The sequence below is a fragment of the Lytechinus pictus genome, chromosome 7 (genome assembly GCF_037042905.1).
Source record: "Lytechinus pictus isolate F3 Inbred chromosome 7, Lp3.0, whole genome shotgun sequence".
NCBI lineage: Eukaryota > Metazoa > Echinodermata > Echinoidea > Temnopleuroida > Toxopneustidae > Lytechinus > Lytechinus pictus.
Window position 1 is genome coordinate 28397059 of NC_087251.1, and position 121896 is coordinate 28518954.

The 121896-nt window shown below is 36.0% G+C and overlaps 1 protein-coding gene across 1 annotated transcript; it reads left to right on the forward strand.

Annotated features, from left to right (window-relative positions):
- Positions 1–2815: 2815 nt before the first annotated feature.
- On the forward strand, positions 2816–114441 carry LOC129265311 (nesprin-1-like). Its single transcript, XM_064102408.1, has 102 exons — positions 2816–3432; positions 13137–13198; positions 14817–14912; positions 16963–17046; positions 17480–17572; positions 18966–19183; positions 22458–22666; positions 23567–23658; positions 25406–25537; positions 26200–26514; positions 26983–27134; positions 28321–28453; positions 28897–28993; positions 29495–29700; positions 30209–30370; positions 31094–31249; positions 32055–32203; positions 32464–32632; positions 33494–33637; positions 34398–34565; positions 35059–35193; positions 35711–35872; positions 36479–36702; positions 37158–37263; positions 37778–38098; positions 38578–38754; positions 39214–39360; positions 39796–39971; positions 40427–40568; positions 41099–41431; positions 41989–42279; positions 42704–43024; positions 43538–43764; positions 43941–44379; positions 44804–44914; positions 45356–45565; positions 46191–46541; positions 47496–47639; positions 48057–48230; positions 48610–48774; positions 49997–50152; positions 50667–50984; positions 51624–51770; positions 52477–52641; positions 53224–53550; positions 53981–54142; positions 54604–54768; positions 55233–55559; positions 55951–56091; positions 56599–56892; positions 57130–57327; positions 57946–58101; positions 58994–59158; positions 59761–60090; positions 60545–60700; positions 61338–61502; positions 61956–62138; positions 63469–63612; positions 64263–64418; positions 65291–65455; positions 66540–66866; positions 67388–67543; positions 68104–68256; positions 68541–68723; positions 69273–69413; positions 70057–70209; positions 70824–71142; positions 71506–71678; positions 72588–72743; positions 73135–73299; positions 73711–74037; positions 74691–74846; positions 75750–75923; positions 78364–78717; positions 80079–80216; positions 80630–80806; positions 81601–81897; positions 87320–87432; positions 87937–88144; positions 88533–88733; positions 89232–89354; positions 89947–90067; positions 90607–90812; positions 91265–91407; positions 91691–91877; positions 92972–93277; positions 93737–94063; positions 94611–94934; positions 95387–95707; positions 96083–96409; positions 96573–96721; positions 97352–97538; positions 97920–98228; positions 98608–98934; positions 99289–99597; positions 100196–100438; positions 100924–101046; positions 101422–110736; positions 111359–111529; positions 112136–112303; positions 112706–112885; positions 113382–114441. The coding sequence occupies exons 1-102, from the start codon at positions 3348–3350 to the stop codon at positions 113838–113840; spliced, it is 29694 nt and encodes a 9897-aa protein (XP_063958478.1). The 5' UTR covers positions 2816–3347; the 3' UTR covers positions 113841–114441.
- The last annotated feature ends 7455 nt before the right edge of the window (positions 114442–121896 follow it).

Consider the following 121896-nt stretch of genomic DNA (forward strand, 5'->3'; position numbering starts at 1 on the left):
TAGTGATGAGAGGTTTTAAATTTCTAAGATATGAAAATATTTTCAACACAAGAACACTATCCAATACATTATCAAAATATCCACTCTCCATTGGAAATGTGTACTTTCACAAAGCAATACGATGACTTAGCACATTTAATGTGCAAATCAGTTTTGTAATGTGCCATCGGTGACAAGACGCTTCGGATGACCGCAGGTAAAACCCTTGGTAAATTTGGGTAAATTTTGGTATGGAGTGTCTGATGAATCTGTTCCAATTCATTAGTACACTATACAAATACCTATGTCCTAACACTTGTGGTACTGATGATTTTTCAATTCAATTTCAATTAATTGTATTTTCAATTTCAGATAATGAACATAACAACAAACAATACATAATATACAAAGCAGAATAAATGCTATAATAGATACTTCAGTTACAAATAATATTGTAGGAAAGTGGTTGGTAAATGAATAAGTCATTGTTTTAATACTCATTTTGATAGTGAACTAATTACAGGTTATAAGTAACATATGAAAATGAAAATAAGGGACCAATTTGTCCAATTGCCAACTCGTCTACTATCATTTGGTCCACCACCCGTTCGTCCACTCACCACATGGTCTACTTTCATTTAGTGTAATGCCACTTCATCTAATAACCAGTTGGTCCAATAGCCATTTAGTCCATATACCATTTGGTCTATATAATTAAACTAAAGTGTTAATTGTGCAAAATGAACGAAAAGAAAATGGGCATTAGACCAACTGGTAATTAGACAAAATGGTAAAAGACGAACTGGTGATTAGATAAAGTGATGATTGGACCAAATGGTTGTTAGACGAAATGTTGATGGACGGAATGGCATTAGACTCAATGAACTTAGACTATGTGGTGAGTGGACGAGTTGGCATTTACTGGCGAAACAGAGGGGATTGAAAAAGCCCACCCCCCATTTAACTTTGATTAAAGGTTCCTCAATAAAAATATAAGATGTTCACCAATCACCCAGTCATTGGCAAATACATAAAAAAAACTCAGAATGCTCAGAGAGGTACATGTAAAACTAGTGCATTTTCGTTTGCTTTTCTCAATATTGTCAGTATGCCAATTCATAAAACCTTCGACTCGGCATAAGATGCATATATAAATATTGTTATTACCTTTATCCTTGTTTGAAGGAATTTATTAGTGTCAATAGTCCACTTGTTCATAACACATTCACAATCTCTCTGCTCATGCGGCAGGTTTATTTTACTGATATAATGCTATGAATGGACTGGCTAAGTTGCTAATATTTGTATTTGAATAGTATTGTTTGCCCTTTCAAAGTTCAACATTTTTGTGTTTTCTGTATAAATCCAGGTATTTAAAATGTAGTTTTGACCATATATCCTCCAATATCCTCCAATATCATTGACTTTAATAAGCATACATGTATGATTCTAAGTCTATTAGATATACTCAGGGGCCATAGTTCAAAAAGATTTTCTTCTTTTTAGGGAGGAGGTGGGGACAATTTTAAAACTATGTTTAGGGGAAGAATTAATACCCCTTCAAAACTGTAGTTTCTTGTTCTGTAGGTATTTTAAAACTTTGTGAAATCTATTTGAGAAATTTTAGAAGTGTAATAGTATCTGATATTTCTTTAGAAATTTGACAGAATATGTGTATGTGGAGGGGGGAGGGTAGAGCTCCCCTCTCTTATGCCTCAGAAATCATTTTTTTACAGGAGTGGCACCAAAGTAGTTTGATCAAGGGGGGACGGAAATTGGACCTTAATATGACATTCTCCACCCCCCAAAAAATACTTTGACATAGCCATTCCTTTTTTTCGCCACTTTTCCCCCTTTGTTTACTTTTAATCATGGGGAAAATGGTTGGGGAGCCTTCTCCGCACCCCCCCCCCCATATCCAAATGCTAAAAGAGGTACAGTGTAGGAGTTAGTGATTAGCTTTGACCTAATAATGTGACCATTATCTTCAATTAGCATCTATACTAGAATTCCTTTGCTTAGGTGTCATAGATCAAACAATTTGGTAACGACTAATATCAAATGTCTTTATGAAGTAATCGTTCATGAGCAATATGCAGTGAAAATGTGAAGTCATAATGTGTTTATTGAGTCACTACTACCTCTAGAATAAGGTGTACAAGTCAGATGCAACCATCTTTAACCTTAGTACTGTTTTGTAATGGAAATCAAATTTAGATGATCAATCCTTTCTTGGAATGCTCTATAAAAATATTGATTGAAGATTTATACGCATATACAAATGGTAGCCTTTGTTAACAGGGGGTTCACAATCTTAAAATTGATTCAGGAATTAAATAATGGTCAAAGATCAATATTTTGATACCTTTTTATGAAAGTTGATTGAACTTAAGGTAGTCACTCTAAAAATAGAAACTTAAATCCCATCTTTTATTCAGTGGCTATCATTAACACTCATATGAACTTTGCAAACTCTTCAGCTCCTGTTTCTGTTTTTTTTAAAGCATTTGAACTACCTTTTGTCAAATGGAAAGTAGAGTCTATTTTGCTTTGCGAAGATGATTATTTATCACGACAATACACTATTGTAATGACAAATGAAAGGTTTGAATATAAAAATGATATTTGGCTATGCTGTGGGTCCACCATTTATATCATCTTTATATCATTGATAGAGGTTTATTCGGCCTTGAAATCCTGAAGCTTGTAGTTGTGACCATTCACCTTAAAGCTATATTTAATTACAGTAAGACCAGACATGCATGACACTTTATTATGTTTGGTGTATGGTGATCAATACATGCTTAACAATACCCTCGATGGGGTTACATTTGGTATCTCAGTGGAGAAATGTCAATGGTGTCAGAAGTTACTGAAGCTATTCTCTTACCCAAAGCAAACATGATCTAGCATTCAGAGATGTTTGAGGTCCCAACGCCTCCTCACTTGGCTCTGGTAACGCCAGGATTAAGTCTTTCTTCTCTTTTATTTACATCCCTCGTTATGCGACAATAATGAGTGAGGAGGCAGTTCCTCTGCACCCGTAATTGGAACGCAATCTCAGCAATGCATGTTGGCTCGTACAGAGGAACATGTGCAGGAAAGAGAAGCCGATAAGCTCTTGAACCTAGTGGCTTTTCCGCAATCATTGGAAACTAATTCTATGACTTTGATGACTTTTTTTGCATGTGGGCTGCAAAATGTAGCAGTTTGAAATCTCACGGAGAGGATGGCTTTCGAGGGGCCGGAAAAGGGAGGGGAGAACATGGAAAATGAGAGAATGCAAGTAGTTGTCAGTGTTCAGTCAATATTTGTTTGAGGAACTTTAATAGGAATCATGGTGTTGTGATAGTGTTCGATTGGGGAGTATGGCCCAGAGAAGGTATAATCATGTTAGGAAGAGCCCCAAGAAAGAGAAAAAACAACCAGTGTATGTGGAGCTTTACATCTTGGGTGAGTATATAATACCCCTCTACCCCCCCCCCCAAAAAAAAAAAAGCTGAGAGAAAGACCAGGATGTGCACGGCTCAGTGGTCGAGTGCCTGTTCCATGAACGGAATGGATGTGGGATCAGTCTCATACCGAAGACTTGTAAAGAATGGGACCTTCTAGCTGGGCATGAAGACTGCAGAAGGTCATGGTAACATGTTGTGCAGAGTCTGTTTCTGGAGTACTATCTGATGAGGCTATGGAAAATTGATGAAAAACACCTTTTTTGTATGGAACTTAATTGAATGTGAATTTTATTGCATATCATGCTCATATTAAATAATTTAATGAATGCTTTGCTGTGAAGTCGTATGAAAGCATAAAGCCTTCCCAGGCTTTGTAGGTAAAAGACTCCCTTTGATATATTCATTGGAAATACAAACATTTTTTGATATGCTAATCATATAGTAGAAATATTAATCGCAGGTGACTCTGCCAAAGTCATATCTCTTGGGACTGTAGAAACTGTTCTGTAACAAGGAGAAGTTTTATGCATGCAAAAGAGGTGAATAACAAATGTTTTGCAGAATCTGATCTGAATATTTAATTTGATTATAAATACAGACTCAATTGTACACGGATCTAGCTGCAGTATTTCAGATTAATTAGTAACATACAAATTAGTCCGGTGAACCTTATGTTCATCATTGCTTTATTCAATAAAAATTAAGCTGTTAAATTATTATTGAAAATACAATTTTCCTTTTTGTGAGTTGAACTTAGTTCTTATAGCACAATGAACCATTTGTCATTTTTTATGTTTGAAAAGAGAGTGGAGGGAGTTGAGTACGAAAAGTGCTTACAAATTGAACATGCTCAAGGGATTTGTATTTTGTCCAATAGTTCGATCACATTTGTGAATTTTGGTCTATTGTGTTGTCATTGCAATCCCAGCTTTGGGTTTTCCCCATGTTGTGGGGGTAATATCATAGAGCTATTTTGGTAATATTAAACCCTCTATTTTTTTCGTAGGCTCTTTTGCCACTTAATCCCAACCCCCTTAAAAAGAACTGATGCCCTCGCTAGATTATGTAATTAATTCAAATAAAAGGTCTAATAAATTGAAGAAAACTTTCTTCTCTCAAGAAGCGTATGATACCTCATAAAATGCACTTAAGTGACATCACAGTCAAGAGGTGTGAGGGTTTAACATCCTTTCAACTATATGTAAATGATATATTATTTCTTTTTGGAATGATGCATGAATTCATGAAGTTTTTTTTCAATTGTGATATTTCAATGTTAATTTTCTTTATGAAATAACTCTTATTGATTGAAAATAATTAAAGCAAAGTTTGAGCAAGACTGTTTAGAACAACCTTGGTACTGTAATTATTGGGTTTTCAACCCAAACATCAAATACACACTCTCCATTTAAGATATTATAGAGGCAGAATAATATTTCAATTTTTTGTCACACAATCCATTTTGGAGGAGTCCTGCTGATCTTGAATGTTTGAAATCCCACTCAGCATCTTTTACAGACTTGGCTTCCCTGCATTCACCCATCATTTTGCCCATGCTGAAATATTCATGCAGAAAGACACTGCTCAGGCTTGTTTGTTTAGACACCTTAAAGGAATTGTCACACCTGAATTTTTAAGCCAGGGTATGTAAACACGCATGTACATAGGCTATGGCAATCTCTTATTGCCTTTTTTTTCAAATTTGTATTTGCCTTAATCTCTTATTTCCCTTTTTTTAATAACACAAATAATTATTCACAGTAAAAAAAATTGGAATATTTTGTGTTGTTAACAAAATGCTATTTTTTATATCAAGAGTGGAAGACTTGATAAGAAGATATATGGGATATATAGACAAAATGGCTTGCTATACGTGTAAGTACGTTGGCATTCACTGGCTAATTACGTCCATGGTGTGGTTATGATTGAACATCTACAAGAAAATATGATGGCAGTAATAAATTGAATAATCTCATCAATTAAATCCTGATTTCCATTGATTTTATTTCTTTCGTTATTTTGATATCCTTTTTATGACCCACCTAACCTTGTACATCTGACGTCATTGTACATGGCTTTGAAAGTCATGTGGTTGGCCGATCTCTAGATATTTGAGCCTACGTGTATGATGTGAGGAGAGACAGGTGTAACAATGATGGAGAAGTCATTAGTAGATTATCACCATTGACATATCATTTTAACATGATCATTATACAGTAGGCCTATCTTGCTAAGGCATTTAGAAAGCTCTGCATTGCAAGATATTACAAAATGTGGATTTGAAAACAATTTTCTCCCGTAATTTCTTACTGAATGAGAAGTGTCTTTCCTTTCTAATCATTTTACTTTTCATATTTTCATGAATCTATAGTTGTACATGTATCAATTTCGAGTTTTCAAGTTTTTGCTTGCTTTATATTATCAATAATCTTGTTTTTTATATCCTTTTTGATAAACACAAGGAAAGGTAATTTCCCTCTTTAAACATATTTTTATCCTTCAGTTCATGCACGATGAGCATGCATTTTAGGAAAATTGTCACTTTTTAAAAATATTTTGTTGTGCCAAAATAACAGTGAATAACTTTAATTGGTTCTTTATAATGTGTTCTCACTAAATCATGTCATGGTTATAACCTCTTGATATGTTCTTACAACAATATATTCTGTTGAGAGATGTATATTTTTATAAAACTGGGTTGACTTTACCACTTCAAGATTGCACTGAATCATAAAATATGTGATAAGTGCCAGGTACAATGGTGATGATGAAATCTTATGGTTAATAAGTGTAGGAACATCCCTGACAAATCATCTAGCTCACCACTGATCCATTAAAAGTTGTATTTAAAAGAGAGGAGGTTATTTTTTTTGTCGTTTTTAATATTCACAAATTTAAAGAGATGAAATTAAGTAATTTGATTTAAATCAAGAAAGATTAAAACAAAAGAAGTACAGTTATATTTTTAATTTGACCGGCTTCATTTAATGAGGGAAGTGTTGCCTTTGGTGGGATATTGGTGATTCCATTCATGGTTTCTGTAGGATCCATGGTTCCACCATACATGTGCTATACTGCCTTGCATTCTGTAAATAGAAGGGTTTCTTGTTTCAATGTCAATAATGCCATAGGCTGTACAAATTTGGGATTGTGGCTCGAGTGACAATATCTGACCAACTCCAGAGCAACTTCTGACCATTGTGACTCTTTTCCATTTGATGTAGTGTTGCATTTTAGTAAGATTGATCATAGTCTAATGATTGTGCAAAATTATAGTTACTTATTTGATCCAAATAACACAATTTAACACAATGCAGTTACAGTACAAAAATGGCTTAGCTAAAACAGAAGAAAATAAATAAATTTAATGAAAATTGTATCATGGTTTGTGGTGTCATAATCAATTATCATTTAGTCATGGTCCATATGAAAATAGGGAAAAAGCAAGTCGTAGGCCTATTTCAGGCATGACAATTCTCCGCGTTTCCGCGGATTTCCGCGTTTTTTGTTTGCTGAATTTCCCCCCCCCCCCCAAAAAAAAAAAAAAAAAAAAAAAAAAAAAAAAAAAAAAAAAAAAAAAAATCATTTTTTTTTTACTCCTAAAATCCGCGTTTTAATTTCCGATTTTTAGCGCTAAAATGTTTTAGCATATCTTACGTGTTATATGACGTTCGGCCTTTACAACGATTGCGCAGGAATCTCTTATCTAGCACATCTCAACTCTACACGTGTATTTCGCGGTGTGCATGCAGTGCAGCGGTGGTGTGCTTGCAATCGCTGGGGGCAATCCGGCGCGCCGGGCATGCAGCGACCGGATTGCCCACCGTCTTGTCAACGACATTTCCAAAACCCTTTCAGCTTTTTTTTTCATACCCAATTTTCATGCCTGCTATTTGCTAATATAGCCCATGTGATATGGTTGTTCATGACTTATTCTGTCATTGAAATTGAAATTAAATGATATAAAATTGAAATCAGAATTGTATTTTTTTAGACTACCATACAAACAATTGTAATTTTATCATACCCTAGTTATTATTTCATTTTTTTTTCAAAATGTATTTAAATCAAATAAAGAATACAATGTATGCATCTCTAATCAGAGCCTATTAGGTATCAATTTAAATTTAAAGAGCTGTATCCTGTATGTATCAATATGATTTTAAATCAGTATTAAGACAAATTAAAAGTCTTAGTTAATAATGAATAGAGCATGCACAAACCCTCATAGTTTTGATTTAATTTGTGCAAAATCTTAATATTTACCTCATTTAACTTTAAAATCATATATGTCTTCAACAGCTTACCGATTTTCAAAAATGATAATAAAAGTTAACATGGAAGAAGTCAAGAATCTGTCTAATTTGGGGGTTTCATATTATAAATAGTAAGGCAGGTATTGATGTTTCATAGAGGTATACATATCTTCATGAGTAAAACAAATGAATTCATCTGTAGTACTAGGCAATGAAGAAAGTCATGTCATGATTAAAGCGAGTCTGCACATATAGACTATCATGAAAGGTCAGATGAGGGGACATTGCTGCCATTCTGTTTACACTCCTGATCATGGTTGTGTGTTGCCATGGGAACACCCCCAGCATAGAACAAGCTGGAATGTGTGTATTTGATAAATGGGTTAAACCCTGACTTTTGAGCTGGCTTTGATCATTAACTGGTTCTCTGAGATCAATCATGTTCTGTTGATTTTCATAGTCTATCCCATGGTACCTTATCACTTTACTTGACCTTACCTTGTCTTTATGTTTTTATTTACTTATTCATTTATTTAAAATAATATTATTTCTTTATTAAAAAAATAGTTAATGATGTTATTTTACTCTATTTTCATGTTGAATGATGTTAGTTAAATTACAGGGTGTCTCTGTAATGCAGTTTTATAACACTGAACAGACCAAATAAAAGTAGAGAATACAAGTACAAATGTAATAAGGTTCAATAAATTCAACAGTTTACTAAGTAGATAACACAGTAAGATATTGGAAATTGGCATATGTATACCATGGGAGTAAAAAGGGACAGGGAATATCATAAATTGAGAAAACAATTTGAACATTAGCCTTTATATTTCATAATAAAATCAGAAAACTTCATAAAGTCCTACCATTTTTGTTCAGTTACATTGTAATGCTGTTTTAGCAACAACAAAAGATCAACAGGCCAGTCAATAGAGTGATTAAATTAATCCTATAATGGTCAGATGCAGACCTACTGGTATTCACTATTCACTATTCATGTTCACTGAGCCAATTTGTAATCAGTCACTGCACACAAATATTGCTGTGCATCAGAACAGAGCATTATGATTTCTTCAGAAAATTGTAATTTTGTACAAAAAAATCATTAAGAGGTAGAGAAAAACACTGAAAAATATAGCTAGCTAAGCTATGAATTCACAAATAATTATTGAGCCACTGCTATTACATCATCAAAGTCTGAAGATATTAACAGAAACCTTTCCTGGTCTCGCTCACTTCGGCTATGTTTTGTTCATTCAGGAGTGGAGTTCTTTTTGTTGATGTACGCTTAACAGTTAACAGTTCTGTGAATTTTCTTGGACAATAACCTGAATGCTTTCATTAATCCAGGGCAGGGCTTTTTAATCCTGGCTCTAACCCACAATAGGTCAAAAGATTCTATTTAGTAGAGAAAAATCAGTTTTCAAGCCCATTGAAGAGGGAGATGAAGAAGTATTGTCAACAATAATCTTCAATAGTTGCTCACTCAACCCTAGCTGGAACATGCTTAGACCCCAGAGGAAGGAAATACGGAACAGACAAATCTTAACCTCAAACATTGTTGGAAATGTACACTGTGATTGTAGATAACAAACTTCTGTATCTTCTAAAACATGTGTAGTGTCTTCAACTACAGCATGTTCTGTGCTATTATTAGAGATTAACTCCAATTAGAGAAGAAATTGTAATGATACAGTGCAGGTAGATCCCGTGGTGGTTTTATTTGGAGAACATTTTGAGTGATCGTCTTAAGATAGCGGAGTTATCTTACATTGGAGTGTTTAGAGAACATTTTGGTGACCTGACCTCCTGAGTGAGTGTTCCCCCGCAGAGTCCTAAACAAGTGTATTGGTTTCCTCCAGAGAGCCGTACTACCAGACCTCCTGTATGTGCCTGCATCTTGGTGTTCATAGAGATGATGCTAGCGTCTGTATAGATGATGTTTGCGTTGGCTGTGGCCGCGAACATATAGCTTTCCCTGACAAGAGTACATGACGTGTTGACAGGAATATTTGGAATATAAATGGAATACTTTACACTTTACAGACACAAGATATGTCACTGGATTGTACTTCTAGGTAGATGTTTTGCATGAGTGAACCAATATGTCTTACGTGAAGAAATTAGGACAGAAACTTCAACGTAAGTGAATTTGTGTTGTAGATTCTATGGATAGATATGTGAAGAAGATAAGCTTGTGGTGTTTGAGTATGTGTGCTGCATATAAAGCATGGTCTAGTTGCACTAGAAATGCTGAGAATTTTGGGGAATGTAGGCAAACATCACATACATGTCAAATACATGGTTACTCTACTTTTTTCACTTGGCTATTTATGAAAAAATGTTAATAAAAACATGTTTCATTTGTTGTTTTCTCTCATCCCACCAGATATACTTTCTCACTGGTGATCTGTTACCCAATCTGATTTTTTCCCTTTTTTCTTTAGTTTTTTGTAATAAGGTTGTTAGCTTCAATACATTGGTAGTGCATCAGACGAAACAAACCCCAAATGAAATGTAAATAATGAACAATAGTTGGTCAGTGCTCAAATCAGTATCATTTGTATTAATGGCTGACCTTAAACACTGTTTTTGTATGGTCATTGTGGTTTTGACCCAAATACAGATGAGGGGTTCAGAACAATTGGACCATACTTGAACAGTGAAATACAATTTTTTTTCCAGCAATCAGAACTGCCGCCTCTTTCAAGAACTTGTATGGTCTCAAAGTAGCTGCCCAAAACATTCCCAAGCCTACATGTGAGGATTGAAAAGTTTAGAAGAACCGATACTTGTCAATAGGTTTTGGATGAAAATCATTTCATATAATACAAAATCACTGTATTTTGTCTGTTAGCCTTGAATTACTACAATATATACCATACACCTGCACCCATTATTTACACAAGGAATGAATCAATAGAATGCTATGCAATAGATAGATCTATGTTAGGGTACAGGGTCCATTGCTAAGCAATGTTCTCTATTTCATGAAATCAACTATCGTTCTGTCAGAAAGGAAATCAATCTACATGTAGGCCTATTTTATATTCAAAATTGTTTTTTTCATCTGTGATTTGCAGTCCATTTTAGTCACTAAATTCACACACATTTGAGGACACTCTCTAAATGCAAAAGAAAATCTAGTCCCTACTCCTCTTGGAGTGATACTAGAGACCAATCCTTTTGGAGTGAACTGTACATCCTTTTTGAGTGCATTATGACTCCTTTTGGAGTGAACTGCAAGAAGATGCACATGCACTTCACTCCAAAAGTGATTATAGCCCCTAGTTTCAATCCAAGAGGAGAGTGATTAGGGACTAGATTAGCTCTTTTGCATTTAGAGAGCAATTTTCATTATTAACCCGGTTAGAAATCCATTTTCAGTACTGCAGAATTTCTCCTATTTTGAAGAAAAGATGACCATGTTTGAGTTTGTGATTAAATTAAGTGTATATATATCAAATTAGGGTAACATGCAAAGTACTTGTTTAGATTTTTAAAGTTACCTATTACAGCACAGAATTATAATAGAAAGCATAACAAAGAAGTGTCTTGCATCATGTCATGAGGAATCCAACAAAAAGGAAACCTTCGGATTCTTTCTTTTTGATTGTATAGTTTGAATTATGTTAAAGTCATATTGTCCCCCCCCCCAAAAAAAAAAAAGTATAGATCTCATTTTGAGAGTGGGCATGGAGCTAACACCTGAGCACTTACCCATGATGGGGCATTGTAGCCAAACATATTAGTAATTTGCCCACTGAGCTCACAGCATGACAACATTGCCAAGGAGTTTCATATCCCATGTTGGTTTGGAAGCCCACTGTTCAAAACAACATTCATGACTTCAGACTGGTAGCTTTGTCTTTATGGTAACCATCATGGAAACCTTGATCATGATTGGTTGCTGAGACCCGTTACCATGGTAGTTGTCATAATGGAAAAGTTACCATGGTTATAAACCTTTATGAAATTGGCCCTAGCCTAGGTTTCCTCAACATTCAAAGTCAATTTAATGAGAGTTGATGTGTAGGAGAAGATGGTTTGCTTGAAATTGGTACAACACCAACTCTTTAACCCTCGTTGAGGGATACTGCACCCTCCCCCTTGCGTACTAACTGCTGTCCTATCCAAGATACCATTTCAGCTCTACACAGTGTAAATCATTGCTTCAATTTACAGGTTGGAAGTCAGCTGAATTTTTGATTAATTATTTCTTGGTAAACAAACACTTTATAGGAAAGTAATGATTTTAAAAGCTTTGGCTGAATACACAGAGTAGCCGACATTAGAATTGCTTGCGCTGGAGACAATAGAAGACCAATTTCTAGTTGTAATGGGGAAACGGGGAATATTAAAAAAGATTAATGACAGAGATTATAGACATTATTTTTCCATTAAAAGCTCTGTGAATGCTCATAACCTGTGTGCATCAGCATGATGGGACATATAGCATTGAAACCATGTGGTAGGATGTAGATTTGTCGCTATGGAAACATGAACATGACAACATCTGTTGTGTCATTATTAACTCGACCTTCCTGGAAGTTTGAATTGTAGCAATGATGTAGTATGCTACTTTCATATGCAGAAAAAATATTTTGGGGTGATATTCATTTATATCATATCCATTTCTTTTCATCATGTTTGAGGGTCCACATGTGTCATATTCCTTGAAAAATAAGGAAATGAAGCAAGTGGACCATACAAAATGGAAATTATAAACATGTAGAAATATGCATATATACATGTGTCAAATACATTAACTTTAACATTAACACAATACATGTATAATATGATACTACTAAAATACCAATAAAATTTCATTTCAAAATATGTAAATACCTAGATGTATTTGTAGTTATGTAAAATTTACATTGCTTCACATTGTTGATATTTTTTAATAAGGTAACAATTGATATCCAAACTTGATTGATTAAATATGATTTTTCTCCTGCAATATATATTCATGTATAAATTTCTGGAAAATCTTTGTTTTAATCCTGCTTTCTTTGTTTTGTTAAGTCACTAGAATTTGATGGATAAGATGCTTCGTTGTAATGCTAGTATTGAAAAATCTAGTACCAGCAATAGTTTTTTCCTGAAATCAAAATTTGATTCTACTTTTAGTTGGAGTGTCCTGATCGTGATTAATGGGAATTTCAGAAATTTGACCTCCAAAGAAATCTTACTGGTTACTTTTCATTGACGAGTGTAGATTACAAATCTTTTCTTGCAGTGATTCTTTACATTTTTCATTCATGAACACTTTGTGACACTGAATATCCACAATGCCATCTCGGATAAGCTTAAGAAGAATTTTTATGAGGAGTCAGTATAACATTAATTTAATGCCTTGACATAACAATCATCTTTGTACTTGTGAAATATATTAGAAATAAATTAATTTCATTTTAATTGTTTTTTGTATTTTATTCAGATGAGCAAGAGAGGGTACAGAAGAAAACCTTCACAAACTGGATGAACTCTCACCTTGCCAAAGTAAGTTATTGTATTTTCTCACATCACAAATTATGTTCCTTTGCTTGTATCATAAACTCTCCATTATTGGACAAGATGATCTGCTAATAATAATAATAATGGTGGCTACCTAATTTAGTGCACAGGTCCAGTTTTCAGTGCTAATGGCACTTCAGGAAAAATAAACATACACACAAACAATAATAGGAAAATAATAGAATTTTTAATTCTCCTGAATAAAACACAATAAACTGTTAATGGGAGAGTAACAAATAAGTTTTCAGTTGGGACTTGAATGTTTCTGTTGATGAAATTTGGCGTAATTGGATAGGCAGTTGATTCCATAGCTTTGGTCCTATAACAGAGAATGCATGGTCCCCCCATTTGTGTTTTGTTCTGGGTGTCTGGAGCAATAGAGCATCGGACGATGAGCGGAAACTACCTGAAGGCTGATTTTTTAGATAGAGCTGCTCAGATTTGTGGGGGAGAGAGAATAAACTAAATGATGTATAAGTAGAAGAATTTTGAAGGTGATTATTTTTTGTGATTAATGTGTTTGAATGATTAAGATCACCATAATTGCAGGTCATCTTAAAAACTTCACTACACCATTTGATTATTTTAGTAAAAAAGAATCTACAACAGGTTACAGATTCAATTAAGTTATGTTTTAAAGATATTCTACAGAAAGTCGGGGAATTCTAGTTCGTTTCTTGGCAGCCAACTAATAATTTTTAGCAATAGTTGAAGTTCAGTTACATTCTTATGACATAATTTGTGATAAAGCTTATCAACAGGAACATGCATAAGATTTCATTTTGCATTTAAATGGGGTTTTAGAAATACGCTCTATAACTAAATCATTATCATAAAAGGAAAAAAAAAAAAACTCAGCATTAAATTGGTGTACATCAATCCTGTACATCAATAAAATATAAATGCCATACAGTTATCAGTTAATAGCAATGAGATTGTGTAAAGTGATGATTAGAAAATTATGTGTATTGCAATGTCTGTTCCACTAGAGCTTTTAATATTGTCACTGAGGCCGTTCTCATTACGCTTTCTAAAACTAGTTTACTGGAAACCGATTCAGGAAACCACTTAGGAAGATCGCTTTGCTAGCGTTCCCACTTGATCACACGAAAGTGGTTTTCAAAATCACTTCACGTAAAGCGCTCTTGTTGCTATGGAAACGCTCTCAGTTGGGTGACACGTTTCGCGCGAAATCCGAAACCGCAGCATAGGCATTCTACACCTGTCGTGTGGAGTAGCGCGCTCAAAATGTGCGAAGATCGCTTCCCGAAGAACGGTTGTGTCCTCACTTACGCTAAATCCAGTTTAACGAGGCAAAACGATCTTGAAAACTACATCGTGAGGTGGTTTTCCAAACTGGTTTGGAAGATCACTTCCAAGACCGCTTCGACTGTTCTCACTACGCGTTAAACTAGTTTCCACTAAACTAGTTTCCAGTAAACTAGTTTTAGGAACGTAGTGAGAACAGCCTCACTGTACACATATTTTAATAAACAAGGTAATCATGCAAGACTCTAAGAAAAAAATAATAATGAAATTAGACGAAATATTTTTTTATAAATAAATATCCTGTTACTTTTTTAATATTTTCTTTTGATCTTAGCATGACCCACCACATAAGATTGATGATCTCTTCCGTGACATCCAGACAGGAACAGTACTATTGGCACTCCTCGAGATACTCTCAGGAGAAGCTCTGGTAAGTTATATTCAAATTTCATGACAAGAAATGATGGCAAATTTGGTAATGATATTATAATAATAGTGATGATAAGGATGATAATAATTATGTTGATGGTAATTAATGATGATGATGATTATGATGTGGTTGTGATGAAGATGGAAAGGCAAAGTTTTCATTGAAATCTGTAGTTGATCAGAGTTTTTAGGGAAGATTGTTACATAATTTTGGTGCCAATTTTCATTTTCATTTTTAACTTCATACAAGCTCTCTCAATAAGTGTCTTTGACTTCACAGCATCACATCAAAATTGTGTCGCAGAATCACACAAATCAAATCTCTCCCTCAAATAAGTGCACTGTTCGCACAATTCATTTTGCATGTCAATTTTGTCCAAAGTTAATTACAAAGCCCACATGTCAGTATTTGAGTCATTTATGCAAATTGCATCCATTTGTGTTTGATGTGAAAATGGTATCAATCTATTTTACATAACTATTTCCCACTATGAATGATTTAAAACATTTAAAATCATTGTTTTAAATAGATCTCACAACATCACCTTGGGCTGAAAAGTTATTCTATGAGAAAATTATTTACCATGTTTTTTTTTAATGAATACAAACAAATCTTTGTCAACTGGAGTTTGTTAATCTTCGGAATCATGCAAGATTATTTTCACAATTTAAAATAGAATTAACATTCAATTGTAACAATTCATTTTTTGTACACATTTTATAAAATTTTGAGAGCTGGAAATTGGCTAGTGTACATGGATTAAATTAAAAGAATGATATCAGTCACAATATTGTATTTTATGAGGAAGTTTAGGTAAAAAATGTATCAGAAAGAGCCTATATGATAAAACTGCTTTATAATGATTAAAAACAGATCTTTATTATGAAATGTTTTATTTTCTTACATGAGTGATACATGTAAATGCGAATATGTTGTTTAAAGCAATATGTTATGGCATTCACTTGTATTTACATGTACCTGTATATATATACATTTCTTTTGAAAATTATCAAATTTTCTTTTGGAAATTTGGACAATCTGGGATATTGAAATTCATTTGGTTTTAGAAATAAATCAACAGCAATTTGTGACAAGTCTTATTACTCATGATAGCATCAGCTGACTGATGCCCTTAGGGCCTGCAATTATGATATTAACCCGGATTTAGAAAAGTGATTGAGAACAGAAGTGCTGTCTGATTTGCAATGAAGTGAGAATTTGTAATACCCTACTACTTTAATGCCTGGCGTGCTGATGGGGGTCATAAACATTGATTTATGACTATTCATAACATACATTCATCTTTTTTATGTATTGGGAGCTGACATTTAAGGGGTGTACTTGTGCAATATTACTTTGCATTTGTAATATTATTTTACCAGGGAAAATTCTGATTCTGATAAATGATGTAAAACAAATTATTAATTTTTTGTTATATAAAAGTGATAAAACCCAATTTCAAGAATGACAATTCATGAATAATTCTTCAATAGTTAAATACATTTTTAATGAAAACGTGAAATGCATAATCTACCAGTGCAGAAATTCATTGTCTGGTTTTAAAAACGATAATTAAGAATATAGTTCTAATCATATGCTGTCTTAAAGAGAAATTCTGTCAATTTGGATGAAGTATGATTGTGCCCCTAATACATGTTCATGTTTGGTAAATTTCCACAAAGAGTGTATTGAGGACTTCACTGCTATGATACTGTACATGTATTTGAGATTTAGCTATATATTTTTAGGAAGCTGAATCTCTAAAGACTAGTTCTGTGGTCACACGACATTTGCTCCTGCGACAATTGCTCCAGGCTTTATTTCGTCTAAGATATAGGGTTAGGGTAAGGGTTGCAATAGGGTTTTATTTTAGGTTTAGGATAGGGTACAATGTTAAATCCAGGGTTGAAGTTGGTGAAACCATTAGTTTTCGCCGGAGCAATTGTCATGGAACCAGTTCTACCTGCACCCCCAGTCCCCACTCCTACTCGTTACTTGGCTCTATGCTTCACACACCTCTAATCCCATACATTGTTGTGCTCCTATACAGCCTTATGAAAGAGGACGTCACATGAGAAGAGTGCATTGGATGTCAAATGTGAACACAGCTCTCAAGTTTCTTCAGGATAAAAAGGTAAACACTGTAGGCCTACTTACTTTAGTATGATTGTGATTTGAGTATAACCAATCACTACCAAACCTGATTGATTGCTTGTTATGGTCATGATGAGAAGGCAACACTTGAACAGGGAAAGGTGTACAAGTTAAACAGTTTCACTGCGCTGGAATTTCATTTTTTAATAAATTTTTCTTTCTTTCCTGATGGCATTTTTTGCCACCCACAATTTAAAACACCTGATTCATAATAAAAGGATAGATTTGTTACTAGTGTTTCATGCTGGTAATAACAAGAAATAACAAATGAATTTAATGAAATTCAATGGCAATAAGACATTAGAGTATTTATAAATGGTAGATGATATAATATATAATAAAAAATAAGTTTATCATTATCAAAATGTTTCCTTCGTCTCCACATCATATTTTTCTCTTCTACATTATTTCAGATCAAGCTTGTGAACATCAATGCTGGTGATATTGTAGATGGACGTCCACCGATTTGTCTTGGTCTTATCTGGACCATTATTCTCTACTTTCAGGTAGATTCTCAACCTATCATCTATTACCATTTCCTATGAAAACTAAAAATAAAGATTAGATATTCATCCTCCTCATTTAGCCAGTTTTGAAAATAAACTGAAAATGATTTGCATCATGTAGTAGTAACCCTTTTACATTTTGGTGGCAGCGGTGGGATTAAAAAATATTAATTTCATTTATCCCGTCAGTGATCATTCTTGTTTTACAAAAGAAATTCACTGAGTAGTATTACAGCTTTAAAGGTCAAGTCTATCCCAGCAAAATGTTGATTTGAATAAATAGAGAAAAATCAAATTAGCATTACACTGAAAATTTCATCAAAATCGGATGTAAAATAAGAAAGTTATGGCATTTTTAAAGTTTCGCTTATTTTTCACAAAAAAGTGATATGCACAACTCAGTGACATGCAAATTAGTCAGTTGATGATGTCCATCACTCACTATTTCTTTTGCTTTTTATTGTTTGAATTACACAATATTTCATTTTTTACAGATTTGATTATAGGGACCGACTTGACTGAATCATATAGTATTAAACAATGCTAATTCCACATGTCCAGGGAGGAATTAATCACTGTTTCACTTGACAATGAGGAGAAAATTAGAATATTTCATATTTCATATAATAAAATACAAAAGAAATAGTGAGTGGATGACGTCATCACTCTCCTCATTTGCATACCAACCAGGATGTGCATATAAATATTTTGAGAAAGTAAGCGAAACTTTAAAATGTCATAACTTTCTTATTTTACATCCGATTTTGATGAAATTTTCAGTGTTATGCTTGTTGGATTTTTATCTTTTTATTCAAATCAATTTTATGTTGTGGTAGACTTGTCCTTTAATAACCATATGTACACAATATACCAGTACATATACATATCATATAAACTTATGCATGCCATCAAAATAATTGGTGTCTTATTATGGGCCTACATGGAGAAACATATGCTTCTGTACCCTGAGGTAAATTGTGAGAATTCTCGGTCCGATTATACTGTTGATGTTATAGAGTCTTATCAGTCTGGCTGTACCCAGGGTAGCTGTCTTCTGAAGATTGCATAAAACCTTGATATTATTATCATTGTTATCATGATGAACGGGTTAACTCTTGCAATATATGGAGTATTGTGGCCAAGTGAATTAGTCTCCAGACTTTGGTTCAAATCCCAACCATGGAATAATTTCCGTCAGCAAGATATTGATCCACATTATGCTGCACTCAACCCAGTTGAGGCAAATGGGTACCTGGTAGGAAATTATTCCTTGAAATGTGTGTGCCCTGTAAATAATTACGGCTGCCAAGTCCTTTGGAAGTGAAATATGATATGCACTATACAAGAAATATTCATTATTGTTATTATTATTATGTATCATCTTGCTTCGTAGATTGAAGCCAATTCAAGTATGATGGATGCCCTTGCTGAGTATGATTCAAGCAGTGTTGGTAGCTCAGCAGCCTCCAGTCCAGCAACGTCCAGACGAGGGTCTGATTCGACCGAACCTCCTCCTATGAAGAAGGCTTTCAGGGCGGCATCCAAACTGAAACAGAAGGTTACTGCCAAGAAAGCACTCCTCAATTGGGCTAAGAAGGCTTCTAAAGCTCTGTAAGTTTTATAGTGATGTCCAAATAATGATGGCAAAGTTACGTAGCAAGGATCCTTAACCAAGTCTGTATAACATATTTAATCCTTTGAACCCTGAAAGAATTGGGATGATTGTGACCCTTAGCCTAGATTATTTGCAGATATGAAGATTATCGGCAAAATTAAGGAATACATGACGCTTGAAATAAATGATCTCCTCTTCTCATGATTCGAGCCCAGCCATGTCAGCGGCACCTTTTTCCGCTGGTACCCGGCCTGACTTGACTGATGTTGTTTAGCTTCCCGTACTAATGATAATCTAAAATTTTCTCTCAAAATCACTGCTTTGACGGAAGTAAAATTCAACAATACCTTACGCATAGTCCGTATACGACTCACCGTGTGTTATCGCACGAGCCTCCTTGGTAGGGTAGTAGCCTATATTTTGGTCATTTTTTATGCTAAAACCGAAGTTTATCGACTGAATATCTCTAAAATGATGTCATTTTTACACTGCACTTGATATCTTAAACCTTTGCGTTTGAATCACATGACTTGAAGCCGGTATTCTGGCTTTTCAGCGTCAAAGGGTTAAGTGGCTTTTGGGGTGTTGCAAGAAAATAATGGCAATCAGATCCCAATTCTGTTAGAAATTTACAATTGATAGATCAATTATACCAATTTTAACTGCAGCAAATTAATTTGAACCTTTTTGAAAATAAGATACAGACCAGCAATTGAGTGCAAATTTTAATTACCTATAAAACTTAAATAAGACAAATTGAAAATTGCTTTTCTTTTCATGTTATAATGATCACAAGTATGTATAACCTTTATACAGATTTTTGTTGTACCACATCAAATATATTACAAATAAATTGATTCAAAAAAATATTATGTGGTTTCAATTGGTGACTTCTGCATATTAGAGATTAAAATAAAAGACTATAAGCAGTAGAGCAATTGTTACAGGGAGTATACAGTATTCCATATAAACATTTCTGACATCTTCATTTTTTCAAGTCATGCATAATTCACTGTCTAGTAACAGCTGCAGTGGAAGTGTCAAATAGGAAGTACTTCTATCCATCTCATTGAGTGATTTCCTGAATTGTTTCCTGAAAGTCTATTGATATCAAAGATGCAGTTCTCGCTTCTTGGAAATTATGACTTATTTTAGTTGTCAATATATTTACCAAGCCTTTTCAAGGTTTCTGATGAATTCAGAGGATAGAGATTTTGTAATGTAGATAGAAAAATCTATTTTTTTTCTTTTGTTTTTTAAGTTTTCATTTTAATATGATGAGAATTAAGTATATTTCTTATTAAATCACCATGGAATAATGCTTATAAATTAAAATATGTGTAGCAAGATAATTTACTGGGGATAATCACTGTAATATTTGATCTCGGAATATGTCAAAGCATATATGGTTGTAAATAGCAATGAAATAGATCCCACTTGAATATGATTATGTTTCCATACTATGTGAACATACATGACCGGGAATGCACAGTACATGATTTAAGGGGATTAGTTCACAAAGAAGACCAAAATAGAAATCATTTCATGCAATTCTGCTCACAGCATGCGCATCATTGCATGGATAACTGGGCCCTTTGACACGAAGACGTGCAATGTGTTAGACATTTGAAACAACAAGTGTGATTGGTTGATTTTCAGTCATTTGAACAAAATACTCATGCAACAGTGATCTTGATTGGTCATTCGAGGTTGGGCTATTGTTCATTTCTTTCATGTTACAGAGTCCTGATTATAATGCTGTTCATGTTCCATTCCAACATGCCCATGTGCAAGCAAAGGGAAGAATGCACTTGGCTATGTGCCAGGCAGATCGAGTATGCGGCCATATGTGTTTGCTTATAAACGGAGGATAATGTTGCCGTATATTCTGCACACTTTACTTTCAGACAAAGGGAAACGTGTTTGAATGTCTTTTTCATGGAGCGGTATAAATAAATACTCCACCTCTCATTGTAAATATTCGGTTTGATCTTTGTTGACCTGGCATCATCCTTATTCATTGAGGAAAGAAGAGCCAACACGCTACTTCTATATGTCTCTTTTCCACCTACCTCCTCAAAATATTATCTCTCTTGTGTTTTTCACCCCAAGCTTCTCTTACTCATGCTGCCTCCATGAATAATTTGGCAGTTTCAATCATGTATGATATCCATTCTCCTATTTCAACTATTTGCTTTACTTCAATCTCTCACCTCTTAGTATTATTTCTTTTCTTTATCTCTCTCTCATCTTTCTTAGTGTCATATACTGATCTCAGTCTTTCTTTTCTCCATTCCACTTATCACTTCTATCCTAAGGACTCTTGGCTCCCCGTTCCTACCCACTCTTTTCTCCATTGATTTTTCACTTCTCTTCATCTGGATCCCTCTCATACTTCTGCCCATCCCTACCCATGCTTTCCTCATCATCCATTCCCATACATGTACTTCTTCTTTGTCTTTGTTTCTCTCTTCTCCCTCTCTCTGAGTATGTTTTCCTGTTTTCTTCATGTGATATTTACTTGAGGGACATAAAGCTCTAGAGATTACAAGCAGTAGACCCCCTGCATGTGTCTGTTGTTCTAGATCAACTATTATATGTGTGTCCTAGAATGAGTCCCTATAACCTTTATACACTGTCACATTCAGCATCATAGTTTATGATTTGTAGTCTCAACGTTTCAGACCTTTATGCAGAAAATTAAACTATTACCTTTTTCAAACGAAAATTCAATGCAAAAGAGATGTTGAACTGTTATATTAAAAAATATATAAAAGGAATAGGATTAGGTGAAGTTACACTTCTTACAAATGCTTCGTGTCATTTAGAGGTAAAGTGAGATGCTTGAAATATTTTTCCTCGTTCCCTACATCCCTTTCATTAAAATTCAAAATGGAATCATGTAGGTAAGAACCTGTTATTGAACATGAATTTAATTTCCATTTTGAGATCACCCTCAAGAAAACTGTTCTTATTTATCTCTCCTCACAGAGGCCTCTACAAAATAATGGTATATAGATTATTTTTCTCTAAAGGAATAAAAGATGGATGTAATGATAATCAGGTCTTGATTTGGAAATAAAACAGCCCCCTCCAACAAGCTTCATTCCAATCTCTTCAAATAATAATTGTTACAAACGCCATGGCTGGGATTCGAACCCATGACCCTCTGTTTCAAAGTCCAGAGACTAATCCTCTGGACCACAACCCTCCTAGAATCAATAAGAAAAGTAACCCAATACTTTATCCCCAATTTCTCAACCCATCTAGATCAGTACCTGGTGGCCCAACTGTGGAGATCAAAGATTTTGGACCTAGTTGGAGAGATGGTAATGCCTTCAACATGCTGATTCAGAACATCCAGCACGGTCTGATCGACCTGCAGTCTCTTGGTGGTCAGACCAACTTGGAAAGGTTGGAACAAGCCTTTAATCTAGCAGAAGAGAGGCTGGGAATTGCTAAACTCCTGGATCCAAATGGTGGGTAGAGACAGAGATCATGAATTACATTGGGGTGCACACGTGATTGTAGTAAATGGGTAGCCTGTCTGGTAGGAAATTTTTTTCCTTGAAATCCTTTGGTGCTGGGATAGCAGCAAGGGAAAAATTAATCTGCACTTTGAGCACACTGAAAAGTAGTGACAAGCACTTACACGCTGCATTATTATTTCTATTAATAATAATAATAATAATACCAATATGCTTATACATGTATAGCGCATATCACTGCCAAATGTGTCCCTATGCGCTCAATTGGATAATATTACCCTGGCTTTAGCCCCGCAGCCTTTTACAGCACGGTGGAATTTCAAGGAATAAATTCCTGCCAGGTACCCATTTACCTTACCTGTGTTGAGTGCAGCACAATGTGGATAAATTTCTTGCCGAAGGAAATTACGCCATGGCTGAGATTTGAACCCACGACCCTCTGTTTCAAAGTCCAGAGACTAATCCACTGGGCCACAACGCTCCACAATTAATAGTACAATTGTCTGCCATTTTAGACTGTCAACTATTTGCTATTGAATTCTTGGCAATTACAATGATTTTTTTCTTCAATATTATTATTAATCTTCTTATTTGTATTCTTAAGTTCACTATACTCAGTGAGTCAACTGCAACTGCAAAGTACAAGTGTTATGCAGCAGGCTTCATTTTTCATCTCTGTGTCGGTTCACTTTGTGATATATACCTTTCACATATTTAGAAAAGAGAAAAATAATTTGAATGAATATATTAGCAACCACAGATGTCTGATGTTTTTTTTTTTTTAGATTGATGCTCCAGAAAGAGATGATAATTAGTGTGTATTTGCTAGGAACTCATTGATAAATTGAGAATGACACTTAATTTATTCATCATTACTTTTTACTTCTCCAGATGTTGATGTTGACAAGCCGGATGAGAAGTCAATCATGACTTACGTCTCTCAATTCTTCACTGCTTATCCTGATACAGGGTCCTCTGCAAAGGTAAATACCTTAAATGAAGAAAGAAATGCCTCTTTTACTCGGGGCTCAAAGCGCTTTACAGCATATTATTACCCCGGTCATTGGATTCATTTCAATCCTGCACAAAAAGTGCACAATTTCCACTCCCTTGGGAGCATTCCTTGCATTCATCGCAGCCTCATTATGGCACTGGCAAATTCAAACATACAATATCTTTAGCATCCTGCCGGGTACCTATTTAGCACCTGGGTCGAGAGTGGCAAAGTGTGGATTAACGCCTTGCCAAAGGACGCTAGACCGTGGTGGGATTCGAACACACGACCCACTGTTTACAAGGCGAGAGTCAGAACCACTACACCACGGCTCTTTTATAAAAAAAAATTCATATATATATATATATATATAAGCTTTAATGATTTGGAATAGTTTTTTGTCTCGCCTGCATAGCAGAGCGAGACTATAGGCGCCGCTTTTCCGACGGCGGCGACGTCAACATCAAATCTTAACCTAAGATTAAGTTTTTTAAATGACATCATAACTTAGAAAGTATATGGACCTAGTTCATGAAACTTGGATATAAAGTTAATCAAGTATTACTGAATATCCTGCCTGAGTTTCAGGTCACATGACCAAGGTCAAAGGTCATTTAGGGTCAATGAACTTAGACTATGTTGGGATAATTATTTTCAAAATCTTAACCGAAGGTTAAGTTTTTGAAATGGCATCATAACTTAAAAAGTATATGGACCTAGTTCATGAAACTTGGCCATATGGTTAATCAAGTATTACTAAATATTCTGCTTGAGTTTCAGGTCACATGACCAAGGTCAAAGGTCATTTAGGGTCAATGAACTTTGGCCAAGTTGGGGTATTTTTTGAATTACCATCATAACTTTGAAAATTTATGGATCTAGTTCATGAAACTTGGACATTAGATTAATCAAGTACCACTGAATATCCTGTGCGAGTTTCAGGTCACATGACCATGGTCAATGGTCATTTAAGGTCAATGAACTTTGGCCTTGTTGGGAGTATTTGTTAAATTACCATCCTAACTCTGAAAGTTTATGGATCTAGCTCATAAAACTTGAACATAAGAGTAATCAAGTATCACTGAACATCCTGTACGAGTTTCAGGTCATATGACCATGGTCAAAGGTCAGTTAAGGTCAATGAACTTTGGCCGAATTGGGGGTATTTGTTGAATTACCATCCTAACTCTGAAAGTTTATGGATCTAGTTCATAAAATTTGGGATATAAGAGTAATCAAGTATCACTGAACATCCCCTGTGAGTTTCAGGTCACAAAACGAAGGTCAAAGGTCAGTTAAGGTCAATAAACTTTGGCCATATTGGGGTATTTGTTGAATTTCCATCATAACTTTGAAAGTTTATAGATAGAGTGAATGAAATGTGGACATGGGTGTAGTTGACAAGTCTTTATATAAGTCACCGTTCAAATGTCATTCATGGTCAATGAACTTGGTATTATGTCATATGAATGGTGTTTTTGTGAATGATTATTTTGTAGTAGTTTTCAAAGTTAGCACTGCTGCTATATTAAATCGCGTAATGCAGGCGAGACTGCCAGAGGCGTTCCACTTGTCTATTTTAATAAATGACAATTTTATTGCCAAAAAATAGTATTTTAACTTGATTGATTCAGTGTACTATTGTTAAGTGAATTAAACCAATTAGGTATACACTAGTATATTTCTTTTTGTGTAAACTTGTATTCTTATTTTGTTTTCATTACAATATTTTGCAGAAAAAAGAAACAGAGGAAGATGGTGATGAAGAGAAGGCTGTTTGTAAACAACTCAACGACTGTCTGAGTGTAGAGGAAGCTGTATTAGCAACAAAACAACCTGCTACATCAACATCATTGTCAGAATATCAGGTAAATTTTATGTATTTACCAACAACAAATGTATGCATAATTGCTTCAGACTTACAGTCTTTAGCTTTTAATAGGAAGATCCAGCCTGAAATCGAAATGAATTGAATACCTGGAATATTATTAAGACAAGAATGACATTGAAGATTTTACTAAAATCAATGAAAATAACAATTGCTTCATTCTGAATTTTTAATGTTATTTTGTCGAAACAGTTGGATGCATGTCGTCATGAATATGCAATTATTTTTAGCTGATGTTATTTTCCTTAAATTCCAGATGGCCAGCAGGATGCGTTCTAGAATCTACATTTCCCCCTCCTGGGGCCCGTAACACAAAGCTTAGCAATGATCGTAGAACATTTTTCTACGATTGATTCCATTAACTACAATGTACAATCAATCATGAAAATCAAGCGTAAGATTAACTGCTAACCTTTGTGTTACGGGACCCTGATTGGGCAACAAGTTTTATATTGTACTCTCCTGTTATTAGAATGTCTTGAGAGTGTTTACTTTTTTCCTTGCTTCTCAAAAAATTCTACAAAAATCCTTGGTCCCTGCATGTTTCAAACTTACGATCGATGCAGTTCCCCAATCATACACAAATAGAACTTTAATACATTGGTCAACATATCCCCCATCCACTTTGTTTGATTTGTACAGAGATTTGTTGAGTTTGAGAAGGAACATAAGAAGAGCAATCAGATGATGATGAAGCTAATCGACAAGAAGAGGAAGAAAGTCTTTGTTATGATGACCACCGAGGAGTGCGACGTCTTGATCGAGAGATGGACGAAGGTGGCGGGAGACTACGAAGAATGGAGGAAGAGGCTGGAGAACGACATGCCTGGAGAACTGGGTCGGCTTGGAGCCTGGTTGAATAGAGCAGAGGAGTTGTTAAAGAAGAGAGAGGTGGAGCCGCTGGAGTCACAGGATGCTACCTGGAGCCAGATGAAGAGGAGACTTGAGGAGCACAAGGTAAAAGATGGAGATATTTTCCAGACACGTGGAGAGGTTTGCCATTGACTGTGAAATGGCCACTGCCATTTCGCAGTCAATGGCAAATCAATCAATGATCCAATGAATAATGGTTTGAAAGATAACAAGTAACCAATCAGAATTATTGTTCAAAATTTACTTTTATCCCAAACCCTTGTGTTATTGTTATGATGATAGTAATACTAAGTATAATAAGAAGAATAATGATTGTCACAGCATAATTAATGATAATGGTTGTAATGATAATCATAATGGTGATAATGTTATTGATGATGATTATAATGATAAATAATGATAAAAATAGTAATAATAATCAAAATAATAAATATAATAAATTGCAATGATAATAATAATAATGATGATAATGATAATGTAATAATAATAATGATAGTGATAATGATAGTTGGCTCATTTTAAAGATTATCATTATCTTCTTAACTATTTTAGGATCACTTCAAAGATGCCAACTCCGTTCAGCAGTCCTTTACTAGAATCCACCTCCAAGGAATCAAGGTGGATGGCCAAGACATCCCACAATCTATGCTTGATTGTATGGCCGAGAGGTTTATTGTTGTCATGGAAACAAAGGATTCCCACAGGTACACACAATATAGAGTCACAGTGGCAGGTCCAACTAGGTTGGATAAAATACAATTTCAGGGTCAGCATTGTGCACAATAGTTGGCCCCTTTAAACTGTTGTGTCTAATTTTGCTGGATCTTTGCCTGAGTCAGACACTAGTACTGTGCACATTGGGAAGTAAGAAGGTACACAAACAAAATGTGACAAATTGGAGACAATCTAATTAATAATCGCTAGGGGGTATTCATTTGTCTCGCAATCTACTATGGTCAACAAGGAAATTCGTGATCACTCTTGCAAAATCTAATTAATGTATTAAAAAATGTTTTATTTCTCATGAAATTGCACAGATACTTTAACAGGAGATATATATATATTTAATTGTTATGTATCATAGATTGTCAAACAAAATCTTTATTTCAAGAGTTTTGATTTGATTATACAAAAGTGTATAATGAAATATCATTTTCCCCCTCACTATATAGAATGATATGCCAAGCAAAACTTTTTGTTCAAACAACCCATGGAAAAAATATTTATATTATATTGGATGGCTCAGAATGGAATACAAGAAATATTCTAAGAGTTCAGGAAAATATTCCACGAATCGCAGATGAGTGGAATATTGGCCCTAACGAGTGGAATATTTCTGGTATTTCATGAAATAACGCTATCCAATATAATTATCATTTATCCCACCCCCCCCCCCAAAAAAAAGAGGGAGAAATTTGATTTAACAAGTAATATCAGTTATCACATTATGCCATTATCACTTCATGGGATCATATTTGGTCGTTGACATGCGACTTGCATGTAGTTCATTACGACGTCATGGAGCGTAGTTGTGCTCTATGCTGCGCATCGCATTGCTTTCATTGTTGTACGCATTGTATATTTCACGCATTCGCGCCTGTGCCCTAAACTGTTGAATAAGCTCTCATATTCAATAGCTAACTTTGTACAGGAGCCTATGGGATATTCGTCAGATTTCGGTCCTTTTTAGGGATACATTCTGATGCTGCACGGGCAATTGATGCAGACCAAAAATATGCGTTTTTAAAGCATCGCTAGAACACTCTATATAGATGATAATGTGAGATATCTCTTAAAACATGAAAAATGTCATTCATTCATAGTTATTACTGGGTGTTTTGTATTTATAATTATTATAGGATATTAAATGTAATCCCCTCTTACTTGCAGATGGCACCTTGAATACGAGGAAATTAAATATCGTCTGCTGGCATTTGTTGTGATGGCAGAGAAGAAACTTCAGACATGGACTGTGAAATATGGGGATGCGCAAGAAGTGAAAAGATTACTGCAGAGTTATGTGGTAAGCTAGCAAATTTATATGTTCAATTAAACTCTTATTATACAATGTTATTCTATGTATGGTTTGCTTTAGCATGTGTTCTATATTGCAAAAATAACATTACTGCTATTGCATTTAGTGTAAAAAAGCCCCAAAAGAATGCAAAGGTATATATATGAAAAGTTACAGAGAGAGAAAAAATAATAATTACAAGAATTATGTTACAAGAGAAAATAACACTTTGATCAAAATAATAATTACAGGAAGGTACATGTATGTTACAAGAGAACACTTTGATCATAGTTGCTGCCTTGGTATAGGGATAAATTCACCTGTGTTATGTGATACTTTGGGTGTTACAGGAAAGAGTTATTGATAATTATCTATTATCCCCAAAAATCACAAAAGTCTATTTCATATTGTTTTGTCACTTATACTGTATATATCACCTTTTTATAATGCAGGATTTTGTGGATTCTGAGAACTTCTTTGAGCAGTATGATCAGACATTTAAATTACTGGAGGAAGCCACTGGAATATATGTTGCCAATTTGAAACATGGTAAGAATTCTCTCAAGATATGCTCAGAAATAAGTGGGTTTCTTAGGAATCAAGTTTAAAATCATGATTCAAGATTTTATATTATTATTCCCACACTGAAATTTACCCACATTATACTGCACTCATCCCAGGTGAGGTGAATGGGTGCCTTGCAGGATTAATTACTTGAATGCACCAAGCGCCTTTAGCAGCTGGAGCTACATCTGGGGTAATATATAGTGCGCCATTAAATTGGCAACTAGATAATCGTTGCCTCATAAATATAAATATAATTATTGATATCATACATACTACTTAAATTGTAGATATGTTCTATATTAAAAAAATCTTAAAATATCAAATTCAGTTCAACTTAATATTTGATTGAAATGTGGGGTTCTGTTTAAAAAAAATAGATGATTACTCTTTAAAAGTATAGATTAGTAAAATGAAAGACAAAAGGACAGTTTGGCATATTGGTCACTGATTCCAGAATATTTCTTTTTCAAATGTATTCTACAGCTGAGGAAAAAGAGGTTTGCAAGCGATTTGTTGTTGATATGGAATTGAAAAAGAAGAACTTGACAGTTGAAGTAGCATCAGTCAAAGCCATGTTGGAGAAGGTCACTGAGAATTGGAGGTCATACAGGTCAGAGGTCATTGACCTCCAACCTTGGTTAAAGGAAGCAGAGAGGATTATCAGCCATGGAACTCAAGATAATAAAGTGGTAAGAAGCTTTTCGTGTATGGAATTTTAACTTGTTGCAAACTGGAACAAATTTAACCTGTGGGAATAACAAAAATTAAAAAAAACTATTGGATGCCAATAGTGACTACTTTAACTGATTTAATTGATATTTTTCTTTATGATTTTCCTATTTTTCCTGTTTGGAAATTTATGTGTACATGAGTTGCTCTTCATATTATAATTTTGTAAACAAAACACTGATTTTCCATACCATGTATTATTTATCCTATTAAAAAAGTATTTCTATATCTTATGCATTACTACAATATGTACTGGTTAGTTGCAATGTTTTTTTGGAAAAGGAAAAGTTTACAGATATTGGAAAACTGTTTTGTACTTGTAAATAAACTTTTGCTATATTGTACGTGAGCAATGTAAAGTTTAGGGACAGTAGTTGCTACCTCTCTTTCAATTGAAATAATGTTTTTCTGCTTGAATTCTTATTTTGGGGGATTTTATTTTTCATTTTATTCCAAAAAATTCTCTAGGCATTTTTTGCCAACCTAAATGAGATGACTCCAAAATACACTGCATTGAATCACCATGGAAACTTCCTTGTGGAGACCTGCAAGCCAGACGTGTCACAAGAAGTTCAGCAACAACTCAATCTACTCAACACTAAATGGAACCAAGTATACAGTCAAGGAAAGGTACGTACATTGGTTCGATTGATATGAAATCTTGTGGTACTTGGAAAGCCAAGAAGCTTTGCAATTCATTACAATTCACTCTCATGGATATTGTTTGTGAAACTTTTCATGATCAATATGGCCTGATTGTAGATAATGGTGTCACAATTAACCTGCTTGAGAGAGAGGCCTTTGTTTATTTACCTTTGTTAACTCTTTTTCATCTTCTATATTTATTAGTAATTTGTATACTTTGGGAAAGGTATTTGTGCACTGACTTATTGATAGACTTAGGGCCTTTTGACATGTGAATCTTGAATCATCATTGTAATGATGATTGCAATCGTCTTTAGAATCATCAGACCTTTCACACAGAAAATTTGTACCGTAATTTGAGTGAAACTTATCTGGAATTCACCTCCGGAGTAGAATTTGAATTTGTGATTGTTTGGTTTTACACGTGCTAAAAATTTGTCATTAGCCTTATTTTTCACTTGAATCATCATTCAAATTATGATTTTTTAACCGTGTGAAAGGGCGGCTAATTCAGTGCATGTTTACACATTTAATAGCTTGATCTTATTTTTTTGTCCGAAAATATGACTTCTGCTTCTACTTGTGCTATTTACAATATAGTAATGTTTATTATAATGATGATGATGATGATGATTGTGGTGGTGATGATGAAGTAAAAAAAAAATTATAGTTATAATATAGATTTGTTTAATAATATTATTTTTTTAGATGTATATGCAGACTGCAGAAGGGGACAAGATAAGGAAAGAGTTTGACAGTGAACTATCATCAGTGAGTTCATGGCTTGAACTCTCTTCCCAGGCTTCTAAGAAGGTTGTACCTTGTACGCAGGAGGCATTGCTCACCAATCTGAGGCAATTGGATGTAAGTTCAAGATGAATTTGCCTATCAACTTTATTTTTGAAAGGTTATACAGTACTCATTAGTTTAATGTTGGCATGAATGCCAATAAATGATAACAATTTAATCCATCATGAATGAGGGAAATTGGTAAGAATGTCAAATAATGCTGTTTTTATATTCATGGAAAGCTTTATGAAACAGACACCAGATATCTGAGAAATTTGACTTAATGGATATTTCTTTTTCAAGGAAAAGTTAAAGTTAAAATTAAAGTTATGGAATGTAAAAGTCTTGTGTGGAAAGTTTGAATAACATAATGACATTTCTAGCTTGCACCCAGTAACTTAGTTGACATGCATGTTCTGATAATAATCATTGGAACCCAGCGGTATTACAATCTGTAATCTACTTCTTTCGAGGCAGTGATTCTAACACCAAGCCATTAATGGACCATAGTATATGGTAGTCCCCATTAAATAGGAACAAATACTTTAGCTCCTTTGGTTTTACTCTGACTCGCATTCAAAGTCTACCATGGAATGTAGAATGGACTGATGAAGGCTTTCTTGGAAAGTTCAAATCAAATAAAGACTTGTCTTGCTTGCTCCCTGTGCAATTCAGAAGTTTCTTTCAATCATGACATGTTATTCTTAAAAATACTGCAATGCACAAATTCATGACACTGCTAATTTAGAAGACAAATTCCACAACCTATAGGTAAACTTTTATGCTTTTTTATCAAATATTTATTTGCAGAAAATGCATAAATTGCATAAGATGTTTGTATGTAAGAAAATTAGAATTTAAGAATTTTTTGACCCAACAGGAAGCAATCGGGGAGGTCTCAGGTCAAGAGCGTTCCTTCAAACACCTCTCTGAGCTAGCCCAAGAGATGGTTAAATCATGCTCTCAGCAACAAGCAACTCAAATACTGGCTGCACTCAGGCACGTCAAGGAAAATCTCAAAGATGTCAAGTAAGTTATATTTCACATATTTCTTTCCAAATCATGAATTAGTCATCACCATTTTCACGATGTGTATACATGTATGATTTTTTTAGTATGAAATAAGTGCCAAATTGCTAAAAAACCTAATAAAACTTGTTATGCACATTTATGGCAGAAAGAGTCTGCAGTTATTGCATCCTCCATGTTCAATGATGTGCAGCGTATATTGCAAACGCAAACATTTTGAATTAAAATTATTTCTATCCTAATGATTTTATTGAAAATAGGGAATCAATGCCTGAGAGGAAGAGAGTGATTGGTGAGATTCTGAAACTGATGGGTCAGTTTGAAGATGGAATGGGAGCAGTACAAGATTGGATCCAAGAAGCAGAAAGACTTCTTAATGAACCAACCAAACATGTTTCAACTATGAACATCACACTTAAAAAGCACAAAGTAAGTCCATTTTTATTGTTAAGTTTTCTTTTATAATTTAACAGATAGGTTTGTCATAATTTTTTTTGTAATTTGAAGTGAAGATTACTCAACATTATTCATCACAACCCTTGAGGCTTGTGGGACAGCATTTTCTTTAATTATCCTGTATATACTTGTAAATTTTTTTTACTCATTGTTTTAGGCATTGAAAGAAACTTTACATTCAATTGAAAATCAAGTGTAAGTCCTAAAATCAAGCATAATTATGCTTGAAAGTTGAGTTACAATTAAATGCAAATCAAGTCAAGCTTTGAATTTAGTCAAAGTACCTGTAATTGGTTTTGATTTGGCAATGAATACAAGGTCCTTGCAATGCTCTATTAGTTTCATAAGGCACCCGACCAAAGTCTGTGCCATGTATTTGAGGAAGAATCCTGTTCAGTGTCTTTTTCTGCAGCATTCCTGCATCCATCATCAGTGTATTTTTTACGATGAAATAGGAAGACTATGAAAAGCAAGAAGTTGGATTCCCCCTGCAGAACATGGCTCGGAGTCATTCCTTGCAGTTATTTCTGGATGCTTTTATCATCTTGCAGGGCTGCCTTTTCAGGAATGCTGGAATGGTTTCATAATTGTTGTAAATCAATATAATTTTATGATTATCTAAAGAATATTCCCATGATTTCTAAAAATCTTCAGATATTGTAATTGTAAAAAAAAAATCTTCTGTCCTTATGATTTCTAAAAATCTTATATCCTTATGATTTCTAAAAATCTTCAGATATTGTAATTGTCAAGGACCAACTTAGGATATACTTGATAAAATAAGATATGAAACACATATCTAAATTAATCCTGTTTTGTTTTTATTAAATTTAGGACCACTTTGCCAAGGCACCTCTTGTTCAGGTCAAACTGAAGGAGAAAGGTCACATTGTAACTTACATCATCAACATGAAATGTACCTACATTGATACCACCATCATGGAGTCTCAAGTATCAACCCTCAATATCAGAGTGGAGGTATGTATCATAACTATCTCATAATCTTTTAAATGATGAGTATCAGTCACCTTTGATTTTACAGAAAAGGAAGAACACAAGTGAGAGAAGACAAGTTTTTAAAATAATACAAAGGAAGACATTTGCTGTGTTCTAGGATGACCAAATAAAAAAAAATCAAGGAGAATGGGTGCACTCAATTGTAAATAGTTATATCTATTCAATTTTTTATTGTTATTAGTATTATGATTATTATTTCTGTTATTATTATTGTTATTATTATTATTATTATTGTTATTATTATTATGGTGATGATTATGATGATGATGATGATGATGATGATAATGATAATTTTAATGATGATGATGATGATTATGATTCTTTTCGTTTCAGGGAGGGGGTGGGGGTATCTGCATTGATATAAGTTAAAGTCATGCTTCATGACTTCTTGAAATAGGTTTGATAATTTTCAAAGACAAAGAATACAAAAGCATTTAGATGACAATGTACATGTATGTGCAACTTTTATGGCATGTAGGGATATTGATAATTTTACAAAAAGGAAAGGATGTGAAGAAAACTTTAAGTGCTAGAATAGAATATTGAAGGCCTCAAATATAAAATCACAACCTCTAGGTAAAGTAGATTATTTTGAATATTAAGGACTTTCAAAACATTGCAATTGGTTCAACATAAATGATTTACATGCTGGATAAGTTAATTGTATCAGTGTATTGATATGAATGTTAATTCATATATGGATATTATTGTTAATGTACAGGACTGTCTGAGGAAAGAAGCAAATTTTGAGAGCCAGGTCTCAATAGACATGGATAGCTGGTCTAGATTTAAAGCTCATGAGGCAGAGTTGAAGAATTGGCTGACATTGGCTGAGAAAGAACTACAGGTTAGACAGGGTACACCAAGGCAACAAATGGAAAAACATAAGGTAAGGATATACAATCTGGGGAACCTTTCTTAGACATCCCAATCATTTTTTACTTTGAGGAAGGAGTCTGATTTTCGAACACAACTATTAAAATTATGGCATTTGAGTGGAAAAAATGAAGAAATAAAAGGAAATTGTAGAGTATATTCAATCTTATGTTTCATCAAGAACATTATATCCTATTCGTTGAATGATTGAAAGAAATATATGAAAATTTAGCAACAGTGAAAATGAATTGCGTGCCTGTACTATGATTCTTTAGAAGAGATAATGCAGCCCTCTCTAAATATTGATGGTTTATTATTTTACAAATGTTGTGCTTAAAGTAGCTCTGCGAATGGACATCCTGAAGATTTTTGACCTGCACTTCCCAAAGCAATTGACCAGAATGAAAAAAAAGTTTCACAATAGCTAGCTGTACTCACCTATATTTGATAGATTTTGTGGTACCAAACTTTGTACCAATAATATACTTGTCAATTGTTGTTTGAAGGTTATGTTTGAGGATGCCGAACCCCAAGTGATGACAAAGTTCTTAGAAGTCTGCCAGACTCTATTCCATGCTTTACCAGCTGATAACAGGAAGGAGGTAGAGACTAGGATGAATATACTTCAAGAGAGATATCAGGTTTGTCAACATTTATTCATTGCATGCTACATTTAATGTAATAGTGTTTCAATATTCTTTTCTATTTTTTTCGTCTTTTCTGTGTTTTCTTTCTTCCTTTTGAGTGCCTTGAGCATTGTTTTAAATGGAAGTAGGAATTTATGATATTATTATTATTATTATCATTAGTGATGTTATTATTTTTGTTATTATCATCATCATCATTGTCATTTTCATCATCATCTCTGTCATTATTATTATTCTTGTCATTATTTATTTTTATTTATATCTTCCTAAAATTCAGCATTTTGGTAATTTCTAGCTAGAAGCTGAACATTTGAAAAATTTATTACAGAATACTACCCTTTAGGAATTATTCCTTCTCTATTCCATTCTGTTCCATTCCTATACAGATTCTAGTTTTAATCCACAAAAAGAATTGAGACTAGATTCGTAAAGTAATTATCAATGAGTTGCTATAAAACCAATTTCATTTTCACACAAATTGTTTGGAATATTCTGATCATTTGTCACATAGACTGTTCACAAGGAAGCCCAAAGGAGAGCAAATGAATTGCAGTTTGAAGATGTTTGCATTCAGCTCAAAGATCAATTTGATGCTGCTGAGAAACAACTTGATCTTGAGAGACAAGCCTTGAAAGCAGATCAACCTCTCGAGAAAGTTCTCCAGGAACATCAGGTAGGTCTCTTTCCGCCTTTGGTTTGTTATGTTCCCACCATGTATTCAGGTAGTCTATCCTGTTTTCATTCTTGGACAATACTTGGTAATTGTTCAACAGATCAACTTCAAACTTGGTTCCTTTATCTTATAAGGAGTGACTTGTGGGATACAGGGTCAAAACTCACATAGTCATTGTATATGAAAGTAGCCTGTTTGTATTTTTCTTTTAGGTTGCAGTCTTCATAATTATAAACTTATTATTCTGATGATTTTTGTCTCGCCTGCAGAGCGAGACTATAGGCGCCGTTTTCCCGATGGCAACGGCGTCAACATTGAAATCTTAACCATGGTTAAGGGAACCCGTTTACATGCAAATGTGTGAAAAGACATAATCCCACCGCTGCCACTAAAAAGCATGGATGATTTGGGTGCAACATTTGAGTACATTATGATAGGATCTGATTATGTAATAACATTAGATTTATATCAGACAAACCTACATCCATAATATCAAGTTTGGAGGGATGACAAGATGGTATCAGTAATAAACAACTTTACTGGTGATCTTTTTTAAAACAAATTTTGTAAAGATATTGGTATCCATGTTGTTTCATTATGGTACAGGAGTTCTTCCAAGACTCTCACTTGTTGACAGCCCTCGCTGGTAAGATGCATGTCCTGGATACCTTGCAATCTCAGATGGCTAGGATGAACCCTCAACAGGCTGCACAGATGGCCCAAGTCTTTGCTCAAAACCAGCGGAGATATGAACAAGTACTAGAAGGAGCTGAAGGTCTAGAGAACAGACTAAGCCAAGCACCAAAGAGATGGAGGCAGTATGAAGAAGAGTAAGATATTTACTTCTCTAAGGACACTTAATTATCATTCATAAACTATATGAATACTTTTACCCATACCTGTCACAGAATTGAAGTAAAATGGACCAAATTTTTGCCATGCTACTAATATTTACTTTATTTGTACCAAACAATGAAAATTTGATCTAAGGCATTTTTTTCTAAATTTTTTGTCTACATTAAGTATTACTGTTCTTAAGATTAATTTAATGGATGAATATTCAATGAATGAATGACTGACTCACTAACTAACTGACTGACTGAGTAATGAATGAATTTAATCTTATTGTTCTATTATATTACCAATATCTGTGCACTTTGAACTATAAGTTTAAGGTTTTTAAAGTCCGCCTAGGAATCGGTGGTGTTTTTCAACAACTTGTATAGGGACATTACAAAATAAGGAATAGTTTTCAATGTGTTACTTGATCATATTCTTTTTTCAGTATTGGGAGAGTCACAACGTGCACCGATGCAATGAGATTTACTTTACAGGCTTTAGAAGACGCTGATACTGTAGATGATACAGAACAAGCTGCATCTAGTATTCAGGTAGAATTCATTCTCAAGAAAAATTCATAAAAACAATTAGGGAAACTGAAGGTTATATGCTTGTTTTAAAATTGTGGGGTTTGTTTGTGCCATTGAATTCACACTTTTTCTGTGGATGAGTAGAAAGTGATATCTATTGCAAGTACAGTAGTAATGATCTCAGGAGTTAAGTGCTCAGTTTTGAAAATAGAAAACCACAAGACTAGTGATATGTGTGAAATAATAGAAGACTGAAACCTTTTGCATCCACAAAATTGTCACAGCATAGGTTATTTTGTCAAGATAATGTCTTAGTAAATGAAGCTGACACAAGATTGATATTTCTCGCATGCTGAAGTTTCCTTCTATACAAATCCCTGCTTACAATGCTTTTTGCAAAGATTCAAGCTGCAATTACCCAAATCTGTACCCTCTTTATAGTTGAAGTTTATTAGTTTGATTTTATAGATTTTTAATAGCTTAAGTAATTTTGTTATCATGTACAAAACTTGTCTATTTAATTCTTTGTTTGCAGGACTTTCTTGATGCCAGTCTCATCTCCCAAGACATACTTCGCCAGCTTCAAGGTGATTTAGCAGATCTGAGTGAAGACATCCCAAAAGAAAAGGCCCAGGAGCAGCGAAGCAGGTTGGATACCGTGTCTTCCGATCTCGTTGCCACAAAGGCATCACTAGAGAATGCTTCCAGTAAGGTGTCTTCAAAGAAGATATGGCTGGAGTACAGGGATGGCAGTCAGGTTCTTAGGAGTGAATTGGATGATGTCAGCAAGCAAGTGAGAGAAACTAGCACCTGGTGTGATGTCCCATCATTGGAAGAGTGTTGTAAGAGGCAGGAGGTATGTATGGCACTCATCTATACTGGTTAACAGTTCAGTTTGTAGGCCCATACTTGAAAGAAATTATTTTAGTTATGGACACACAAGCATTTTTGATTCCTTGATGGGAAAAAAGTTTCACAGTTTTATCTTCTAATCAATATCATTGTGATGCCATTACCCTAGATTGATTGATGGAATTATTATTTTGTATTCCTTCTTTATCTTGCGGGAATATGGTCCCATCCCAATGATCTTATTGTATTGTGTCTTCCACCATTTTGTCACAATTGAACTGACTGTTGTGCCATAATGGATCAAGTATGATATTTTAGTACTCCAAACTTTTATAATCAGGAAAACTAAGACGTACTTGTAACTACTAGTTTTATTGCTTTACCCAAATATATTTAAAATGTTTAATATGATTTATGGAGGTGAATATATTTTATGGTATTTTTTAGGAAATACTATTACAAGTTTTTTATTGTTGATTACAGGCTTTGGAGGATACAATGAAGGGATTAAAACCAAAAGTTGACGAACAACTCCAGAATGGTCAATCACTTCAGAAAGAGCCAGACTGTCCAAGGTATGTGAGTGAGCTGACCATCATACTGGATAAAGAGTGGACTCAAACAAAGGAAGAAACTCAGCAGCAGTCACACAAACTCAAGGTCAGCACACCACTTAGTTTGATTTAAATCGCTTTAAAAAATTGAAATATACCTATGTATATCTTTGGAGTTACTGGCTTTTCTTTCTGGCACCCATCTGCACCACAAATAATTTTACCACAAGACAGTAGATGTATGGATTGACTATCGCTAGAGTAGTAGAAGTTGGTCTTTGTCCATCATTCTTTATTATGATTTCTTGCAATCTAGAATTAACAACGTACTTTTCCCAAGGCCAGTTTGTGAGAAAAAAAATCCATGAATAAATCTGAGAGAACTTCTTAGTCATTAGATCCAGTGTGTTTCATTTATTTCATGTGTTCTGATAAATGTGAATTTACAGACATGTATTATATGTAAATAGTTTTTGTTGTTCTGCTCTGAAGCGCCTTGAGCATCTAATCAAAATCAAATCTATACAAATCTCATGTATTATTATTATCATTATTTATTCAACAGGAATGTTCTATGGTGTTTCCCAAGTACGAGGAAGAGAAGAAGCATTTTGATGACATGACATGTGATTGTGAAGCTGAGATCAGTAAACCACTTCCTCCCCCTACTCCTGGCAAACAAATTGTACAAGAAGAGGTTTCCAGCTGTCAGGTAAGTGCTATTTGTCTGCTTTAAATCCACTTGGTCTACAAATATCGGTCTATTTCTCAGATTGTCTAATACTTTTGAAGGCACCATGCAATGGAAATAGAGTCATTTATGCATTTTTTGGTACTATTGCAAGAAGTATAATCCATGAAAGAGAAGAAATTATCTAGTATTAAAATACATAACCTTTCCGTATTCATCATTGAATGTAAAGTCTGTCTAACAATGCTTTGTACTTGATTAATGTATCATTCTTGAAGTCATCATACTGGGAAATTAGACTCATTTATACATTTTTCTGTATACTTTGGCAAAGAATATTGCCCATGATGGAGCAGAGCTCTATTATTAAAAAACCTAATCTTATAATTTGGTGTTAGGTACACTATGAATATTATGAGTTAATCAATAGGTTGAATTATTAACTTTCTTTCATAGGAAATATCCACCTCTAATGAGAGATGTAAGTCGATTCTTACCAAGCTGGACCAACTTGCCGAGCAACTCGCCCCTGTAGCTCCTACCCCTGTTTGTGAGACTATTCATAAGGACATCATTGACAGGCAGGCCAAGTGTACAAATATCAAACAGGAGCTTGATAGGAGACTAGCAAGGTAATGTTAAAAAAAAAGATTATCATAAGAAATGAAATTAAGGAGAGAAGGATAAATGGAAGAATTTGCTACAGGAGAGGAGGGGCAATAAAAGATGGAAGAGATCTGAGAACAAGAGAGAGAGCGAGAAATTTATTTGGGAGAAAAATAGTTAACAGCAAGACAAGGAAAGGTAAATACAGAAAGGGAGAGATAGAGAGATAGGTGTGCAATCGCATGGCAAGTATTTAGCATGAACAGTTAAACTTAAAGCATTTTAAATTATACAAACGTAATCAAACTGCAAGCAGTGCATACACTATGCAAGAAATACTTATCTCTTTATAAATTATCAAGGAAGAATCTAAGGTAAGGTACCAGCATAGTCATCATATAGTCTGTAATTTTGTGCATTCATTTTTTCCACATTGAACATTTTATTGACTAATTCAACTTGGATCTTTTTATGTATGCAGCCTTAACAAACTGTCAGATGACTGGGATAGTCTTGACTCTAGAAAATCTGAGTTTGTAGAATGGTTGGAGGCATATAGAAACAAACTTGATGAAGTAGAAACATCTCACGAGACCCCTGATCAGATATACTCCACTGCTAAGGTAAGGCATAATTGGATTGCATATATTTATCATTTTTAAAACAGGAACGTATGCTATTGAGGGCTTTATGGTCTCTGTGTAAAGAGCATTGGAAGTGTACCTATTTGGCCTTCCATAAAATTGAAAGAGAAGGAACAATAATAAAAACATTCTTCTAAAGTAAAGACCCTTTGAATGCTTGTCCCCAAAATAGAATTTTTTACGAGTACCCTATGTCAGAAAGCTTTTGCAGATATTGTATCCTCATATTTTCATCTCATTCCATGTTTGAAAAATGGTTCATACCAAACAAAAAATAACAGCATTATGGCAAATCCAATTTTGAAAATTCTGATAATAACTTTTACCTTTATATATCAAAGTTAAGATTGCAACTTTTGCATATATGTGTTTATGATATCATCTTTCATTTCACATGAGAATTGATTCAAACTTGGAGGGTGAGTAATCATTAGATTTAGGAAAACTACATGCTATCGAATTCAATTTTGTATAACTTAAAGGCATTCTTTACCACTTCCTATCAACAGGACCTATTGGCTGATATAAGTGCCAAGTACCCAAGCTTTGAAGACCTTGAAAAGTGTCTTCAAGAGCTGATCTCTTCTTACCCTCGCTCTGTGGCTGTTCTCGTCCTGGAGTCTGATGTCACCAGTCTCCGCAGCCAATGGGAAGAGCTCTCTGACAGGGCCAAGGCTCTTGATCTTTCCCTGTCTGACCAGGTGTCCAAGTGGAATCTGTACCAAAGGTCTGTCCAGGAGCTGTCAGGGTGGCTGACTGAAGCAGAAAGGAGACTGAAGGCTGTCTCAGAGGAGCCCTGCGATTCAGCTCAAGATGTGCAGCAGTGTAAAGATCAGGTTCAGGTAAGATATAATTTTCATTCCTTGTTACCACGGAGAGCCACAAGGAAACTAGCTCCAGTTAAAATGTTATATTAACCAGCTGGTAATTTACATTTTTTGAAAGATATATATGACCCCTATTATTACAATCACATCATTATAAATAATTCATAGTGATTGGTAGTTTATATAGAATATAGAAACATACATTCATTCCAAAGTGCTCTACCTTTCTTGTCCTTCCTTTCCATTTTCTTTGTTCATTGGCCCTCTTTGCTCCAGTGCCTCAATTAAAAAAATGACTCCTTGCTCTCTTCCAGTGGATTATTTTATGTATGTGTGTCTGTGTTTTATGTATTCTTTGGTGCATATGGTTTGAATATGCAGTATGATCAGTAATATGTTAATATTTTAACAACAATTCAGTTGTAATTAATACTTTTCAGTTATTACAATGTACCATTTAATGATCAATCGAAAGAAGTGGATATGTGAGAAATATTTATGTATGGGGAGGGAAATTAGAATCAACCAATAATATTTGATAATTTCTATTTTGCTTATATATTACTCCAAAGAATTTAAGAGAACAGTTCACTGAGAAGCAAGCCATTATGCTGACAATCAGAGAATGCAGGCCAGAATCTAGTGATGATGACGAGTTAGAACACAGATGGAACACCCTGGATGATGCAATCAGTAAGAGCCTTGCCCAGATTGAGAAGCTAGGATCCTTGTGGGAGGAGTACCATGGTCTATCTAAGGAGACAGGGACCTGGATGGAGGATATGGGCAGGAGGTTGGAGAAAGAGTGTGCCGAGGTTGTCGGAAACACGGAACAACTCAGTGAAAGACATCATCTTTTACAGGTAGAATTTATTTTAATACTAGTAATAATGATTAAAAAAATGATAGTTAGATTCATAGAACGTTTTTCACCAGAGGAAAGCAAAGCAAAACTATTGTTATCATGGTTGGGTTATTTATGATTGTGAAGCATTATGGATACAGGTGAAGAAGTACATGAAGATTGAAATTAAGATTGACCTGTGTATGCTTAGTATACAGAATTTCGGATTCAACAGGTGATGATTGGTCTATCTGAATCTGCCTACCTATTTATTTGCCTTCTGACAATTGATAATTAAAAACTTTCACAATGCGATTGTTCATGGGCCAATATGACAATTTTGAGAAGAAATATTATAAAATACCTTTTGTTATGGTACTTCCAGCTCTTTTCAGGTTAGTATAGATACATTGTTTCTTTCATTTCTGTTTGCTTCTTTACAGGACATGAAAGATGAGTGCCAAAGTCAGAATGCCAAAATAAACGAGGTCTTGACTTTGACTCAAACCCTTAATCAGTACTGTTCCCCAGTGGGCAAGGAGAGATTGGGAACCGAAGCAAACCATGTGTCCTCTGAGTATAACAGACTGCTGGCATTGCAGAGCACTGGTGTGTCAATACTAGATGAAGTCCTGGCTCAGAGAAAGAGGTTTAGAGACAGCATGGGAGCTCTTGAAGACGTGCTTCATCAGCAGGAAGCAGTGGTAGATGAGCAGAAAGAATTGGGAAGAGATGAATTGAAAAGCTGCCTTCCTGCAATTGAGGTTTGATATTAATAATTCAAACATTAATAGATATTATTATTATTATTATTTTTTTTTAATGCATGATCATAAAAACAAGTCCCATCTCATGAAGGGGTGTCCTAGGGAGCATTTCATCAACATTTGCCATCTGACAAGTTGTCAGATCTGACAACTTTCCTAGATTGTGATTGGCTAAGAAATACTTCTTACCATGGTATCTGTCTGATAACACAAGACTTGTTGGATAAAACATCTGACAAGTCCTTTCATGAAACACCCCTCTGGTCCAGTGGTTTTGTCACCCAGCATCAGTCTCTTGGTCCATATTTCAGTCCCACCATTATGGTTCTTTTTTCCCTTAGCAAGGTAAAAGTCTGTATTTGCCAGTCCTCACCAAGATGTAAGTTGGAACTGGCAGGAAGGAATTCCAGAATATGACAAGTCCAAAAAGGAGTCAATCTTTGTGTGTAATAAGTGAAAAAATTATATATTGTAAGCATAAGAATATAATGTCTTGATGTTTTTCTCCAGAAACAAGACTCTGTCCTTGCCGAAGCATCTCAAGACTTGAAATCCTTGGAGTCTGACCTGGAACCCATCTGCAAGCATTGTGACTCTGGTGAAACTCTGACCTACTCCCACCAAGTGACCGGTCTAAACAAGAAACTGGAGAAGATACAGGAGATTGTCTCAAAGAGAATCACCTACATAGAGTTCTTCATACAGTTTGAGGAGATCCAGTATCAAGTTCTTGGAAGGTACTGACACAATTTATTATTGCCACAGTTCTTTATGCATATAGTCACCAGATTTGATAAACAAAAATGAGATAACTTCATGTTACTATATATAAGACTCTGAAAGAAGCCAAACATCTTTATGTGCATTTAGATTTATCATGAGACTGTCATTGATATTATTCCCATCCCTGTAGATTTCAAGAAGCTAAGCCTGTTCTTGACAAGGAAGATGTAACTGATTCTGAACTTCTTCAGAAGCTTGAGCATCTTGAAGCTGTAGAGCCAGTCCTAGAGGAGTGGAAGCATAAGACTCAAGATATGGACCAACTTGCCAAAGACTCACAGCTCACTATCAGACCTCCTGCAGGCCAAGACCCCCAGAATCAGCCCAAACAGACAACCAAGACTCTTGCCAGTTTGGATCATGGTCAGATGGTGTCCACTCACTCACACCTGACCAAGGAACTTCGGTCAAGACTGGACAAGATGGCCAATATCCAGAGGAAGCTGAAGGAGTTTGAGGCGAAGCAGAAGAATCTCCAACAGTGTCTAGGAGATCTGGAGAGGACAATAACCACAATGAAAGATGTTGGACAACTGAGTGATCTTGCTCCGATTGCTCAGATTTTTGAGGTACAAGCTTTTGCATTATGTCGTTAACAATGTATATTACTATTTCAAAAATGTAAATAGTATTAAACCAATATAGATGTCCTGTATCATACTTGGTAAAAATATTAGTTGTGTTAATGAAACCTTGTACCTGTCTTCTTCTTCTCTGCCAATTTTGTGGAAGACTATAGACAAGATAACTTCTTATCACTACTCCTAATTCATTTAATGAGCGTAATATTTCATCAAATACAATTTTCTTTTCCTCACACTGTTTCAGATATTAGGTTGAACTAAGTGATAGGTACATCATTTTTAAGATAATCAGGAGAATAATTGGATTGAGTATTCAGGTGACCATTTTCAAACTCTGATAAAATCCGCAACAATTCACTGAAAAATCTAAAACTTATGAGTAAATACACCTGTACTATTGTATTCACAGGAATCTCAGACTGAGTTGGCTAGAAATAAAACGGACCTCGATCGATTGACAAGATTGGGAGTGGAACTCATGGAAGAAGATCCTAAACTCATTCCAAACATTGAACCAAAGGTGACCACAATCTTCATAATGTATCTTTGATGTTAATGCTGCCTGTAATTTGTATATTACTATGAAAATGCATTTGAGAGTATACAGTCTTGTTTTGTAAATCTAAATTATTTTCAATTTATTCATTTTAAGATTTTGAAATATGATAAGCCTATAGGTGCATCTACATTATTATATACTGTATATAATTTGAATAAATTCAAATCCATATCATGAGAAGATTGTTTCATCTGATTGCATAAATTGCTTAATGTTATTATCAGTGGTGCATATTCTGTAGTCTGTTACTGTGTCATTAAACCAAGAATATTATAAGAGCCAGGCATAATGTATCTTTTGCTATCTTTGTGTGTAGGTTATTGGTGTGTCATTTAGTAAAATCCTTTTAAGAATGATTATTCTTGAATTCGACAAAAAGAAAATATTTGTTTTTTTTTGCAGGTTGATGGATTGAGGGAGGATTGGAGCAAGATGGATGAAAGAGTTACCATGGCAACCGAATGTGCTCATACTGCAGCGAAACTCTGGAAAGATATTGACCAATCACATACAAAGTTACATTCGGCTCTAGAAAAGGCACAAGATGTGTGCCAAGAACCGATCAAATGTAGTAATAAAGAAGAAACAGAAAAACTACTCAAATCACATGAGGTAAGGATACACTATTAGTATTAGATATTATGATTTAGTCAAACAAGTGAGATAATATAACCTATAAATCTTAAATACTAATTATGATACTGGATAGTGGTATACTGTATTGGTTATCAATCAATTGTATATGAATTCATTTGGTTTTCAGACAATGTTAGAGAAATGAATGTCATGAACGGTCATGATGCAAATGAAAAAATTACATTGTCAATAAAGTTTGAAAAATGCAGCATGTTGCATAATAAAACAACATAAAAAGAGAAAGACGTTTAAAAGTTTTTAGTGGCATTTCTTAACAAAGTATTACAGATTATGAGACAAAATTAACAGTTAATTCCAGAGGGGGGGGGGGTGGAATCTGAATATGCTGTTAATTTGAGGTTGATTATCTAAACTAGTATAATGATCCATCTCTAGCCTTAAATTCCAATATTTTAGGGCAAAGTTATTTTTTTATAGGGGCACATTTCTATAGTACAGCAGAAATGGCAAAAATAAAAAAAGGGCTAAGAAATATTCAAGGCCACTGGGAGGGGCACCAAGGCCAAAAATAGGATATCAAAGGCTATGAAGCCCTGCACCACTGAAATAATAGTGATTTTGGTTCTTTCTTTATGAAAAGGCTGCCATATCAGATGTTGAAACTGCCAAACACCCAGCAAGCTGTTACGCAGAATCAGCCAATCAGATCATGAATCTCCTGCCAACAATCACGGCAACCTCATCTCCAGCAAAACCTGCAATGCTAGAACAGTCTCAAGAGTTACCAGGGAAATTGGATGAGGTATCAGCCTTACTGGAGGAGAGGTTGATGAAGCTGAGAAGAGGGAGGGTGTTGTGGGAGTCGGTGATGGAACGAGAGAAGGTACTCCATTCATGGTTGGGTGCTTCCAAGGTGAATCTTGATCAGATATCTGGTAACATGGATGACAGCGAGGGAGATGAAGTCCAAGTCAAACTCCAGCAGTTCAAGGTAAAGTGATTTTAGATCTTTAACTCTTTTATACACGGACAGACTGGCCCCTCACTCCCCAGTCCCATATCTTTTTCTCCATCACTGATTGTACTGTAGTTGAACTTTGGGGAAAATTATAATAATTTCATAACGATGCTCCTCAGAGAGGCCTCCAAACTGTGAATACATTGCACATTAAAAAAAAAATATATATTTTTAAGGTACATGTATAGCCAATTAACCATCTACACGCAGACCTTATAATTTCAAACAACTTTACTACTAAAAATTCAGAACACAGATAAAATTTTCATGATCATTCAAGGAATAACGCACTGCTTACAATAACTTGTAACTGATTATAAATCAAGGGTCAAAATATAACCCAGATTCCTCCTTGTTTACAAGTTGGATGTAGATTTCATTGGACCCAGAAATATCTTACTTTTCAATTTCATCCGCTTGAGAGTTAATTTCACCTTTTGATTGACAGGTTGAAATTATGGCAGATGGCTGTAATGTAAATTTCAAGTTAATTTCGTGAAACTAGATTCCTTGCAAGTACATTTCATCTTTGAGAGTTGATTTCTTGTTGATTTCATGGACTTGGATTCCTTTCTAGTACATGACATCCTGAGTGGTATATTTCATTGAGTAACCTTCTCAAGTTTAGTGAAGTATACATTTGCACTCATTACCTTTATAGGGAAAAATAAAGAAAGGAGGAGGATGGGGGAGATACATTTTAGACTAACAGTCTGCAAATATTGGTGAGAAGAGAGAGGAGTTTTAAAGAACTGAGTGTATTGCTCATATAAACAGGTTGGCGCCAGTGGTTATGGAACAGCATGATTGCCAAAGTTAAATGATGTGGCACTGAGAGAGAGAAAGAAGTAAAAGGAGAGGTACTTTTCAAAAGAAGAGCTGTTTGCAGTTATCAATTTTTTTATCTGATACCTTTTTTGTTATTAGGATGAAGCAGTAGATCGTGAAAATGAGCTTCAGCTTCTTGCTGCCAGCCTTGCTGAACTGAAGTCATTCAACCCTGATCAAACAATCCCTGAAGTTGAAGAAACCTTCAAGAAAGTTGAAGCAGACTTTGTCCAAGCAAAACAGGTTTGTTGATTTCCTTTTTATGACAAAATAATCATCATTTAACAAGACATTGATGTACATTTCTCAGACTCAGTAGCAATAAGAAAATGGGCATATCAGCCAATCAGATCTTAAAACTATAACTTATGACTGCCAGAGCAAAGATGTATGTATTCCAAGGAAGAAGAAAAGAGAAATCAAGTTTGTCATACAATAAGTTAACACTCTTTATATTTCTATTTCAGTGAAAACGTTGATGTTTTATGTGGAAACTTGAATCCTCTCCTGAAGATATGAATAAGATGGGATAAAATCTAGCATCATGAATTCAATTTATCTTCATGTGCCTTGCTTGATAAATCAACATTAAAAATAAACCTTCACTTAATAACTAGAATTATTGATTTTTTTAATCATTATTTTTTAAATCATATTCAGACTGCTCTTGAAACTGAAAGCAACCTAAGTGAATTCACATCTCAAGTTGGTGCTCTGAGAACACAGCTATCTGAGCTGTTGTCATGGTTACAGGACCAAGAGACTGCTGTTAAAAGTTGCAATGATACCTCCCTGGATGGGGATCAACTTGTGTCTAATTATAAACAGTGTCAGGTGAGGATTTTATCATACAAATGTTTCAATTTAAATATTATGCCATATTCTTTATATTCAAATGATAACGAGTCTTCCTGTACTATCCTATCACTTTTTCAAAATTCAAATTTTCATAATACTATGTACCAAGAGAATGATAATTGTCTCCTGTGAAATTCTCATGTAACTAATGATTTCGTTTTCAATCTGCATTTACAAGGTGAATATGAATTTTTATTTTTCATTTTCTGTTGCTAAAAAAATATTGAAAAAAATTAAGTTTACTTACTGTGCTTTAGAAAACCTCTGTGATAATTCTCTCTGTTATAAGTCTATTATATTTTCAGTTTCTTACAAAATTTGACTATGAATGTTTACCTTTTTTTTCATATTACAGGATATCAAAACGGAAGTTGTTGGTAAAAGAGCAGTTATTGATGGATTGTTTCAGCAGGTGAATTCTTTAAAGGAGAGGTTCCCCAAAGCTAATACAGCATCAATAATGAAGGACCTTGATTCAGTCAACAACCAGTATCAGATATCACTGGAATCTTGCACACAGGCAAGTATCATTAAATGAATTCTGTACCTAATTGTTTTTTTTTTACTTGTCAAAATATCAAAGTAAGGTATGTTAGTGATTGGTATTGGTTTACTTGTTGATGTATCCCACCGCTGCCACATTGTTAGTAACAAAAGAGTTCAGTCATAAGTCATGTTTATTGTATGGGTTTATATCCCACTGCCACCACTGTTTTTATATTGAAGCGACCAATAGTAAACAAATATTCAATGTTGATGAGTGCGATCGTTCTGAATATTGAAACAGTCTATTCAACGACGCGAAGCGGAGTTGAATAGGCTGTTTCAACTTGCAACGAATGTAATATTCGGAACGTCGCACGAATACAACATTGAATATTTGTTTTATACAACACCGATAGCTTACACTTTGGACTAGATCTAGATAGGCTAGATCTATAGGTCTAGTCTATGACTAACGCGCGTTAGGTCTTATTTTGCTTACAATGTTGTCTTTTGAGCGTCAGTAGATTTACTCCAGTAATCCCAGGAGAGTCAAGTATTTTCAACATAGATCCATGAAGTCCAATTTGTGAAAGAATTCCATAAAACCCAGAAGGAAATCCAGAAGGTACGCGGCCGTACCCTGGGAATAATTTGCTTAGCAACGTACGTACGCGCATTGTGTTCAGCCTAGCAACGTGTATGCGCAGTGCTACGTACATCGGTCAGAGATACGAAAACGTGATTACGTATGCGCGTATTCACTTAACGTGTACGGGGCATGACCATGGGTTCAGTGTGCCCAGGGTTCTTGCAGTGCTGGCTCATTTACTTCAGCGTGCTATAGTCGACTATAGCACGAGCGTGCAATAGTAGACTATAGCACGGCTAGCATATCTTAGTGTGCTATAGCTGATTCCTCTGAATGTCACGTGACACGCTTTCATCCAATCAGCTGTCAAGGATCTATCCATGTGTTGTATAATTACTTTTATAGCATGGACTAGCATATCCCCTTACACCACGTCATTCATGAAAAGGGTCACTAGTAACTTTGGCAACATCTTGATATCCAACAAAAGATGATGAAATTATGTAAAAGATTATTTTTCAAGTTTGAAGTTCATTGTCTCATGTAATTATTTTCATGTGTTTTCTTTCTATCTAATTTCATCTACTTTGGATATCTCCCCCAAATTTTTAATGAATATTAACAAAATTATAAGCTTTGATTTCAATATTTTTCACGACTTTGGCAGGTTCTTGAGCGAATCTCATCAGTACTTGAGGAAGAAAGTGTGAAAGCCAATGCATCACTATCATCTTGGTTGGATAAAGCAGAGGCTATTCTAAAACAGTCCTCATCCACAGAGGGTACTCTGGATGACATCAAGGAGAGACACAATTCTATCAAGGTTGGATATTTTAACCATTTATTTCATTCCGTTTTAACATATCATGTCCGCACAAATGATAAAAATGTGATGTCTCAATGATAGACTAGGGAACATAAAGCTTCTTGATTATTGTGGACTTATTTCTATGATTAATTGCATTGATTATTGTGTATTATCAGATGTCAAAATCAGCCTCTCAGTCAATAGCTAAGCTTTAGTTAATAGTGCCCATTTTGTGTGTAATTTAGACATGTCAGGTTTGAAAGCAAGTCAGAATTCTAATTTGTAAGAGGTCATCTTGTTATCCCAAGTGACACCCAAGAAGATGAGTAGCAAACTGAACAATTACAATTATGATGTAAACTTATGATTGGGTTATTAAGTGCATAGATCCATTTTGCAAGTTGCTCAATTCACTTTGATTTTAACCTGCCCTGTTAGTGCTTATATCGTTCAAGGAATTTATGTGGTTCTCCTAATGTGAAGCAAAATTGTATGACTGATTAACATCACCATGTCTGATCCCTCACAGGACCTTCAATCAAAGATGCCAGAAGGTGAGATTCTTTGGAAAGCAATGAGAGATAAAGAATCTCAACTTGCTCAGATCCTGCCTGATGATCGGCTGACGGCTCACAATGATACCATAGCAGCCCTGGATGACCGTTACAAGTCTCTGTCCAGTGAGTGTCCAGTCAAGGAGAAGGACTTGGGTCAGTGTGTAGCGGTATTGGAGCAGTATGAGGACAAGTCCAGGGAGATCAATGATCAGTTGGCTCAAGTTGAAGAACAGACCAAGGAGTTGATGAAACCCTGTGAGGATACTCAGAAACAACTCACAGCAGTCGAGGTAAAACAATTTGTTTTATATCCTGATTATTCTTTCCTATTTATCCTTGTTATGAATGAGGGTGGTAACATTGGATTATGTTTTTATAAGATGTAAATATCATCTTGGCTATTCTAACCCCAGTATGCTCTATCAAAGGTTTAGTAGGTGCTGTCATTTGTGTTCCTTTGAGGAGACATTGATTTACAATTTGCTACATGTACCCTCTCACAGTTGTATTACATGTAGTTGCTTTCCTAGTAGGATGTAAGAGTAGTTTACTCAGCAGTGAGAGTACCAAGGAACCTGTCTGTCATACTCCACTGGGAGTAGAGAATGTGAGGCCAAGCCAATAGCAGATGATCAAAATAAATGTGATATCAGGGGAGAGTTTCGCAAAAGACTTGTCAGAGTTTTTTGTAATGTTTGTCTGACAGAGTCTATATTATATGGTTTCCATAATAACAGATACCTGCCCTTATCAGCCACTCAAAACCAAGGAAAGTTGTCAGATATGGGGCTTGTTTTAGAACGAGTTGTTTTTGCATGTAGCTAAAAACATTGTGCGCAAGTCACCAGTATGGGCATTTGCATGTCCCAAATTTCAAAAAATGGTCAGTAGACTTTGTTAAATTAATTTGATTTTTTTTTCTGTCTCAGTCATTACTTGAAGCGCTGAAAGGAAGTCCCCTAGATGAGCTACAGGACAAGACTGATGCTGTTTGTCAAGCTATTGAGACCTCCTCAACTCCATTGCAGACTCAACAAATCAGTCAACATCATCAAAATCTGCTCAAGAATCTAGAGGTATACCTGCAGTCTATAGTCTCCTTCAATCAGCTATCAATTCATAATTTCATTAGAAATGTCTTAGAAATATCTGTTCATTTTATTTTAGAAATTTCCATGGTTTTTCCAGGATATGATGGTTTCAAGAAATGAGACCCAGTACCTTTCTTTGAATTCAGGTTTTATCAGAGAAGTGTGAATTTTTACCATTCTCATTGTACTTAATACTTGAGGTTATTCATTTTGCATTTCCGCAATGCTAAACTTCTAGGAGTTTATACTTTGAGGTTATTATTCAAAATAATAAATATTTGCAAAATAGAGGAGAAATATGAGCAATAAAATTCAATATCATGCTTCATAAAATAAATACCATTTAAATACTGTTGTAAATTAAGTGAAAACCTATACTTGTATAAAAATCCCCTCAAGGAACTACAAATTATATACATGCATTTGCTAATGTATTTGGATGGGGCTTTGAGAAATTGGGACATCATTATCTTAAATGGTGGAATATCAGTTTTCAGAAAACAATTGCCAGAGCCTAGACCTCGTACATTACCAACATTAGGTTGGTTAATAATTGATTATTTATTTTTGTCTTTTTGTTTTCAAATTTATAATTTGGTGCTATAATGCTTTTTGTCTCCAGACTGTAGTTTTTTCCAGTACTTTGTGAACAAAGCAGGTGGTTAATTATGATATGTCTCTTTCTTTTTAGGAACTTCGGCTCCAACTTGAAGGCAGTGTGGATGCCGAGAAACAGCTACATTGTAATCTAGAAGATGTAAGACAAAAACTCGACAAGTCTAAAGAGTTAATTGGCACCTATGTAGATCCTACTGGAGATAGGAATGTATGTGAAGATAAATTACAAGCTATAAAGGTAATTCTATCATTTATGAAAGCATTGCAGAATAGTAAATATCTCTGATTTTGCTTATCTTAGCTTCTTTTTAAAATGAGTGAAAATCAAAAGAATTTTTTCAAAGTTTTGTTTTTGAAAAATTTTGTAATAATATTCCTATTTTCCATAATTTGTGTTTGCTAATTTATCACTAATGGAGTCTCAATCCATTTAAAGGATTATGAGGTAATTAAAAAGACCGCTTAATATTCATTCCAATAATCTATACTTGTCTCCTCAACATGTATTAATTCTTCAGGATATGCTCAAATTACAAAAAAAAATCTTATAAAAAATGCTTGATCACTTGGTTTCAGTCTGATGATGAAAAAAAAATTAATAATTATTTGTTAAATTCATGCTAAGAAATTAGCAAGCCTGGTAAAAGCAATGGAGTATTGGACCTTAAGGTCAAGCTTAAACTTAAAGTCAGAGGTGGATCCTCTTTCTCACGTCTTGAGATTATAACTCTCAAATGTATATTCATGTATTTGAAAGATTAATTCTAACGACTGAAATACGGTTAATCATAATTCATTCATTCCTTTGTTTTTATTGCAGTCATTGGAAGATGAAAACAAAATGTGCCAGGAGAAGCTGATCAAAGCACAGACCATCCTCCCCAGTTTCCTGCCCTTCACCACCCCTGCTGCCCAAGATACCATCAATGGCCAGCTCTCTAACTTACAGAGGGAGGTAGGCAATCTCTCAGAACAACTGACTCAAGGCAAACATGATGTTTTGAAGAGCATATCTGATTGGTCAGACTATGAGGCCTGTCATGCTAGAGTTAACCAATGGTTGGACGGGATAGACAAAGCAGTGGATGAAGCAGCCGAATTAAGAAACACCTTGCCAGAAAAAGCTGAACACCTTGAAAATTCAAAGGTATTAATTTGACCTCCCACTTGTGTATTTACATGATTATATTCAAGTTCTGTTGATGAAATGAAAGAAAATTAAAACAGATTGAGAGACTGGGAAAATATATGTATGTACATAAAATCTCATAAATACCAGTAATAAACCAAAAATACTTTAATACTGTTGGAAGTGGAAATTGAAAATTGCCTTAAATCTATTGACGATGATGATAATAAACTATCATTATGATATAGCGTCTCTATGTACTTTAAAAGTATTTGGATATTATCACACTGGCTTTAGCGTGGCAACCATTTACAGTACACAAGAATTTCACAACTTTTCATGTCTTGAATTATCAATGTGTTCTTTATCTATGGCATGTACACCCTATCTCTATATTTTCTTAACCCCTTAATTATTTCTATTTATTACTTTTGGTTATTTGAACCAGATGCTACAGGATTGTATGAACTCTGAAGCAGCCATTTTACAAGAGCTGACAGAAAAGGCCAAGGCTGTGTCATCCGCAAATAGTCCTGATGTAGAGGAACAAGTTGAGAGTCAACTGGCCCAAATAGATAATAGGTATCTTGCAGCAGTGGACAGATTGAAGGTATGCAAATTCAGAATGCTTGTTTCAATTTAATTTAAAAGCACAATTTGTAACGATTTAGGGAGAGGGGATTGGCCTTAGAACCCTTCATGCATTTACGGCTCTTCTGTACATGCAGATAAAAAAGATAAATGAATGGAATAAAATAAATGAATTGATGTATAAATATTCAGATTGATATGTGATACATGATAAGGTGAGAAAGCAGCAGAGACAAATAGGTGTAAATTTCTAAATTAATTTGTAAATTTCTTAAGGTTGTATTTTTGTGCAATTAAAATAAAAATAAAAAGTGAATCAATGAAATGAGTGATTTAATTAAATCATGAGAATAAAGTACAAACATAAGGGCGCAACTTGCTTGTAAATTTATGCAGAACTGTATAAGCAGCTTTTATAAAACACTATCAATGGTGGAATAATATATTAAAATGCAGTTATTTTCCTGACTTTTTCTTCAGGACATCATTGGTAACCAAGAGAAAGCCTGCAAAGATCATGCTCACTTTGATTCAGCAGTAAATGACTTAGAAAGTCTGATTGATAATGTCAATGAGAGTCTTGTAGATATCAAGAAACGTGCATCTGACATGGACAACCTTGAAATAGCAGTGCAGAAAGTCAAGGTAATCTCACTTTGAGAGCATTTACTTAGTCAATGTATTCCCATATTTCTAAAACACTGATTAAATAGTTCTTTAAGATATTAAAATCACTTTGCTATTTGCTAACATATTTCATCTCTTATATCATAAGTGTCAAGTCTCCCTTTTAGTTTCAAATCTGTCGTATAATTCCATAAACTAGTGATGATTTAAGAACAAAAATTCACTTTCTTTCTTCTTTCATTTTCTCTTTGTATAATCTCTTTATTGTTTTCGTCCTTTATGTAATTGCAAAACTGTTGTGTGTCTGTGATAACTTCATGAAATATTGATGATTCAAGCTTTAAAAATGTAAGGTAGTCAGTGTTATTGCCTTTGTTTTGATTGATAGCGATATCAATATATAGGGTGTCTAATTCTGATTGTGTCCCTGATTTGTCAGAATTAGAAAAAAAAATAATTGTATACATTTTTACAAATTTCAGGCTCTTCAATCCCAAATCACTGTTGGTCAATCCTTGCTTCATGCCATTGATGAAGGAGCTCAGGATACACTAGCCTCCACCACAGCCCCTGGTGAACAGGCAATCAAAGACAAAGTCATAGCAGCAAGGGACAGTTGGAACCAGACTCTCACCCAATTGACTGGTGAGGAGTCTAAGCTATCAGAGAGGCTGACAGGCTGGAATGAGTTCAGTAGGATAATGAGTGAACTGGAGGAGTGGGTGAGAAAAGCTGAGAAAGCCTTGGGAGAGATTAAACAACCTCAGGATGACTTAGAGGGAAAATCTCAAGTCCTTGACCAGTGCAAGGTGTGTATTACACTGTATTGGTATGTCATCCATCTATCTATCCGCCTGTCTATCTATATATCTATCTATCTATCTAATCTGTATCTAATTATTTTCTCCCAGTTCAGAGGTTCATTGCAATATCTCTTAACTTTAACTTTAACTTCAGTTTTTGCCATTTGATCAGTAGTGCAGATTTTGTAAGATTTCGTATAGGAATAAATGAGAGAATATACAAAAGGGTTATTGCTGCTGAAGGAGGGAAAGAAGACAGCAAAAAATATTTCAACACATGTTTTATCTTGATGTTTATGAAATATGTAACTAGGAAAGAAAATTACAATTTTGTATGTTTTGAAGATATCTGATATGTAATGAAATTGATTTTCCTTTTCTTTTCTTTGGTTTCCAGGTCTTAAAAACTGAATTTCTCCAGCGTGAACCTGAGGCAAGAGTTCTGCAGGAAAAAGCCCGTCGGCTCAGCAATGAAGCACAGCTCGCCAGTGCTAATCAACTCAATACCAAATTCTTCCAACTCCAAAATCAGACAAATGTAAGGTTATGTCCATCCTTCTATCAAAACAGCAAAAAGGCCAACTTTTTGTGGTGCCCACATTATGCTTGAACTGATGATATTAATAAGTTGGTGGCACAAGTTTGGAAACTTATGATTGGTTGTTAGTATGCATTTTCTTTTTTTATGAAAAATCTTCATGGAAATTGATGGGATAAACTTATTTCCAGTTTCATTGTGAAAAGGGAACTTGCCAGTCATTATTCCATTCAATATTTAATGCTCAAACAAATAAAGGTTTATAATCTGTTTCTTACAATAGATATCTTTTAATTCTCCATGTTCACTGTCCATTGTCTTAAAGATAGTTATTACTATTATCAGTAGAAAGGCATTCTCTGTATGAAAGACAGTGACTGCTTCTGTGGTATTACATTCCTATTGAAGTTCTCCAAGATTCCACGCAACCTTATATGAATGTGTACCGTAATATGTAGATACCTTCAAAATTAACCTTGATGATTATTTCCTGTTCATATATTTCAGAATGCTGAAGAAACCTGTCAGAAAGCTGTTATGGATCACGAAATCTACCAAGAGGCTTTCAAGGAAGCTTCTTGTTGGCAGGAATCTCTGGAATCAAAGGTTAAGGAAGCTTCAATGATATCAGGCCACAAACCAGACCTGGAGCAGAAGCTGGTGACACTGGATAATATGGAGAAGGAGATCACAGAGATGGGAAAAATGCTGGAGTCTACTACCCAGCAGGCTCAACTGGTCAACCAATCTACATCTCTCAATGGTCAATCACAACTTGATAAAGACATCTCTCAACTAAAGGTAACATTTCAGAGAATACCAAAGCTTGACGCGTTTGTGCAATTATTATCATAAAAACTTATCAGTTCACTTTTTATCAAGTGTACATGTTGCAATGCATTTCATGAATCTATAATTCCAAAAGATGTGGCCCTGATGTGAGTTGCCATATTGCATGTTTAGTATTCTACAAGCAAATTCAAACTCATTCAAATTAAAATGCAATTGAACATTTTTTTTTGTCTTTGTTTCATGCAGCACACCTTATCTTCGGTGAACAGTGGAATCTCTGATTCACAACAAGCATTGAAGGTGGTGCTGGACCAATGGAACAAACTTGATCAAGACTGTAAGGAGCTCCGTGATTGGTTGAAAGTTCTAGATGATACCATTCAGAAAGCAGGGGAGCTTCAGTCAACAGCTGCAGAAAAGAAAACTGTTGCTGAGGAAATACATGTAAGTGTATGTCATTATATTTTTTTCAAAGTATTTTATATTAACTTTCTTTTCAAAGTTTGCCAGGGGTGACTAGATATCGATATAGATCCTACGAATTGTTTTCAATTAAAATCTTTGTTCATATTTTTTTGACAAAATAATATTTCAAATTGAGTTAAAATTAAATTCACTAGTGTACATAGACATGTATATCATTGAGGTGTAGGTGGTAATTAGCTACTCCTTACTCATGTGTGTATGGAAACCTTGTACTGTGCAAAAGCCATTCTAGTATTTAAGCTTGGAAGCTCTTTCTAGAATGCTCCTAAGGAAATTGGGAAACTGCATATGTACGTTAGTCAGAATTCAATGACTGGGTCATTACTACATTTGCAAAGCATTTAGAGAAATTGCTCTTGTTTAATGGCAGAATGTTATTATCCATTCATTGTAATCCAAACAGATTTGTAGATACAAAAATATGTACAAGCAGAGATAGATTAATGTTGTTGAACTTTAATGATTTGGCAGTAGTTTTATTTTATTTTTCAAAGCATCTGAAACCATAAATACTTTTTATTTGTAGTCATTTTGTCTCAATTATTAAATAATTTTCTCTCTTTTTATCAAATACAGGCTGTCTGTGAATCAATAAGCAGTCATCAGCCAATGGTGGAATCGATTGGTCAAGAGAGTGACCTTCTGATGAATGGTGGGGTCAGTGACCCAGAGATTCAAGGTCAGGTCACCGAGTTGACCAATATGTACACTGACCTTCACAAAAAAGCACAGGTATGTAATGATTCTGTAATGTAATGTATTCACGATTTTCTTATAAACTAAGTAAATTATGGGTGTTTATATAAAGATAATATATAAAATGATCTTATATTCAATTTTAAAGTTTTATATTACCCATTAAAATTTATGTATAGTAATATAGTTTAGATATGCATGAACTTGTTGATCTTGTGGACTAGATTCCACAGAAAAAAAATATGAATTTGAAACTTTTATAAAGTCACTTTATACAACAGAAATTTTGTATGTGATTAATTTTCAATGAAATGAGGCAAAAATAAAAGAAAATGAGAACATTGGACTTTAATCTGCCCACAGACTTAATGAATTTTTTACAATTTTGAATGAGAAAGGGACTGCATGATGGGATATACCCTAACACATGCAGAAAATTGGGTGAAAAGAATAGTTGGGACGATTTTGGGTCATTGTTCTATTGATTGTTATGCCCAGCGCACCCTACATGATCCATTGTGATTTTCAAAGATATCTGAATGATCAAAGTTCCAAATAGTAGGATGAATATTAAAATCAGAATTTGGGTCTATTTTGAGTCTCAATGTAGAAAAAATGACATCATCATTGGCTATGATTTTGAAGCTGATTTGGACTTTACTCCGACCTCAAGGTTTGCAGAAAAGCAGAATTCTGATTTTAGTATTCCTGGCATTATGCTGAACTTCAAATGAAATGGTTTTACTTCTTGAAACTTTCAAATTTAATACAAAGCATGATTTGTTTGAAAATCGCATTGTAGTCGGATTGTTTAGTGTGCGCGGGGTTTAGAATTAGTGCAAAAGCTGTGATGATGTTAACATGGATGGGATGGTAAACCACTTCTCTAGATGTGATAAGCAGTATGACATGGGTTAATTCTTTCTAGGATGCAAAGCATAACCTGGAGAGGATAGCCGATGACCATTCTAAGCTTGATGATGAGCTAGCAGCACTGTCATCCTGGATCCAGGACAAGACTAAAGAGATGGAGCCTTGCTGTAAAGTAGCATCTGATATGGAGACTAACCAAGCCAGACTGGATATGGTCAAGGTTAGTGTAATCACCATCATCATCATCATCATCACCATCATCATCCTAATCACCATCGTCACCACCATCATCATCACCATCAGCCTCACTATCATCATCCTTATCTTCATCATCATTACTTTGTTACTGCCTTCGTCATCACCATCGTCATCTTCAAAACCATCATCATCATCATCATCATCATAATCAATAACATTACATTCTTCACCACTGCCATCATCGTCAATATCATTTAAATGGAGTTTTTAATCACCTTGGAAAAGAAACACTGTGGTTCATGCATGGTTTGCAGCAAAGTGTGGTCTCCTAATCTCTTAGGAATAATGTGCAGGAGTGATGTCACAATAGAGAAGCAGTTTGTGCACAATATGAAACAAAAAAATTATATACAACACTAATTGCACCTATAGGAATCAAGTACAATTTAATTTTTGAAACAATTTGAAGCTCTTATTTGGGACTTGTTCTGATGTCTTTGATTGCATTTAACACATCTCTTTGTGCAACCTGCCCCAATCTATCAACTTCCTTCTTCATTAATATAGTCATGGAAATTTTCTGCTGCATACACTTCATTGCGTTATCACTTTTCCTTTCATCAGGCCATCTTGGCATCTCTACCAGAAGGTGAGGCTCTCTTGGATCAAGTCACATCCCACTCAGACCAGGTCCTCCCCGAGACCAGTACTAGACCAGGCCAGGAACGCATCACCAGACAGGTCCAGTCCCTGGAACATGAGCTGGATGCACTGAGGATGCTTGCCCAGGATTCCTGCTCCAACCTAGAGCAGTGTGCCTCCCTCTGGAGAACATTCCAAGAGAAAGCAAGGTTCTTGTCAGCCTGGATGGAGGGAGTTAATAATGATCTAGGGAGCTTTGATGGAGAATGTGACAGCCTGCTGGAGAAGAAGGAAAAGCTAAAGAAAGTGAAGGTAAATGTACTCATATTCCTTGATAGTAATAGTAATTGTAGTAGTACTAATAGTAGAAGTAGTAGTAGTGCTACTTCTATAATACTACTTATAGTCATAGTAGTTTTCTATTTGTAGTAGTAGTAGTAGTAGTAGTAGTAGTAGTAGTAGTAGTAGTAGTAGTAGTAGTAGTAGTAGTAGTAGTGGTAGTGGTAGTGGTAGTGGTAGTGGTAGTGGTAGTGGTAGTGGTAGTGGTATTGGTAGTGGTAGTGGTAGTGGTAGTGGTAGTGGTAGTGGTAGTGGTATTTTTGGTAGTATTAGTATTATTCATTATTTGTTTGTTTTCATTGCCTTTGTTCTTGAGATTTCCATAATCATAGTCATCATTATTCTTATTTTATTTATGGTTTCTTATGTTTTTAATAAATTTTAACTGAATTACAATTATTCATAATGGTTTCTTCAAATTTTCCAGGAACTGATTGTTGATACTGAGGACAAGCAGCCTTTAAGAGAAGAAGTGACCTCATTAGGTCAAGGTCTTGTGACCTTTAACCCTAATGTAGCTCACATGAGCAGTGAGGCCACAAAGTTAGCAGTACAGTACCAGACTCTTCATATGACACTCAAAGTAAGACTTGATCCATATCATAAAACATTGAAAGAACTTGTGCATACATGCATGTGTTTACAAGGCACAATTATATGCCAGCACTCTCCAAAACAACGGCTTGATTATCATCTCATTCAGAAAAAGGCAAAAACAGTACAGTTGTGATTCTACAATGATGAAGAGTTTTACTGTACATCAAGTTTTAAACTGCATCATGTTGCATATCCGATCATCCAGTTCAAAACTCATTAAATATAAATCCTGTTAAGGTTCCCTGTAAATGAGCCTCCAAAAATATATTTTTCAGGCTTTTGATGAATTCCAAAGTCACACAATTGTATCAGAAAGAAAATGTTTCCTCTTTGTTTCTATATAAGTTGTATACTTCAACAAAAGCTGAGATACAGGCATATTTGAGAGACCATTTTAATATGTTTTTCACTTCAAGTATGCTTCATCGTAACAGTGTGCATACATCTTTTCTTGAAATGCTCTGTGAATCAAGTGCATGTATTGCTTACAGTTAATCAACAAGTTTCATATTTTAATTCAAAGGAACTGCTTTTATCATATGAACTGTGTAGAAATCTGAAATTTGATTTTGCCAACTTATTTTGGGTTCTGATTTTTAAAAATTCTTTGCGATTTGTTACAGGAACTTGACCATCACCTTGAGAGGGCAGTTGAGGATGAGAACAAGTATCAGTTAGCCAGTAAAGAATGCAAGGAATGGCAGAATGCTGCATGTCAAAAGTTGGATACTTGTGATGACCTCACAGGAAGTAAAACAGATATCAGAAACAGACTGCAGGTCGTACAGGTACAGCTCCACGTGCTATTTATCTGAAAATTTATGAACCTTGTATTTTTGGTAAAGTTAGTCAAAGGCCATACATGTAGTTTTAAAACTTATTCATGCCAATATGTCTTTTTATAAAATAGTCCATCAATTAGGACTTGAAATCATTGGTTCTCTGGTTTTTACTTGCATGCAAAGATAGCTTTATTAGAAAGATATGGTGTATGTTTGCTTCTCATATTTCCAAATATTATGTTTGTTGCATTAGGAGACTCCCTATGTAAACTGGAAATTTAATCCATTGCAATTTCAAATTATGTTTCATGCAATCTTATAATGGTAATTATCAAATATTTCCTATATGATGTGGAATGCTAATATTTCACATCCCTTGCCAACAGCTTGGCTGAAAAGTCCTGACCCTCTGTGTTCTTATTTATTTATAGTTCACATTTATTTTATCGGTTTCCATAGGAACTGATGTCAAGCAGACATCGTGGTCAGAGCCTTGTACATGCAATGGTCAGCAAGGCAGAGAAAGCTCAACAGCACACAGCTCCTAACGGTCAAGACGTGATGAAGGCAGAGGTCGATGAAATGACCATGGACTATGATGACCTGGTGAAGAAAATGAACAGTACTAAAGACAAATTACAGGTGAGAATTCAAAATGCTTCTACAAGAAATAAACTTCTATTCTTTATTTACAATTTGTCAATACTTCTTAACTGAATTTGTTAAGTATCATGAATCATTTCCCTTCCAGCTCATAAATGTACATTTATATCATTATCATTATTTATTCGGCAAACAATATTCAAAAATACATTTCAATGTATACAATACAAAATAAGAAATATCAACCAGTGGAGCGCCAGGGACAGAAAAAGTTAACTTAATTACTGTGGCATGAAGCCTCCTGTCCCAATTCCAATGGTTGATTTACAATATATATTAATAACTAAACAATAGTGAAATACTCTTTATAAAATAATTATAAAGGGGTGTAGCATGCGATTAATAAAATATATAAATAAATTTAGTTACTTGTAACTAAAAATGAGTAGAAATGACGGGGAAAGAGAAGAAAGCTGAATGAAGGTGACAAAAAGAAAGGAAAGGAGAGAGTGGGAGAGAGAGAGAGAGGGGTGGGAAAGGAAAAGAAAAAGTGACACAGGCAAAGGAATTGTGAACGCACCCAAAATGGTACAATAATACTTAAAATAAGACTTAACTTCTAAGGAATTAAACACTAAACAATTTCTAAGGGAATAAACACTTAACAACTCGTTTAAATCGGGCGCTGGCGGAGGTAACACCCAAGTGCTACAAGCCATCTCGATAAGGAAGTCTCGACCACCCCCGTGCGCAAGGACTCGGGGAGCTCATCCCAATAACGGGGAAATGCATTGATTGCCGAACCATGCACCCGCTGAGTCCGCGCACGGAGGTGGACGAACCTCACCTCATCAGTTCGGCGAGTATTTACCGAAATGGCACGCCCAACAGTAGTACATTCAATTACACGGAACAATGACTTCACAACATAAGAGATAAGGCAATATTTACGGCGAGAATGAAGACATTGCCAATTTAAGAGCTGCAGTCGGTCATCATAGCACATTTGTTGGCACCTTTGTTTTAATGCAATTCTGGTAGCTCGACGCTGTATTGATTCAATTTTATTTATCAGAAGTTGTGTGTGTAGATGCCAGACTGGCTGACCGTATTCTAGTATCGGAACTACGAGGGATTTATAAATAGAAAATATTGCGTGGGGTGCTAGTATAAGCAAAGAATGTAATACAAATCAATCTTTGAAATGAAATTAATACAAGTGGGTGCATTTTTTTTCATCAGACCATTATATGTAAATTGTGATATGTGTTTTATTTCCATATACTCAGTAAAAATGGCATATAAATCTCCATAAATGCTAATGATACTTTGTAAGCAACCTTTTTTTTTTTGCTCTATTCCATCACAGGTCCACTTGAAAGATTGGGAGAATTTCGAAGGTGGAAAAGACAAGCTGTCTCGATGGTTGGATGAGGCTTCTTCCCAGCTAGCAGATGCTCAGCAACCCAAAGCAACTCTGACAGAAAAGAAAGCACAACTAGATAGGTGCAAGGTAAGATGTTACCCTTCCCAATCCTCATTCAGACCTTGTGTTATAAATTTTCCAAACTAATTGTGATACAAATATAAGAATGATACATTATATAGCATGTTTCAATGCCACCTTCATGTATCTGCGTGTTCAGAGGTGCACCATATAATTTCCCGACTTAAGTCACAGTTGCCATTTCCAGCTTTTAGTCCATGAATTTATCATGCTTGGTATCCATTCACCTCACTATTTGGATAACGATTTACCAAAGGTAAGTTAAGACCATGGCTTAGATTCTAGCCCATGACCCTCTGTGTCAAAAGGAATCAAAACAACCGGATCGCAATGCTTCCACTGTTTATTTTGGTTAACAGAAAGCCCGATTTGAAATAGATAATCACTCCATATGATATAAGACTGAGAAACGTAAACTTTCTATTCAAGCTTTTCTTTTATTGGAATATTTTTTGCCATATTTCCAATGCACATTTTTTTACCTAGCATTCAATGAAATCAGATTTACTTTTGAGTGCAATCTTGATCCTCTTATAGGTAGCAATTACTGTTGGTTGCATTTGAATCTAGGGAGAGTTCAATTCACCAGTGTAATAATTTTCATGAGACTTAGAATATGTAACAATTTTGATGCCTGTTGTCTTTACCATTTTCAGTGTATTCAGCAAGACATTCAGAGACACAGGCATGATCTTGCAAAGGTCACTGAGCATGCTCAGAAGCTTAGAGAGGATAGTCCTGACAATGAATCAGTCAAAGGACCTCTTGCTGAGCTGGTAGAGAAATTTGAAAAGCTTGAGAAAGATTGTCAGGTGAGTAACCATAGAGATTCTGGTGTTTTTTTATTGGACCAAACTTTTTGTGGACTATGTTGGTTTAACATTCTATTTCATTTACCAATGTATAAATGAGTTCTGGAAAATTTGTACACCATATATTTGGTCCTTGTAAGATGAATGTATCTCATTTCAGAAGAACAATGATATTGAATATGTTTTGAAAGATAAAAAATTACATCTCCTTCGTTGTGTGAGGATTGAGGAATATTTGAAATAGGAAACATAATAAATGTGTATATGAATAGCAAATGGAGGAAGTAAAATTTGATGTATGACCTTGGTGTATGAACACAGCAATATTGAGGTTTATCTTTGTCAGACAAAAACAAAAACAAATTAACCTGATAGTTATGTATGTTTCCAACTTCAGTATAATTTGTAGAGGATTACGTACAAAAAGCAGTGTAATACTTTATCCTGTTTGAAAAGTAATTTGAATAAATGGGGCAATGAATGAGTACATGATTGAATACATGAGTTCAAAATTAATGAAATGGTGAATATATAGATAAAAGAATGATAATTAAATGAATCATGAAATAAAAAACTGAGATCTACAGTTCAATAAACAAGTTTGTAGGTTATTAAATAATGCATAAGTGTAATCTAATTTTTTTTCTCTCATCACCTGTGTGCCTTGAGCATTTAGATTAAAATGGATTTGGCGACTAAGAATTCACATTTATTTTTATTATCATTAGCATTAGTATTATCATTATAATCATTTAGTGAGTCAATACATAGAGAAATGAATGAATTAATAAAGAGCCATAAGAAAATGAATTAATGAATGAATGAATTAAAAACTAAATAGATAAATGAATGAATATATTTGTATTGAACAGGATTGTGCATGCAAACAGTCAGATATGGTTGAAGAACACCAATCATTCCAACAAACCCAGCAAGCTTACACTCAGCAGATTAGAGATCTGAAACATCAGCTATCCACCAAGGCCGATACGTCAGGCAACATGGGAGCCATACAAAACAAGATCATCACTTTCAAGGTTCTGCTCATATCGTTTGATTTCTCAGATTGACAAAAAAAAAATGTTTCCTCTATCCGCATTTGAATCACTTCAACTAATTTCACTCATTGCATTATTTTGTTTTTCTTTTTCTTTCATTCACTTGCTTTCTAATTTTCTTCTTTTCAGTTCAATTCTTTGCTGTAAGATGGCTTCATTCATGTTTTTCAATTGTATTGAACTTTCTCTTTTTATTTCTAATGTTTCCATTTTCTTGGTTTTGACTTCTCTTTTGGTTTCCAGTCACTGTCATTGACTGTTCATCCTTTTTTTTTCAGCTATTTTCATATTTTAAACAAGTTTTTTTTTCAAAATGTATTCACTTCATGTCTACTTCAAGTTCTTATGATATTTTAGCTTGAGTTAATTTCATGGATATGACGATCCCATTTGATTTGTTTGGTGCACTTCGTTTCTGTTTATGATACGAAGCGATGAGTTATGAAGGCTAACCAAACAATAATGAAACTATTCAAATTCTCATCCTATACTTCAAAGTGAAATGCAGTGCATTGTACTTATTAATTTATTTAATGAAGATAAAATAGTTTGAAAGTTCCATGTCAAATTATAAATCTTGTTAATAAAAATATATTTTGTAATTGATTCTCGTGAAGAAACCATGAGGTACTCTACCAAAACTCAGCGTCAGGATTCCAGCTATTAAGTGTATTTCACAGTGGCTCTCTGCCTGTAATAAATTGTGAGGATGAGTAATAATAAAATGATGCTTGCAGGATTCATGTGTGAAAAATGCAGCTCTGTATTTCTTAGTCTGAGCTACATCTTTTCGCCAAAATCCTGCTCAGTGTCTTTCATTTAGAATTAGTTTATAATGTATGCAACCGTAGACAACAGATATTACAGGAAAGCTGCTGTTAAATATGCTGGGAAGGGTTCTTGCCATAAATTATACAACACCATTTCTTGTTATCAAGTAAACATTTTTGCCTTATTGCATAAAAGTTTCCCACATAAAGTTTTTTCTCTTCTGACATGCTATTTTGGAAGTGTGTCTGGATTTTAAGTGAACTTACATCAAATATTATCTTCCATGCTTTAGGACCTCCAAACTGAAAAGGCAGCTTGCTCTGAGATGCTGGAAACCCTCTCTGCCCTTGGGGAGAAGGTGAAGGAATCCACTTCACCACCAGGACAGGACACCATCCAACAGCAGCTGGAGAAGTTCAGTGAAGACCTTGGTGCCCTGGACAGTAGCATGCAAACATCCAGTGAGAGGCTACAGGAGTGCGCAGAGAGGTGGCAAGCCTATGATGCCAGGAAAGCCGAGGCTGAGTCAGGTATCCAACAAGCTAGGGAGGGATATCAGCAAGGAGCTCAACCTCAGAAAGACCTGCCGGCTAAGCAGGATCAGCTGAAGAAGTTCAAGGTATCATCATTTGGACCTCTTTTGGCCATTATATCAATTGCTCTGAATAGAGTGATCCATCTATTTTATATATAATTATATTATATATATTTTGTAATACTTAATTTTTTATGCTGTTTATTTTGGTTTTTAGATTAAATAAAAAACCAATTTAGGTTACATGAATTATATTGTTAGCAGTAATTTGATATTCTGTGCGGATAAATATTTAGCAAGGTATCGAAAAAACAATGTTTCACCCTTTTCATTCTTTCATTGAAATGAATTGTATTAAAATGTCACAATATTAACTATGTCAGATACATTTCTGGAGTATGGTCACTCAAAATCAATGCTACTTGCATACGTATTATAGTCAGAATACTTCAGTGGATGTCACTCTATAAAGGATAAGAAAAGTGGCATCATTGAAGTAATTAGAAAAAAATAATGTAGAGACAGACTGCCAAAGGAATAATCGAATGCTACCCAAAGTATTGTTCACTGATCAAAATGAGTTTATTTTCTTTTGATTTTTTAAGGCTGTGCATGATGAACTTGCTGACCAAAGAGAGAGTATTGAAACGGTGTCCACTGCTGCCCAAGCCTTACTCGACAGCAGTATGGGTAATGTTGGGATCGTGAGTGAAGCTACAAGAATCACATCGGAATATCAGATGATTTTACTCAAAACTAAGGTAAGAAATCTAATTTCTGTACCTGCTATGAAATGAATTTGGTGTATTTGCTCTCATTTATTTTGAATTGTTAATGATGTCTCTATTTCTTTAGTTTTCAGGATGAGATAAATGATACAAGGGGTGTAATATAAAGAGAGACAATTGATATAAGTACTTCATTGTAAAATTTATTGTATCTTTTAGGTTACAGGTGTTAGGTGCTTAAAAAAAAAATTTGTTTTTTGTTTTGGTTAGTTTTATGTTTTTTTTGTTTCTTGGGGGGTCTTGGTATTTAAGTATTATAGTGGAATTGGGAATTGAAGGAAATTTTTTGCTATTGGAAAGGAATTATTTTTAGCTTTCAGAGTGGTAGGTAATTGCTGGATATTTTTGGTAATAAAAGGTCAAGCAGTAAACCATACCCCAGTTCATTCAGGAAACATAAAATGTATAACCAGAACCGTTCACAATTATAAAGAGGTATATTGTCAAGTGCAATGTGATCTTAATTTCATTTATCTGAATCTTTTCAAACTTGGCATTTTCAAAAATCTTTGTATTTTTATCTCATTCTAAAGGATGCTGTGAAGGTAAGTGAGCACATGACAAGAGAACATGAACAGTACTTAGATGCCCAAGGCACCTTCTCTGATTGGCTGGATGGACAGAAGTTCAACGATAGTCTGATTGGTGACAAAGACACCCTTACAGAGAGGTCCACTCAACTCAAGGTAAATACAAACAACCTGGTATGTCTCATTTAAACTATGTACCTTACATTATTTCTTTGGAACTCATATTTTGTCTCTTGTCTTATAATGTCTCTTCTTGTATCGCTGCTCAGAGCTTGATGTATGTTCAGAGGTACATCATGAAAAACTCTTAGAAAGTGTGTTAATTATGTAAAAAGTGTTGGGAAGTCTGGTTAATCTGGTCTTATTACTGCTTAAGGAACAACCCTCAATTACTGAATTGAATACAAATCAGTGACTGTATGAATACTTTTATTTTACAGGAGCTTCAGAAATGTGAGAGTATTGGAGCTTTGAGGCTGGGTTCATTGCAAGAGAAAGCTGAGAAGGCCATTCACAATACTACTCCCGAAGGACAGGTCCTGATCAGAGCCAGCCTTGATACAGCCAAACAGCAACTTGAAGAGTACCAGGACTCCCTCAATAAGGCTCTCCAGGATTTCCAGGTATGAAACAAATCTGTACTATAGTACATGCATGATCAACTACAGCCTTTGAGAATAATAAGATGAAATTACACACAGAAAAATTTGGTATATTTAATTTGCTTGATAAAACTTGACGATGTCAAGGTGAGACCAGTCTCTATGTTTAGATTTTGTCTGTACAATTGAGAGAGATGAGAGGAAAAATATTAAAGGACATTGAATTATGATTTTGAAGAAGTGTGGGTGATACTGATGATGATGGTCAATTTTCTCGTCATTTCTCTTCATAACTCTTTCTTTCTTCTATTATTGTTTTTTTTAATACTTCAGTGGTTTCTTGTGTTCTTATGTTAAACACCAGCAATTTTCCTTTTAATTTGTGGATGCACACTGCAAATGCTGGATGATCAAAAATTGTCTGGTGCAAAAATAAACATTGAAGTATCAAATTTTACAACAATAAATGAATTACAATAGAAGTAAAATGTGTCTTAATTTATTTTATCAATGATAATCTCAAATCCGATAGATGTAATAGTGTTATGTAATATTGATACCAATATACAGGCATGTTTGGCACTATGGGACCAAGCTGAGAGAGACTATGGGGATATGTGTAGGTGGTTAGAGGATATGGAAGAACAGACCGATAACCTTCCTCTTTTGAGCACAGCCAATGAAAAGCAACAACAAGTCGACCATTGTAAGGTGAGAATGTATTTCAAGTCTTCTTTTATGTTTTCCCTCCTTGTCAAATATTTCAAACTCTTGAATTTTAAGTGCTGTAGGTAGGCACATGTAAAAACTGGTCATTTTGTGATGTTAGCACACAAGAAAAATATAAGTGCAATAACACATTTTTGTGAGGATTCATTCTTTATTTGTAAGAAGGTAAGAAGGTCTTTGGAGATATGGCATGAAATTGTATGCCACAATCTTCTGTAATGCATGTCTTGTTTCCCTTTGGTTTTAACAAAAATATAACTATAAAGTCACTTAAACAGAGTTCTCAAGAGTGAACCAGTTCTGTATGTACTAAACCTTGAACACCATGGTTCAAAGTTGCTTGGAATTCAATGTTATTGTAACATTTGTGTATAACGTCTTGTGTGTCAAAGAAAAGAAAGAAATCTGGGAATTGAATTTGACTCTTAATAGTCAAAATATGCTGAAAACGTTTATTGTTCTTATTGTTATTTCTTTTTGATTATGGATAAATAGATATATATGGTGTATTCTAAATTTTTTTCATTCTTCATTTTGAATTATTGTAAATCTTTCTTAAAGTGCACAGTTTTCATTACTTCAAAGGTGAAATAAGATTTTATCATGATTTTTGTGTATCAATCAGAGGATTGAGGGTACAGTGAATGAGAAGAAGCCAGCTATATCACATCTGAAGAAGAAGCTGAGGTCATTGGTGGACCAGACTGAATATAGTCCATTCAGTGATCAGATCCAACATATTACGGAGACCTATGAAAACTTACAACAGAGATGCCAGGTGAGAATGTTATGATTTACTATTGTGTGAATGTTCTCAAAATCAGTATTTCACACATGCAGTTTACAGATATGATAAATTACCACTTGGACTTGGACAGATTTAATCAGAATTATATATAATCGAAATATAAAATGTATTAAACCATAGCAAAGCAATTTAGATTTTCTGTATTAAGAAACAGATCATCAATTAGTCGGATAGAGAATTATGATTGATTTTAGGATGTATAATTAGGTTACCATTGTTTACAAGTTTCTTGCAACACTCCTCAGCCAATTGCAATGATGGCAGCAGTTTCTTAACAAGGAACATCTCAGAATAAAGAAAGGAAAAAGATAATTCGATCTAAAATACATGTTATTGAAGTTTAATTAATTGATTAATGACTTAACGTTCATGGTGCTACTGATTATTCGTCTATATGAATTATTCATGAAAAAGTGCAGCTTGCATATAGTGTGTTCTTTAATATGGCATTAATTTAACTCTTCATATTTTAACCTCAGGAAATTAAAGTCATTATTTGTAACTTTATATTTTTCTTGACTTTGTAACAATCTGAACATATTGGTATTTACTTGTAATGCATATGTCTTGAACTTATTTTTCAGGATAATGTGATATTAGCAGAAACCAGGACATCAAACCACATTGCGTTCAACTCTGATATTGCCAAAGTCCAAGAATGGATGGGGGCCATAAAACAATCACTTGATAATCTATGCAACCCAGAGGGTCAGAGGGAGACCGTCAAAGACAAACTTCTTGATGTTCAAGCCCTCACTGACACTCTTCCCAAAGGAGAAGGTCAGCTAGGTCAGGTGATGAATCTGAGGCAGCTGATTGGTCCAGAGACATCGGTAGAAGGCCATGTGATCATTGATAGTGAAGTACAAAAGTTGCAGCAGATGTGGAGTGCCTTGAATGATGGTGAGATCATAACAAACAACAAATTGGTTGAATTGTAAAGGGGATTGTACTGTGAAGCCTCCATATATATTTTTTTTAAGGATGTGATAGGTCTGGAAAGAGCCTATCACATGCTTTTTGTGGTTGTGAGTGTTATCATAATAACTTATTCACATTTTTGGTACTTCCCAATCCAGAGAACAGCATGTGTCCTATCAATTGATACAGATGATTATTTAATTTTGCTGTCAACTTACTTATACATGTTCAAAGTAAGATTAAATACAGTCATGAAATATGTGGAAAAGGTTACAGAGATGGTATATGGATAACAATGCATATAGTAGTTTTGTATGGATAATTAAAATCTATTTCTTCTTTTAGATGTGAAAGGGGTCCAAACATTGCTGCAGAAAACCATTGAGGAATGGAATATCATACATAATCTCCAGGACCAGTTCAGCTCCTGGTTGACCAATGCAGAGTACACACTATCTAAAGATCGGGAGCTGATGTCAAACCTTAAAGAGAAGACTGTACAAATGGAAAACGATAAGGTAAATCTGTCTCTTTAGGTGGTTTCAAACCGCCTCGATCACAAGAATCCCTGTTAAATTACGAGAACTTTTTTAGGCTGAAAAATACCCATTAATTATTCCTGCATTCACACCGCCCTGAAACATACCCTTCGGGATAAGTTCCTGAAGTTACGAGCATGCGCAGTATGGTCTGATAAGCAGCAAGGCGCGAAATTCAAAATCACTAGCCCAGCAGCAACCCATGCACGGCGGCGCACCCAACGACACGCTGGGCTAAAAGTTCCCGTAATTTGCTTTCAGACCGCCAAAATACCCACGACCTTGGAAAAATCCCCGCGAAAGTTCTCGTAATTTCGCCAAGTACCTACTATTTATCGGGTATTTTCTTTCGGGGATATTACGCGTAGTTTGCTTTCAGACCGCCAAAATACCTGGTATTTTCTGATCGGGGTAAATTTCCCGATCAGAAAATACCTGGAACTGGCGAACTTCGAGGCGGTCTGAAACCACCTTTTGAGAAAGATTGAGTTAGAAATATGTCACAAAATAGCCTGGCATCCGTAGAGATCAGACCATCTATTGCATTCGGAATTGTGATTGAGTTCAACATTGTTAGCATGTTTATTTGTTCTGTGTGCTGCTTCATTCCTTCAATAAGAATTCCTGTGCATTATTGTTACAGTATTGGATATAATCCCTGATTAAGGGGTAGCCAAATTTACCTTACACTCACATAATTTTTTTTCCTACCTTGTATTGTGTTCTATAAGATGTATCATTCTACGTTCATCCAAGCTACATTCTCACTCTCCGCCACCTGAAGCTGGCTTATGATAGAGCCTTATGATAAAGGAGCTCTACAAGCATTTTGCCTAGAGTATTTATTCATGATATATTGAATGCTATCCTTCATTCAATAATCTACAGAAATTCTTGGCCGAAGTGAGGAGTAAGGAGGAAATGCTTGATGATCTGATGAAAGCTTCTCAACCAATCCTTGAGAAGAATCAACCTAACTTCATCCTTAACCCTCAGCTAGCTGACCTCAGCAATCGATACCGGTCACTACTCCAAAATGCTCAGGTCAGTTTTGTTATCAAACTTATTTTAGAGGAAATCTACCCTGAAAGGAAATTGAAATAAATGAATAAGTAAAATCTGACTAACAACGTAAGTAAAAGGATGCTGAAAAACATATTTCAAAAATGATTTTTTTTTAATACTTTGGATTTCTTTACTTTAGACTCACACACATTTGATAATAAAACACATTTCCATTCAATTCATAAGTATTATGAATATGCTATTGTTTTATATTGTATTTGTCAACATGAAAATAATGTAAATCATTTTATCCCTTTGGAAGAATAGCAAATTTATTATTGTGTGGAACTGTAACCTTTTTTGCATATTGCAACCTTTCAATTTAATAGCAATTAATGAATGTAGGTTTCTCTAATATTTCTTGATATAGGATGTTGTGAAGAGATCAGAAGAGGATGTCACAGATCATGAGACTCTGGACTACCAGGTAGCCAGGATGATAGCAACCATACAAACCAACAACATGACAGTCAAGGAATTACAAGACATCACTGGCAACAGACAGTCTGTACAAGACAAACTTGATGCACTGAAGGTAGGTATGGATGAGCTCCCCAAAACACTTCTGAATAAAAAAAAATGCAAGCTATTCTCAACTGAGTGAATGAAGTCTGCTTAAACAGTTTCTTATTTAGTAGCAGTAAAATAGTATATATATCATAGAAAATGAGATTTGAGTTAGAGAGGGGATGAGGTGCTTTGGCTTGTGTATGGTATTGCTTTCCATTGAACTTAAACCTTTTACCAAAATATGTTTTAGTGGCCATTGTTTTATTGAATAAATTTTTGCTAGGAGAAAAGAAATTCTTGAAATGTTTCAACAACATGTGATATGATATAAATAACTCTTTAAATCTCTTCATGTATTTGAAATGCCTGTATTAATTTGGTATTGTTGTTGTTTGTGAAAGTGCAAAGAAACATACATATTGTTTCAATCCTTCAGCCTGTGCTGGACTCCATGAACGATGTCGGAAGCCAGGTCAAAGAAGCGGAGGAACAGGGACAAAAGGTCATGACCCAGACATCAAGCTCAGGTCAAGAGGTCATCAGAGAGCAGCTGGATGAGATGATACAGTCTTTTAGCACCTTGGATTCAGTGCTGACATCAACTAACCATGACCTGAAGGATAAGATGACACAGTGGGAACAGTATGAGGAGTCAGAGGCTCCATTTGCGATGTGGCTGGATGATGCCGAGATATCTGTTGCCATGGAAATGGGGCAGATGATGGAGCTGAGTGATAAGATCAATGAGCTTGAGAAAAGGAAGGTTTGTATTTGTTTTCCACCAATTTTATATGATGTTTGAGATAAGTGTTCCTATATTAATTCTGATAAGTAAGTGGAAGAAATTAAACATACATATGAAAGGTAGATGAAGCTTTCTTTTCTTGTCTAATCCAACACATGTCTTGTCCGATTTCAATCTGGGATGTTATGAAAATACCATTATCTAGTTGCCTTATCAAAGGCGCTGTTAAAAATGGAGAAGTACAAAATGTCTGTCCATATTTCTCACTGCAAAAGACAAAAGTAGTGGCCAGTTGTAAATGATCTGAAAAGCTGGGGAAGACTAGTCCATGTTTTTACATAATACACTAAAAGAAGTATGCCAAGGAGACTATAAGATAAGTAAATGTGAATATGGCATTTCATTGTAAGCACTTTGGGCCTAAGGGGAAATGCACAGTATGAGTAATAATGATTTTAAATATTTTTCAGTTGGGATTAGAAGAGAGTTCGTCTACTCACGGATCTTATTTTACCTTTATCTTATTTGTCCTATTACACTGATGCATATAAACATGGTCCACAATATGGAAATATTCCATATTAGTCTTACAGTTACACAAAGTATATTGCATGCTGTTAAAGTGGTTTTGATATGGAGGTTGTAATATGTAGTTATTTTACTGGATACAGGCCTTAGAGAGGGAGATCATCGCTCATGGAAGCAATCTGGAAGAGGTGGAGTCCAGGGCCAAGCCGCTCCTGGAACACAACACACATCCCAAAGATGTGCTTGGAGATTCTAGGAGATTGGCACAGAGATATGCTAACCTCTTAAAGAAAGCTCAGGTAAGGATTAAAGTTCATTTTTATACATGGATGAAGTGAAGGCAAAAGTCTACCTTAAAACCAGTATGCCCATAATTTTATGTCTGGTTTATCTTAGGCCATGGTCTGTACTAAAATTATGAAAAGCTGAAAGTGTTAAAACACCTTGTTTTTGTACATTTAACATTTTTTATGTTTACTGTGTTGTTTCCTCTTACTTCAGTGGTGAAAATATATTTTAGTTAGTACTCCCAGACAGTCATTGGTTTTCAATTTCAAAAGTTTTTTAATTGAGTCTTCACTGTTTTTTGAGAATATGTGTCAAATTTGGCTTTCCATAATTAAACAAAAACTTTAAACCATACTTTGAATTAAACCAGAGTTCAGACTTTGGACCATAGAGTTCATTTAAAAAAAAACGAGGACTTTTTTTCTGAAATAATAATAGTTTGCATTGTATTAAAAAAAGAAGTACAAGTTATATTGTCCCATGTGTATAAATAAAAACTTCTCTGGAAATCTTATATAAGATCATTGTATGAATTCATTGCCCTGTTAAAGATTCAGTTGAATGATTAAGTGGTGAATTGAAATATCAAATTTGTTATTGTTGAACACCTCAATACGCAGATAAGTATATTGAATTTGCCTAGAATTGTTAAGTTCATGAAAATGTCTGTATTTTAGACACATCATGATTTGAAAAGGTATTAAGATATATTGTTTTATAAATGTTGCATTATCTTTCATGCACACAAAATAAAAAGAATTATTTTTAAAGAATCTTTGAATTTTAACAGTTCTGTTTTCAGTTGATCAAGAGGCAAAAAGGAATGACTGACATACCTATAAAGTGATCTATTCTAATCGATGACATAAAATTTAAAATCGTTCAGTAACAGTCGTATTGATTTTTCCTTGCAGACCACCTGTTCAGAACTTGCATCAAATGTGAGTAAGCACCAGGAATATGAAGAAGCTTTGCGAGATGCTGAGAGGGCGCTATTACAGGTATCACAGCACGTTGCTTCCCAGGGGGTTATTGGTGAAGATGGCAACGAACCAGAACAAGGCCAAGAACAACTTGCAAAGCAACAGGTTAGCCTCATATCTTGTTTTGTGTACTAGAATCCCCCCCTTCTGCCCTGGATGGGAAATTGGCACCAAGCATTTGCCATGAAGATTGCTAATTAGCCTGCTGTGAACTTTAGATGGGTTCATACTTGGCGAATGAGACATTTACATCTTATATCCTTGTAATTTCTTTTTGATACAATACAACTATTTGTTTCAATTTCCAAAAATCAATTGCATGCAGGACTGAAGTAACATCACATACATGTTTTTGAAGTGATTTGTCATATGTAAAGGATATTACCAAAAATTATTCTTTTAAAGCACTCAAAATTACTTTGAGAGATTGATTTTCTCTTGCTGTGTTTTTTTTTAATTCTTCATGAACTTACATGTTTCACTCATATTTTATGCTATGCATATGTGAACTTTCTTGATAAGATATTTTTAATCTGAATGCTAGAAATGACACCAAATACTTGTGTATGAAGCACTTCCGTAATTAATCTGACAATTTTGATAGAGAAGTTTGAGCATATTCAACTATATACCACTTAGGAAAAAAAAGAAACCTTTTTTTATTTTATGATCTTGGAGAAATGTTCACAAAAGAAAGAAAGAAAGAAAGAAAGAATTTTTGAATATCAAAATTGTGGAAGAAGCCTTTCATGTCACAAGAGTATCATTTCTTTGTAATAATGATACACCAATGTTTTTTCAGTGATGGTTATTAACAAATTCATGTTCAGTATTAGTAGTTTCTTTGAGCAATGAAGCTTTTAACCTATAGACTTTACAATGCAGTTACATTTTCTTTTGGCCCTAATGAGATCAGATTTTATCTTACAAATTATTTCTAACATGCATGCTTTTGGAAGTAAAATAATAAACTGATATATTCACAAAGTTCATTTGCAGTAAAATTCAGATATATCCAAAACATTAGAATCAAGACTTTATAGCATCAGCAGAAATTATATACTTATCACATTGTCATTAAAAAATGCTTTTTAATTTTGGTATATATGCTTTTAGTTTAGAGTGCTTAACTCGTAGATGCCAGTTTGCCAAAAACATATAAAATCCTTTTTTCCCCAACCTATTTTCATTCATGGAAAACACTTTTTTTCAAAATGGCCAATTGATATTATTTTTCTTATCAATTCTAAGTGAAACCCCTTTCAACTTTGTTTACAACATTTATAATGATGACAATTAGCACCGTGAACACTTGGCAGAATGGATTATTTTAAGTATATTTACTTCAATAATCGTGATTTATCCATCAATGTTTTTTTTAACTGATTTGTTCAATTGCTCTGAGGATATTATGATAGTCATATTTTTGTTTATAGTTTTTTATTTTATGGTTAAGGACATATAAAACCAATATTCAAACTCAATGATTATCTCTGTAAATATAATTGGAGCTGTCTTCTTTTATATAGCTATGTGTATATACATATATTTATGACCCAAAGCTTGCTGCTTTACTTCTGTTAAATTTACAAAATGAAAGACATTCACAACATTGTTTACATAGGCCTGTATTCTGAAGTGGGGTTTAACTTAGACCATGGTCTAACTCTGTGCTAAAATTATGGGAAGCCAAACGTTTCAAAATTTTGTTTACAGTGAATGCTTCTCATGTTTACTGTGCTTTTTACTAATTCTTTAATGGTGAAGACAACTGTCATACTTATCCTTCCAAGGCAGTCAATAATGTTTTGGGAGTCAAATGAGCTGATATGTTGAACCTCTACTGTTATAAATTTATGTAATAACTGACTTTTCATAGTAAAACCACAACTTAAAACCAGAGTTTAAATTAAACCCGACTTCAGAATAATTGAGGTATTGCGTCATTCATTATTCCATATCTAACATGTAACTGCATTGAACTTAATTCTGTAGGCTGCTAACAGACAATTTATTAGAAATGTTTGAATTCAATTCATTCTGTAATTCTTGAGAATCTTTAATGTTTAAGTTCATAGGATATATATGATTATACTTTGAATGTGCTTTAGAACAATTATAAATCAGGGGCCTGTTTCATCAAGAATTTGTGATTATGGTAACTTTGTTATTGTGGAGACTACCATGGAAACTTGATTTTGATTGGCTGCTGAGCGCTGTCACCATGGTAGTTACAGCATGAGAAAAGTTAACGTAACAAAAGTTTGTAATGAAACAGCCCAGAACGAGAAAGCAGTTTGAAAAATCTAGGAATATGTTTGTATTCCTAAGGTCTGTTGCAGAAAAAGAAGTCCAAAATGGACACTTCTTATTGGTTGATAATCAAGTAGTATTTAATATTTGGACTTGCACTTTATTGCAACTCTTTCTGCCACAGACATATGTTTATTCATTCTAATCCATTCCTGCTTTAGTAACACTGGTGTATGGTACCTTGCTTTTCTATTACTGTTTTATTCATGCACTGACTAATAACAATCATCAGAGTCTAATGCGTGAACTAGCAACCTGCACATCCAAACTCGATAACACCCGCATCAAGGGTCAGATCCTCCTAGCTGACCCTACCAGCACTAACGCCAACCCCAAGCTGTCCGGGCAAATAGAGGGGCAACTAACCCAGCTAGAGGAAGGGCTAGAAGCCCTGGATCAGACTGCTAGAAAGATCCAGGCACGGTTGCAGATGACCGTCCAGCAGCAACAGAAATACCTTGACACACTGCAGTCATGTCATGATTGGCTCTTGCAGGCTTGGCAGAAAATACCGGTGGTGTCGCTGGGGTCAAAGGTCGATACCAGCAGCTTGGAGGATGCAGAACGCCAGGTTGAAGTCCTCAAGGTGATTGGTTGTCATGGTTACCTTTCATATTCCATAAAATGTATAAGATTTTTGGGGCTGGGGGGAGGGCTAATTAACTAAATCATTATTATTTTTTCACTTCAAAATCAAAACCATAGTCCTGTTAGTTATAAAGCAACATTCAGATTTTTCATGCTTCATACATCTTCATTATAATGAAAGAAGAAAAATATTGTAAAGAAGGAGAAAATTTATAAAGCATTGTGATAATTAAAATACTATTGATACTCTGTAATGGATATCATTAAAAACTTTGCAATTCATTTTGGAATTAGAGATTTTTACATGAAACGATGAACAGATTAAACAATATATTTTTATTTGGGTTTGGGATGAGATATGGTGTACTTTATTTAATTTTCATAATATAAGAAGTACATGTTTGTGTGAAGCATACATCTCTTTTCTTTCCACTGATATTGCTGTGAAAAGGTATTTGCATGTATCATGTTTGGGTTGTTATGGTTGTGAAGAGTTTAATCAAAATCAAATAATGTATGAAACATTTTCATCTGATCCATTCATTTTACATCAAAGCACCAAAGAGAAAAGGCATTATAGCACTCATTTGTTTCACTTTTGCTGTTTCACAGAAGTGCCCCCCCCCCCACACACACACACAAATAAATTTGTTGCTCATTCCAAACTGTTTGAAATTTATATAACCACATGGATTCAAGAATAAGCAATTTTTGTATAATGAAACCTGTTTGTAGGTGTGTCACATTTTAAGCAAATTCTTAGAGCGAATAATGTATGTTTTCATGTCTACTTGTCAATACACACACTGGATATTGCCACTTAGAGTACTGTGAATTTAGATAACAAAAAGAATGGAAAATTCTTTGAAAGTGATATATGTTGTGACCCATAACTCTGCAAATGACTTGAACTTGTTCTTGTGATGAATAAGATACCTCAAATATTTCCTGGTATTCAATAATGTAGGACTGAATTTCATCTAAATCTAATCTAATTTGACAGAAATAAATTTTTTATTCAAATGATTATTGACAACCAGAATGTGTATTAACGTGAACATATTTCAACTTCAGCTGATGCTACTTATGACTCCATCGAGAATCTGATTTAGTGCACGAATATGTTCCTGTCGTTTGCAAAGTCATGTATAACCTACAAACAGCATTATGAACGGCCCCCTAGCCTGTTACACTAACATGAAGCTCGATGAGTGATTTGTACAGTTAATTTGTGTTATTGATCACTCATAATGATCATTGCTATCAATTGTAAAATTTAGCCTTGTTATCCATCAAAAAGCATCATGAAGAAGCCCTAGGTATCTAATATATTAATATCACTGCTGTATGGGTATGTAGGGAATCTTGGACACCTCATTGATGCATCGCCAGCTCGTCCAGGCAGCAGAGGAGAGGGTAGAAGAGAGACCAGGAGACTCCACTACAGCCGCCCTAGCAACCAAAGTAAACAATGAGATTGAGCAAATCATAGAACAGGTAATTACTGGTTCATTCAAAGTCTATCATTTTTGTCCAACTATTTGGAAATTTTGATTTAACATTAAAAAAAAACTTCCTTATGCAATTTGGGTTCGTTTTCTGCTTGAAACTTAATTGATGCTTTAGATTTACATAGTTTTGTCTATCCACGAAATGTAAACAACAATGTTTTGATTTTGGGCTACACTTCATAATTCTTATATGTACGATGATTATTTGATTGTGTTAAACAGAACAATCAGATGATTTATCAATGTTTTGATGAAAAATGTAAATGAATACTTGGTCTACCCATAGTAAGAAGGTAATCGAATAATGACGACACTGTGACCTATTATTGCAGTTCATCTGGGTGAGTTAAAGAATTAATTTGTTAATGGAAATGATGTTTTTTTACCTTTTCACCTTAGACTGAGAGCCAGCTTGGTCAGACAGAAGAACAAGTCGATAAATGGTCTCAAGTTGAGAAGACTAAACAGGACTTGACAGATTGGATGGATCAGGTTCAGAAAGCATTGGCTCTAGAACAAGAGAAACCAGCACAAGTCCAACCTACTGAAGCCAAGAACCTCCTGAAAAATGCAAATGTAAGTTTCTTGGGTGTTCTAATGTTAGCAATATATTCCCATGATATATATTCACCTTTGTCTTCTCTCTTTTTATGATGTAATTTTCTCCCAATATGACCTATGTTTTTACAGAGGTTTGCCGAAATTGATCTGAAATAAGTAAGCTGCAGTAGCTAGGGCAAGGGATTGAACATTTTATGTTGCAGCCACAAAAGGATGGAATAAATTCCCCATTATTCTGAGATCTTATCAAAATCACTGTTGCATTGGCATCTTGTACAAAATACTGACTAGGAATCAATCAGAATTGTTATTTTATTTTGCAGTCCATATTGCAAACACTTGTGGTGTAAGCCTAGGACTGCCACTTTCCACCCTGGGTTAGCAAGACTGGTGTAAGCAAGCACCTGTATAGAACAGGGGTGTGAGAGTTCAGATTTTTATCTGATTTCAGATTTTCTTTTGTTTTAATTTTCAGCTTAATTTCAGCTTATTTTTGGCCTTCTTCTGTACAAAAAGTATGGGAGCTCTTTCTATTTCAGACTTTTTCAACACTCTTCAGCTTTTTTCAGATCTTTTTATTTGTGACCACTCACACCCCTGATAGATGGACACAAAGTTTTGTTTCTCGTCATCAGTTTTCCTTATTAAAAACTACAGGAACCTAACCACAAAGACCACCTGCTTATAATACCACATTTCTTGTCTCTATTAGATGGTTTTTAAATACAAGTTTCACTGTATATTGTCATGAATATTATAGTTTTGTGACACCACCTGTAAGTAACATATTTTATCTTTGGAATCACTAGTCCTTCATCGACGACATCCAGACACACCAGACAGACCTGAAGAATGTGATCAAGCACAGGGCAGATCTCTGTGACCAGTTAGATCCCGACCTTGATGCATTGAGTGCTGACATAGACACAATCTTGGCATTGGCCAACGATCTGAAGGCCATACGTACCAAGCAAGTGGCTGATGCGGAGAGGCTGGAGGAAGCAGTGTCAAAGGTCAAGGGTCAGCTTGCCGAGGTCAATGAGATTGTGGAGAAGGTGGAAAATGACAGAGTTCACACCTGTAGGGAGAAGATTGAGACACTAGAGGTGAGTTACAGAGATAAATGAATGAATTAAAGGGAAGTTCAAATTTAACGTTGAATCTTCCTGTAAGACTTTATTTGCTTCTAATACCCCTTTCAAGAATTTGCCCTCAAATAGTCCTGATTGAATGCGGATTTGGCAAATGAAATTACTGTTAATGAATTCAGAAAGCTTCTGAATATCTATGACCTGAAATCATGTCACATCACTGAGGAAGGCTGCAGTCATTAGCCAAAAATTTTGAGGTAACTCTTCAAGATTTATTTTGTGTGTGTTGAGATCAAAAGTTAAAAAATTTATTAAATTCAGAAATAGTCTGTATTATCTTTTAAGAGTGCAGTGAGCTCAGTACAGCAATGCGGAAATAATTGATGATGATGGTGATGATGATGGGTTTTTGTATACTACTGGTATCCACATCTGCTGGGCGCTCATGGCGCTTGCTCAAAAATAGGAAATGTCTCACAAATGTCAATGTTTTCAAACAGTGCTTAGAATCATCATTCAGTTCAAATACTGTCTTAGCAGTACTACAATCATTTTATTCTTGCGATGATGTTGGAATGGGGAACAGAAATGTCTTCAGGTCAAATGACTTTCTCATGCAGCAGCTGCACTATTTGAGAATACCATTAATGAATTAAAAAATGAAATGGAGTGCGGATCGAGTCCTAAAATCATGTGAATTAAAAGTGGTTGCTATTATACTGAAGCTGCTTACTGAGACTATTTCCCAGTATTCATGTATTTAATATTCTTGTTGCATAGATCTGATAATTTTTTTTCTTTTAGGCAAAGTAATCAAACCCAATTCACCCAGAGCATAATATTTCATTAACATTGGTCAAAAGTTCAATCCTCTTCTTGTAATGTTGTGTAATAAGACAATAAGAAGACAACATATCTTTATCCAAGGCTCCCCCATTAATGGTTTTCTCCTGAAACCCCACCATGATGGGCAATCATTATTCCAATCAATAATGCAGTGTAGTATGATAATGAGATCTTAGCCTTTTAGAGCTTTACAAAGGCCATTCAAATTGAAAGGTCATGCAACATTACCTCTTGTCAGTTCTTGACTGCACAGATATACTCAGTTACGATTGCCTTCAATGAATTTTATTTCTAGTATTTCCATCAATTAAAAAAAAATTCTCTTGTATTGATATTTTATTGTTCTTATGTGATTGAACATACTATCGTGTTTACCATGACTCTGCAAAGTGGTACTATATGTATATCTAACATAGGTTTGATAATTGTGTCTATATGATTACATAATAAGTCAGTGTATATAGATTATATCTAAGCATACTTTAATTACAAAAGTTGATTGCAATTATTCACACCTATATTTTTGGCTTAACAAAGGCTTACTTGAGGAGTATTGATTGTAGTCCATTAATGATAAAAGGAGAGTGGAAAAGCTCATCAATATACATAGAGGTTCCCAGGAAGAAACTTTGGAAAATATGTGGATATCAAATTTGTTATCGAAACACACAAAGACACACAGATGGGTGAGAGAAAGAAAGGGAGAGATAGAGATAAAAAGGTATAGTAAGTGAGTGAAAGATAGAAGGAGATAGTCAGAGAGAGGGATGGGGGGGACAATGGGGTCAGAGTCACAGAGAGCTACATGTAAAAAAATTGAAAATACACAGCTGCATCTTATCACACTTTCCAATGACTTTTTAGAACAAAACAATAAAAACTAAACAAGAATTGCTCGGTGTACACCTGTACATGTACATGTATTAAAGCCCATGATCATACATGTAAATATTAAGAACGACTCCTTTTTTTTCTCCAGATTATAAAGTTTACATGAAAACAATAAGACATTGAATTGAAAATACACAGCTGTATCTTATCACACTTTCCAATGACTTTTTAGAACAAAACAATAAAAACTAAACAAGAATGTACAATGCAGAACAATTAATATGTCATAAAATAGGCTAGTAATATCAATGGTTTTAAGAAGGAAAGGAATGTGCCCTGGCAGGACACTTGGAAAATCGTTTCCATTATAACTCAAGACCTTGAGGATCAATAACATCAATTTAGACAACTTTTAATCAATATGCCGCCTTCTATGAGCACTTTCACTCAATAGCCAATCCCTCACCATGCTTTGTTTACTCTCAGTCCGTCCCTTTATGTGTAGATATCCAGGCTCAGGCATCTAGTCCTATTTACATTCTCTTGCTTCTAACTGGATGTACAAACAATAACAGACTCTACAAAGAATCTCCCAATTGTGCTATAGATAGCGATGAATAGAGGAGAAGGCGCGCTGTTTCAGTTAGATCATCTTGTTGACACTGCATGTAGTATTAGATGCTACCTTATCGCTGCTGCAGTAGTGGCCGTAGGGACAGTCTCCTCAGTGCTATGGGGTCAGAACAGTCCCAAGAAGAGGAGGGGACATCCCCCTCCCCGCTTGAAAGTCCTGGAGATCATAATGATTTGGATTATACAGCCATGCCTGTTGAAGATGAGCTTGTAGGACCATTGCTGTCAAGGAGAAATTATAGCCAAAGGAGGAGCAGAAGTTTATCGAAGATTGGTAATGTGGCACCCCCTGACTTGGAGGAAAACCCTAGGAAAAATGTGAAAAATAATGATTCGGTGACTCCCCCTTGCTCAGATGAAATTCCTGGAATTAATAATGATGTGGAGCTAAGATTTCATGTTGATCATTATGGAATACCAACCAGGAGAAGTGCAAGCTATATGGATCTTGAGAATAGCAATGATATTAAGGAATATACTGTCATGCCTCCTGTAGTTCATCCTGGAAGACTATCACGAAGAAGTCTTGGAAATCCTGGGAATCGCAACAATGATCAAGAATATACAGTCAAACATGTAGATTATCATGGAAGACCATCAAGAACAAGTCTTGGGAACCCAGGGAATAGTAATAATCATAAGGAATATACTGCCAAACCTCTTGCCAATCAGGATACAAGACCATCAAGAAGACATCTTGGACAATACAGCATTGACCGATTAACTCAAAGTGATAAACCGACAATCCTAACCTCGGAAAGAAATCCTGTAAGCAGTAATGTTCATACAGTCAAACCTGTTCTAGATCAGCATGGGAGACCATCCAGAACCAGCTTTAGCCAACTGAGACAGAGGCAAGGGACACCCCCTGAGTCCTTGGAAAATCCCGGAAATGATATTGATGTGGATCATACAGTCAAACCTCCTGTAGATCAGCATGGTAGACCATCCAGGATAAGCTTTAGCCAACTAAGGAGGAAGCTGACACCTCCTGCTTCTATGTTAAATCCTGGGAACAGTGATGAAAATGCCAACCATGTCGTGGATCTGCATAAAAGGCCATTGAGGAGAAGTCTTGGCCAGCTCAGGAGTAGTTGTCTATCTAAGAGTGATGTTAGATTCAGGGTTAGTCTTGCATACTGTGTATATTCCTGAAGTAATGCATTTTGGTTGTTGGATGAGGATGACGAGTTGATTTTTTCGTTCACATGTGATTTGATTCTTGAGTGAGGGCAAAGAAAATTGAAAATGTATTCTATCCTGAGGGAAAAGAAATTATTTACAACATCAGTAGAAAAAGAAAAGTGGGTTATTTGACTGGCAATTTGTAGAAAAGAGAATTTTGTTCTATTGTGTACACCAGCTCTTAATGAAGCACTATTGAAATGGGAATTTGAATATGGTGCTTTCTGATCATCGAAAATAATTTATCTAAACAAATGAGAAGTCATTCATATCCATATACATGTGATTCCCCTAAGCTTTTCCATTGTTTTTTGGAAGCTAGTAGTTACCTTTTATCAAGTGTTTATGTTGAGGTTGTAAAAGAATCTGTAAAATTATTGAATGAATTAAAAAAGATGGAAGAAAAACATTGCATGAATTTATCAACCGTCCCTACTGAATCCCCCCCCCCCCTTATGATTGATTCTGCTTCCTGAATTAACTGTTAACAGTTACAAAGTAGCCATGCTCCAGTGAATAAAAGGATTAGCACCATCATTACAATGGCTTAGTACCTGCCTTAATCCCAATTGACATTGTTTAGAAAGATGACTGAAAGAAAAGACAACACTGAGATTATGTAATAAGGTATTGATTTGACATTGTTGTGTGTATTCAAGTGTAACTAGGTGGTTTCAGACCGCCTTGAAGTTCGTCAGTTCCAGGTATTCTCTGATCGGGAAATTTACCCCGATCAGAAAATACCAGGTATTTTGGTAATGTGAAAGCAAACTACGCGTAATATCCCTGAAAGAAAATACCCGCTACATAGTAGGTACTTGGCGAAATTACGAGAACTTTCGTGGGGATTTTTCCAAGGTCGTGGGTATTTTGGCAATCTGAAAGCAAACTACGGGAACTTGTATCCCATCGATCACCGCGATAAGTGAATTTCCGGTTCATAGCCCGCGCTGTTCGATATGCGAGGCTACATGTAGCTGATGCGAGGCCTACCAGCAAGCCAGCGCCAGTGCATATGCAGCGATAAAGATACGTACACTTTTCATGCGACGTGACCCGGGGTTTGACTTTGACTAGGCGGTTGATTGTTTTACGAATTAAGGGTGATATTTACCGATATTCTATATTTTCATACCAGATGACATCGCTCTGGAGTGAAGAGGCCACCAAGGCCTTGATTTCAATGTGGAGAGAAATCTAGTGCAATTGCAGATGATCAAGGGAACAAATGATTTGCGCATACGATCGAGTAAAGTTAGTACGTGCTAGAGCTACGCCGGCCGCAGGCGGATTTCCCGCTCCGGCCGTCCTCCGATCGTACCGCTAAAAGCGTGCGCTTCTTCGTCTGCTACCAGACAGTACTGCGCATGCTCATAACTTCGAGAAATTTCCCCAAAGAGTGTGTTTCGGGGCGGTCTGAATGCAGGAATAATTATCTAGTATTTTTTAGCATGTAAATGTTCTCGTAATTTAACGGGGATTCTTGTGATCGAGGCGGTTTGAAACCACCTAAAGAGAGTGAGAAACTAATTGAGGTGAAGGACCAAAATTTCAGAAACTATGATATTGCATAGTAAATATGTATATCAAACCAATTGTATCTAAGTTCTAGCCCTATTTCTTTCAATTTTTAGTTAATTTCCAATACAAGAATGTCTGTATTCATTGTAATAGTATTTTTTTTTACTTATACATCATTTTTACGATTTTTTTGTGGATTCTTGATAATCTAAACTCTTTCAGGCTTTAATTAAACTTTTCGCCAGTGTTTCCTGTACACCAGTAGATGATGAATTGTAATGGTTAACTTGATAATGAAGGTTGTACAACATTTTTATTAGAAAGTGTTCAGTTAGATCTGAAAACCTGGGATCATGTCATTGTCAAATTAAATGTTGTCAATTTCTGTCTTTCTCTCTCTCTCTCTCTCTCTTACCTACAGCGGTTATCTATGCCTGAGAGAAGAAGACATGTTGATGAGGTTGATGAAGCTAGCAGAGAGGTTGGTAGAATGGCTAGCTCACTTGATGAAGATTCCATCAGGAAACAGCTACAGTGAGTATAGTTCATTTAATCATGTACCGTACTATGCATAACAGTTGAGTTTGGAAACTGTTGATATGCTCCCCAGGGAGTGGAGAAAGTGCATATATTGTGTGTAAGTACATTGTAAAGCACTTCAAGACACCTTTCTGATGTATTAAGCACTATAGAGAAGTATAATATCATTATCATTTTGTTATTATTAACTGTCATCTTTAGAATTATCCAGTTATTCATTCAGGGTACCTTAATTACCAAAAGTGGTGGCCTTAATGTGAGATACACATCCAGTATATACAACTTTAGTATATTATCTTGTAATATTGTTTTTTCTCTCTCTATATATATCAATAAAATATGTGTTAAATATGCATTGGTGCTTACATGTAAGCACAACATTTAGTCAGACTAAATGCTTTATGAAACAACCTACCCCCCTCCCCCCACATGGCCATTTGTTTTACAAATTATATCTGTGATGATGTGTCACAATGAATGAACGTCAATCCTCCACAGTGAAATCCGTGAAGAATGGCTGAGCAGTGAGACCCGTATCCAGCGCACGCAAGCCATGTTAGAAGGCTTGGAATCAGACTACAATGCCTTGCTGGAGAAGGGTCATCAGTTCAAACTCTGGTTGGATCAGTTCCAGTCGTCCATCGCCAAACCAACCACTATCAGTCCATACACAGAGGAGGTGGATAAGGTTCTACAACAAATCCAGGTACATCATTTATCATCCCTGAATAAAAAAAAATATTTTGAACTATGATGATAGTCTTTTGTTTTCCTATTTGGAGGAGCAACACCGAAAGACAGTGGTCTTAGGGTTTTGATACATTCCTAGGGTTTAGGAGATATTGCATTGTAATTGTCAGTCGGACTTGATTGATCTGACTTAATGAAACTTAATTCAAATCAATTTCAAGACGATTAGAATACTTTTAAAAGAAGGTGAAGAAGAAGGATTCAGTTATTTCTACATGTTTGTATAAAACATGATCAAGATATATTTTGCAATAATTAAAAATAATAATTTAGCCAAAGGAGAGTATAACAGAACATCAATGAATATAATTCTTGACTAATATCCATATTTTTTTTAAACGCAGGATTCCAGTGTTGAGTTAGCAGGCCGTCGAGCCACATTCAAGGCCGTGAGCGAGGAAGAATCCCTGTGTGATGAATTGAGTCCCAAGGAGAGACAGAGAGTGCGTCAAGATCTTCAGCAGATTGACAAGCAACTCACCAAGATTGAACACACTGTCTCCACTACTCAAGATGAATTACAGACATGTGTTAATGAGAGGAAGGTAAGAAATAATGATGACAATAATAATAACTATAGTAAGTATATGGGGTAGTTATATTGCACTAATATCCACCTTGTCGGGTAATCGAGGCATTCCTATATTATCCCAGCTAAGCTGTGGCTACCAATTTAATCGCTCACAGCTTTTTGAGGAATTTCTTCTAGCGGATACCCATTTACCTAACCTCAGTCAAGTGCAGCACAATATTGATGAATATCTTGCTGAAGGAAATAAACTCTGTTCATGGGTTAATTTTTTCTTTTAATTCTCTATAGGACTTTGGATATTATTACACTGGCTTTAGCCCAGCAGCCTTTTACAGCACACAAGCATTTCAAGGAATTCATTTCTGCCATTTTCTTCATGTGGGTTGAGTGTAGATAAATTTCTCAGTTGCCAAAGGACACTAGTACTGCTGTAGGGATTTGCATCTAGTACCTTGTGGTTCAACACATCATGACACACTGTATCATTATAATTATGTTGATTCTTGTGCAGGAATTCTGGAAGTACTATTCTGATTGCTTGAAAGGATTACAAACCAAAGAAGAAGATCTCAGTGATCCAGTATTTCCCAAGCTGGATATTCCAGACCAAGTACAGCAGGTCTTTGAAGCAAAGGTAAGAAAGGCACTTCATCTGTCCAGCTCTTGCAAAAAAACACACTGATCTGAACAAATGCCAGTGTTACTCCTTTCTCCCAACATTGTTGATACATTTCTCCTTATTTCAATTGATTTCCACATGCCCTCTGCTGATCTAAGGATTGATGTGAATTTGGGTTTCAGATTGTGGTAATGGAGCAGCCCCTTTAGCAATTCATAATTCAATGATAAAATCACCATGATCAATTGCTAAGTGTGTTTTTTCTTTCATTCAATTTAAACTTTTACAAACTTAAAGGGTACCTTAAACAAAGGTCCTTCTGCATAAACAACATCAATGGCCATGCATGCCTCTACCTCAAGTCATAGGAACTGCCTAGTTAACAAAACATACAAGTATATAATCCTTAGTATTTTATCAGAATGTCCTGTTCAGAAATTGTGAGTAATTTTCATCAGTTGAAAAAAAAAAGATATTACTATGTAGATTCAATGATTGCTTATTAGTAAAATTCCCTCTGCTGTAAGAATACAGATCATCTGATTTTTGTTGGCTGTATTTGAGATACAATTGGAAAGGAGGTTGATGTAGATTATTTGTTTTATAGGCACTACAAGACCAGGTGAAGAGCTACAACTCTAGGGTGCAATGGTTATCAGCCAGCAGTCGACCAATCTGTAAGAAAGCCGAGGAGAGAGAGAGCCAGGATGTCCAACAGAAAGTCAGAGGTAAGATGCTTATTCCTATTGAAAGTTGAATCTTGAGAGAAAAAAAAATATCATGAAATGCAAGCATAGTAGCCTGGAGCATGTTCAGCCACCCAAATTCCACTTCTGTTTTTTTTTTTTTTTAACGTTTGTTCTGCTTTGGATTTTCCATTATAACTTGAGACCCTGTGTACAATAAAGTTGCAACCTTTGACATTGAGGTACTGTATCTCTTGCTGTGGAGCAATTCCATACAATATGTACATCCAACCCCTTACATGTGGAACCTTCCTGAAATGATTTGTCGCAGTTTTCTGGTTCTTACAAAATTGGTGATGCTCTTAAATGATCTCATGATTATTTAATTATCATGGATTCAGCATTTTTTGAAGTGAAGTAAGAATGGAGAATAATTGGGATCAGACATGCAAAAGTTGCTTCTTCTATTGAATTGCTCAAAGGATTAAAGTAAGTATCGTTGCCAGAGCATAATACCCTACAATCATTGACTCTAGTTTATACCAGCATGGCCAATGATGTACCATCTTTTATATCCTCAGACTTAGAAAAGACATTCCAGAAAGCAGAGAAAGCAGCTATGTCTAGGTTTGAGTTGATGTCTGACAGCTTGACTAAGGTCAAGGAATTAGAACATCGGATTAAACAGATGAAGACATGGCTGGATGAACAACAGCCAATCGTTAGTCAGCCAATCAATCTCCAATGTCCACTTGACGATATCCACAAGCAGATCTCTCAACACAAGGTAATATGGATATCACAGTTCTTTTCAATTATCCATTGTGATATGGTAATAGTTTACTATTGAGGAACAATCATCTATGGGTCCATTTGGTTATACTGCCCTCCGCTGCCCAGTCGGTGGGGGTTTACTAACTTTTAAGCACCACTGTATTTGATGTTTTTGTTTTCAAAATGTATAATTAGCTCTTTCCACTGTTTAGAATTATTATTGTATAATTTTATGTTTGCTAATTCTATGTTGGTAAAGCGCATTCAGTGTCCTTTCGGGTCTGAAATGTGCTATCAAACAAATTTGAAAAAATGATTAATGAATCTGTGAAACTTCTAAGGCTTGTGATATCTTAACATGTTGCTTATGATGTTTATTTTATAAATATAGACATTCAATGAAAATAGATGATTTTTGTCAAATATCTCAACTCTGAACTGAACTATTACTTTTCATGATTCCAGAATGTGAATGATAGCTCCGTTTCCCAGAAGCCTCTACTACTGACTCTCATTGCCGATGGGGAGAACTTAGCACAGAAAATGGGAGAGGATGACAAGGATCAGATCACTCAAAATGTTGAAGATATTCAAGCCTTATTCAATAGGTAAGACTGTGGATTCACTAAGGAGTTCTTTGTTTTATGTTAGGATTTTGATATATGAAAATACATGATTCTGTTTACAAATATGACATTTTCAGTTGTAGAATTTCAATTGTAGTCTCTTGCAAATATTCATCAAACAGTAAACAATATAAGGTTTCAGAATCAAAATTTTCAAATGTAAAAGTTACAGAATTAATGAAAGCAGTATGGTTGTAACTGAAGAAAGAATTGAACAATGTTATAAAAACTGTTCATCATAATTATGTTGATCATTGTCAAACAGGACTGTGGATTCTACTGGTGAGAAGTTTGCTAGATTAACCAAGGCTTACAATGACAGACTGGCCTTTGAGGCTGATCTTAGTCAATGTGACACACAGTTCCAGGATCTGAAATCTTCCATAGATCAGCTTGATCAACCCATAGGACTCTCGTCAGTTGATGCCTCTCATCGGATCTCTACATGCAAGGTAAGCCTTTAGAGTTACTAGGGTGCTCATTGCTAGGATAATGCTCAGGGAATGGAGGATGTACATACCCTGCATACAGGCAAGGTAGGGTGTGAAAGTCACTGTTATTGCCTAAGCCTCTAGAGTAACTTGATTGCTTGTTGCTTAAATACACCCTGCAGTGGAGAACGTGTATACACTGTATACGGACAAGCCAGAATATGACGATCATGGCTAGGGCTTAAATTAGTCCCAAGGTCACCAAGGCCATGGCTTTGGATGCCCTATTGATTTGTGTCAATACCCCTCTTTTGGACTCGGGTTATTTGAAATCTTATTTACTGAGTAACTATGGAAGTGATTCGTAAAGCGTATTTTTCGTGTGTTATTTATCAGTTAATGCTAAATGATCAATACTTAACATCCCCCCCTTTCCTGGGCCTGGCTGGTCTCTGTCCTCATGTCCCCTTTTTTGTCCCTTTTGTACATAAATGTGTCCCTCTTCTCTCCCCTCCTCTCTCTTAAGTTATCATATTATATTATATTGCCATTTCTTTGTTGTTTATCCAATGTTCTTTGAATTCGTAATGAGGAACCTTAATTTACAAGCATTGCTTCACTTAGGTCTCCTCGTCTTCCTTTAAAATTATTTCTTTTCTGTCTTAAGCTGTATAATGTGTTTAAAAACAATGTTTTCTGCATACTCTGTTTTATATATACCTGTATGTTTTATCATGTACTCTGCTCATTGTTTCATACACACTTATATGTTTGTCATGTATTCAAACTCAAAGTTGGAAGACAAATAAAATGAATTTATGAACTTATGTGCCCTATATAAATATTTCCACACTACATTAACTTGTGTTTTCGATTGCATTGGGTTCAGATCCCACCGCTGACACCAGTATGGCACAAAACATTTCAGTGGAAGTTGATTTGGCAATTAAGAGGAGAATCATTCAAGGAAACATCCCAATGAGACAAAGCATGCAGAGCAGGGTATGAATGGTCTAACAAAAGTGGAGATTGAGCTCTTGTGCCTGTATAAACTATTAGATATCAATATCAAGTGTAGAGAAATTGAAAAATGTCTTTTTATCCATCACTTACAGGATCTGCAAGCAAGACTTGACAACCTGCAAGCCCCTCTTACCCAACTCAATGATGGATGTGATCTTCTAACGAGAGAAGGTCAGGTGTCTCATGTCAAAGACATTGCCAGACTGGACCAACTCAATGAAGAACTCAAGAAGGCCCTAGAGACCCAAACCAAACGTTTGTCAGATGCCCAGGATGCTAGGAAAGGGTATGAAGATGGCGTGACCAAGATACAGGAATGCTTGGAGCATTATCAGAATGAAGGGCCTGCTATTGAACAACCTGGGCTGGATACAGAGACCAAACTTCACAAATGCAAGGTATTTCAGATTAATGAAATGTTTTGCCAATTAATATTTCATGTATACCAAAACATTACCTCAACATCTCTGGCAACGTTTAGAAAATTATTTTTTTTAATTATCATTTTATCTTGATGTATGGACATGCTGTGCAATCTTGTTCCCAAGTTAATGAGATAATAAAAAAGCTTATTTGCAAAATACAAAATGATCTTTAAAATATTATTTAGGGGTGAAGAGATGATACTGGAGTGTTTTATTTGAGGATTCAACAGTACTTAATATAATCAATCACTTAATGGAGCTCATTGAAATTGTGATCCTTTCCAACATTTGATGTCTGGGCTAGCAATAAAATTGACCTGCTTCCAACTTGTAATAGTAGTAGCTACTTGGATTTGAAAAAAAAACGTAATGACCCTGACTTGGTAGCTGATTTCACAGCTGGTTTCATTTGATATGAACTTTTCTCACCAGATTGCTCTTGAAGAAATTATTTGCCTTGAAGAAGTAACGACTTTGCTCCCAGAGCAGTGCCAAGCTGTATGTCAAACAGCCAACCAACCTGACCAGAGAACAGTGACCTCAACTGTCCACAAAATGACCTCTGACCTCAAGGCAGCTAAGGTCAACCTGGAGCAGAGGCAGAAGTCACTGGAAGGCAAACTCAGTGACAAGGAGGCTTTGAAGGAGAATCTGGACAGATGTTTGAAGGAGCTGGAAGACTGGAGCCAAGAGGTGAAGGAGCCAGTTATCTTTGAACTAGAGGTGGAGCCAGTTAAACAGGCATTCACCAGACATCAGGTAAAAATACTTGTAATGATCCAAAGGAACTTTTTCAAATACATAAACAGGAATATAGGAGAATTCCTTTGCAAACTGAATATCACTTAAGGAATCCATAACATGATCATATTTTTTACATTATTTTCTTGTAAAGAAACATTTGGACCTTTAAACTCAAGTACATTGTCTTCAGTTACTTTACTGATTATCCACTGTTATGTCTATTTGTAAAATGGAAGATTTAGAAGTAAAATATGTTGACAAAAAACCCAAACCGTGGTTTGTACCATTCAGATTATTATGACATCTCATTGAAATGATACAAACATGTCATGTGTGATCAAGTTACCAGAGCTTAGCCTACCCACTGGCTATGAACATTGAGTTATCCCTGTAGCTAGGAGTCATAAAAAACCCAAGATAATTCTGTATGTAATGGATTAAGTAAAAAAAAACTGTGTGTTAAAGCCCCAAAGATCATTCATGTCCTCAAAGTAGTGATCATTTTCATTTATTGATATAGTAACATTGTCATTACCTCATTGTGAATTTTCATGCAATACAGACCAACCAGCCTAAGATGAACCACACTCTAGAGCAGGCCCAAACTCTCATCATCTCTGCCAATGCCAAGTTTGCTGATCTGGGAGAACCCATCACTCCGAAACTCCAGGATCAGCTACAGACCTTGGACACCCTTCACCTTGACCTTCTGCAGGCTTCTAGGAATAAGGGAACCAACCTGGCTGAGGCCGTCAGCCTGAGAGAAGAGTTCCAAGGTCAAAGAGGAGAGGTTGAGGAGTGGCTGAATGAAGGAGAGGGGATGCTGGAAGAGGCTGAAAGTGGGATCAACTATCCTCAAGGAGAGCAGGATCTGCATCAGCACAGGGTATGTTTATGGTTGATGTTGTGTCATTACAGATTAGAGTAAAGAACTTGCGGCAGTTTATTGACAAGACATAATATTAGTTTACTCTCATATCATAATCAAACCTGAGTCTGTTGACAGGGATGTAAATTTCACCCTGCACAAGGTCTGTTCGAAACTACAGCTGATATTGTTGCAGATATGAACAAAGAGTGTTTTGCAGACTTGAAGAGAAATTAACCACTTTACTTTCATTTCAGAATCCAACCAAGCGTGTTATGTCTTTGGTAATAATTTTTCTTCAAAAATGTTTAGAGATAGATGTATGTAGTTGCATTAATGCATGGTCAAAAATTAGATAACAAACTTTGTAGAATTGAACTACCTGAATTTAACCCTGCAATTTACAACTTACTTGATAGCAGTTCTGACACTTTGCTACATTTGTCTCACTTATATATTTTGTCTTAAAGCAATTCTTCTCACGGGAGCCAGTATACCAGAACAAACTTGACGACCTGGTAGATCTTGCTGATCGCCTGTCTCCATCGCTGACCCATGCTCTACGAGAAAAGGTGGAAGCTGATTTGAACAACCTCAAATCGAGGCTCTCATCCTTGGATCTTGCAGCTAGGGAGCATGAGGAAAAGCTGCGCAAATACCTTGGAGAATGGCAGGATCTAGTAGACGGAGCTAATGATGTGGAGAAGGCTTTGGATGGCATAAAGGATAGATCAGTGTATGGAGCTCCTACCAGTCTGCCTCAAGCACAGGATAATAAACAACTCAATAAAGTAAGATTATGGTAGTTGAAATTAGTATTATTTGAATGGAAGGTTCTTATAGTTCTGTGTGCTATTACTATATCAGTATGACAAACGGCAAGGTAGAATAGCCTCTGCATAGAATAAATATGTGATATCTAGCAAACTATGTAAACTGTTTTAGGTGAAGAAGTGTTTCTCTGTCAGGTTGAATTGTAAAATTTGGTCTTGGGATCCATGCACTTGGTAAAATATTTCCTCCAATTGTTGTTTTGTTGTGTTGGTATCTTTGTCCAAAGAGTGTGTTTAAGAGCTTATTACTCCTGTTAAAAAAATCAGAATTACAATGAATATGATAGCCTATTCAATCCTTTTGATCACTTATCATTTTTTTCTATTTTTTAGGAGATTGAGAACATTCTACAGTCTCAAGAGACCCAGCTGAAACTCCTGCGTTCCTACTCCCAACCAATCCTCAAGGAAGGGAACCCTGCTGGTCAAGAGGCTGTAACCTCCTTGATACAGTCCCTGGAGGACCTCTTCAACTCCCTACAGCAACAGGTAGAGAGTGACAGGACTAGAGTGGAGGACCAGGAACAGGTCTGGATAGACTACAATGACAGGAGACAAGAACTGCTAGAGGCGCTAGGTCAGGCAGAGGATGCAATGCCTGTGTCAATCTCACTTGGAGCTGATATCAATGATCTTCAAGGAAAACTTGCATCGGTGAAGGTATGTATCTTGGCTATTGTTCAATGATTGTTTTGATAAATTGTGTGATGACAACCACTTGTGATACTTTGTATTTGGTGACTGGATACAATTTATTAATTCAATACCTTTAGCTGGACATGATCATCTATCGCAATGTATATACTTTTTTTTATTCATTCAGGCTGCCAAGGAGATTTTAGATAATGCCGAGCCTCTGCCACCAAGAGTAAGAGATGCGTCTATCAAGTTAGTTGAGCATATGGCAACTCAGCCTGATGAAACCCACCCAGTCAGCAAAGATATGCAGGAATCTCTGGATAGATACCACAGGTAAACTAAACAATCTTCAAATTTGTAATTTTCTTACGCAAAAATCTGTGCTGCATCTTTTAACAGGAATCCCACTACAAAGACATAGCAGCTTTCCCTGTATTCTTCATTACATTGTCTCTGATGGAATGTGGGTATTGGTTATGAAAAGCCGCTTGCACTTGCAGGATTGCTGCAGAAAAGATGTGGCTTCGACTTTAGGCAAGGTGTATTAGTATAGATACAACAGGTGCACAGCAGATTTCCATAACCGGCATTGTTTTGTCTATCTAAAAAATGAAAGATTAGAGTGCAAATCCATAAGATGTGTACATTCAACCCCCTACTGTGTATGTCTCCACTTGTGCGTCATATGAAAAAGTGTTATGCTCTCAAATTATCATCGCTTGGGTAATTTATGAAGTAAAGTAATGTGGAGAACAATAGGGGTAGCATGTTGATAAGCTGATAATCTTATGGAACTCCTATCGAATAGAAATGCACCTGACTCATTGCATAATCCATTGAAAGTGCTTTTGTTTTTTCTTTGGAAGCCACCCCCCTCCCCTTTGTAGCCACCATAGTTTATAGTGTGCTCTGAAATCAAATTCGCCTATATTAACAAAATGTTGAAACATTTTGATTTGTCAGGTTACATGACTCTGCAACTCAACTTGAAGAAAACATTGAGAAGGAGCTGTCTGAGAGGGCAGCATTCGAAACGGAGACTGAGGAAGCGTTAGCTGATCTTATACAAGGCAAAGAAACCCTGGAGGAACAGACTGCTAGTATTGGTCCTCTTGTTTCAGATGCAGAAGATAGAATTATGACACTTGAAGTAAGATTTGCTCTTCTCTATTTAAAAATGACTTCTTGTGCTGGAACTAATTTTAAATGACTTGGTTTGTGAGGATGAAAATTACTTTTATTTGGATCACTTTGCTGTTTATCTGAGTTTAGTAAATTGACTAAACAGGAAATATATGTGAGAGATATGTGTTTAAATAACTATTTTTTTACCAGGAAATAATGAATACTCCAAAGACCTTCATTACACATCTAAAACATTTTATAAAGTAAAGTACTTGGAATCATTAGAACTTAGATGCATTTTTAAAGTCATATCATTACTACAACATGTATTTCCAGGTTTATCATTTACAATATTATGATTTTCCTAGTCTTTATTTGTCGACAACTTGTTATTCATTTACTTCAGGTTGTGAAATCAGAACTCCAGCCAAAACTGGCACATATTGACGAGCTGTGTAACACACAACATCAAAAGTACAATGACCTTCACTCAGTACCTCCATCTAGCATATCTGAGAAACTTGAAGACCTTCAATCACAGAAGGCAGAGATGAACAGTAAACTAGACTCCACCATCCAGGAGTTGAATGAGGCTGAGAAGATCAGACGTCTATTCCAGCAACAGACATTTGATGTGGAGGAGGTCATAGAAAGAGCTAAGGAACTGTTGAACAAACCTATCTCGGATGTTCCCAATGCCAAAAAGGAACATGAGGTAATTGCTCTCTCTTGTGTGTTTTTTTTTCACTGTTAGTGGTTTGTCTTGTATAAGTAAGTGTTTTACATTTATCCCTATTTTTTTCAGTTTGAATCTTGGATAAGTTTATAATATAAACTTATATCATGTAATGCAATATGTGAGGTCGTATGTGTTTGATATTATGACCATGAATTAAATCTTTGGGCTTAATCTCTGTATCGGTTTCCATTTAATCTTTGTCTAGACCTGTGTTATAAGGCCCTTAATAGTTGAAAGTAGTTGTTGCCAAAATTTAGACACAGAATACCTTGATAGATGATAAAGGGTATTGCTATTTCTTTGGATGATTTTGTTAACTTACGAAATATATTTCTTGGTCTATCACCAATGACAGGATTTAAAGGAGTCTTTGAAGTCAGCTCAGTTAGTGATGCACTCTGTCCAGAACATTGCCCAGCAACTGACTGACCAGACCAACAAACCAGATGAACGTCGAGCTGTCATCGCTACCATTACATCCCTTCAGACCAATCTAGCAGAGGTCACCCACACAACTGACCAGATGACCGATGAACTGACCAAAGCTATCGAGCCATGGAAACAACACCTGAGTGCCAAGGAAGCTGTGGAAAGGTGGCTTGATCAAGGGGTTGATACAGTGAAGCCTACCTTGAATCTTGGTAGTATGCCCACAGTCCTGCGTCAACTACAGGAACACAGGGTCAGTGAAGCCACATTTTTCTTTCCTCTACCATATTTTAGATATTGTTTTAAAAGATGTATCGAGCTAGTTCATTGTAGTTAGCAGAGAAATTATTAGCTTAGTATATGTTGCATTCTAATGATTTGTGATAAAATGCCTATACAAGAAAGAAGGAGCCACCTTTTGACTATGATATTTGTCGTTTAAAAACATATATTTCAATTTTGTAAATTTCTGTATTGGAATTGAAACAATATGTCTGAAAGTGCTTTTTTCTGCAGTGACATCAGAACAAAAATTCCAAATTATATCTTTAATTAATAATTATTATCTGAAATTATTAGATTTCATTATTAATTTTTACAAACTTAGGCCTTACTAGAAGATGTGCCATACACAGTGGAAAATGTAGAAGCCTTGATGTCATCAAGTCCTATTCTCGCCAGAGTTCTGAAGGACCCCACTCACCAGGCCAAAGCCGATGACCTGAAGAAACACTTCCAGGATATGATTGACACTGCCCAGGAACGCAAGGAAACACTGGAGGATGAGACAAGGAGATGGCAGAACTACCAGGGTGGTCTCATGGATCTGTTCCACAGGATTGCGGATGCCAAGGATATGATGCTCTCACCAGACATGGAGCAAATGACGCTCAATCAACAGCTAGAAAATCAGAAGGTATTGCAACAGAAACTTACTAGGGGTCCATTTCATTTAAGAGTTATAACTATGGTAACTTTGCCATTATGGAAACTTTGCTTCCGAAGACGACCACAACATCACTTTGATTGTAACAGGACTTGGCAGCCTATCAAAATCAAGATTTCCCTTGTAGTTACAATAATGGCAGTTACCTTAGTTGTACTCTTCATGAAACGGGCACAAGGAGGAGAGCAGGATGGTGCTTTAATCATGTGATGACAAAAAGGAGGAAAAAGAAGAAATAAATGTAGAGAAGGGATGGCTTGATCATGTAACAAAGCAGTGCATATTTTTTTTATAAAAAGAAATACATTAATTCACCTTTGGCTCATTTTGCCTCTTCACTCTAATGAAATACCCTGCTGACTCTTCTACAGGAAATGTTTCATAAATGTCTTGTCAGTGATTTTCCTGGACCAATTTGCTCTCTGTCAATCAGATGTAAGGATTTCAATGGCTTTTAATGGTTTTCATTGAAAGTCATTGGGAAGACACACTATGAAATAATCCTGAGAAATTCCAGATAAATTCCATTTTTAAGATGTCAGTTTACTATTTCATTTCTAAATGATAGGAGGTTCTTGAGAAGTTAGAATCTGCCAGCAAGCGTCTAGCTGACCTGAACGATACCCACACACTCCTGGCCCCTAACTCATCCGATCAAACAAATGAGCTTGATGGTGATGAGGATGAGGATGATGACACCGAGAAGGAGATCAAAGATCCTCAGTTGTTAAGCTTACAGGAAAATATCTCCAGGATCAAGGATGTTGCTGTACAGCACGGTGAAGTCCTACAGAAATCTCTTGTGCAACAGGTCAGTGGTCCTCTACCTCTTTAAGATGAAAAGAAAATGAAATCAATCTCATATATCTGGCTCTAAATATTCAGGATCTACAGTTAATCTAAATGCGGGTAGAAGTATCTATGATGAATCAATTGATTACTCCATTGATTTGTCTTTGAATGGGGAGTTTCCGCTGTCTTCCATAGTGAATACTATTGTATGAAAGTTGGCAGTTCTGCATAATGTGTACTGTTATAGATTGACTGTTTGGCCCTAATTTATAAAGGAGGTTTAAACCTCATCCTAGCTCTTTTAAGCATGTGCACACACTGAATATGATCAAATTGATTTTCTGTAAAGCCACATATCGATGGTATGCACTCATTCACATTCACTTTAATGCACTTTATGAGTATTGATGTTCTGTACCCTTTCAGGTTTAATATGAATTGGGACCTTTTTGATTATATCAAAATGTACATATAGAAAGGATTTGTTTTCCCGTCCTTTTGCAGGAAGCGTATGAGAAGCAGTTGGAAGTACTAGAAGTTAAGTTGCAGACAGCACAAGATGCAATGGCTTCACCGGTAGAACCTACAAGCATGGAACAACTCAAAAAACAAATAGCACAACATAAGGTACATCTTGTATTTTGCTACTAGCAAAATTAACCATTTATGTTTGGTACCTGAGCACGTTGCAGATATCCTGATATGCAATCTGACATTAGTTCGACTTTTGCACTTCACACTTGATAGATACTGCCATTCCATTTTTATTGGACAGAATATATATTGTGAAAAGTAGATTCAAGTGGTGGATATACTTCCTTTTTTCATATGAATTAGGTATTGGTGGATTAAATAATTCTCAAGGGATTTTGAATTTGAACATCACAGCAAATACAAACGAGATATTAATTGCGTTTAAATTGATCTGATGTTGCCATTGTTGGAAAATATGTCTAAAACAAATATCTCACGCTTATTATTTTCAATTTTCATTTGTTTCAGGAACTTGCAGTGGAAATTCAAGGATATGAAGATGAGATTCAGGCCATCAATAACAAGACCCAAGAGCTCCAGGAGGAAGCAGCTAAGAGGACAGACTTCAGGCAGACATATCTTTCCACCCTCACCCCTCCTGGACCACCTATGGTCGCAACTCCAGAGTTTGGTGTTGGTGCTCGTTTAGTGAGGAGAGGTTCACCTATAAGAACTCCATGGAGATCATTTTCTCCAGAACCTATGCAGACTTCATCACCAGAATCAAAGAGGCCTCATGGTGATCTTGACCTCACTGAAGAGCAGCCTCCAGAGAAAAGGGTTCTTTTTTATGACGATCCTTCATTAGCAGAAGTACATTATGAATGCCCCAGAGATGAAGTTGACAGTTCACTGGTACCTCCCTCAATGTCAGGTAAAGACAGCAAAATGTCAACAGAAGATATGTCAGAGTCACCTAAACAACCTTCAAAGAGATCTTTTGATGATAGCGAACATGAACAGTCACCTAAAATACTTGCCACATCTACACCTAGACCAGGTTCTGCTGACAAACATTTGGATGATTCAGATCCTGAAAAGACTATCTCGTCCAAAGGGTCATCAGACCCTTCTAAACAGGTACCATTTCAAATTATCACTGACAGGGGGCCTGCATTTGTTCTTCGCCCGGCAGGCTCCAGTTCCATAATTGGACAACCCGGAGAGGATGGAGATGCACCCGGTGGAGGTGATCATCAAACCCAATATGTCATACAGCAAGCCACACCATATCTTTCTCCTGTTGTTGTTCAGAGGGTGCCCATTACAGAAAGTATTTCACCAATGATGGTCATTGATCCAAAAACAGGCAAGACCATGGAGGCTGTACCAACTGACAATGTGGATGATATAGAGAATAAAATAACAGCTTATATGGTTGACCCTGAAACAAAAGAATTGGAAATACTTGATCCTGAAAATAAAGTAGCAGTTGTGGCAAAACCTTGTGAAAGTCCAGAGAACGTTCCTTTAGATGAAGTTGTTGTTCCATTAAAAGTCAAACCTGTAGAATTGGCTCCAGATTTGATGAAGAGTTTTCATACCTCTGGGCCTTATGATCTTGATAGGTACAAGGACCTTGAAGGTACTGATGGTGACAAAGGACAAGCTTCTGTTCAGAGACTGAAAGAGGAAGGTGATGTTGATGGAGGAACAATAGCTGATAGTGCTCATGGAAGTAAAACACTTCATGTAGGCTTACCTACCAGAGCCCCAACAAAAGACATGATATTGTCACTACCTTCTGATAAAGGACCAGCTGATGTTCGGATTCCTACAGAGCGTGATGATACAGATAGTGCTAAAGTATTTGACAATATTGAGAGTGCCAAAGAACCAGCTAACATTCAAAGTGTTAAGAAGGGTTATCAGCCTAGTCTGAACATCGGGCAACAAGAGGAACAAGATATATCTAAAGAGCCTTCAAGGGACTTACCAGTTACTCAGACATATAGTGGGGAGCAGCCATTGCTCCCATATATGGATGATATGGATGCAGAAATATCCGAATTAGGAAAAAGTAGTAAGAAACCAGTTACTGATCTGCACCAATTGGTAACCACCAAAGGACCTGCATATGAATTGCGACCTCTTGACTCAGACTCTAAACCTTCAAATCGTGGAACAGATGGTCTCTCATTTGGAGCCTCTTCAGCAGACCCTGTACCTAAACAGTACACTGTCTCAAAGACGACTCACTTTGATGGTGTTCCTGAAGTGGTTGGTCATGCTCCTGTGCTCAAGGACCAACGTCCTACACTAATCAAAGACCCATCATCAGACCAGATCTTAGAAGCTGTTCCTATAGTTGATCCTAATGATTTGAAGAATAAGGTCACCGCATATGTACAGTCTGATCCACAAACAAACACCTTAGAAATTATTGATCCTCAGCAGGGGCAATCTTATGTGGCCAATGCTGTAGATCCTGAGCAGTTTGATGACAGCACTTCACATTTGACCATGTTGGATGAAGATAAACCAGCTCTTCAGCTTGAAACAAATAAAGGGCTTGCATATGTATTACATCCACTGAATGAGGAAAAATCACCCATGAAAGACATCTATCCTGCAGGAAAGAAACCTGAACAGAAGAATGCTGAATTCACCATTGTTGATGAAGCAAGACCAGCAAATACTGTTCTTGTTACAGGTTCAAGAACATCACCTGGCATCAAGCCAATAGAGATCATTGATGAAGTTTCAGGGCAGAAATTTGTTGCAGAACCTGCTACTAATGTTAATGATCTGATGAGCAAGCCCGCACTTTACCTGCCAAAGACAGCATATAAGGTCAAATCGGTGGTGATATCTCATCCTGAGACAAAAACAGAAATAGTTGCAATTCCAGCATCAGACCAAAGTGAGAACGACCAACCATCAAATCTTGGAAGTAGTAATCTTCTTGGTCCAGAAAGAGACCAAACATTCATGAATATTCCTAGTGCTATCACCTTAAAATCAATGAATGTTCCTGTTGTAGATCATCAATTTGGCCATCCTGATCCAATCAGTAAAGCATCAGCAGTTGTAAGAGAACCCATTACTCATCAAATTGTAACTGATCATGGGCCAGCATATACCCTCAGGCCTCTTACTGCCGTTGGTGGCCCAGCAGCAGGTGATGATGATCCAGATGTGGATTTTGTCCTAGCCAGCCAAGGACAAACAGATGAACCTCCTGTTGTCACTGGGGAACAAGAGCTTGATTCGCTGATTCAACCAATACATATTAAAGATCCAGAATCTGGCCAAGTTATGGTTGCTGAACCCATGACAGATATGAATAACCTCAGTGGAGTGCTTGCTGTGATTGATAGTCTTGATGGTAACCCTCAAATGACCATCTATAATCCTACAACAAAGAAGTCTGGTGTAGCACTGCCAACAGAGCAATATTGCCCTCCTTCACCAGGAGTGACCCCTTACTTCAAGGAGGATTCAGATTTGACTCCTGATGAATTGGTAACAAAACCAGTTAGCGAAGTTGGCGAAGTTCTACAACAAAAACCTGTTACTTCAGGACAACAGATTCCAGCACAAGATGTGAATAAGCCTGTGAGGATTGATGATGCCAGAGGCAATATACAGGACGGTGACAGCAGCGATGAATCTCCCCATGAAAGAAAAGATTCTGGATGTCCCTTGTTTTCACTGTGTCCTGTTGAATCAACTCCTAAATTAGATTATAGGTTAGAGCCATCTCCTGGTGCAATTAATGTTAATGAGAAACATTCAACTGAACATCCTCTTTCATATCTTCATGATGGTTCTGATAAATTTGAAGAATTATTGGGTAAGCCTGCTTCCAATCAGGTTTTGACATCGCTCGGACCTGCATACTTCTTGACCCCAGTTGAATCATGTGGAGACAGCAAATTGCAGTCTAAAGATAATGACAGTGTACCTCTCCTTGTTACAGATCCAAAGCCACTGAACACCCTTCCAGTGGTTGTTGGATGTGAACCATTTCAAAATGGAGGTTTCTTTGTTGAGGATCCAGTGTCTAAGAATACATTCAAAGCAGAGCCAGTTCACAGCCTAGATGTTTTACATAGTAAACCAACTGTCTTTGTAGATGATCCAAGTAAACCCGTTCAGATCCATTTTCCAGATGCATCGGTTATACCACCAAATACAAATGCTGATGAAGATGGAGTAAAGAAACTTCAGTCAGATAATTTCCTCACTCCATCTCAAACTCCTTCAGGAAAGTCACTTCAACCTGAGTGGGTAAATCAAGACAATGCAGGGCCAGGCAGAGAAGAAAGGGACACACTTTGTCAAACAGAACTGGACCATTCCATGCTAGTAGAAGACATGGATAGTGTATTGACTATTGACAGTGGAGCTGATGAGGCAGATAGAGCTCTTGTTCCTCAACCATCAAAGAAAAACATTCTACCAGGGAAGGTCAAGCATCAACTCATCACTGATATTGGTCCTGCCTTTATCCTTGTTCCTGAAGACAAGTTAGGAAATGGGGGAGATGGGGGTGGAGGATCCTCCACTCCTGATGAGTACATATTAGCCACATCTTCAGACCCAGCAAATAAGCCATCAGTGATCGGTTCAAAGCCATTTTCACAGAAGGAACCATTTGTGGTCAAGAATCCCAGCACTGGGGAAACTTTCAGGGCTCTCCCTGCAGAAAGCCTCCAAGACCTTCATGAAAATCCATCTCTGTATGCCATTGACTCACAAGATGTTCCAAAGGTGAAAGTTTTTGATCCTTCAACTGGCTGCGCATCTGTAGGATTTGGATCAAGGGCACCAGAAGTTAGAACCTTGTCACCATTATCAGAATTGAATGAAACTCAACCAGTTTCACAGCTTTTGACTAATAAGGGACCAGCGTATGTAATGCATCCATTTGCTGGGGAAGGTTCAGGTGTGCAAAGTGTCTTATCTAGAGGGAGGATACCTGAACCAGAGAGCACAGATTACACTATTGTTAATGAAGCAAGACCAGCTAATCCGGCTGTTGTGACAGGCTCAAGAATGTCAAGTAACATCAAGCCGATAATGATTCTAGATGAAGCCTCAGGGCAGAAATTTGTTGCAGAACCTGCTACTAATGTTAGTGATCTGATGAGCAAGCCCACACTTTACTGGCCTGAGACGACAGATGTATACAAACCAATGCTGATATTCCATCCTGAGACTAGAACAGAAATAGTTGCACTTCCGACATCTTGCCCAAGTGAACTTGACAAAAATCAAAATTTTGAAAGTACTAACCTACCCATTACAGGGTCTGCTGTTGAACGAGATGGAGACCAGTCTTCTAGGGATATACCAAGTGTTATTACCTTGAAAGGTAATAACCAGACTGATAGCCAGACTGATCCAAACAGTCTCTCTGATATATTCCAGAAACCAACTATTTCACCATCAGAAAGGTTAAATAAACCTGAACGGATAGAAGAAGATTATAACAGGACACCCAACATCGGAAAGGACGCGCCTCATCATATGGGACTACACAGTTCTGTGACAACATGTGAAATGGATAGCATGTCAGATGACAGTGATGTTGATGAGGAATTTGATGGTCTTGTTCCTCAACTATCAAAGATAAACACGCTCCCAGGGAAAGTCAGGCATCAGCTAGTCACTGATATTGGTCCAGCCTATACCCTTGTGCCTGAAGACAACTTAAAAAGTGGGAGAGATTGTAGTGGAGGATCCTCCACTCCTGATGAGTACATATTAACAGCATCTTCAGACCCAGCAATTAAGCCATCAGTGATTGGTTCAAAACCATTTACACAAGAGGAAAAATGTATTGTAAGGAATCCCAGCACGGGAGAAGCCTTCATGGCTGTCCCTGCAGAAAGCCTCCAAGATATTAATGAGAATCCATCTTTGTATGTGCTTGATTCACAAGATGGTCCGTCGGTGAAGGTCTATGATCCTTCAACTGGCTATGCGTCTACAGCATTTGCGACTACTTTACCAGAAGTGATTGTTACTCCGGAATCACCCCAGCTAGATAAAATTAGGCCAGTTCCACAGCTGATAACAAATAAAGGACCTGCCTATGTGCTGCAACCTCTCTCTGAAGATACTACAACTCCTCAAGATCTATCATCTATTGGGAAGAAACCAGAACATGAGAATGCAGAGTACAAAATTGCAGATGAAGCAAGACCAGCAAATGCTGCTGTTGTGACAGGATCAAGAACTTCAGCTGGAATCAAGCCAATAGAGATTCTGGATGAAGTTTCAGGACAGAAATTTGTTGCAGAACCTGCCACTAATGTCAATGATCTGATGAGCAAACCCACACTTTATCTGCCAGAGGCAGCTGATCTGTCTAAGCCAGTGGTGATTTTCCATCCTAAAGCAAGTACTGAAATAGTTGCATTTCCAACTACACCTCAACCAAGTGAATTTTCTAAACAACCATTATTTGAAAGCACGTTCCATCCCGATTCTGAGGGTGTTATGGCCCCACGAGATCAGTCTCTAGGTGATATTCCAAGTGCCATCACCTTGAAATCAATGAATGTTCCTGTTGCAGATCATCAATATAGCCAGCCTGATCCAAACAGTCAAATAACACAAGACATGACAGAACCCATCACTCACCAAGTTGTCACTGATCATGGACCAGCATATACCCTGAGACCATTCCCTGAATTTGGGGGACCAGCAGCAGGTGATGATGATCCAGATGTAGATTTTGTCCTTGCCAGCCAAGGCCAATCGGAAGAGCCTCCTTTAGTGATCGGGGAACAGGAACTGGAATCCCCCATCCAGTCTTTGCATGTTAAAGATCCTGAATCTGGTCAAGTTATGGTTGCAGAACCCATGACTGATGTCAATGACCTTACTGGCGTGATGGCCATTGTTGGTAGTGATGATGGTAACCCACAAATGACTATCTATAATCCTGCAACAAAGCAGACTGGAGTGGCTGTGCCAGCAGAGCTATATCATCAACCTTCATCAAGAGGAGGTCCTTCCTCCCATGATGATTCAGGAGTAACTGTGGATAAATCAGTACCAAAGCCATCGACATCAGACCAACAATCTCCTACGCAAGCTGAAAGGGACCCTGCCAAGAGAATGGATGATTCTCCAAACAAACTCAGCAGTGGTGAATCCACTGATATAGCTTTACATGAAGAAGGTGAATCTGATCCCAAATCAGCAGTTTGTCCCTTGTTTTCACCCATTCCTACTAAAATGAATGCATTGGAGTCACCTGCACAGCATAATGTAGCCCCTGAGGATTTGGCTCATGGAAAAGATGAACCTGGTAAACCTGCCTCCATTCAGATTTTAACATCCCTCGGACCTGCATATGCCTTGACACCAGTCGAGGAGCTGGTTGAAGCTGGCAAAGTACATTCACCAAGTGACAGGGGACAGCCCAAGAAAAATGACAAGGCAGATGCTATGCCCTGTATCTTAGCAGATACAGAGCCTCTGAACAATCTTCCAATGGTTGTCGGATCAAGACCAGCACCAGAGGTGAAAAGTTTCCTCATTGAGGACCCTGTCTCTCAAAAGACATTCAAAGCAGAGCCAGTTCACAGCTTAGATGTTTTACACAATCAGCCAACTGTATTTGTTGTTGATACAAGTAAACCTATTCAGATTCATTTCCCAGATTCATCATCAACAACGCCAAATAAAAACACCAATGGAGATAGGAAAGAGGGATCTCTTTCAGATATTTTCCAGATACCAACTGAGATTCCATTAGAGAGGTCACTTCAATCAGAAGAGGATATAAAGTTTTATGAAGATGAGTCTAGGGAAGGAGATGAAAGATCTCATCAAAGACCTCATTCCACCTTACTGATGCAAAAGAGACACAGTTTATCTAGTGACGACAGTGATGCTAATGAGGAATGTCTTGTTCCTGATCCTCATTCATCAAAGCGAAAGGTTGTTCCAGAAATTGTCAAGCATCAGCTCGTCACCGATTTAGGTCCAGCCTATATCCTAGTACCAGAAGACAGTGTTGGATATGGGGGAGATGGAGGTGGAGGATCCACTTCCCCAGATGAGTACATTCTAGCCACATCTTCGAATCCAGCCAACATGCCATCTGTTATTGGTTCACAGCCATTGTCACACAACCATCCATGCATTGTCAGGAATCCCACAACAGGAGAGACTTTCAAGGCTGTACCAGCAGAGAGCGTCAAAGATCTGAATGAAAATCCATCTCTGTATGCCATTGATTCCAAAGATATCCCTGCAGTGAAGGTGTTTGATCCCTCAACCGGTTGTGCATCTATTGGAGTTTCAGAAAGTGTACCAGAAATTGAGGAACTTGTGAGTGAATCAAGATTAAAACCAGATAAGACACCACTGACATTCAGTTTTCCAGCTACTGAGCCTGCAGTTGACAAGCGCACTAATCAGAATGATCAGCAATATGACAGTAATAATGCTCCTCGTCAGTCTCCCGGTGTAAGCGGTGATAGATTATTTCCAGAGAAGAATAGACAAGAAGATGACTCCACTCACTCTGATGATGATGTATTTGAGATTGACAAACCAGAACCCTTAGAGCCAAGTGATGAATCAAATTGGGATACTCATACTGCCACAGATGTACCATTTTTACTTGGCTGGATGGAAAAGGAAAACAAGAAACCTATACCAGAATCTCAGCTGGATTCCGCATCAGTTACTGCAGGAACTCCTCGATCAGTGCCACCAGTAGAGCAAATCCTCACTGACAGAGGTGCTGCATATGTTTTGACTCCTGTATCAGAGTTAAATGATCATGGTGGTGCTGCTATTAGTGGATTAGGGGTGACTGGTGCAACTCCTGGTGCTGGAAGTTCAACTCTTGCCACATCGCCAGACTATATCATTGTAGAGGATACAGAATTGAAGAGATTACCAGTTTTAACGGGCACTCAGCAAACAAGAGATGTAGCTCCTTTTTTCGTCAGAGATCCAAAGACAGGTCAAGACCTAGCTGCTATTCCAGCCACAGAGCCAGATGACCTGCAAGGTCTTGTTGGATTTACAGATGATCCTAAGGATGATCCCTTGATGATACAAGATATGCAAACCGGGGAATCGATGATTGCACTTCCAGCATACCGGATCCCTGATGAACTAGGACAGGCTCAGTCACTCCCACCCAGGGATTCAGGCTTTTACTCGGGACCAAGCAGTATGGCAGTTACTGATGCAACATTGAAGGATACTACTGATTCAGATGATAGTTCGGTAGATTCTCTTCCTCACCATTCCAAATCAGACATACCACATTCATCTGAATATGCTGAAGTGCCACTGAAGAATTTACCAAGCATAGAGGATGTTCCAGATGAACACTATCACACTGATTCCACTGACTTTTACACTCCTGATGGATCACCAGTTCCATGGCAGGCAAAACACAAATCAGCTCCACAAGATCTTGACCTTCAAGTCTCATTGCCAGATGAACGTAAATATGAACCCGTTGTTTCTGCTGCTGATCTCCTAGATCAAACACTGCAGATTCAACCTGTTGTAGTTTTGCAGAAGGATTCATCACCCACTGAAGAGACTCCCGGTTTGATGGAAAAGGATAACCATCAAGGCACAACTAATAAAAGTCCTGCAGAAGCTAAAGACACATCTTCAAAAACAGTGAATGCTTCTGCAGATGATGAGCCAAAAACATTGTCACAGGATATGCCACTTCCTGTTATATGCCATGAGGGCTTGATGGGAGATGTGAAGGATCCTTCTGCACCAGATGGTAAAGCACAGAAGATAGACCAACTCAATCGCTCATGGGATGCTCTACAACATAAGGTAAATTTGATTAAACTGCAAATTTAATATATGAATAAATTAAGTTAACTTTATAGCAAATATAAAATTGTAAGTTTGTGTAAAGGAAAACAAGACTTTGAACTATTTTGGAAAGTTTACAGCACTATCATGCATTCTTTGGTTTTAAAAGTTTTGCCAGTAATATGATTGATATTACAGTATGTCAATGAACTTGTGACAGTTTTTGATACTTGCATTGAATGTTTGGTTTTCCATCAAAGTTTAGAATAAATATGCCATTAAGATTAAGTATTCTTTGACAATCCTTGGTGGAATGAGAATAATGGATCATAGTTATAAAATGGTGATGGACCTTACTGAGGTATTATTGTGGGTTCAAAAGTTTTTGGTCTTACCAGCTGGTCAAATAGCAAATAAATTTCTGTAAAATTACTACTCAGATTGATAAATTTGCAATGATATTTGGCGCATTTGCAACCAAACTATGTTGGTAGGTTCTCTCAGTCACCACATTTTAATGTTTTTCAGGTTCAAAGAGCACCATGAAATCAATTTAGAATAAATTAACATTACTGAGAATAAGTGTTTGCAAAAGGCGATACACATTTTTTCTTTCCCATGTATGTTTTATGTTATATAGATGGAGGAGAAGGAGCGTCTCCTGAAAGAGGCTTTAGCCAAGCAGGAGGATTACCAGAATGCCTTGTCTCAGATCAACATTCGACTTGCTAACACGGAAGCTCATCTCAAAGAGATCAAAGACACTCCCATGGAGGCTCGTAACCTTGATGAACATATCCTAGAACTCAAGGTTGGCATATTTCATTGGCTTTCATCTACTTGGTAAAAATCTATTTCCCAGACTTGGGGCATTTCATCAACATTTGGTGTTTGACTAGTAGTCAGACCTGACAACGTTCCCGATTTTGATTGGCTTAGAAGCACAGGTGTCAACCTGTAACTATGGTTACTGTCGGATAAAACATACCTTGTTAGATAAAACATCTGACAAGAGCTGTCATGAAACACTCCCATTATCACCTTTCCTACCCTAACCTACTCAGTTCCCCATTACATAATCTGATAACTTTGCCAAGGTGATTTAATGGAATCCCTGTTTTTGAAGGCTGCTTTTATGTTACCACAGTTACTAAGTTATGATCATAGTAATATTATAGGCCTATACAATATTGCTCTATTTCATTATCAGTAGAACTCAATGCTGATGGTCCAACCATTACTATGACTAATTCGCACGAGCTTCCAGATTCCCCAAAATCTTATGACTGTGGTAAAAATGTCTGTAAAGCACTTTCAGGTGTTGTCCTTATGTAATAAGGTATATGTAAATGTGGAATTATCATCCATGTCATAAACTGGAGTTTGAATGCAGAATGTTGTTATGTTTTCATTGTAGAATCTGATAAGCGAATGCAGTGATTTAGATGAGAATGTGAGCATGGTTGAAGAAAAAGCCACAAGGTTGAAGATTCCCCAGGACACAGTCCGAGAAACAATAGATGATCTCAGGAATAGAGTGGATAAGATCAAGACTGATGCAAGTGCGCTTCTCAAGAAGTTACAGGTAGGAAGCCAAGACTCAATTTCATCCTACTCAAGTTTCATCTGTTTTCTTCCTGAATAATGTGTAGCAAGGTTATATGCAATCACTCTCTGTTATATGTAGATGTTGTAGTAGTAGACTTTTGGGTCTAACTTCTTTAGCTTGGGGCTAGTCTGCCACAAAATCAGAAATCCAAGTAGATTTCTATGATGCTGAAGTAAATTTTTTTTTCTGAATATAATCATGTTCGAATTTTAGATTATGATTATTTTGTTAGTCTTTTTCTTCCCTACAGCATTTATTTTTTTTGCAAACATCAATGTAGTTGAGGATTATTCTGATAAGAATAATTAACTCCTATTTTCCTATTTTAAACATTATGTTTTCTAAGTTTGTTACTTTTCATTTACATTTGTTTTGTAGAAAGAGAAAGAAGATGAAATGCTTGTGAAGGTTAAACTGGAGGTAAATCAGCAAGAATTGCAACATCTTGATGATTGGTTGACTGACTTCAACAAACAGCTTGAACCAGATGAAGAGTTAGAGAGTGGTGATGAGGAATTAAGTGCTTCGGACATTCAGGAAAAACTCCTTCAAAATCATGTAAGAAATCTCTTAAGGTTTTTAAGTTTCTTGTCATTTTATCATCAGTTTGGAGTATTCCACTTTTTTTTTCCATGGAACTCATTTTTCCAGGAAGGTCTTTTAAGCCTTTTCAATTTGGACATGTACTATACAATCCCTTATCATGATATTATATACTCTAACCACATTTTTCCTTGGGACCCAGTGAAAATCTTAGGTCATTTGGAATCCTGATTTATTAAGAAAAAAATAAATGGAATCATCAATCTGAACTGAGCCCTGTCTCACAAAGAACTGTGATAGATTCAATTCAGTCGTAAACTGAGATGATGGAAATTGTGTAGGGTAAGAGTTTTATATCAATTGCAATTAAGGTTTATTTATCACAAGACCATGTAAAACAGGGACCTGGAATTTTAAGCAGTTTCCTTTTGATTGACATTACGTAGCATAGAACCATTTCTCCACATCCTGTCTGGTTATCACTGACAGTTTCCTCTTTCTTCACATCCAGAATCACCAGTTGGAGTTGAGTCGCAAGCTCCAGAAACTGAACAACATTGAAGAGAGCATTGAGCAGACCCTGGATGCAGCCACCTGTCAGATACCGGTCCTGGCAGAGCACCTTGACACCACCGTACGGCACCTTCACAACCGCATGGATACCTGTAAGAGAAACCTGGCAGACCAGAGGGAACACCTTAAGATGCTGCTGAACACCGAGCGGCTGGCTCAGGAGTACCAGAGCGATGTGGCCAAGCTCCAGGATTGGCTGGAGCAGCATAGAGGCTTGATGTCAGCACCGGAGGGAGGAGTGACTAGCAAGTTGCCGCCTGTGGAAGTTGGAGCTGAGATGCTGCAGCAGCAGGCTGAACTACAACAGGTGAGTCAGATTGTATTTCACCAACTGTTATTGTGGTATATTAATAAATGTTTTATCCACATCTTCCCAGTAAGCAGGATTTTGATGTGATATTGCTTGGTGGAGGACCTGCTAAAACCTGTGGCTAAGAGTACTTAACCCTAAGGGGACTGGGCTATTTGAAATGTATTGAGCTCGGGGGGGGGGGGGGGGGTAGGGGGGCATGATGGGACCCCTTCTGATCTTGCCCGTCGTTCGTGCAATTGCACCGAAATATGGCACGCACATTTTTTATGAATAAAATATGCAAATTTATTAATGAAAAACATTGTTTGCATATTGAACACCAAATTTTCATCTTTTTTTTCCAAATGTCATCTTTGTAATCTTGTTTAAAGGATTCCGCAAAGAAAGATTGCAAAATTCAAATTTTTCCTAATGTATTTCTTTGTTTTCAGAATTTCTTATGTATTTTTTTTCATCTTTTGTTTTCATTGTTTTTTTTTCAATTGAAATTATTAAACCATTTAACAACTGAATTAAATCATTAATTAATTAAGTAGACCAATTAGAATAAAAATAATCATCCTTTTATGAATTGCATCTCCCATATACATGAAGTATAAAAATTAGCCATTTTGGGCTTAACATTCTCTTATAAAAAGTCATGTGGTGTCGCGATGCTGTACCGGTATGTCGTGAATTTGGTCTCAAAAGTTACGCAAGATTTCAAAGAAAAAAGTCATTAATTTTTGTGGCGCTATCTTTTCGCAGTCCGGAAATATTGCACAAAGCATTGAGGGGGGGCATAATGGTTCCCCCAGTCCTTTTAGGGTTAAGGCATTAACAAATTGGCATTCAATAGTATAGCACATTCCACACCCCGTTTGTTAATACCATAGTTGGTTTGTATGTGGTTGCTATTTTTTTGTTGCCATATACCCTGTTTTTCTTTTGCTTTATTTGTTTCATTTGTTTAATTTCACCATATGGTTAATTTTACTTTTAAAAACAAATCAATGCATTTTTCAGGATGTGTTTTGTCTAGTATTTTTGTCAATATTGTGTATGGTTTTGTCTGTGGATGTTATCACTTTATGGACTTTCAGTTATTGACATACATGTACCGTGAGTAAGGGTGTATTAACCGCACCTTTTTCTCGGCGGGACAGAATCAAAAGTCGGGGGTGCGGTTTATACACGGTGATAGGTCTGAGCCAAGCCAATCTCGGCCCTATACCACTACCAGTGTACAACTCGCGTCGGGTGGCCGAGCGTAGCCGCTTGGGGCAATGCCGCTTAGAGGGGCATGAGCCGCGGGTATAAAAGGGAAGCAACTATGACTACCGGTATCTACCGTAAATGTCCCTCAAAGTTAGATTACGGTAACAAACGCACCTACCTTCACGAAACTGACATTTTGAATGGTGTGACTTTGTCTTTGTTGTCATTTATTAGTCAACGCGGCAAAGTTCAGACGCCGATCGATAATCGACCGAACAGCGCTGTACGGTGCGGCTGGCCGAATAAGACACGCATAGTAATGTTTATCGCAACGTCAACGTAAGCTGGCGCTTTACCTTTCAGTGGCTGTTATAATGTTTGACAAATTATTGGTATTATTTGACAATTTTGTGCCATGAGGAGGGAGGTAAACGGAAGAAAGTTTCTTTCATTTGCCTTTCCTTCATTTCTCTCTATCATCCATCATCTTAAAATCAATCTTCAATCCCCGTCTTCATTCCTTCTGACTTTTTTTTTTTTTAATTATTATTCATTTTATTCCCACCCAGAGCTCCCATTGAAAATACGGTATACCGGTACTAGCATTTTTTTTCCTATTTGCTGTCTGTAAGATACCGCCACACACGTACTGAGAACTACCGGCAGTGGTTCAAAGCAGACAAGAAAAACACCTGAACAAAATCGCAAATTTCTCGTATCTTGAACCTTCCCATATTCCCGTGTCTGAAATTCATGTCAAGACATTGAATGCTAGACAGAATTCTGAAAGCAAAAGTGGGGCTGTGATGCAGGAAATATGGTATGAACGATCTTCTCGAATGGGTGAGCCCCCATGTTGATGCTGGTATCGGTACTTGCAATGAACACCGGTACCATATGTGTGTGTGTGAGGTGAGTGTGTAGTTGGCCAATAATGTCGGCAATTTGCAGATAAGTGACGAAGCGCTGATTTCCCATCATTTTTTACCAGTAATACTTTGATTTTTTTTTTTTACATTTTTGGTTCTTGACTCTTTCTTAAATACGCATATTAGAGATAAAAAGTCAGTTTGATGACTTTTTTTTTTGGATTTTTTTTTTTTTTTTTTTTTTTTTCATCCGAAAATGGGGGGTGCGGTTAATACACGGGTGCGATTAATACACCGTTACTTACGGTATTCATCCAATTTTTGATCAATTTATCTTATTTGTTGCTTCATTATTGCATTCAATTAAGACTAGTAATAAAGAAAATATTCTACCCTTTTTATTATTATGCATTTTGCAAAGACTGCTTCTATGAGTTTTACAAATAAATTATCATTGCATGTAGTGATGAATCAACAGCCTAAAGCAAGCTTAAAAATTCATTTACTTATTTCTATTTCTGCATAGATGGGTTTTTTGTACAAGTTGCACGCTGAAATTTGATATATTTATGGGATGACATGAGATTCAAAATGAATATACCTAAACCAAACAATGCATAGTGTAAAGCAAATGACCTATATAAGAAAAGTAAATATTCAAGAAAAAAACGAAACAGAAAGAGAGAGAATGAGGGAGGAATGCATTCGGATAACATCAGTAAAACAACAGAGAAAAATAATCTTTAAAACTTTTCATGATTAACAGTAGGTTTATTTTCTTAGATTAACATCAAGCATTAGTAAAGTGAAAATTTCATCTTCCTGATATTAGCCGAGATCGAAATTGATCCTACATCACAAGAACTTTGAGATCCCCCTGTCACCTGCAAACAGGTGTCAGAGATGTGTATTAAGCTGTGTATGTTTGGATCATTCATGTTTAGAGATTGGAGATGATCATCACCTTGGATGGATTTCAAAGTGAAAATTGAGAGTGAAAATATGACAGTTTTACTGTAAATATTTTAATCAAAATGTGATCACTGCTTTCAAAGATACTTACATTTCCAAAGTTATGCTAATTGTATGCCTTGGCTGAGGCAGATCATGGTCCATGCTCTATCTTAGTGGTGATGCATTTGAGGGACGTAATTTGCATTTTTGGATTAAGACTGGATTATGGGAGTTACTAGGTCAAGGGTTGAGTTAATGAATTTGCATTTCATTTCAAGTTTCATTTAAAAAACGAATATATTGTGTTTTCACTTGAATTTCGCCACAGATACACTGATAATATAGATTGATTTACATATCTTTATATTCACCATTTGTGAAATCCTTTTTATATATTATGATTTTTTACTATTACCATCTCATTTCTTCTACATCAGCTTGCTTTTACTGATATTACAGTAAAAGAATGTGAACCAGTGGCTTAAATCTAATCGTCTTAAAGAAATGTTAATATCCATGTTAACATGGACAGTTTTAAGAATAGTGTTAATTCATATTTAATTAGCTTGATGTAAAACCTTGTACTTTTAATTTAATTATGGTTTTTATGTGGCCGTCATGGGCCACTTTTCATCATATTATGATGGCAACATCAGGCCCAAAGAACAATCTAAAAAAATTGATATGAAGAGAGGCTTGTCTGCTTTGAAAGCAAAAAAAAAAGAAAGTATCTAATAATAGAATACTATTTAAAACGTATAACTTCTGACGGTTTCCATGGCGAAGAAGAATAGTGTAGTAGGTTTCACGGTACACCATGTATCTTTCTTGGGCAGATGTTGGTCCTGAAAAGGACCACCCAATCTCAGATACATGGTGTTCCGTGAAACCTACTACACTATTTAAAACTTATGTTGAAAAAATTAAAATTGCATCTAGGGTACTATGATAATAGGACACTAAATCATTTGTGATGAATCATATCAAATGATACCATTTTGCATGTCATGCTCTATCTTTATTTGACTCATTGGTGTCATTGCTTGTCTTGGTGATTTAATGCAACTTCCTTCAAAGTGTCTCCATTATGACTGGGATTTTAAAAAAGATATCTGTCTGGGGCTTTAGAATTTGACCTACTTAATCATTAAAATTAAAATAAAGTGAGTAGATACTTGATGTAATCATGTTTCCATATAGGAAATGCCCTCTGTGTGATAAATAGGTCATGGATGCCATCATGGTGAGTTGGTCTTTGTAGTTCATGTCAGGTCAGGAAGCGTCTTTTCTTGGGGTGTCTTTGACTTTGTGAGAGCTTTCACACGGTATTTTAAGCTTCATTTTAATTTGAATGATCGTGCATGGTATGTGCTTGAATTGGAGTGTTGACACAAGTGCAGAAATTGTAATTAGAATTGGAATGAATTTGTTTTTTCAATTCCAAGTTAGGTTCAAGTAACATGTTGCTTATATGACTGTGGAAGCTTCACATATTTTTTTTAGTTCTATACTCATGACGAAGTTTGAATGAGAGAATTCAGAATACAGAGCTGCATTTCTAATGAAAGATGACGAGGCCCATGGACTTTTTTTTACATCTTTTGCAATCTTCTAATCGTAATTTTAAAACCAATTGTTTTCAATGTTCATTGCATTCAATGTTCATTGCATCACCAATGAATTGCACCATCCAAATTGGGTTGTCTTTTTATCTGGTTTGTAATAATCTTAAAATCCCAGTTGAAAAATCAACTTAATAATCACCCATCTGAAAAGGCCCTGAGACGGCATGAATAAGGGCAATCCTAAACCTCAATTTTGCTTCAAATTCTAATCTTGTCACAGCTAGGTTTGTTTGTAGATTTCTCACATGTTACTAGTCATATCGTGCAGTATTCGTGAAAAATTCCATCATAATATGAAATATGAATACTTTTGAGATTACCTGGGACCTTTACAGGAAAGCTTGATGAATCATCAAACAGGTCAGGTATTTTTGGTGTTAAAGTTGTATATAGGTCATCGGCGGATCCAGGGGGGTGGCGCAGGGGGCGCACGCCCCCCTAATATTTGAGCGGCGCCGCTCAAAAAAAAAAAAGTAAAAAAAAGAAAAGGACGTGCGTCGCTTGAAAAAATAAAAATAAAGGAATGAAAACTGCCTTTTTCTCAACAACTTCGCCGGTAGCTGTGCGCTGCCTGCATATAACTGGTGCCGATTAAGAATAATCAGCGCCACCTTAATCTAAATCGGCGCCGGGCAAGAATAATCAGCACTGCCAGAGTCTTAACCGGCGCCAATCAAGGATAATCAGCGCCACCTAAATCTAAATCGGCGCTATCTGGTTATAAATCGGCGCCGGTAAAGAAAAATCGACGCTGCCTGAGTTCTTACCCGGCGCCGATCAAGGATAATCGGCGCCAGTCAAGAATAATAGGCGCCTCCTGGTTCTAAATCGGCGCCAGTCGATTATGAATTGCCGCTGCCTGAATTTTACGTGACATCTGTAAAAATAATCAGCACTACTTGTTTAAATCGGCGCCGGTCAAGACAAATCGGCGCTGCCTTTGTCTTAACCGGCGCCACCTAAATTTAAATCGGCGCCGGTCAAGAATGATCAGCGTCCCCTGGTTCCAATAAATAGGCGCCGGTAGAATAATGAAGAAGGGCCTATATTGCCAACCAAATCTTGATCGGCGCCGGTCAAGAATGATCAGCGGCACCTAGCTGGTTATACATTTGATTGTTGAATGGTCATAACGAATAACAAAGCTTATCGCATGCCCTTACAGAGTGGACTGGGACAGTTGCCCCCAGATGTCATGAAATCTTTAATTTGTTGTTTTAAGAAATCCCAGAATCATACAAAAGTGTAGAGCAAATCCTTTAATTTTGATCTTATTTTCCAATGCTTAAGTAAAAAAAAGGTCAGTCACTTTTCTTCTTTACACATTCCACATTGTACCACCTCTATGGCCTTTAGTGTAAGACAGCTACTCTAGTGTTTTATGAAGATGATTTGATATTTTAGTCTAAAACGTTGCTTATACCGGGAGTGTATAATTACGCAACCATGCAGACATATATTCGTTAGACCTTAAACCACTAAATATCATTTTCAATGTATTAATACAGTTTGTCAATACCTTTGTTTTAACGTTTAAATGTTTACGCCACAAAATTTGATTTATTTTCATCTTCCATTAAGTTAAATATTATTCATCTGATCACTCAGGAAGAAGTTTAAAACAAAGATAACGATACCTATAAAACTGGAGAACTTTTTCCAAAGCTCTGTCTTGAAAGATCTCTTTCTGAATTCAGCTCATAAGCATTATATCCAGTTTCATCAAAGTAATTAGATAAAAATTACTCATCATTACAAATTGCATTAGATTTAGTGAAAACCATCACAATATATAATTCTGTATATAGGCCTAAACATCATGTACATGAAAATTGAATGATGATATATAAACCTGGATTGGTGATGTATTACAAATGATTCATCATGACTTGTAGTATCATTGTATATGCAGTGGCGTCGATCCGGGGGGGGGGGGGCAGGGGGCGGTCGCCCCACCAATGAAAATATTGGGTTTGGGGGGCAAACATATCGTTTTGCCCTCCCCCAATAGTTCCGCATGTGCAAAAATAAAATAAGATGGTAATGTTACACATAAATCAGCAAGTGAGATAGAGCTACACAACTCGTTCTTTATTTAAAATCGTGCAAATTGTCCACTTTTCAGATTGGAATATAAAAATTTTCAGCTCGCGCTTCGCGCTCGCATCATTTCTGTAGCAAAACCCCATACTTTTCATGATTAAATATATGTGAATAGAATGTCCCGTTTTCAGTTCTAATCAAAAGAACTCCCGCTTCGATTTGCAATAATCTTTTGTTGGATATAATCTTGTTCTCTATTAAAAACGTCCATTAAACTGTCATTTTTTCAGATCGAAATATCAAAATTTTAAGCTCGCGCTTCGCGCTCGCATCTATTGTTTTTTTAGATACCCATCTTAATCATTGGTACCTAAATGCTTAGAATATAAACCTTTCTGGTCAGAATATAAAGAAATTTTAGCTCGCCCTCGGCACTCGCATTATCTGTGTAGTGAGATATGTATCCTCCTCATGAGTTACTACAAACAGTCCTAAACAGGCACCTTTTTTCAGGTCAGTATACTATAAAAATTTCAGCTCGCGCTTCGCGCTCGCATTAATTTGTTTGTGAGATATGTGTCTCTATCTCATGAGTCATCTCTATATATATATATATATTATATATACATATACACCTTTTCCAACATTATCTTTTATGGCGCCGGTGAAGTGCAAAAATTTGTGCGCCGCTCGGCAGTGCGCCCCCCCTTTCGCAAAAAGCTGGATCCGCCTATGTAGGTGAATTATTGACTGCAGGGATTTTCTAGGAAATGCTGACTTTGCTCATGCCCTCAGAAGATCTATGAATCTGGAACAAAGTTTGAAAATAGGATTAGAGAGCCAGTGAAGGATGAGAGCAAGAGAAGAGATATTGTAAACACCCCCAAATAATAAATTGACTCATTGTTAAATACATGCCATTGATCAGAGTACCATCTTATGATTAACAAGGGAGGAGGATCAGCAAACAGTCCCCCCCCCCCATGAATGAATGAATGAATGAATAAATAAATAAATGAATTTAAAAAAATATATATTAAATAAATAAATAAAAAATAAGTAAATTCTATCACTGTTAAATTCAAGTCTTGTGATAGAGCAGCCCCTTTGAAAATCGTAGTACGCATTTGAAAATGCCCCCATTAATTAATTAATTAAATCTAAATTGGCCCATTATGTGGAATGAAATTGGCCCATTTTTAGCCTAGTATCTAATGGAACATTGTAACATTGTGTTCCCTGAGTAACAGAATTCATTAGTTAATTTGTTGAATTGAAGCCACTGTAAAACCCGCCGTCAGCGAAGAATTAATTATCATTTTCAAACAACCCCCCCTCCCCCCATATATAAGGTCATTGTCCAATACAAGTCACAGCCTACTGTGAAAAAGTAAAAGTATCACTCTTTTTTATATGATGTCAGTCATTGATATCCTCTTTATAAACATTTTT

Bases quoted from the DNA above. Each gene is read 5' to 3' on its own strand.
- LOC129265311 (XM_064102408.1), top strand. From the start codon at position 3,348: ATGGCCCAGAGAAGGTATAATCATGTTAGGAAGAGCCCCAAGAAAGAG. The intron at 25,538-26,199 runs GTAAATTTTATG...TGATTTGTACAG, and splicing joins CATCATTGTCAGAATATCAG to AGATTTGTTGAGTTTGAGAA. The intron at 38,755-39,213 runs GTCAGCACACCA...TTTATTCAACAG, and splicing joins AGCAGTCACACAAACTCAAG to GAATGTTCTATGGTGTTTCC.